The sequence below is a fragment of the Nothobranchius furzeri genome, chromosome 1, assembly GCF_043380555.1.
Source record: "Nothobranchius furzeri strain GRZ-AD chromosome 1, NfurGRZ-RIMD1, whole genome shotgun sequence".
In the NCBI taxonomy this organism is placed as follows: Eukaryota; Metazoa; Chordata; class Actinopteri; order Cyprinodontiformes; family Nothobranchiidae; genus Nothobranchius; species Nothobranchius furzeri.
The window spans coordinates 96,326,888-96,471,066 of NC_091741.1; the positions used below are offsets into that span (position 1 = coordinate 96,326,888).

The 144,179-nt window shown below is 42.8% G+C and overlaps 6 protein-coding genes across 11 annotated transcripts in view; 1 reads left to right on the top strand and 5 right to left on the bottom strand.

Moving 5' to 3' along the window:
• LOC139070294 (T-cell surface antigen CD2-like) overlaps positions 1 to 1,612 on the bottom strand; it is a 3,426-nt gene extending 1,814 nt beyond the window's left edge. For both annotated transcript variants that reach the window (XR_011520836.1, XM_070552183.1), the window contains exons 1-2: positions 1,417 to 1,612; positions 123 to 443 (exon numbers count right to left, since the gene is read on the bottom strand). Coding sequence is in view for 1 of the 2 variants with exons in the window: in XM_070552183.1 (XP_070408284.1) it covers positions 123 to 443; positions 1,417 to 1,474 (379 nt within the window). In the remaining variant the exon portion in view is untranslated. The remainder of the gene's footprint in view (positions 1 to 122; positions 444 to 1,416) is intronic.
• Positions 1,613 to 14,667: 13,055 nt separating this feature from the next.
• On the bottom strand, positions 14,668 to 17,971 carry LOC139061571 (T-cell surface antigen CD2-like). 2 transcript variants are annotated; one of them, XM_070552172.1, is made up of 5 exons: positions 17,755 to 17,964; positions 16,476 to 16,796; positions 16,085 to 16,342; positions 15,893 to 16,012; positions 14,668 to 15,375 (listed from the first exon to the last, which is right to left on the bottom strand). In XM_070552172.1, the coding sequence occupies exons 1-5, from the start codon at positions 17,816 to 17,818 to the stop codon at positions 15,197 to 15,199; spliced, it is 942 nt and encodes a 313-aa protein (XP_070408273.1). In that variant the 5' UTR covers positions 17,819 to 17,964; the 3' UTR covers positions 14,668 to 15,196. The 2 variants fall into 2 exon arrangements, with proteins under 2 accessions (XP_070408273.1, XP_070408279.1); XM_070552178.1 differs by lacking the exon at positions 15,893 to 16,012 and having other exon boundaries at positions 17,755 to 17,971.
• A 12,498-nt stretch (positions 17,972 to 30,469) lies between these two features.
• LOC107374472 (sucrase-isomaltase, intestinal) lies at positions 30,470 to 97,251 on the bottom strand. 4 transcript variants are annotated; one of them, XM_070552144.1, is made up of 48 exons: positions 97,201 to 97,251; positions 72,209 to 72,332; positions 71,724 to 71,812; positions 71,426 to 71,546; positions 71,114 to 71,223; positions 68,588 to 68,739; positions 67,907 to 68,078; positions 66,937 to 67,036; positions 66,383 to 66,495; positions 66,139 to 66,264; positions 62,419 to 62,550; positions 61,427 to 61,546; positions 61,167 to 61,280; positions 60,678 to 60,762; positions 60,106 to 60,223; positions 58,415 to 58,586; positions 56,630 to 56,746; positions 55,124 to 55,278; positions 54,496 to 54,580; positions 53,911 to 53,967; positions 53,495 to 53,619; positions 53,304 to 53,392; positions 50,573 to 50,622; positions 50,142 to 50,333; positions 49,915 to 50,064; positions 49,634 to 49,840; positions 49,400 to 49,554; positions 48,865 to 49,033; positions 48,486 to 48,582; positions 48,185 to 48,297; positions 47,860 to 47,985; positions 47,580 to 47,708; positions 47,258 to 47,371; positions 47,082 to 47,144; positions 46,703 to 46,819; positions 46,420 to 46,510; positions 46,134 to 46,272; positions 45,920 to 46,053; positions 45,354 to 45,388; positions 42,353 to 42,469; positions 42,012 to 42,160; positions 41,036 to 41,120; positions 40,793 to 40,849; positions 39,244 to 39,368; positions 31,819 to 31,907; positions 31,618 to 31,667; positions 31,093 to 31,263; positions 30,470 to 30,685 (listed from the first exon to the last, which is right to left on the bottom strand). In XM_070552144.1, the coding sequence occupies exons 2-48, from the start codon at positions 72,330 to 72,332 to the stop codon at positions 30,608 to 30,610; spliced, it is 5,478 nt and encodes a 1,825-aa protein (XP_070408245.1). In that variant the 5' UTR covers positions 97,201 to 97,251; the 3' UTR covers positions 30,470 to 30,607. The 4 variants fall into 4 exon arrangements, with proteins under 4 accessions (XP_070408245.1, XP_070408243.1, XP_070408250.1 ...); XM_070552142.1 differs by having other exon boundaries at positions 71,724 to 71,815; XM_070552149.1 differs by lacking the exons at positions 72,209 to 72,332; positions 97,201 to 97,251 and having other exon boundaries at positions 71,641 to 71,765.
• On the top strand, positions 76,781 to 80,405 carry LOC139070296 (uncharacterized). Its single transcript, XM_070552189.1, has 8 exons — positions 76,781 to 77,107; positions 77,196 to 79,385; positions 79,453 to 79,632; positions 79,704 to 79,781; positions 79,860 to 79,946; positions 80,025 to 80,078; positions 80,152 to 80,193; positions 80,267 to 80,405. The coding sequence occupies exons 2-8, from the start codon at positions 79,190 to 79,192 to the stop codon at positions 80,398 to 80,400; spliced, it is 771 nt and encodes a 256-aa protein (XP_070408290.1). The 5' UTR covers positions 76,781 to 77,107; positions 77,196 to 79,189; the 3' UTR covers positions 80,401 to 80,405.
• Positions 97,252 to 128,899: 31,648 nt separating the features above from the next.
• On the bottom strand, positions 128,900 to 130,939 carry LOC107375631 (uncharacterized). The gene is made up of 4 exons (XM_015944260.3): positions 130,769 to 130,939; positions 130,342 to 130,686; positions 129,808 to 129,926; positions 128,900 to 129,681 (listed from the first exon to the last, which is right to left on the bottom strand). Exons 1-4 carry the CDS (start codon positions 130,812 to 130,814, stop codon positions 129,646 to 129,648), a joined length of 546 nt encoding a protein of 181 aa, XP_015799746.1. The 5' UTR covers positions 130,815 to 130,939; the 3' UTR covers positions 128,900 to 129,645.
• Positions 130,940 to 134,387: 3,448 nt separating this feature from the next.
• On the bottom strand, positions 134,388 to 137,530 carry arsia (arylsulfatase family, member Ia). Its single transcript, XM_015953946.3, has 2 exons — positions 136,959 to 137,530; positions 134,388 to 135,786 (listed from the first exon to the last, which is right to left on the bottom strand). The coding sequence occupies exons 1-2, from the start codon at positions 137,270 to 137,272 to the stop codon at positions 134,388 to 134,390; spliced, it is 1,713 nt and encodes a 570-aa protein (XP_015809432.3). The 5' UTR covers positions 137,273 to 137,530.
• Between the last annotated feature and the right edge of the window lie 6,649 nt (positions 137,531 to 144,179).

Here is a 144,179-nt window from a genome sequence, read left to right on the forward strand (position 1 = left end):
ATGGGATGAATGAATATTATTATAGGAAGATGGTTGATTTTTAATCTGGTTTACTAAAATAGAAGAAAATGTGCAGATTAGTAGTTTAAGATTTACTTCAAAAGGTCTAAAAAGTTGTTTACCTTCAACAGACAACAGTAGAGTCCTCTTTGCTGTAAAACGTCCGACTGAATCAAAGGTCCCAAGTTTATATTGTCCACTGTCATCCCTGATCAGGTTATTGATCCTAACTGTTCCAGGACTGGGAATAAACGTGACTCTGTTGTCCCCTATGATAGTTTTAGTATTGTTACTTATCCACAGGACTATAAACGAGCCATTCTTTTTCCAGTCTAATCTGGGTATCTCTGCAGCGTTGTCCACCAGCTGGATGTCCACAGCTCCTCCTAAAGCTCCGACACACTGAGCTCCATCCTGTCTGCCGTCACAGAATGTTTCTACAGCTGGAAATAAAAAATTAATAAATATTTAATTCATGAGAAAATTAATCTGTTTGTGATTTAACTTTTACAATGATAGGAAACACACTGGTCACATTTATCTAATACTGAAACTTGATTTTGCTGAAACTAACATTTTTATTAGACCAAATAAACCTTTTATTCATCAGATCAATAAGGATTAAAATACCAGTTAGGGTTCAACAATAGGTTAATAACTTTCTGCTGCTGTTAGTTTCTGATATGATGCTGGAACAATAGCAATGGCATTACTACTACTACTACTACTACTACTACTACTAATAATAATAATAATAATAATAATAATAGTAGGCTTGCCAAACTAAAAAGAAAATGAAATGCTGTATGTTAACACATTCAGTGACTATAATATCTTGTGACTGAGGCCAGATTTGGAGTAGAGTTCGATCCTGATGTCAAAAACAATATTTTACACAAATAAGTTTCCAAGTTTAGAGACTGAATAACTATTTGAAATAATCTTAATGAACGGTAAATGGCCTGCTAGAGTTCTACAACCCCCAAGACACTTTACAACACACCAGTCATTCATCCATTCACACACACTTTAACAAACACAAGATTCTGATGGAAAAGGACAAAGATGACACCATTGACAGGACGGCAGAGAGCAGTGACCAGCTGCTCCACCTGCTGGTGTACTACTGGTGAGAATCAATCCCTAGTGGGTCTTAGGTTAGTTTTTACACAAGTAAAGTGAACATACCAGATATCAAACCTTTAACAGGAGCGACAGGCTGCAGTTACACTAAAGACATTTTACGATAAAGTCACAAAAATTAAAAAGAACATTATTTTAATAAATAACATGATGCATGGAGCCTGTTTTATCTTAGAAAAGATCCCAAAATATTTCATTAAATTAACAGTTTAACTTGTTGAATCATTAAACACAAAGCTAAGAAAGTTAAATGTTACACAGCTTAAATCTCACCCTGAAAGACCCCCATCATCATCATCATCATCAGCAGCAGCAGCAGTCCAGCCTTCATGTCTGCTCAGCTTTCAGACTGGTTCTGAATTATTTCTGAGAGCAAACATGGATGTTTTAGCCTGATCAACCTGCAGCGGGTCCTGTTAGTGATCCGCCTCAGAGGAGAATGTGTGAAAACCTTCACCAGACAGTTTTCATCTGTATTCACTTCTCAGGCTACAGCAAAGGAAGTGGTTTAACCCTTTGATGCATAATGGTCACTACAGTGGACAGGTACTCAAAATTGTTATTTATTTATTTTTGCTATTAAGCACAGCTGTTGAAGACTTTATTACATTTGAGCCCCTCCATTTGGACTTCAGTAAGCCAAGCCAACATATTTCATGCTCAGAATGCACGCTGTCCACTGAGGTACACATGTACTAAATTATTTGTAAATGATAAAATTTTACAAAAAATATTTGTTGAAATTTGTTTCATTCACACCTGAAGACAAATGAAAAAATTGTTTAAAAAAATCATGGTTGAAGATTTCATAATTCATGCATCAAAGGGTTAACATAGGAAACTTTTAGCAGAGTGTCTTTGAGAGTCTGTAGGCAGAACGTCCCTTTGTAGAAACGTTGAACCAATAATAGCACGAAACAGAGTTTGTTGAATTTCCTCAGATGATGCTCAGGACCACATTCACCCTCTGGAGGCAGGCATTGCAGATTTTTACTAGGCCACTGAGATGGTACTTTTATCACTGACTGTGGCCTTCATAAACATCAGGTGGAAAAACGCTGAGCCTCACTAGCAGCAACAGCAGAACTCCGGTTTCCTCTGCTGTTAAACAGGTCTTGTTGTTGCTGATGCAGGACTTTAGGGTCAGGACTTATACTGAATGTAAAATGTATTCAACCCGAGTCAATAAAAGCTGCTCTGGTTTATGGAATATTCTGGAAGTCCTCCTTCCCAGTGTTCAGTACTGAGTGATCTCCTCTAACAGAAGACAGATGAAGGAGGATGATGTGAGAAACGCTCAGCTTCTAAAGAGGAACTTTGCTAAAAGTTTTTATCATTTGCAGCTAAAACCACACGAAACAGCTCTGTGTGAACACACATAGATGTTCACCTCATGCAGGAGTTACTGCTGCTAATCAGGAACTTAAATACTTACTTAACCCTCTGGAGGCAGGCGTTGCAGATTTGCAACGTTAAAACCTACCTACCTGGTTACTCCACATACGTACTTCATGAGCATTTTAAACTCAGAAGTACCCATGAAGGACTTAGTTGTTCATCCTTTTATCAAAACTTATTTTGAGCCTGAGAGGGTTACACACTTTACATACATACAGGAAATGTTTCATGTTTGCTGAACTTTGATCTAAATTATAGGATGCAACCATTCAGCTTTGTGCAACAATTCATTTTCTCTCTTTGAATTTAGCAAATATATTTTTCTGCATAACTTCTGTCATGATTGACCAAAAGAAACGAGATTAAAGAGGACACTCTGAAATGTTTTCTAGAAACTTCAACCACATGGCTAATGGAAAACTGTCAGAAAGCAAAAGCAGGATGAAGAAAATATGTAAAACTGAATATTTCACCTCAAGACACTCCTAACAGCCTCAACAGCAGGCCAACCAGAACTTCCTTTAGAATGGTTTTACTGGATCAGGTGGTAAACATGTGAATCTGTCCCTGATTCTGATCAGACTCAGAATTACACATGCAGACAGATAAGACAGGAAGTGATCACAACCGTTTATACCTGGTAAGAAAAAAAAAAAATATATATATACACACACACACACACATACATATATATATATATAAATTATATATATATATATATATATATATATATATATATATATATATATATATATATATATAGATAGATAGATAGATAGATAGATAGATAGATAGATATATAGATAGATAGATAGATAGATAGATAGATAGATAGATACACTTTATTGATGAAACTTCCTCTTGTTTTTGAGTTTCTTGGGTTAGGGTAAGGGTTAACCCTAACCCTAACCCGCTCCACAGCAGCAAAATGCATCAGGCGCAAATAAAAGACAGAAAACATTAAAGGAAATGAGCCGACATGAACGATCGCGTGTTAAATTAGTTTTTGAGGTGGCAACACCTAATTTGATAATGTTACTGTGGCCGTGCTCAGGACGCAGATGTCTGAAGCGCGTCAGCTATCAGAGCTTTGCGTGCGTAAGCTGGTTAATGTTGGGATGGGGTGAGGGGAAGGTGAAATTGCAAGAAGGAAAAGGTCACTATTTGGTTAAATGTCCGTTTTACGGCGGGTGTCAGTACCGACGCTCTGGCACAGCGAGTTGCCCCCCCCCCCCCCCCCCCCCCCCCCCCCCGACGTGCAGGAGCTTGTCACCTGCTGACTGCAGGCTGCTGTCTTTTCCGAGGTCTGCATCTTGCCGGTCATTATCACGTGACAGCGACTAGTCGATGACAGTTATAAAAAGTCACTGAAGTCGACTAGTTCATACAACCCCTATTGCTCCCCAGTGTTCTGCAGCGCATGTTCTCTTTCAACTTGATATCAAATTTTCGCCTCCTCTTCGTCTCCGCACCTGCCAAATCGCGGTCTGTCCCTGGCAAATCAAAAGTGAGACAGATGACACAACCCCCCCCCCCCAACCCCCCCCCGCCCACACACACACACACACACACAACACCACCACCCCCACCCCACCCCCGTGGTACTGGCTTGTTACCACATTCCACCCGGCCACAATAAAATACCGGCCATTATTCACCTCCGCCGACTCCGACACCGGCCAAAATATGATACCCCGCAGTTAATTGAATACAGACCAATATCAGAGGATTTATGGCATTTATTTCTATTTCTCTAAACTAATGATTATACAAGACAAGCTATGAATGATGGAATGATATGAAGTGATTTAATGTGATGTGTGAAATGATGGAATGGAAGCTAGATGTTTTAGCAAAACCTTTCTTAAGTATCTGAGAGTTTGTGGAGTCTGGGTTGTAAAATCAATTTGGCTGTCTGGTTTGATAAGCTAGAGATTTGTTTATAAAAACCATCTGACGCAATCTGTGCCAAGTCTACGCACCCTTGTATGAAAACCCCCGTTCAGATCCAGGGGGTCACGAGGTCAGGATGGACATGGACCACTAGGAATCAGGAAGTCATAGCTTAGCTCCAATACGACCCATCTAGTCTTGAGATATATGCTGGTCATGACAGGAAGCTGGAATGCTTGTTTGCGTCTAAGGCTATTCGTTGGCATGCATCTCACTAATACCATGCAGATGCACACCTATCTGGAATAATCCTGATCTTTTGCAAAATAACCAAATGATGAACCTTCTGGACTCGAAAAATAAAGGGATCCTATACCTGGTACAAATATATGAAGGATTGGACTTTATCACATTTAATCCAATAGTCTCCCAATTTGGAATGGATAAGAACAGCTTTTTAGAATATCACCAAATTAAATCTGTAGTCAAACAAAAGATTAAACTCAATAAAATAGAATTACAAACACCACCAAGGGTATTAGACTTCTATAATCTCAAACCCCCCAAACTACTGTCTAAAGTTTGTAAGACATTGTCCAAAATAGACGGTAGAATTGCAATCCCTATCGAAAAATGGGAGGTGGATCTATCAGCTTTGACAAGAACTTCTGGTCCCAAACTTGTTTAAAACTTTTAAATGATCAGACACCCCAATTTACAATTAATTCAGTACAAAATTCTACACAGAGTACACTATACAGGTCATCAGATGTTCAAGATGGGGTTTGTGTCATCTGACACTTGTACACACTGCACAAACAACGTTCCTGACAATTACATTCACGCACTGTGGTCCTGTCCACCTGTCCAGGAATTTTGGGGTAGAGTATGTGAAGATCTGTCAAAGTGTCTGAAATGCCATATCCCAACCGCCCCCTCTCTTTGTTTACTGGGAAACCTGGACGATGTCCCGATTGAAACATCTTTGGTTCACGTGGTTCTGACTGCCATATGCATCGCTAAGAAAACTGTTCTCTTGAATTGGAAAAATAGAGAAACTCTTTGCATTAACCAGTATAGAAATCTTTTGTCAGATCATATTACACTTGATTTAGCCTCTGCTTCCACTTTAAATCAATCTCTATGGGCACCTTTGATCGGTTCCATCACATAGCGATGATGGGGGACCATTGATATTGTCCTGCGGTATGATGTGGGTGAGGGGGTGGAGGGTCTGAGTTTGGAGTATCTGGATGTTCCCTGGAGGTGGGTTCACTGGGTGTGTCTGGGACTGGGGGGCTGTTGCCCCCCTCTGGAGGTGCTTGGGTTGCCTCGGGGGGTGGACTACTGGTGGTTGTGATTGGGGCCCCTTGGAGGTCTTGGCGGCAGCCATGGGTCGCTGCCTGGCAGCTGCATTGACCCTGGGCGGGTCTGGGTGGGGGACTAGGGGATCGGGGTGTGGGGGTGGCCGGCTCCATGTGGGGATCTGGGCGGGGCCTTGGGGGTCAGGTCCTGACATGTATGCTGCCGGGAAGAAGGCAGGAACATGCAACAGTGCCTGGCCTGGGTTCAGGGGCCTCAGGTAGATGTTGGCTCCTCTGCTGTCCCATCACAGGGGAGGGGGAGGTCCAGGAGGGGGAGGACCCAACCTTACCTGGATGTCCTATGTCTTATATATTCTGGAAGTTGTGCAAATGCAGGGATGGGTGTAGATTTTTTGCTGGGGTGGGGCTGGGTTGGTGCCCTCGGACTCCGTGAAGCTCTGCAATGCAGCTACTTTGGGTCCTGGCAAGATGGGCTGGGGTCTCCATGCCCTGGGTGGCATTTTGACAACAGAGGTGCCTATTGGGGCCAGTGGGGGAGCTGGCTCCCTGGAAGGCAAAGCCCAACCAGCCATTCCTCCCTATCCCCGCATATTTTTCTCCTCCTGCTCCCTCATATCATCACACAAACATGCACATAGGACCTTGGGGGGTGGACAAGTCAAGGAGTGTGGGTATGGACCCCATTTCTGCATTCCTGTGGCAACCTGCCCCCCAATTTTATTTGCACCTTATACATTTCCACCAACGACTTTCCACGCAAACACACACTTAGGGCCATGGGAGTGAGCACATTCAACGGCAGTTGGCAGGGGGATTTCTCAGCCTCATCCCGAGTGCCGGTGCCCACTTCCAATTTAAACTGCACTTAAACACCAAGGGCTGTGGGTGCAAGTGGGGTGGTGCGGTGGCATCAGCTGGCATAGGCCAGACAATGCCCGCACTGCCCACTCACCACAGCCATGGAAAACACCTCATCAACACACACTAACACTATATTGGAGCAGGCGGAGGGAGACTACGGGTCTTAGCACACCTCTGTTGTCGGTGGTTGTGAGTGGGGCCCCTTGGAGGTCTTGGCGGCAGCCATGGGTCGCTGCCTGGCAACTGCATTGACCCTTGGCAGGTCTGGGTGGGGGCCTGGGGGCTCGGGGTGTGGGGGTGGCCGGCCCCATGTGGGGATCTGGGCGGGGCCTTAGGGGTCAGGTCCTGACATGTATGCTGCCGCATCCTCTGTGCCTCTCAAGGGGGATGGGGGCCTTTCTGGTTGCAGTCTCCTTGGGGCTGGAGGCTAGGAGGGCGATCTGGCCATCTGGTTGGGGCCTGGGGTGGTGGGTTGCTGTGCTCAGCATTGGGCGGGGGAGCCTGCTCATCAGCACCCGTGCAGAAAGTGTCAAACTCTGGTAACCGGTAATGGTTGTACCCCATGTGCAGCAGTACCGGGACCAGAGTGAGTAGGGTGTGAATGGGGAGCATGAGTGGGTGTCCGGGGTGCATTTTTGTAAGTCTTTGGTTGTATGTGAATGTGTGAGCATGAGGGAGGGAGTGTGTGACTGTGTTTGTGTATGACTGCATATGTCAGGTGGGGCCTTTGACACCTCCCTTCTCCTGGGACTTCTTTTGATGATATAGATCTTCTTCTCCCCTCCCCCTGCCACACCTGGTGTGGAGTGCGGTGCCTTGGTCTGCCTGAATGTTCGTGGCTCCCAGGTCAGGGGGTTTAAGATTTTTGGCGTCTGCCTGATCAATCCCGGTGGCTGTCTGGTGGGGTCTGGGTCCCTGGGCTCTGCTGGGTCCCCGGCGGGGGGTGGTCGCCCCGGGTCGCTGGGTCCCGGGCTTGGCCAGCTAGGGGGTGGGTTGCTGCGGGCGGGCCTGTGGGCTTGCCGTTGATATCTCCCGGGACTGCTGGTTGTGGCCCCTCGGGGCGATCCTCTGTGCCTCTCGAGGGGGACGGGGGCCTTTCTGGTTGCAGTCTCCTTGGGGTTCCTGTGTTCTGGGGCAGCGCCTGGATCTCTGGGACTTGGAGCTCCCCCCGTCTCCTACGCATCTTTAGGGGGCAGATCTGTGGTCCCTCACACTCTCTATTGGACGCTCCTATAAAGAAACCTTACATAAACAAGCGCATGTACACACACAGGTGCTCACATGGTGCTCTCAAAAGTATGGGCTTGGGCACGTTCAACACAGGTCTTAAGACTATGGTGGGCACTTAATGCACTGTGATTTATTATCGTGTGATTGTTCAGTTAAACAACGTTGATTATATATTTATTCAACAAGTTGACGCAGTGATAGCTTGATCTTGTTGTATTGTTATTGTGTCCCTTTTTTGTTGCTTTTTTTGTCTCTTTCTGCAGGTCTAGAAGCAGGCTCTTGTTCATTATTGTTTATTTTTGTGGACCCCCCACCCCCTTCCCCCTCTCTCCCCACCTTTTGTCTTTTCCTTTCTCTTTCACCTCTGACTCTGTGTCTGGTCGGAATTACAAAGCATTCAAAAACAATAACAATAAAGTTTTAAGTATCAGGCGTGACATTAAAAGCAGATGCTTTGATGCTCCACCTAAGAGTAAATCTGTAAGGCTTGTTACCAGCATTCAGACATCAATTTTGTTTGCTTCACAGTGAGACAGGATACGGTTAAAAAAATAATAAAAAAAGAGATGACGTGGCATAGTTTTATACTTTGGATGTTATGGTTTATGGTCGAATGAAAAGTTGAAGAGTTCCCAGACACCATCAAAACCACGCCTCCATCAGATCTGTCAGTTCTGATTGGATCAGTGAAAGTAATGTGTCATGTCTTTTAACGCTACGTGAAATCAGTCCTGTTGGAACATTTAAAGTCATAGTACCTTTATATTCTATAGGATTATAATAAAGTAATCAATATTTTGATTTCACAGATCGGTCACATATTTATTTATTGACTAACACTTGGTTGGATTAGCTTTAAAATAGAGTTCTTTGATTAATTAAAAGAAAAGAGTCCATTCTTCGTTCTTCTGTTGAGCTGAACATAAGCAGGTTAGAAGCGAATGCATGAGACCTTGAGACCATATCTCATGCAGACTAGTCCTGTGTCAGAGGAAGGGAAAAAATAGTTATTTCATTCTGTTACACTTGTCTTGTACAATCATTAGTTTAGGGAAATAGAAATAAATACATTTTTAGAAACTATATGCTTGACTCTGTCTGAATGAATATGAAGAGTGTTTATGGTCCCTGAATAAGCAAAAGAAAATATAATCTTCTGATTATACATTTAAAGATCAGTCAGATTGATATTTCATATTTATATGGAATTATCACATCTTGTTGATCATTTGTTACATATGTAGCCAATCTTTATTGCTAATCACACATCCACCCAGCCCCGACTCCCCAGACAGAAAGTGAAAAGCGGACATGTCTAGGGAAAAGAGGACGTTTGATCATCCTAATTTAATGGCCATCGGTGATTGAACTCCGTTCGGACAAACACACACACACAGCGGCTGCACACTTCATGCAAACTCCATGCAGAAAGATCCCAGGCTGGCAAGCGAACCCAGGACCTTCTTGCTGCAAGGCAAATATGCTTCTTTTAATTATATAGATGATAGAATCTTTTGATTTCGTCTTAGGTTTTGGTTTCATCTAAACTCTTCTGAAGGAGCAGCCGTGGTGCATTCAAGTGACACATCTTTTTCTATAGAGGAGAAGCTTCTGACCAGGTTAGGGTTTATGCAGGTTTATGCTGTCTCAAAGGGATGAGTTAATTTTTCCCAAAAGAAAGAAAAATCATTAGATTTGAAGACCATGATGGTTACATGATTAAAATATTTAAATGATGCTTCTAAAGTGAAAAACAGTTTTCCAACTAAAACAGTTTCTGTTAAATGCAAGTTTAGTGCAGAGAGCAGCAAAGCTATACCTGCTACCTGTGCTTAGGTGCATCTCTGTTATTCTGCCATGAATGTAACTCTAAGAGGCTAAATATGCTGTAAAAGGAGCAAATGTGTTGTGGGGTGACAAAAGGAGTTTGTTTAATTTGTTATGAGTGGAGAAAAATGACAAAATTATTTTAGAGTAAACACAACTTAGATTTTTCCTCATCTATCTGCAGTTAGTTCATGCTTAACTGGGTTTTGTTGATCCAGTTGCCTCCCAGGAAATAGAAAATATACATGTCAGGTAAAGTTGTCCCCTTGTGTGTGTGAGTGTGTGAATGGTTGCGTGTCTTCTTTGCCTTGGTGTGTTCCTATGATGGACAGGAAACCTGTTATGTCCCAGTCCGAAATCTGCTGAGACGGCAGCTCCCCATGACTCTACAGGAAATTAAACGAGTCAGACAGATTAACCAGACAGAAATTAACTACAGACTACATGTTTCTATAGTGGAGCCGTGGGGTGTTTATTCAAGGGCTGTGCTCAGTTTGTTTCACATTGTTACGTTTAGGATTGAATTGGTGTTGTAATGATCTCAAGTTGTATATTTATATACTGTAATTAGATAATGTAATGATCTGATTTTGTATATTTATACACTGTAATTAGATCTAAGTAATTTATCAGAAGTGGTTGTTTTTATCATCAGGGAGTTTACTTAAACACTCTGTATTGACTGAGAGACAAGAAAAGAGAGAGTTGGGATCGTTTAAGAATCTTTAATTTCTATCATTATAAATTCTTACAATCTACCAGGACTATCTCAATGATGAATGCATATGGATTTGGATGTTTCGTATTGGTGTGTGGGTGTGTGTGTTGTTCAGAATCTCTAGGCTGAAGTAGCGAATCTGGTTGTTATGACTAGGCTACCACGAGGCTTCAGAAGCTGATGACATGAGCCGCCATTTTGCGGTATTTACATACCCTGGGGCAGCCTCCCGTGTTAGATCACGAATTGCCAGGTCCTCGGACCTTCAGAGGTACTGGAGCTGGTTGAAACAGCGGTCACAGCACACAACGCCCGTCTGAAGTGTCGACTCAGGTAGCATCGGCAGGCGTCAACAAGTTTACTCTTATTTTGAAGGAACGTCGTCTCGTTGGTTCAAACGACGGAAATCTCCAGCTTGACAGTTTTCAGCTCAAAGTAGGAAGTACAGCTGGCCAGCCTGTAACTTCTTAATGATGACGATGGAAATCCTTAGGACCTCGGATGTCCTGGAGCTGAGTTTAACATGTAACTGATTAACGTGGAACTGACTATAAAATGGCGTTGCCTTCTTTTATATCTCCCAGTTGTTTATAAATCTTAGTAAACCGGATTGGACGACTTTCATAAAACAACCCAGATTCTGCCCTACCACAGACGAAAGTTCTGATTGGTTGAGACTAATGTGTCATGCGTTTCCATGGTAATGTATATCAGTCTGTCTGGTGCAGTCCTGTTTATTCATTAAACACATAACTCATGACATCTTTATTTCACAGATCATTCACCTGATTATTAATGATCAACATATGCTTTGATTAGCTTATCACAAATAAAGTACTTTGATTAATTAATGAAAAGCGTTCTTCTTCTCTTCTTCTGGAATGTAAACATACTGAACCAAGCGTCCGACCTTGGTGATGTTACTGTGTGAAGGGGCAGCTGTTAAGGGCAGACCATTATAAGCTTCATAACGCTACACACACCCCCTTTTCAAGGTCAATGTGGTCCTGCAAGAGACCACTTGGTCGTTGAACAAACCCAAGTTATGAAGAATCTTCACAACCGACAGGATGCAATCCCACTGGAACGGCCAACTGTGGTGAGGTACGAACCCCACACCGAAGAACAGTCTCGCACACTCCTCAGGAAGAACACAAGTCAGCAGGTTATTAACTATTCCCCAGGGAAGCCATAATTGAACCAACAGCAGCTTTATATCCCCACGGGCAAAAATGCAAAGCAGGAGCAAATCTTGTGTATATCCACGAGCAGGCAATTATTCCAAATAGCAAATCGATCTTTGTATCCACCGGCAGGGTAATATTCCAAATATAAAATTGATCTTTGTATCCACTGGCAGGGTAATATTCCAAATAAAAATTGAACTTTGCAACAGTACTTATCGTAATCCACAAAAAGGGACGAGCCGTAGACAGTAATCCCAACGAATGCGGTGTCCCAGCAGCCATGCCGGAACCACGGTCGTCCAAGGCCAACGAGCCGAAGCACCACCCAGGAGTAGTCGATGCAGATGACGAGTCACGGATCCACCCCCAGGAAGCAGGATCCTCACGAGCTCAGCAGAGGAGAGAGAGCACAGTGCAGGCACTTCAATGTAGACACGACAAAATTGCATTTCATGTCATCAAAGAAATAAAACCTAACTCTATGAGTACCTGTTGTACTATGTGTAAGTGTTATGTGAATTACCCATTAAGTGAAGAAATGGATGCAACCTTCACTGTGTGAGATGCAAAAAGGATGATGCGCAAAGCAGAAAATGAAATAACCCTATCTGGTATCAGTGAATCCTCACTGGAAATACATGCTGTCAGGATAGGGGCAAAATTGGTTATGGCCCGTAAGAGAAATCAACGTTGACAATCATAACAATCACTTTTAAATCAACTTCAAAGATACTATAAAAAACAGAAATGTAAATCAGTACTGAAATGTAAATCAGTAGTTAGTAATCACCTTCATGTGAATGTACCCATAAGGAATTGTGATTAGTAAAGAGAAAAAAAAACAAAATTTTGGACAACAGTACTATATGGCCTAACCCACTTACTGTTACCTGGCCGTTTACCTGACTCCAGGAGCCCACAGCACGTCCGTCTCAACACACCCTAAGTCTGCACGTGACGTATAACATGAAAGACAACCATGCACACTCACAAACAAACAAATTTGTGTAACCCGAGATAGAAATCTGTGGAACCAACGGGACGTATTTTTCACCCCCCTTTTGAAGCCTGTAGATTGTTGTTGTCATCGGCCAAATCTGCGGAACCCTTGTGCAGTTTGATATGGTCCCTGTGTACCCATTTGTAGACGGGCGCCCTGTTCTTGCCGGCGATCTTGATCTGATACACGACCGGAGAGATCTTATCTGTTATCAGGTATGGACCCGACCATTTGGGCAAAAGTTTCTTAGCCAGCTTCCCCTTATGACCACCCGTTTTGGGAGCGAAAATGTAGTACCAGGACTCATCACCCACCTCGAGTTCGGAATGTGAGGCTTTCTTATCGTAATAAGTTTTTCTGCCTTCAGCTGACTTCTCCAGAGATGCCTGTGCGAACCAGAATGCTGCAAGCAGGTGAGTTCTCAGGTCCTGGTCGTAGTAGTGGTGGTTTAGAAGAGTCTGAGGGGGGCTGGCTGGTGGGACTGACGCGAAGGTGTCATCCGAGCAGTGTTGGCACGCAGCCAAACCCATACCAAGAGGGCTACGTCGGTTCTGGGCGTAGCGCACCTCAATGTCGAAGCTTTGAAGAGCCAGCAGCCATGACGCCACACCATCTCTGATGCGCTGACTGTTAAGGAAGGTCACCGGCTGGTGCTGTGACTCAATGATGATTTTCTGGCTGCCAATGTAGTTCGCAAAGTACTTAACTGCCCACATGGTGGAAAGCAAAGCTTTTTCACAGTCTGAGTACTTCAACTCAGGCCCAGACAAGAGCTTACTAGCATAGGCTACCACACGCCTGTCGCAGTCGTGAACTTGGTAGAGACCAGCACTCAAACAGTGAGCTGAGAAACCAACCATTAATAAATAATGACATGGTGATGTAGGGGTGTTACATCATAATATTACACGACATAAGCTGCTGTCATTGTCATCTGTCATTGAGGAGATGCACATCTAGAAGTGCATCGAATGAAAAAAATGTAGGCGGGGGGGGGGGGGGGGGTGTTCTATGAGTTATACTAAAGCAGCTGTTCATGTTTCTTCCACTGCTTCGTGTCCTAACTCTTAAAGCTGTTATCAGTATTTTTCACTTAAATTTACATATTTTCTTGAGAAGGTTTTCCTTTTCTCTGAATCAATCTTTATTTCTAACTTACAACAAACACTCTTATGAATTGTTGTTACTCTCAGCATTTCAATGACAACAGAAAATTAGTTTCAATCCAAGTAAAAATTTTAAAAGAATATTTAGCTTAAAACTGAGTATTGCCTTTTCTGAAGTGAACAAGTTACTGATGGTAAAAGCTTCAGTTATTCTCTTGAAATATTTATAGCACAGAGGAAAGAAGAAGAAACTTAAAAATAAGAGGAAGTTTCATCAATAAAGTATAGAGCTGTTTCATGTGGTTTTAGCTGCAAATGATAACAACTTTTAGTAAAGTTCCTCTTTAGAAGCTGAGCGTTTCTCACATCATCCTCCTTCATCTGTCTTCTGTTAGAGGAGATCACTCAGTACTGAACACTGGGAAGGAGGACTTCCAGAATATTCCATAAACCAGAGGTGGGTTGAAAGAAGCAGCTTTTATTGACTCGGGTTTAATACATTTTACATTCAGTATAAATGTCCTGACCCTAAAGTCCTGCATCAGCAACAACAAGACCTGTTTAACAGCAGAGGAAACCTGAGTTCTGCTGTTGCTGCTAGTGAGGCTCAGCGTTTCTCCACCTGATGTTTATGAAGGCCACAGTCAGTGATAAAAGTACCAGCTCAGTAGCCTAGTGGTAGAGTGTCCGCCCTGGGACTGGGAGATCAGGGTTTGATTCCTGGTCGGGTCACACCAAAGACTTTAAAAAATGGAACCCAATCCCTCCCTGCTTGACACTCAGCATTAAGGGTTGGATTGGGGGGTTAAACCACCAAATGGTTCCCAGGTGCAGCTGTGTCTGCAGCTCCCCCCCCCCCCCCCAGGGAATGCGTCAACTGTGGAGAAAAAAACTTTGCACACACATCAGTGTGTGTGACAACTAATGGGAGTTTAACTTTAAAATATCAGAGTAAACAGAAAATAAACTTAAGACATCAGAGTCACCACTGACAGGTTTTTAATATGTACCGAAAAGATACAGTTCCTGTCTTAAAGATACAAAACTAAACATGGCAGCAAATCAGCCTTTTTTATTATTATAGTCATGTAAATCGATGCTTCTGCTGCCCAAGTAATAGTTTTAAAGTAAAAATAAACGCAAAAATAGAAATGCAAAAAATAAACTACAATAAGGTGAAATCACTCACTTCTATCACACTAGAAAAAATAAAATAGCTGGAGCCTCATTAATTAAAGCTCATTTGTGCAGACGTCCTCCTTTAAACTCAGAACAATCTTTACTCATAGCAAACACACGTTAGCACTGATAAAACACAGCGTGGACACAGCCACAAGCAGGTCCTGCTTGGCTAACCACCCTTTATTAGGTGTTTCTGGATCACATCAAATTTTCTGCATAAAACTTGCTGAATTTTGCAAAAGAAAAAAAGAAAAGTTAATTACAATCAATAGTTCTACAAATGTTGGCCTCATCATTTCTCACACCCATAAAGACACTGTTGCTCTTTAAGAAGCAGAACTCATTTCAACCATCATCACAGAGTTGTCTCGATCCTCTGAGTCTGCAGAACTTTTATCTTTTTCATCTTTCTTTTTCCTCCAAGTGAAATAGAGACAGATGCTGAGGAGCAGGAGAACAACCAGGAGAAATCGTAATCCACATATGAGTAAAGGTGAAGGAGGCCCTGTTCAGAGACACAATAACAACAAATCACATAAAAATATATAGAAACATGTTTATGGGGTTTGGAATAATCAAGTCCATGTTGAGACTCAGCTTTTATAATTACTGTTAAAAATGTTTTCTAGCTTAAACGTCTTTACAAAAACTCATTCAGTTTTTACTGAGTTAATAAATCCAGTTCAACCCTTAGCAGCAGAGTCAGCTTTCACTTACTAAAGAACCAAAGGAGATAGCATAGCATAGTTTATTTATATAGCACATTTAAAATGCAGCATGGGAGCGGCCCAAAGTGCTGCACAGGCTAAAACAAAACACACCCATTACAAGGAGCTAAAACAAAGGATAAAAATCTCAATTAAAAGCAGAGAAAACATGAATAATAAGAGCACATTAAAACAATAACGAGTCACTGTCTAAAAGCCAAAGTGTAAAAGTGGGTCTTTAAACGAGATCCTGAGTGTCAGTTTGATTGGAGGACGAGTTAATAGTGGATAAATAATTTAACTCTGTCTCCTTACCCCCAGTGTGTGTTACTGCTGTAGGGGCTGGTGTTGGTTCTACACACAGAGTGTTATTTTCTCTAAACACCCACTCAGATATGTGAGTCCCATTGGAAGTGCAGTTAATGAAAATGAAGCCTGGAAGCAAATAAAATGATAATTATCAGTCTAAAATAAATCAAGACTCTTCCCCATGATGCTGTGACTCACCACAGGTAGATATGTCCTTTTCTCTGGAGGACTCACTGACTCGGTTCCTGACTGAACAGACCAGACGTCCTGAGATATTTTGTCTCAGAATGATGATGTTAGTCTGATTATTTCCAGAGAAGAGCTCAGAGTCTGTCAGTGTGTGTCCATCCAGAGTCCAGCTGTACTGAGGACTGTCCCCTTCCTCAGAGGAGCAGGACACCTGCATCTGTCCCTGGGACCAACACTCAGAGACCAGCTGGACAGACGACACACCAGCTGAGAGAATCATGGGATGAATGAATATTATTATAGGAAGATGGTTGCTTTTTAATCTGGTTTACTAAAATAGAAGAAAATGTGCAGATTAGTAGTTTAAGATTTACTTCAAAAGGTCTAAAAAGTTGTTTACCTTCAACAGACAACAGTAGAGTCCTCTCTGCTGTTGAACGTCCGTCTGAATCAAAGGTCCCAAGTTCATATTGTCCACTGTCATTCCTGATCAGGTTATTGATCCTAACTGTTCCAGTACTGGGAATAAAAGTGACTCTGTTGTCCCTTATGATAGTTTTATTATTTTTACTTATCCACCGGACTATCATCGGGCCTTCCTTTTTCCATTCTAATCTGGGTATCTCTGCAGCGTTGTCCACCAGCTGGATGTCCACAGCTCCTCCTAAAGCTCCGACACACTGAACTCCATCCTGTCTGCCGTCACAGAAAGTTTCTACAGCTGGAAATTAAAAAAATTAATATTTCATTCATGAGAAAAGGAGATCCTTTTTGTGATTTAACTTTTACAATGATAGGAAACACACTGGTCACATTAATCTAATACTGAAACTTGATTTTGCTGAAACTAACATTTTTATTAGACCAAATAAACCTTTTATTCATCATATCAATAAGGATTAAAATACCAGTTAGGGTTCAACAATAGGTTAATAACTTTCTGCTGCTGTTAGTTTCTGATATGATGCTGGAACAATAGCAATGGCATTAATAAATAATAATAATAATAATAATAATAATAATAATAATAGTAGGCTTGCCAAACTAAAAGAAAATCAAATGCTGTATGTTAACACATTCAGTGACTATAATATCTTGTGACTGAGGCCAGATTTGGAGTAGAGTTCGATCCTGATGTCAAAAACAATATTTTACTCAATTCAGTTTCCAAATTTAGAGACTGAATAACTATTTGAAATAATCTTAATGAACGGTAAATGGCCTGCTAGAGTTCTACAACCCCCAAGACACTTTACAACACACCAGTCATTCATCCATTCACACACACTTTAACAAACACAAGATTCTGATGGAAAAGGACAAAGATGACACCACTGACAGGACGGCAGAGAGCAGTGACCAGCTGCTCCACCTGCTGGTGTACTACTGGTGAGAATCAATCCCTAGTGGGTCTTAGGTTAGTTTTTACACAAGTAAAGTGAACATACCAGATATCAAACCTTTAACAGGAGCGACAGGCTGCAGTTACACTAAAGACATTTTACGATAAAGTCACAAAAATTAAACAGAAGAACATTATTTTAATAAATAACATGATGCATGGAGCCTGTTTTATCTTAGAAAAGATCCCAAAATATTTCATTAAATGTACAGTTTAACTTGTTGAATCATTAAACAAAAAGCTAAGAAAGTTAAATGTGAAACAGCTTAAATCTCACCCTGAAAGACCCCCATCATCATCATCATCAGCAGCAGCAGCAGCAGCAGCAGTCCAGCCTTCATGTCTGCTCAGCTTTCAGACTGGTTCTGAATTATTTCTGAGAGCAAACATGGATGTTTTAGCCTGATCAACCTGCAGCGGGTCCTGTTAGTGATCCGCCTCAGAGGAGAATGTGTGAAAACCTTCACCAGACAGTTTTCATCTGTATTCACTTCTCAGGCTACAGCAAAGGAAGTGATTTAACATAGGAAACTTTTAGCAGCATGTCTTTGGGAGTCTGTAGGCAGAACGTCTCTTTGTAGAAACGTTGAACCAATAATAGCACGAAACAGAGTTTGTTGAATTTCCTCAGATGGTGCTCAGGACCACATTCACCCTCTGGAGGCAGGCGTTGCAGATTTTTACTAGGCCACTGAGCTGGTACTTTTATCACTGACTGTGGCCTTCATAAACATCAGGTGGAGAAACGCTGAGCCTCACTAGCAGCAACAGCAGAACTCAGGTTTCCTCTGCTGTTAAACAGGTCTTGTTGTTGCTGATGCAGGACTTTAGGGTCAGGACATTTATACTGAATGTAAAATGTATTAAACCCGAGTCAATAAAAGCTGCTCTGGTTTATGGAATATTCTGGAAGTCCTCCTTCCCAGTGTTCAGTACTGAGTGATCTCCTCTAACTGAAGACAGATGAAGGAGGATGATGTGAGAAACGCTCAGCTTCTAAAGAGGAACTTTTCAAAAAGTTGTTATCATTTGCAGCTAAAACCACATGAAACAGTTCTATACTTTATTGATGAAACTTCCTCTTATTTTTGAGTTTCTTCTTCTTTTCTCTGTGCTATAAATATTTCAAGAGAATGACTGAAGCTTTTACCGTCAGTAACTTGTTCACTTCAGAAATGGCAATACTCAATTTTAAGCTAAATATTATTTTAAAATATTTACTTGGATTGAAACTAATTTTCTGTTGTCATTGAAATGCTTAGAATAAAAACAATTCATAAGAGTGTTTGTTGTAAGTTAGAAATAAAGATTGATTCAGAGAAAAGGAAAACCTTCTCAAGAAAATATGTAAATTTAAGTGAAAAATACTGATAACAGCTTTAAGAGTTAGGACACGAAGCAGTGGAAGAAACATGAACAGCTGCTTTAGTATAACTCATAGACCCCCCCCCCCTAATTTTTTTTCATTCGATGCACTTATAGAAGTGCATCTCCTCCATGACAGATGACAATGACAGCAGCTTATGTCGTGTAATATTATGATGCAACACCCCTACATCACCATGTCATTATTTATTAAACACCAATTCAATCCTAAACGTAACAATGTGAAACAAACTGAGCACAGCCCTTGAATAAACACCCCACGGCTCCACTATAGAAACATGTAGTCTGTAGTTCATTTGTGTCTGGTTAATCTGTCTGACTCGTTTAATTTCCTGTAGAGTCATGGGGAGCTGCCGTCTCAGCAGATTTCGGACTGGGACATAACAGGTTTCCTGCCCCTCACAGGAACACACCAAGGCAAAGAAGACACGCAACCATTCACACACTCACACACACAAGGGGACAACTTTACCTGACATGTATATTTTCTATTTCCTGGGAGGCAACTGGATCACCAAAACCCAGTTAAGCATGAACTAACTGCAGATGGATGAGGAAAAATCTAAGTTGTGTTTACTCTAAAATAATTCTGTCATTTTTCTTCACTCATAACAAATTAAACAAACTCTTTTTGTCGCCCCACAACACATTTGCTCCTTTTACAGCATATTTAGCCTCTTAGAGTTACATTCATGGCAGAATAACAGAGATGCACCTAAGCAGAGGTAGCAGGTATAGCTTTGCTGCTCTCTGCACTAAACTTGCATTTAACAGAAACTGGTTTAGTTAGAAAACCGTTTTTCACTTCAGAAGCATCATTTAAACATTTTAATCATGGAACCATCATGGTCTTCAAATCTAACGATTTTTCTTTCTTTTGGGAGAAATTAGCTCATCCCTTTGAGACAGCATAAACCTGCATAAACCCTAACCTGGTCAGAAGCTTCTCTATAGAAAAAGATGTGTCACTTGAATGCACCACGGCTGCTCCTTCAGAAGAGTTTAGATGAAACCAAAACCTAAGACGAAATCAAAAGATTCTATCAACTATATAATTAAAAGAAACATATTTGCCTTGCAGCAAGAAGGTCCTGGGTTCGCTTCCCAGCCTGGGATCTTTCTGCATGGAGTTTGCATGTTCTCCCTGTGCATGCGTGGTTTCTCTCTGGGTACTCCCGCTTCCTCCCACAGTCCAAGAACACAACTGTTAGGTTAATTGGTCTGTCTAAATTGTCCTTAGGTGTAAGTGTGTGTTCTTGAATGTTTGTCCTGTGTGTCTCTGTGTTGCCCTGCGATGGACTGGCTCTCTGTCCAGGGTGTACCCCGCCTGATTGCCCATTGACCACTGGAGATAGGCACCAGCACCCCCCCCCCCTCCCCCCCGCAATCCTACATGGACAAGCGGGTTCAGACAATGGATGGATGGATATTTGTCTCCAAAGCCGGAAGTGTGCAGCCACTGTGTGTGTGTGTGTGTGTTTGTCCGAACTGAGTTCAATCACTACATCAATCAACCGATGGCCATTAAATTAGGGTGATCAAATGTCCTCTTTTCCCAAGACATGTCCACTTTTCACTTTCTGTGTGGGGCGTCGGGGCTGGGTGGATGTGTGATTAGCATTAAAGATTGGCTACATTTGTAACAAATGATCAACAAGATGTGATAATTCCATATAAATATGAAATATCAATCTGACTGATCTTTAAATGTATAATCAGAAGATTATATTTTCTTTTGCTTACTCTGGGACCATAAACACTCTTCATATTAATTCAGACAGAGTCAAGCATATAGTTTATAAAAATGTATTTATTTCTATTTCCCTAAACTAATGATTATACAAGACAAGGTATGAATGATGGAACGGATATGAAGTGATTTAATGTGATGTGTGAAATGATGGAATGGAAGCGAGATGTTTTAGCAAAACCTTTCTTAAGTATCTGAGAGAGTTTGTGGAGTCTGGGTTGTAAAATCAATTTGGCTGTCTGGTTTGATAAGCTAATTTGTTTATAAAACCCATCTGATGCATTCTGTGCCAAGTCTACGCACCCTTGTATGAAAACCCCCGTTCAGATCCAGTGGGTCACGAGGTCGGGATGGACATGGACCTCTAGGAATCAGGAAGTCATAGCTTAGCTCTAATACGACCCATCTAGTCTTGAGATATCTCCAGGTCATGACGGGAAGTTGGAATGCTTGTTTGCGTCTAAGGCTATTCGTTGGCTCTTAGAAGAACCCTTTTGTCTGATATCACCAAGCGTTGCAGAGAGGTTTTGACCTGAAGTAACAAGATAGGATTGTTTCAAAATGCTTGTTCCAGAACTGGCTGGTTCGAGGGTCAGCTAGAAACTGAATTAATCCATTTTATAAAAATTAGAGCTCGCTCTCTGATCCACCTGATTGGAGATTTCTTTGTTAGGGCATCAATTTTAGTTTTTGGGATGCCAATTCTTGTGTCCCGAAATGTCCCACAGGCTCCAAACCCCGTGTCAGAAAGGCGGCGAAACAGAGCTGGGCTGGAGTAAAAGTTATCACAGTAAATGTGATATCCAGATTCCAGGTAGGCTTTGTGGATGAGTGACATCACAGCATCAAATGACAGCCCTTTCCCACTATTCAGAGAGGACCTCCCTGTGTAGATGCTGAAGTCAACAGTGTAGCCTGTGTTGTCAGAAACAACAAAAAGCGTTATACCCATTTTGGCCTTATTTTGGATGTACTGCTTCATGGCAATACTGGCTTTGGTGTTAACTCCGGGTCGGGGGAGAGGTCCTACCTCAAGTGGAGGAGTTTAAGTATCTCGGGGTCTTGTTCACGAGTGAGGGTAGGAGGGATCGGGAGATCGACAGGCGGATTGGTTCAGCATCTGCAGTGATGCAGACACTGAGCCAATCTGTCGTGGTGAAGAGGGAGCTGAGCCAGAAAGCCAGGCTCTCGGTTTACCGGTCGATCTACATCCCAATCCTCACCTATGGTCATGAGCTTTGGGTAATGACCGAAAGAACGAGATTGCGGATACAAGCGGCCGAAAAGCGTTTCCTCCACAGGGTGGCCGGGCTCAGCCTTAGAGATAGGGTGAGGAGCTCGGACATTTGGGAGGGACTCGGAGTAGAACCGCTGCTCCTTCGGATCGAAAGGAGCCAGTTGAGGTGGTTTGGGTATCTGGTCAGAATGCCTCCTGGACGCCTCCCGGGGAGGTGTTTCGGGCATGTCCTGCCTCCAGGAGGCCCCCGGGTCGACCCAGGACACGCTGGAGAGGTTACATCTCCAATCTGGTCCGGGAACGACTTGGGGTCCTGCCAGAGGAGCTGGTGGAGAAGGCCGGGGAGAGGACGGTCTGGAGCTCCCTAGTTGGGATTCTGCCCCTGCGACCTGGATAAGCGGAGGAAGACGACGACGATGACATACGGTCATCCACAGAGAGGTGTTCTGGGGGGTGGTACACAGGGTTGCAGGCTACACGTAAACTGCCTTACAGGGGGCGCATTCTGTGAAGTCCTAGTCATCTGAGCCTTTTTTGCTGTCATTGCAGGCATCTTCCACAAGGTCACTCATGTGAATATTCCAAGTAATGGTGAGGAACCAGTCTCTGGACATGATCTTGGGGGGATATGGCACGCCAAAAATCTCTGACCTTTGGCATCTTTAGAATCCCCATATACAGTGTTATCCCGATGTACTGATACATCACAGGATCCGTCGCCTCAGTCTATTATAATTTTTGGCTGCAGCAATATTTTTTTCTGCATTTTTATTAGTGTTGGCACACAGAGTTTTTGATATCAGCCCTGTCAACATACATCCTGAACAGCTCAGATGGAGAAGGATTGTTCACATGTTCTGCAACAGGTGGCTGTGTATCTGGCCTTTTTTGGCAGGATATGTGGTGGAGGATGTGAGAAGTTGTCAGGGTCCTTTTCACTTTTCCATTCAGCTTCATGAAAACAAACAGTCTCTGACTTGGAGCGCTTGCTTCTCTTTCCTGGAGGTCCTCTCCTCTGACTCCTTCCTCTTTCTCTGCCTCTCTTTGGTACCCAGGAAGTCTCAGAGGTGCAGGAGACCTCAGTTTCCTCTTCAACTCCATCACAACTGCACACAGAAAAGAACAAAACTGTTCAGCAGTATTTGTAGCGAAATTTTTAGTAGTATTTAGTTTTCCTTCACTCTCACTAATAATAACAATAATAAAGAATATTTCATGAATTTATACATACAGGTCGTACGACGAATCAACTCCTTTGATAAAGTCAGCTTCCTCCCCACTGTCGGCAGAATCTGGGGCGGATGAGGAAACGGAAACTTCATCCTCATCCGGCGCTGTACGCCTCGAGGAAGGTGTACCGTTTGGCGGGTACACAATTTATCAAAACGTTCGTAGTGGTGTGTTGGGAGTTTGTAGTGGGTGTGTGATGTGTGTAGGATGTGTTTGTCTAAATGTATTATTGCAAAAAAGCACAAGAAAAAGCCAAAAGACTGGGACTACAAATAGATCTATGATTTGCGGGAACATTTCGTCAAAGCAGGTGATTAGGTGAGTGATAATCATGTGACAGTTCACGTTGATGATGTGAAGATGTTTATTCAGGCGTGTGAAGCCCTGTGAGCTGCAGCTCAGAACGATACAGTGCAGCTATCATCTGGCCTACGCCAGCTGATGCCACCACATCACCCCACTTGCACCCACAGCCCTCTGTGTCTAAGTGCAGTTTAAAATTGGAAGTGGGCACCGGCACTCGGGATGAGGCTGAAAAATCCCCTTGTCAAATGCCGTTGAATGTGCTCACTCCCAAGGCCCTAAGTGTGTGTTTGTGTGAAATGTCGTTGGTGGAAGTGTTTAATGTGCACATAAAATTGGGGGCAAGCTGCCACAGGAATGCATAAAAGGGATCCATACCCGCACCCCTGACTTGCCCACCCCCCAAGGTCCTATGTGCATAACTGAGTGGTGATGTGAGCCAGCAGGAGAAGAAAAATGTCTGTGGATGGGGAGGAATGGCTGGTTGGCCTGAGCCCTCCAAGGAGCCAGCTCCCCCACTGGCCCAAATAGGCACCTCCGTTGCCAAAATGCCACCCAGGGCATGGAGACCCCAGCCCATCTTGCCAGGGCCCAAAGCAGCAGCATCGCAGAGCCCCACAGAGTCCAAGGGCACCAACCCAACCTCACCCCAGCAGAATATCTACTCCCATCCCTGCATTTGCACAACTTCCAGAATATATAAGACATAGGACATCCAGGTAAGGTTGGGTCCTCCCCTTCCTGGACATCCCCCTCCTCCGTGTTGGGACATCAGAGGAGCCAAGGTCTATCTGAGGCCCCTGAGAAAGGTAGATATCTTCTGTAACTCCTCATTAAAATCTGATTTGAGTGCTCTTTTTATGACAGATGATACAACTTCCTTGATCTGCGTCCTACAGACATAGTGCACTTCATGCTTGTGGTTTAAGGAATGATGAAAAGAATGTGTTACGTGTCTTGTGATAACTTGATAGCTCACTCCAAAAGGATCTATGCAATCCATGTAAGGGTTACCATATCCCATTACACTCCAGCCTAAATCTGTTCTCTGTGCGAATGGTTGACATTCTTCACCAGACACAACTTCTCTTGGAAGAAGAGCTTGAGGACAGTTGTAGCCAATTAGCAGGCCAACATCACAACCTTGCCGTGGAGCCAATTTATCTGCAACATGCTCCAGATGTGGCCTGGTTGCTTGCAATCTTTGCTTCCCTTACAAGGAACTGTACAAACTGACTGAAGCTTGGAAATGTGCCAGTTTCTTCTTCTATCGTTAGGACTTTCCTGTTCCACCTGGAAGTCAGCCAATCAGGATGCTTAGCAAGGATTCCTTGATTTTCATTGCAGTCATTGAGGACTTCTAGACCCTTAATCTTACTGACAGCAGCTTCACAGCTACGGAGGAATTCCACAAACTCTCGAAGTTCCAGTCTGTCCTTGGAGCCTATCCTTGGCCAGGCATTGAGCTTATCTCTGAAGGCTTTGGCTATAAGAAAAGGGTTTCCAAAAATCTCCTCTAGGATGTCCCCTGCTGCATAATAGGCTGACTCTGTGCCTAACAATAAGTAATTTTCTATAGTTTTCTTGGCTGGTCCACTAACATTGTGACGACCCTTGTCCCCTCGGTCCATCCTCTCTTTCCAACCTGAGCCTCTTGTCCCCACTGCCGAGGATTCTGCACCAGGAACAGCGCCTGAACCTGCTTGTTTACTGTCTCCAGCGCCCCAGCACCAATTCAGGACCTTGGAGAGAGGCACGCCGGAGAAGACAGCAGCTGATCTTCATCAGCTATCAGGCATGCCAACAGGGCTTAAAAGAGGAACGCAGCAGACAGTCAGGGAGATCCAGAGCTAGTCTGCGATTCTCCTGAGCTCGGTTTACAACCCATGCTAAGGCTAAACATATTAAGGGTACTTGCTAAGGGTTTTGTTAAAGGGTGTTGGCTTGGTTATCCTCTTTTGGTAGGATTTATCTGACAAGGCTTGCATAGGTAGTATATTTTCTCAGATGCTGGTATTTTTTTTTTCTATTTATCAGATTTTGAAAAGCAGCCTTCCAGTGTTTATAGTTTAGTGGGTTTTGTCATGTTCTGTGTCCTTGTAGTCCCCAGCTCCCTCCTGGTTTCCCTCATGTTTCCCCCTAGTCACTTTATACTTAGTTATCCCATCCCATTTAATTTAGTATGCCCATAGATTTAGTGTTTGTTCTGGTGTAGAATTTCAGGTTTATTAGTTCTCTTATCTTTAGTTCTCTTTATAGTTAGATTATCCAGTCAGTTTCTTCCTTTAATACAATGTGTTCCTTCCTCATTTCGTTGATTAGTCTCTCCTGATACCTTCAGCTTACACCCCCCCACACACCTGCTACCTGTTTCCCTAATTGCTTCCCTCTGCGTATAAAACCCATCTTGTCTCTCAGTGTTTGTCGGCCCATTGTATGTGTCAGCGTTATTTTGTCCCTTTCGTGTTTCTCCAGGTTTGTGCTTATGAGAGAGCTTCTGTTTTGTTTTGTTTTTGGTCGTTCAGTTTGTTCAAGATTAGGCTTGGTTTCGGTGCTTTTGGATTTCTGCACATCCTCCTTTAAATAAAGGAATTTATTTTCTTAACCACTCCTGCCTCTGGTCGTTCTGGGTCTTCTGCATCCTGGGTCCAACCCTCCTGCTCGTAGCGTGACAGGTTACCACTGAAGGTTGCTGGCTCTGGCAGAAGGCGGCTTACACTGATAGATTCTACCAACACCCTTGCAAGTGATGCAACACGGTCATCACTATGCTGTGGTTGTGTTACAGTTTGTTGTGGGACAGGCAATTCTGTTAAGTGAGATGTGAGACTGTTGTTTTTGAAACTGTCCTTACTTTCTGGTTCGATACAATCATGTAGTATTTGCTTAATTTCTTCTTCCGACTGATTCTCTGTTTTGCTCATATACTTGCATGGATGCTGTTGCAGCTCTCAACAGTTTTAGTGCTTCCAAACACTCCAATTCTCTGCTCTTGGCTTCCAAGATCTCTATCCTGACCGAATTTTCAGCCACACTTGCAGCTGTACTTCTTCTTCTTCCATTTTCAAGCGTCGCCTACAAGCTTCAGCTGCTTTTTCTGCAATCTGTCTTTTATGCTCTGCTTCCAGTCTCAAAAGTTCGTCTTGTTGACACTGTTGTTCGTGTAGGATTTCTACGGTTGCTTGAGCTACAGCAATCTTAGCAGCAGCTTCTTGTCTACTTGCAGATGTCACACTAGAGTGCTTAGAAGAGATTCTTGATGAGGCTTGTGTCTGATAAGATTGTTGAGGTTATTAGGAGCGAGTAATTGGTAATTAATTAATTACTTTTGGATTCTTCAATAAATTCTGTAAATATGGGAATATTTACCGATGTATTAATTAATTAAGATACTCTTACGTATCTTATGGGGCACCACCCCGTTCTACCGGGGAAAAATTGAATCCAAAACTCTTATCAGTCTTTCTTGAAGTTCGTAGAATCCTTGGAGCAGAGACTTCTCTTCGACACAACAAAGCTACTGGAGACGAAAATCTGAATTTTATAACGTTTAATTAACAATTTGTCAAATGAATAAACAATGGAACAAATTAATAATAACCACGTGATATGATTGAAGATGGATGTTTTTGCGTGTGATGGAGGATGTATGAATGGGGTCCTTTGTTCTCACAAAGGAGTAGAGTATGTGTGTGTGTGTGTGTGTGTGTGTGTGCGTGTGTATGGATTCAAAATGGAGTCTTGAATACAAGATGGCTGACCCCTTTGTCTGGCTAAAGTGGGGGTGGCAACTTGCACTTTAACTTCCAAAGCACTTAGAACCAGTAGTAACTTAACCTTAAAATCACTCAAAACATTTCAAAATGATCATGAAGCTTCACCAAAGATTAATCACGAATTAATATCTTTTAGTTTAACCACTTGGCCATAGTAGGAAACATTTAAAGATACCAAACAATGATTAATAAGCAGTTTATTCTTTCAAAATGACCCGACGGACGTGTTTGGGAACGAAAGAGGAAAACACGAAGCTACTTTTAAGCAATAGACGTGGTTTATTGCTTATTCTGGACTATAGAGGAAACGGGAGAAGGAAAGAATGAGAGAAAGAGATGAGTTTCTGATCACCAGAAGAGCGAGGCGTCCCTCCCTCTTTTGATTTGACGGTTCTCCGTGTTTCTCCGCAGTTTGGCGTCGTCCGTCGGTTTGATGGCTTTCTCCGCTGTTTTGGCGTTCTCCGTGAGTTTGACGGAGTTGCGGATTTCCCCAACCCGGTTCTGTGGTCTTCCCTTCAGCAGCTAGGCAGCGAGCGGTTAGACAGACCTGATGGGCTTGCAGCTTAGCCTTCCAGCGGTCCCGTGACACAACTTGGGCACTTAGAGCTTCCGCGTGCTCAAGGGAGTCGGAGCGTTCGACAAGAGTGTCCTTACCGCCAGGTATCCTGGGCAAAAGAACGGAGTTTTCTTTGTTCCGTTCATGATTTATAGTCTTTGAAGTCGCGGGAAAGCTGTCCAAGCTCCCGCCTCCCGCAGAACGTGTTTCTGGCATTAGGCGGTGACGTCATCACAATGCTTCTGTGTGCAAAGCATCATGGGAAATGAAATTTCTTGGCGCTGATGTGATTATTTGCTTTTCAGAGCAATTTAAGCACAGTCATTTTGGAGAAAATCCCTGCATAGTAATTTCCTCATGAGGTCAGACCCTCAACAAGATGGACTGGAAAGCATGAGCAAAAACTTGATTTATAGGATTTTTCAGAAATGAAAACAGATCCAGTTTCATTCAACTCTTTTTTTTATGGTTTGGTGGCTCTTAGGGGTTTATCCTCTCAATTTATGTGTTGCAGTCTTCATAATATTTCTTGTTATTGCTTCACAAGTATCAATTCTGCGACGTGGATTGGTGTCTGATATGTCTACTTCACGCCAGCTTTCATACACTGCATTTAGTTCATCTGAAGCTGTATTGATATTGTCTATGATGGCTTGCAGCTTCTTATCTGAGCATTTAACAGAAAGTGAATGTTTTGCATCTTTAGCTAGAACTTTCCACTTGTCATAGCTGACCTTGAAACTTTGATCCATTTCCTTCAATCTTATGTCATGCAGATTTCTCCCCTTTTCAACTTTTGTGGTTGATGACTTTTGCGAGGTGCAGGTACCTTTAGTGAATCTTGTGAATGTTCACTTGTTGATGGGTGAGCCTGTGAACTTAATTGGGATTCCTGTTCAACCGGATATTTCTGTGGGGACGAACTGCAGACTGAAGCATTTTGCAATGATTTGGTGACATCTTTCAGCTCCTCACTAACATTTCTCTAAAATACATTTGTCACTCACATAATTAGATTTTCAGTAATCTTTAACACATTGAGCAATCATGCATGAATGATCAACCAGATAATTTTTGGATAAAACTACATCCAATAACTCTTAATCTGCTCTTAAAAGTCTTTGCTAAACAAACCTAAGGAAACCAAATATTCTGGAAATCTGTGTTTTCATTGACTTAGAGGAGGTAAGTCCCTGTGATTCTTTGACATGACGTAGGAAAAAAAACCTCTTCAACCTCGTTGCCGATTTCGTCACTTCCGGTGCGTCTGTGACGAAGTTTGACATGATCAAAATTTTGGCTCACATTCAACCCTTTTCAAAACTATGACAGAACTCTTAGGATGTATCGAAAAGTATAGGATATTAGAATATTTTTTAATCTAGTGTTTGACGAAGTTTTTAAGCATACTGAAGAGTAGAAAGTGTGTTTTCAAGCCTCGAATCAGACCCATGTTCACCCGGAAAATCAAAATGGCGGACCCAGAATTGTGAAAAATAGGTCAACAATCTTGCTCAAATACTGTATCGTAAATGCGTTGTAGCATAAACATTTAACTTGATATGACATAATTAACATCTTTAAATACAATATATCATGCTTCTTGCTCTGTTCAGCATTAGGTATTGTGGATGATAGTTGATGTTCATCGAGTGGTTCTGGCATATTTGATGCTAGCTGCCGGTATAGGTCATGTGACTGAAATGATGTCATCTGATTGGACAGTGGTATTGTGTTTGTAAACAAGCAGCCATGTGTTTTCAGTTGTGAATCGACTTTGGAGCAAATTGATGGGTTTCTATGCATTTATTTTGGTGCAATTTAGCTAAATTCTTTTACATTTATTTTAGATGGATTACCCTTGAGATCGAGATGTAGGCCTTGCTTCAGAAAAGTAGAAAAAATATTGAATTTGGAATTCATTTCATGGTAAGTTAGTTTGTCTAAATCTAGGTTACTGTTAAATGAAAAAAAAAGCCATAATTTTTATGGGGGGGATTAACTCAAAACATTAATGAGTATGCAACACTTTCTCCCAAAAACAGTTAAATCATTCCTTTTTTCTATGTTCAATTGATAACTGAAAATCAAAAAGTGAAAATGTGAATGTTTATTTATTTATTTATTTTTTGGTTATTTGTTTTTGAATCAGATACAAAAAAAATCCTTGTCTTCCCCTACCCCTCAGATGCTTCAAATTACTAAGTCGTGCCTGTTCACAATATCGCAAGTGAGCGGATCCTTGGTCTTACAGACAGTCAGTACAGGAGAGCCCCTAACCACCATTGGACTCATGGATGCTAAAGTAAAAGGCAAGAAAAACAACACATTGCCTTGGCTTAAAAGTAAACCTCTTGAGGAACAAGATCGTCTGATTTCTTATGCCATCTGTCGGGCCCAAAAATGCAGAGCAATTAGGAGGGAGCGAGAGTCACAGACCATGTTGGATTATCATATACATATATATATATATATATATATATATATATATATATATACACACACACAGACACACACACACAAGTGTAAACACTGTAACACTGGCCAAAATTGACCCCCTCTGGGGACAATTTAAGAGATGCCATTAACCTGACATGCATACTTTGGGTCTGTTGAAAACAGGGCCACCCAGAGAAATACCAGTTCAGCATGAGTTCTCCGCAGAAGGCTGAGGAAAAATGTCACAAGTTCTATTTTTTCTAAAATAATTTAAAAGTAGGTTTTGCTTCACTTGTAAAAATCAACACCAACACCTGTCTTTAATAACACATTTTATTATTTTACCAGAACTTTTGCTTCTTAAATTTGTATTTTGGGGTAGAATAGAGACATCCTCAAGATGGGTTTATCAACAAAAATATGAACTACATGTGAGCAAAAAGTTTTTGGCTTTCAGAAGGCGGTCCTCCAACTTATTGTAAAAGGAAGATGCAAAGAAAAAGCCTTTGATGTGGCATCTATAATCAGCTCCTGTGGATAGAGTGAGAAGTGAGAAAATAAAGTCTTAATATTAATATTTTTACACATATTGAGACCTTTACTCCCTTTTCTTATTCCTCTCTGTTTTTCTCTCTTCTACATGCATGTCTTTCTGTCATCCTGCAGGCTGCAGCATTCCTCTCATTGTCCTTCAGCATTAATTACACACTCTGAGGCATTTTTCTCCCTAATTATTTAAGAAGTTACACTGTTTCATACAACAGCAGGTAGCTACGACAAAGTTTTTTTTAGACTAAAACATCCATAAATACCTGTCCTCCATCATCTATCATATGTGTTTGATTTTCCCATAGCTCTATACCTTTTCGAAAAATCTCATCTTCCCTCTGAAACTATTCCCTGTAAATGTGATTCCTGGGGACCTGTGACCTGCTGACCTGAGTTTCCAGGTCATGCTGAGGAGTGAGTTGATGTGGCTTTCCTTCTGGGTCTATTAGGGTCGCCTCTGTGACCCTGATGTTGCCTGCACCCCAAACCTTCACCTCACCCAAAATCACGTGATCAGCAGCTGTCAGTCCATTGTGAACCACCTGACTGGTCAACTTGTTCTGGAGAAAGAATTGGTGAGAAAAAAACATGCACACTTTATTACACACAAAAGACCCCAAGATATTATGGTTTACTTTTCTTCGGAGGTCTCCTTTTGACCTTGATTTTCCTTCCCTTGGGATGCTAATTTGTATTTAACTCTTAAACATCAATAAATCTCAAACACACACACACACACGCACACACACACACCTTGTGGTAATTTAGAGACGGACTAATAGGCATGATTAGGTCTGTGGGAGGAAATGAGAGTACCTGCAGAAACCCCACACATGTATGAGGAGAACATGCTTACTCAGCAGAAAAGGCAATACAGCAGCCTACTCACTGGAAGGCCACACCCTCACACTTACTGATTCTGCTGAAAAGGACGTCAGAAGATACTCGTTTCTCCCCACCGTGTCTGACAGGAGAAGATGTGAATAAATGAAATACAGAGCAGATATATTAGAGGTGGTAAAACAGATTTAAGTCTCAAATGACTGAAACTGTTTTCATCATAAATGAATGCTTTACACAGATTAGTGAGAGCTGAAGTCTGAGCTTTTACTCACCTATTCCTTCTCCATCATCCCAGAAAAAGGAGCCTTGAGCCGTTCCAGAGTCACTCAGAGCAACAAGGAGTCCTAAAGGATTCTTGCGACTGAAAAAGAACAAATCTGAGTTATAGCAGATTGTCAAAGGACTTTATCTGTCCATGCTCAACCCCCAGAATATAACAGCTCTCTGTGTTTGCGGAAGGACGTTGGGCAGGCTTAGCACCAGAGAAAAACTACAAAACAGCGTCAGCTCAGAAAAAGTGCTCGCTTGAAACGGCTCACAGGGGGCTGGGGATTATTTAGCTTTTCTTTGAGACATGAGCAGATAGAGGTACTTAAGTCCTTTTTTAAAAGAACTGTTCCTCCTCCTCCTCCTCCTCCTCCTACTTCAGGGTATTGCAGACAGCCCAATTAACTGATTTACATAATTTGTATGTGAGTCTATAAATGGTTGTGGGTCTTGTTTTTCATAAATTAAAAAAATGAGTGAGTTACATCTATTTTTAAATTCAAAGCCATACTTTGCAACTTTTTTCATATTTTTAAATCATTTTCTTGAGCCAGTATGTGCAAAAATGACCCTTTACAGGGTTAATGAAAGGCCACCCAGCCCCTATCGCCCCCTGTGGCCAGAATATTCAATTCAGGTTTATTTATATAGCACCAAATCACAACAAGAGTCGTCTCAAGGAACTTAGACAAAATTGGGCTGATATAACCAGCGCTGCAGTCTGGTTCCACCACGTTTCATGCATGTTTTAGATCATGAACGCAGCAGATTTGTTTGATTTAGTGATGAAGTACTCCTGTAGACACTAAGGAAGGCTGGGAGATGTTTCAGCTGTGTTATGACCACCTGGCTTAAGGACAGCTAAATTCTGGGAAACGTAAGGATTCCGGACCTGAGGATGCTCCCGTCTTCGCAGACCTTAACAGAACCATGGACAGCTCCTCCCCAGCGGGTTTCTGCCGCTCACGGCTGCAGTGTGTCTATGCTGACATGAAGTGGAACTCGAGAGGAAGAAGGGAAGGAAGAGAGAGAGGAGCGAGCCGGAACTAAAACACAGAGACCAGACGCAGAAGACAAGACCCAGAGAGCGATAGCGTGGGATGATGACGCTTTGGAAGATTTACAAGGCTGACTGGAGCAAAAGAACCAGAGTTTTCAACGGGAGGCTGATAGATTCCTGAGCTGAGAAAGTGCCAGGTTTCCTGTAGTCCTCAGCTGAATGGATAAGTATTTCTGTTTTGGCGCAACACCGTTTCTTGTTTGTTCTGGTTGCGCTAGATGTACTTGGGTACATTCTCCCTGAGCAGCTTTAGTTTCTCTGTTAATTGATCTTTTGAGTTTTACTTCTAGGGAAGTTTTGAGTAAAGGCTCGAGTAAACTCTGCGTTCATCATGTTGGCTCGTTTTCCTTATGTTATTTAACTGAGGGTCTCTGATTCTTGTGAAGCAGCACTCTAGGAGAGAGTGAGCTGTTGAGTAGGAAAATTGTGTTTTGTATGAAAAACTGGCCTACTAAAAACATTTCCCTATAAGATATTTAAATTCTTGACCCCCTTTTGGGTTAGATTTAATTTTGTCACAAACTCATCCCGCTGACTTCTGTCCCATCATTCCTGCCACCAACGTGGCGGCTGACGTCATCACGCCGACACTACTTAAGGAAGTGCCGGCATTTCATTCATCACTCAGTCATTGTTCTCACCAGACTTTGTATCGAGTCTCCAGGCTTACCAGCCCTCTAACCCTCCATCCAAACCCTCAGGAGATAACCACGCTGGTTATTTCCATCACTCCGCATCTGGGCAACAGATCCTCTCAGTCACGCTTCAGATCTGCCAACGAACCTGACAGGATGACTGAGTCCCATTTTGATCCAGCGGAGTTCGCGTGTCTGCGTGTTGAAATACGGCATAAATGAACCAGCTCCGTGCCGTAGCTGATCGCCAAGCCACAAAGATTGAGTCTCTCACCGAGCTAGTTCTCCAGCTGTCCACCGCTCTGCAACGACAGACCACAGCCGTCACCGACAGGATGGAACCACACCTCAGCCTTCCAGAGAAGTGGGACGGATCCAGAGGATCCCCGGAGGGCATGCTGGCAACCCTGGCCATGACTTTCGAGTGCCAGCCGGCTCGCTACCCCACATCCTGCTCTCGTGTCGCCCTGCTGACCTCACTGCTGACAGGTCGAGCCGGTGAATGGGCGGCGGCTCTTTACAATCAGAAATCTCCTGCCTGCAATGACTATGAGACTTTTGTAAAGGAGATGAAAAAGACTTTTGTGCACCCCAGCAGCGAGGTCTCGGACGAGACTCGGCTGCTTCAGCTTCGCCAGGGCTCCCGGACGGCGGCTCAGTAAACCTCTCGCTTCCGGACAACAGCCACTCGGTTGAGGTGGGATGACGCCGCCCTAAAGGCCGTTTACCTGGAGGGATTGTTACCGAGAATCCGGGAGGGCATGATCGGGCATGAGGCCCCAACCTCCCTGGACCTGGCAGTGGATCTGGCTCTCCAACTGGACTGCTGCATCCTGAACCGGCCGAGCACCATGTCAGCCCCCGTACACACCAGGACGTCACCCCGCCAGCCGGCTCACCAACCGACGGAGGAGCCGATGCAGCTTGGACATCTTCCCCCTGAGGAACAGGCACGGCGCTATCAGGAGGGAAGATGCGCTTACTGTGGGGATTTGGGTCACCATCGTGGCACGTGCCCAAAACAACCGGGAAACGGTCCCTCCGGGTAGGAGTAGGGGCTGTCCCGCCCGGAGTTTCCACTTTTCCGGCTCCACACCGAACCACTCTCCCGGTCTCCCTCCACCTGGACCAAGGCCCAACCAGACTGGAGGCACTTTTAGACACTGGGGCTGCGGAGTGTTTTATCGATCACGGACTGGTTACTCGGCTCAAGATACCCCTCACCGCCCTCGACCGACCCATTCCCGTGACCTCTGTGGACGGCCGGCCCATCATGCCGTACCCTCTCACCCACCGAACCCAGGGTCTCCTCATGAGTATTGACCAACACCTGGAGACCCTCCACTTCCTGGTCATCCATGCTCCAGCTACGCCTCTCATCCTGGGTCATTCCTGGTTCTGCCGCCATGAGCCTCACATCTCCTGGTCCACCAGTAAGGTCCTGGCCTGGGGCACGGGTTGCCATAACCACCGGGGCTCCCCTGCACCTCGGACTGGAGCCCCTCCCACAGACGTAGACCTGACGCTCGTCCCTCCTCACTACCACGACCTCGCTCAGGTCTTCGTTAAAGAACCCACTACCAGGTTACCTCCTCATCAACCCTACGACCTGGAGATCAGGCTCCAGCCCGGCTACCCCCCCCCCCCCACCCCCCCCCACCCCCACCCCGTGGTCGCCTTTTCTCCTTCTCTCCGGCGGAGACCCGGGCTATGGACAATTATATAACTGATGCCCTCCAGAAGGGATTTATCCGTCCCTCAACATCCCCCGGGGCCGCGGGGTTTTTCTTTGTTAAGAAGAAGGAGGGAGATCTTCGGCCCTGTAGACTATCGAGGGTTAAATAAAATAACGATCCGGGACCGTCACCCTCTCCCTCTCATGGGCACCGCCCTGGATGGCATCACACAAGCCGCTGTGTTTACTAAACTGGATCTGCGCAGCGCCTATAACCTCATCCGTATTAAGGAAGGTGAGGAGTGGAAGACCGCTTTTATCACGCCCATTGGCCACTATGAATATCTGGTGATGCCTTTTGGCCTCTTCAACAGCCCCACCGTCTTCCAGCGGTTCATTACAGATGTGTTGAGAGACATGTTGGGCCGCTGGGTCTTTGTTTATCTAGATGACATCCTCATCTACTCCTGCACGGCCGAAGAGCACATCCGGCATGTTCGAGCTGTTCTGTCCCGCCTCCTGGACCATGGACTTTACTGCAAACTGGAGAAGTGTGCGTTTCACCAGGAGTCCACCTCCTTCCTGGGTTTTACCATCTCCTCCCGGGGCCTGAAGATGGACCCCCAGAAGGTTCAGGCAGTAGCTCAGTGGCCTCTACCCATGACCCTGAAGCAGCTGCAAAGCTTCCTGGGTTTCTCGAACTTTTACCGGAGGTTTATACGCAACTTCAGTTCCCTCGCAGCGCCACTGACCTCACTCACCAAAACCATCAATCAGCCTCGCCCTTTTCGCCTTACTCCAGAGGCTGTCCGTACTTTCCATGAGCTGGTCGGACGTTTCACTAAAGAACCCATCCTCCTCCACCCGGACCAGACCCGGCCCTTCGTCGTGGAGGTGGACGCCTCTGATGTGGGAGCGGGGGCCGTTCTCTCGCAACGGGGTCCAGACTCTAAGCTCCACCCATGTGCCTACTTCTCCCGGAAGTTTTCCCCCCACACAGCCGAACTATGGGGTCGGCGACAGAGAGCTGCTGGCTATAAAATGGGTGCTGGAGGAATGGAGGCAGTGGCTCCTGGGGACCACCGATCCCTTTCTGATCTGGACCGACCACCAGAATCTCATTCATCTTCAGTCTGCCCGCCAATGCAACCCTCGTCAGGCTCGGTGGGCCCTCTTTTTCGAGCCGTACAACTTCCATATCGCCTACCGGCCCGGCTCCAAGAACCTCAAGGCGGACGCTCTCTCTCGGCGTTTCGCACCAGATGCCGGCCCCCCGGAGCCTTGGACCATTCTACCGACTCAACGCTTCCTGGCCTCCCTCCAATGGCCGTTGGAGCAGTCCATACGGGCAGCACTTCCTGGCGATCCAGCGCCTCCGGAGACTCCACCGAACCTTCTCTACGTTCCCGCCTCCTGCCGACAAGAGGCACTCACGTGGGGGCATTGTTCACGGCTTGCGGGACATCAAGGACAAGCCCGTACCCTCCAGTTCCTCCGTCGGGCTCTCTGGTGGCCGTCCATGAGGAAGGACGTCCGCGAGTTCACCGCGGCATGTGATGTGTGTGCTCGCTCCAAGTCCTCCAACCGACCCGGCGCTGGAGAGTTACAGCCTCTCCCTTTGCCCAAGCAGCCGTGGTCACACATCGGGCTGGACTTTGTCACGGGACTGCCGGCGGTCGACCACCTGGACACCACATTGACTATCACGGACCGTTTCTCCAAGGCCGTGCACTTAGTGGCCCTGGCCGGCTTCCCCACTGCCAAGAGGACGGCCGAACTGCTCCTGGAACAGGTGGTGCGGCTCCACGGTTTCCCTCAGGACGTGGTTTCCGACCGAGGACCCCAGTTCGTCTCACGCATCTGGAAAGCATTCTGTCGCCTGGTCAGTGCTTCCACCAGCCTGTCCTCTGGGTACCACCCACAGACTAACGGTCAGACAGAGAGAGCTAACCAGCAGCTTGGACGCTACCTGCGCTGCTTCGCTTCGTCCCAGCCGACCACCTGGCCCCGCTTTCTCCTGTGGGCGGAGCTGTCACACAACCTCCAGACCTCCTCTGCCACGAGTCTGTCTCCCTTCGAGACCTGTTACGGGTACCAGCCTCCTCTGTTTGACCATCAGGTGCCCGAGGTGGAGGTCCCTGCTGCCCAGATGCTGGTCCGCCGCTGTCGGCTCGCCTGGATCCGGGCCCGTGCGGCCATCACCCGGGCCAACACGGAGTATGCCCGTCAGCATCGCCGCCGCCACCGGCCTGGCCCCGTCTTCCGGTCTGGCGACCAGGTGTGGCTCTCCTCCGCTAACCTGAGGATGCCGGCTGGCTCCCAGAAGCTCACTCCTCGCTTCCTGGGTCCGTTCCCTGTCCTCAGGGTCATCAATCCAGTCACCTACCGTCTGCGCCTCCCGGCTACTCTCCGGATCCACCCGGTCTTTCACGTCTCCCAGCTGAAGCCGGTGGTCTCCTCTCCTCTCCACCCTCCGCCGGCCCGGGTGCCTCCGCCCCGCGGGGTTGAGGCAGATCGCACCTACACGGGCCACAGGATTCTGGACGCTCGCCGCCGGGGATGAGGTTGGCAGTACCTCGTGGACTGGGAGGGGTACGGGCCTGAGGAACGCTCTTGGGAGCCCACGAGCTCATTTGTCGACCCTACCCTGCTGACTGACTTGTGGGCCCGCCGTCCTGGGACTTCGGGAGCCGTCCCTAGTGGGGGGGGTCCTGTCACGAACTCGTCCCGCTGACTTCTGTCCCATCATTCCTGCCACCAACGTGGCGGCTGACGTCATCACGCTGACACTACTTAAGGAAGTGCCGGCGTTTCATTCATCACTCAGTCATCGTTCTCACCAGACTTTGTATCGAGTCTCCAGGCTTACCAGCCCTCTAACCCTCCATCCAAACCCTCAGGAGATAACCACGCTGGTTATTTCCATCACTCTGCGTCTGGGCAACAGATCCTCTCAGTCACGCTTCAGATCTGCCAACGAACCTGACAAATTTTACACACATCAAACTAGTTTAGGCAGGTTCTATTTTGGTTCTTTGGTGTTCTAACCTTTATAATAATTTATCTAGGAAGAAGTGAAGCTCTCCAACTCTTTCTGGGCAGAATTGAGAAAAAAAAGATAACTATCTCTTTTGTACAAAATGCTTTGTCTCGTCTTGATTTATGTTACTGACTCTTGTTGCCAAGCACAAGGAATGTAACAAGCTGTTAGATTAAGGTGTTAAAACGACAAACGCATGGTGAGAAGTTTTGCTTTTAGTTCTACAAAGGGACACTAGGGAGTGCTAAAGGTAAGCCAAAACTGCCTAGTCTCCTTTTAACTCATTCACTGCCATTGACGACTAAAGTTGTCATTTGCATTTTTTTTTTTACTGTATGAGCATCAGAACACAAATCTCAGCCCTGAAGCCGATCTTCATCCGCATACGTCACATGTCACGTGATCAGGAAGCAGAACATCCATATGTTAGGAGATCGTTTTGGGCCGTTCCTGTGAAAAAGGTGAGGCGCAAACCGGAAAAGCGTCTGCCGATCACAATTCGACAACGGATTATGAAAAAACGGATAACGCTCGAAACACGTGGATTCTTCCTGATGTAAGAGGTGAGGCTCCTCTTTGTTTTGGTTGTTTTGGCGTCGACATCATCCTAGCGCGCAACGTTCTGTGATTCTTAAGAAAACAGTAAAAACGGTGAGAAACGCTGGCAGCGAAGGCCGTTAGCGATCAGGAAACAGCTGGCAGTGAATGAGTTAATTCCGCAGTCATATTTGATAACCAGTATTGTTTTTATTTTTTGTACAGTACAAAAATATTTTTTCCCTCTGATATTTAGTTGAGTCTCACAGAACATCTGAACTGTTTCAACTGAATGAGCAAAATAAAATACATAAATTAGCTCAGGGATGTTAGCCAACAATGACGAGGCAGCTTTTATTCCAACGTTTGAATATGAACAAATAAAAAAACACACTTCTTAATAGGTCATATGCAAATAATACATCTTTTCCTAAACAGCATCTTTATGTTGGCCACAGCTTTTTTAGCTGTGTGGGTATTTACCTGTAATACGTTGTGTTCTCTGGCTTCTGCTGAGGTAAAATATACCCTCCTCTGACATGAAGGTTAATGTGGCTCAGTGGTGTTGGCAGGCTGATCATTTCACCACGGACCCCAACATCCTTGGCCTATTGAAAACAAATATATTTATTCACTAAACCTGAACTACTGGACAAACAACAACAACAAATTAACTTCATTCAGCAACTGCATGGCTTTATTGTTATTATAGGTGTCTTTATTAACAATACTTAATACATTATTAAGCATTAATAAACACTAAAAATGAAGGATTAACAACTGCTTACTATTAACGTGAATAATAACAATGATGCATTACTAAGCAGCCTCCTCCCATCCTAACCGTAAGATCACTTAATAGTCAACAATAGTAATGTTAGTAAAGGGACCCGTATTGTAACATGTTACCATGTTATTAAAACATTCCCAACCAAAAGTTTAAGACCACTTGCAAATGGCCAAATATCTTATTTTGAATATTTTGATCTTAACAAGGTTCCAAGTAAAGCTTCAACATGAGATGAAAAGAAATGGTATTGAGACAAAACATGTTCTGAGTATGCCGTCTACTGAAAACAGTGCTTAAACTGAAACTGGTAGTTTCACAGCTGATGAAAAGTTTAACACCACTTGCCTCTAAAAGGCCAAATCTGTGCAAAAATGTCAATTCATTGTCATTTTCAGTCAGGCAGTCACAACGTCATTATGCTCTTATAGAAAAGGTAAAAAAAATATCCCTTTTTGAACGCGGTTTGGTTGTTGAACCGCATAAGCAGAGTCTCTCTCAGCATGTGGGATGCAGTGAGACAGTCCTTTGGAATTTCTTAAATGATCCTGATAAAAAAAAGTCAAGTGGAAGACCCAAAACTATACAGTACACCAGCACTGAGTCAATGGAAACAACTGTGTGTCCATCAAGAAACTGGACAATCTTTGACCCAGCTTGATGTTGTTACTGGTGCCGACTGCAGCCCCATTCACAATCAGAATTATTTTATTGTCAATGAGCCAGCGTCCCGGCACAACTAGATTACTGTTTCAGAATAACCCGTGCAAGACTTGACATTAAAACCACATTACAGAATCGGGCTGAACTTTGGGCATGCAGCCATTCACGGCGCTCCCATTTATGCAGACGGGGTTACGAGAGGACATGGGGGCATTACCCAGGGAGAAGAGCTGGGATTTCAGAAAAAAACACCTCAAACATAAAAGCATATATTGAGGCAATGACAAAATAGATCCACGAGAAATGGGTGGGAGAGGCGGGGGTTTCTCCTTTGCCAGCAAGGCGGTTTACAGCCATCCATAACCATGTATGTGTGTATAGTTAAACAATAGCTCTTGTATGGCTTTAATGAAATATCTAATCATGAAGTAAATGTTCATGTCTCACTTTGTCTCTAAAAGTTCAGTTGGGATTTATTGTCATTATCTTTTTTTAAGCATATTTTGAGTCATATTTGACCATTGACACACACTAACTAATCATTTAACAAAATCTTTTGTTGATTTTCTGACAGATACTTACCGTGTGATAGTCATACCAGCGTGCATTAGGAAGGTAGCCTTCCACCTCTCTGACTCCCTTTGAATGAAAAAAATCAGTAAACAGGAAATGTCACACACACACACACACACACACAAACAAACTACCTTTTCTTATCTAATCATGAGTTAAAACATGAAGATAAAACATGTAAATATTTGATATATTTATTTCTGTCCTGCAGGAGAAACGAAACACAAATAGTGCATGACATCATAAATACACCTGATCTAGAGCAGGAGTGATGAGTAGAGCAGGTCCCCACAGGAACTGTCTGTAAATGTCCCACGTAGCTTTGTCCTTCACAAACCTGACACACAAGAGTAAAGTCCATCAGGGCGGTTAAGAAAGCATTCACTAAGGTCAATCACACATCTTCAGTCCAGTTTTTCAAACACTTATTCTAGAATTCACTGGTTTGATGATGCTAACAAAAAACCACCAAATTAATTTCAGCTGTTTATTAAAAGCAGTTGTGGTCTTATAAAATATGTTGGATACATTTCTTGTTTTCCCCACTATGTCATGTTGGAGCTGTCAAAAGGAGGCCTGTCGGCCGTAGGTGAGCGCCTTGATCTATGTCCGTCCCCTGCTCCTGTGTCTCCTGTGTCTGTTTAGTTCATTGTTTGCACCTGCTTCTCGTTACCTGATTAGCTGCTCCTCATGTATTTAAACCTTGTCTGCTTTTGTGTTAGTTGTTGGATCGTCTGCTGTTGAACCCAAGTTGTCTCTTGATGTCTCCTGGGCCCTGACTTAAAGACTTTTTATGCTTTTCCTCCTACTTCTCCTATGGCTGCCTTCAGTGTGCTCTTACTCACCTACATTAGGATCTCACTCACCTCCACATCATGACAATTTTTATTTGATACCTCCTAAATCTTTCTGACACACAAGATAAAACTCAACTCAAGAATTTTTCAGATTTAAAATAAAAGTAGATTTTATTCGTTAAATAGAAAATGATAATTTTATCCACCTGCTTCATGGTTGGTTTGCAGGTGCTAAAGGTGTATTGAAACATTTGTATAATTGCTGGAATTAGCGATCAGTTAAAAAAGACCTCACGTTAAATGCTGTACACCAGTAAAAACAATGCAGCATAAATCCCTGGTTGTACCTAAAATCATTGATTTGGTGACAGAATCTAAAGCTGCAGGTCACGGGGAGCAACAGGTAGCTGTGTTGGTTGTTTTTTACTCACTCGTGTAACAGCGGTCTGATCACCGTGCTTCCTTTGGTGTGAGCCTCAAACATCAGTGTGTACAGGTACGGCAGGAGGGTGTAGCGGATGTTCAGGACTTTCTGGGAAGCAGCAGCAAAACTGTCATCCCAGGAAACCGGATCTTGTCTCTGACCAAAAGAAAAATACAAAGTTAGTGACCAAAGATGGATGGTGAGGTAGAATATTTGTTCATTAATATGTACTAAAAGAGGTTTTAGGCGTTCACATTTTGAGGTTAATGAGTTCTGCCTTTAATGCTTAATGTAAGATTGTTAGTGTTTCACAATAAGTGGTCATTATTGATTTGTGAAGCCTCTAACCGGGTTTCCTTTGCTGTTATGGTTGCGTGAGTATGGATAGAAAGCTCCAAGCTGCATCCAGCGAAGACACATCTCATAATCTGCTTTCTCAAAGAAGCCACATATATCTGCTCCAGTCTGAAGGACAAAGACAAATGTCTTCAGATGCAATCACAAGAAGCACTTTAAAACCAATGAGATGATTAAAGCTATAATGTCAAAACTGCTAAACAAGCTAGCTTAAAACATTTTTTCATGCCTCTTAACCATAGACTGTACATAACATACACAGCTCTTAACATTCTAACAAAGTGTAGCTATGTTGTGTACTGGCCACTAGATGGCAGACTGTTCATCTCCTGTAATCAAGTCTCAGTGGCTAAAGTAACTGCTCCCTGCTTTTCCTACCTAATACAAAACATAACAAGCTATAAATATTCACATAGAAATAGCAAAGTGTTTTTTTTAACTTCAACCAATAACACGGCCCGGTCCAAAACCAACAATTAGACCATCCAGTTGTCTGTCTCAGCAAACCACTGCACTTCCACATACCTGGGTCCTCCACTCATTACAACACACTCGCATGTTTGGCAGCAGAACACTGCTGAGGATCTCTGCTCAGTAATATCAGAGAAGGAGAAACAGCCAACTGCTACCGCTTCAACTTTAGGACAAATTACCAGAATCCCAAAAAGATAAGCACTATTTGAAGTCACTGACACCAAAAGATGTTTGGACCTGGTGTTTAGCACTATCTGGTTTACTGTGGCAATGTGGGTTTCTGGTATCAGGCGGCTGGGCCTTGGGATGATGCAAGCAGGAGGGGTGAGAGCTCTGTGTTTATTATTACAAGCTAGAAAACGGTTTTGCAGATTCAGTAAAGCAGCTTTAAATATGATTTTTTTTTAATGTTTTTTGGCATGTTGTGTTAATGTCACTAGGTTTTAGGGTTGTCACGATACTAAAATTTCAAACTCGATTCAATACTGGAAAAAAACTCGATACTCGATTTCGATACTATTTAAAAACACCAATTTATTGACCAAGTTTATTCAAAAAATAACATTCCTCAATTTATATTGCAAAAATTAAATGTTAAGAATTAAGTTTGTAAAGTGCTTAAACCTTTCAAGTATCAGCATTTTTTAAAATGTGCATACAAAAACTGGCGAAAGTTAACACTTTAAATCATGACTTGTCTCACTATATACACACTATTTGCAGAGTGATGTTTTGCTGCTTAAACTCTGTTTAAGGTGCATTTTTGTCATAAGATGTAATGCCATATGTTTAGTTCTGTACTTTTCAACAACTCTGTTGGTCAATAAAGGGAGAAAACGAATCTCTCCACAGTAGGACAAAGGTACATCTACCGGTAATCTTAATAAAAACAGATTGGCGCACGGCAGTGACGTCATTAAAAGCACTGGTTAGATTAGCCGCAGCGAGTCTGTTCACGCCTAGAAATCCCAGACTCGCTCCAAACGAACAGGGGAATCATGTTAATGATTCCTAACCCCCAAATTCCACTACCTCCGCTCCGCTACGACACGAATGCCGGAGCGAAATCGGTCCCGTTGTAGTCAATCAGAGCAATTCCACTACTGCGGCCGTGCTCCGGCAGTGTGGCGCAGTGCGCCGCTCTCTGTTCCGGCGTCCGGCAAAAATAGAATCGATCCTATTTTCGCCGGACGCCGGAGCACCTCCGCAGTAAATGGACAGAAATCACAACTGCCCAACAGGAAAAGAAACAAGCACAACTTCCGTTTTTCACAATAAATCGATAAACAAAAGGCGTTTTTTGTTTCATATGCTCAGGTTTAACAACTTTTAACAACTATCAATGGCGGCTGAAGTTTAAATGCACAAAAGTAAGCCATAAATACAGTTTCCACTATCAAAGTAGTCACACTTTGTTGATCCAAACACTGCTAATCTCTCAACACAAATGATGGGCAGATTAAAAAGTTCATGCCGATGCTTCTCCCACACAACGGGTGTTTGGATCTAACTTCCGCGTTTATTGCTCGGACTGTATCGCAAGATCTCGAAAGTCCCGCGCATGCTTGTTTGCGCACCTCAGGTCTCCGCACCGGAGCGGAGCCGTTGTAGAGCGGGTACCAGTAAAAATTTAGTTCGGAAGCGAGCGGCTGCGGAAGGCGGGGGCGGAGCGGAGAAGAGGTAGTGGAATTTGGGGGTAACAAAACCTTTCGACATTGAGATGTTTTGGTGCAGATAATGTCTTATTTCGAGGCTGCACCATGGTTGCCCGTCCGCACCCGTTATATGGATATACACTGATGGCGATTCGCCGATGGATCTAAATACCCCGGGGAATCCAAGCAGCACCAAAGTTGTCAGCGTGAGTAAACAAACGTACTGCATGCTAGAAATTAAGCCCGGGTTGCAATAAACGGGAGTTTTCCTTTAAGCACATAAGCATGAATATACAACTACGTGTCGGACTTGGTATGCTAATTAAGTTGGGCTGTGAAGCGCCTCCCAAATTCGCTGTTTATGTTTTTGTTTATTTATTTGGCAGACAAAACTTGGATCGGAGACAACTCGCGTGGGAAATTGCAATGTAGCCATGCGGCGTCTTCTTCTGTTTGTCTGGGAGGCGGAGGCTGCTTTACGGCATCTGGCTGTCGTGCGTGTCGGTGTACTTGAAGAAGGCTGTGTATAATAGTCCATAATATCGATACCACAGGGATGGATTATCTAATTTAGATACCACTTTTAGTATCGATTTATATCTAGGTATCGATTTTTTTGACAACACTACTAGGTTTAATGAAAATAGTTTTTGTCAAATGGTAAAATGGTTGTCAGATTGTATTATTAATGTACTCAAGGAGAATTTAAAAGCAGCAAAAAGCTATTGAAAGAGGAAACTGTAAGAATACACTGGACAAGGTCAAACAAAACATTTCTGTTGAAGAGTCCAACTTAGAGGTCTATTGTACTTAGGCACAAATGAAATAGGCCATGAAAACTGAAAACAGGTGTTGATACTTACATAAGAGATCCCAAACAGACTAAACTCCATCATACCTGCAGGATGACAAAGAAGAGAATGTTTCTGACCTAGCCTGGCAAGCCAGACTAAATAAATGTATTATTTAGTCTGGCCATGCTCCATTGACAGCTCTCGGTTGTGGGGCGGGTTCTACCGTTGTCTTTCAAATGATCTCCACATTCCACTGGACAATGAATGTGACATACTCTTGTTTCACTCTGTTGCATCATCCCACCCACCAGGCATATAGAGTGCCCTGATTGGCCCACAAAGCGGATAAAGCTCTGATTTGTTCACTAAGCAGATAGAGCACTATGATTGGCCCACCATTATGGACCAATCACAGCTCTTTATGTGTTTGAAACCCCTCTAGAGAGCTGTGATTGGCTAGCCAGAGTCCTGGTAGGAGCTGCTGAGGTTCCAATGGAGCATGCCTAGACCATTCTTTGCAAAGCAAGAATTTGGTCTAGTTCACTAGGCTATTTTTGACCCGTTCTTGTAGATCTCTATTTCTATCAGCCTGGCGTCAGGAGAGTAAAAAAATGTATTAATGCATCTACAGATACCTATAATAGATTTGACCAGCTGATCCCAGCGGGAAAAATTGTCCCCCAGCCAGTGACCGGCCCATTTTCCGCTGGAGGGATAAGTCGACCTGGTCACCACAACTCCTCGTTTACCCGTCACACTCAGCAGAGCGCTGCACAGAGAGGAGACACTTAGACATTTGTCTTAGAGTTAAATAACAAAAGATACAGAAACAGATGAAAATGCATTTACTCAAAGGAGGGTTTGGTGTGGGACCATCCATACAGGTTGTGGACGTCGTAGTGCCGCACTTTCCTCCCATTGTTAAGAATCTGTTCACTGTTCATGCAAAGTGTCTTGTGGTTTAAACCAAGGTGTTTGGACTCCAGGGCTTAAGATACACACACACACACACACACACACACACACACACACACACACACACACACACACACATAAAATGATTTCGTGGGTTATTTTCTTGTTACTGTTAAAGTGTGAGGACACAAGAGGGACAACAGGTCGGCGTGTTTCTTACGTGGCATGTACGGTGGGTTCTCTAGTAGAGGGTCACCCAGACACTTCCCTCCAACTGTTCCATGAACAAAACTAGCAGGTTCATTCATGTCCTGTAGATGAAGACAGATGTTATAAAATGAAATCCTGACAGACTTAACTGAAGGCAACTGGACACCCAGTTTGGGAAAGGTTTTTAAAAGAGAAGCTTAAAGTCTTCGAGAATCAGATAAGGAGTCTAATTGCCTTTGTTTAAAATTTCTGGGCACCACTGAAATATTTTGTCCTCCAGTGAATAAACTCACAATCCAAAGGCCATCAAACTTCATGATGTTATTGTAGAAATCCAGGATTTCTTTCTGCCACCATGTGGCTGTTTGGGTTCGGAAAAAGTCAGGGAATGCTGTGTACGCCCTGTAGATCTGAAAATGGAATGGCCACGAGATTAATGAAAGAAATAATGAAAGCTGATAAAGCTCAGGCTATAATACACACCAATCAGCTACACCATTAAAGCCGCTTGCCTACCATTGGGTGTTCCGACTGGTCAGAGCACTGACAAATGAAGCATTTTACCCTGAGATTTAAATGATGTCGCTGATTCTTTCATCCCCACTTGTAGTATTTATATTTTAATACATCGTTAGCTGTACAGCAAGAAGGTGAATATGTAAAATATTTTACCTCTACTTGGGTGTCCCAGTCAAGATTTTCATCTACATCTACATTTGGGAGATCGGGCCATACCTGGAGACCCGTCACAAATTAAATATGTAAAAGTCATCATGCTACCTTTTAAAATATCTATCAATAAATACATAAGAGATATTTAAAGTTTGTATCATAATCAGTATTCTCACCTTTCCCCAAACAATGTCATCTTTAAGATGTTTGGGCCATTTGATGAAGACATCAGCTGCTTGTCCTCTTTCAAAAGCAGGGTATCTGGTCTCATTGCCTGAAATCGCTGGATCCTAAATTAAATCCCACACATAAACGTATTGTAGGCATACCACTATTTCAGTCATGCACATCTAAAACTGAATCATCATTATTGCTGACAATAACAACGCTTTGTAAGTCCGAAGCTTTTATTCTCACGTGTGCAACTGTAACATTTTGCACATTTCAGGTCAGACATAAAAAAGTGTTGTCCCTTGTGCACATTATGATCACATTTACCAGAATAAAGATGAACCGCATGCCTTCGTTTCTCATTGAGTCCACCACAGCTGGGAGACCTGCAAACTCTGAGTCCAGGACAAAGTCAAGCTGACGCTCCATGTAATCGATGTCTGCATACTGCACGTCCTGCAGTAGATGCAATGAACGCATTATTTTTCTGGCCAAACAGTCCGCTCCACATTCAGCTAGTAGACATCAGTTACAGGACAAAACTGAAAAATTATCATTTTTATGCATGGTGCTGTTTATATTTTAAACTGAAGGTGTTGGAACTCACATAGGGAATACCAGCTGCCCTCATGTCTTTGTAGAGACTTTTAATTTCTGAGTCATTAGCGTATCCATAGCGACAGAGCTGGAACCCAAGGGACCAGTAGGCTGGTAGAACAGGTCGTCCAATCAGCTGAGGTCAGGGATCAACAAGCAACCAAATTATTTCAGGACGGGGGGTAGCAACAGCATGTTCATTTTCGTGTTCTTACATGAGCTGAGTGAAAAAGATTATTTAAGGAACCCCTTTCTGCTTCAAATCTACAGTAAAACACACACACACACACACACACACACACACACACACACACACACACACACATAAACCTTACAGCTGTGTACTCCTGCACAACCATCTCAGGTGTGGGTCCCAGAACCATGTAGAAATCCAGGATGCCTCCGACTGTACGGAAGGTTAAAGCTGGAGTTGGCTGAAAAGTCACATCTGGACACAACAATAAGAATAAATCCTTCCTGTTGAAGGGCTTCAGCTAGAAACAACATTTTACTCAATTTATAAATATGCTCTGATTCATCGCTTTACTGTGACTGTGTGTACACACGAGGTAAAAATATGTGGTGCATGAAAAAGCATCCATGTGTAAAAGTGTTCACAAGTGCGCCATTTCTCACCCATAGCATTACTGTTGAGCAGCAGGACCCCGTGGGCGTCGGCTGTGTCCTCAAGGCCCATGTAGAAGGGATGAACCCCATAACAGTTCATTTTGTACTGAAGCAGAAAATAAATGTTTTTATTTTTAGAAACTGGGTGGAAATAGAAAGAAGGTGTAGGAGCAGACAGGGCACAAAGAAGAGAGGGAAACTCAGAAATCATACTATAAGTCATGGTTGCATCCTGATCCATCAGCTCTTTGTAAAATGTCAGTTCAGTGATTCTGACGACTTCTAATTAGTTAATTTACTCGTGTAGATCTGTGAAATACGAACTGAATCGTTTCCATAAGTTTGTTTGCATGTAGACCTGCTGTGATTTAGAGTCGGTGGTACTTACGCCTGGGGGCTGGTCCTTGGAGAACATACCCCAGGTGTGATAGTTGAGATCGTGTTTAAAAGTGGGATGTTCCGTTTCTCCAAAGCCGTAGATGAACTTGGATGGCAGGCGAGTCGACACTTGGATGAACATGTCTGAAAAGGTAAAGCCTGGTACCGAGGAGTCCCAGCTGAGGAAGGACACTCACAATAACTACAAGGCCTATGAGAGTTAATTTGCTTTATAACAATAATGTTTCCACAACTTTAGAATATAGATTTCTTTTTTGCCCTTTTTAATAGCAACACCAATGTCATCAACATGATCTCCCAACTGGGAAATAAGGGGAGAATAAAATGCATGTTTATGGATTTTCATGAATCATGCTATTTAAAAACTACTTATTGTTAAAGGATGAGATTTTCTGAGCCAGAATTCTACTGGTTTGTCTTCAGATCTTGGTATTTTACCTGCAGCATACAAAAAACTGTCTGATGTGCTGATCAGGAGGTTCAGCGGGATCCGTTCTAACTACTTTTGTTAAGGAAGTACTCACATCTTGGTTCCTGTGCTCCTCCTGATGACCTGGATGCCAAACGGTTTATTGCTTATTAAAACCTTGTAAAGCCTTTTGTTCTCATCAGTCTCGGGAGCATCAGGAGTGGACAATGGCACAGGCACCTCAAAGCGATCTGAGGTCGGGTCCCAGATCTGGACATGAATAAATAATCATGTATCTGTGAGAGGAACAGGACATGTCCTAAAAGAAGAAAACAGTACAAGAACCCACCTTGAACTGGAGCAAGTCACTCGTATGATATCGAATCTCAACACGGAGGTTGTTAATGTCTGGCGAGTCAGGACGAGCACTAATCCTGTGTTTCACGTTCCGAGTGATGTCCACCATGATGCCAGAATCAGTTTCTGTGGCTGCCGTGACAACATAGCCATAGTCTTTTGGGTAGAAGCACCATGGGACACGTTCAGTGCTGCTTGGCTAAATGAGAGAAATTAAAAAATGATGAAAACATTCAGAGGATGGAAGTACTTGAACATGTACACCATTCTCACCTTCCAGATGCAGCCTCTGCTCTTGCATTTAGCTTCATCTGCATTCTCTTCAGGATGGCAGTTAAAACGCTGAAGTTCTTCATCCTCCATGTCCCACCGAACCAGATAGGTCTCCCCTAGAGTCAAAGACAGACCGTGGAGGAAAAGGACCTGAGCAGAATGAAGAGAGCATCACCAAACGCTGTTGAGATAATTTTATGAGGTAGCTTCGTTAGAAGGAATATTACCTCTTTGGCTCCATCATGGTATATGTTGGTGTTTGGCAGCACTGTGGTTGCACCTAAGTGACTCCCTGTGTTAACATGAGTCACAGAGACAGATGTGGGAGGATGAGGCACCCCGAGAACAGTGATGTTCTCAAATTTGAGGTTGTTTGGGTCTTTGTATCCAGCTTTGGTCACCTGCATGGTCAATACTCCCTGAGAGGTGGCAGATACTCAGGTTAGAAACATGTAAAGCTGCTTCAGCTTCTTACAATCTAATTTTATAAAAAATAAAATAAAAAACGACACGTCGTTTTAATTATGTGAAAACAATGTTGAGAAATGTTTTGAAATTTTGTTACTTGATTCAACAAAGATTTATCATCACATCATAAATGAAGAGTTTGTGACTTTAGTCTGAAGAGAAGACACGATCGTATCTGAGGAATACTCACATAGATCACAGAGAACTTATAGTGGATGTAGTTTCCATTATTAACTGTATCTGTAAAAGATTAATGAAATGAAATTAGATTTTTAATAGACTTCCACCTTTGGGAACTTGTTTAAAGGGTTTTTAACTTTTCTTGCATTTGCCTCCTTTTCCTAAAACAGACCTTTTCACTCTTACTTCAAGGCAGCATGTTTGAATGTTTAGAACAGATAAAATCTCAGAGTCTCATTTAAAAACAACAATGTTAATGTCTTCATTTTTGTTTATGTTGTTGTCAAAACTTTAATGAAACCATTAAATGGGCAGAAAACCGGAATACAGGATGTTAGTATGGAAGAGGGACGTTTATGTGGCGTTGTGTGCCAAGAGGAGGTTAGGACCCAAAGATGCAGAGATTCCAGATGACACAGGGTTGGTAGAATTAACGTAAAAATCCTTAATTAAAGAATAAATCCAAAAATGGCAGGGAGCCAAAAACCAAAATCAAAAAGTACTAGTAACAAAACCTAGAGATATCCAAGAACGTAAGAAACCAAGAGATACAAAAAATCTAGAGAGGCGAAGGAGACAAGGGTGAGACAAACAATGACCCAACACCACACGGAGACGCAGACAGGGTTAAATACACTGGGGCAGGATGAGTGGGAGATGAGCTGCAGGTGCGTGGGGAGAGAAACCTAGTGAAATCAATTAACGGATCAGGGAGAGGAAAGTGAGCAGAGGAGGGGAAACTAACATAAATAACCTAAGAGCAAAAACAAAACCTAAAGACAAGAGCAAGCTAAATAATCAATGTTCTAAGGAGGAAGGAGAACTACAAAAACCGGTGGAGAAAGAAACACACTAATTAAATGAAAAGCTGAACCTTATAGAAAAACTGCAGAGGGGTGACTAGGGGAGACCAACGGGAGCACAGGACCTGGGAGGGATAACCTGGAGGGGCTGCAGACCAGGGGACACATGAGGAACACAAGGAGACACATGAGGGAGACACAGACGCAGACCATGACAGTTTATTTTGCCCGGAGTATTTCTGTTCCAAAACCATGAAGGAAAAAACACTCATGAATGGGGCAAAACTATGTCTTGGAGTCCATTTTTTACTTAATCAAAGTAGAGCCTTGAACCCTAATCGAATAAGTAATTATCTTGCTTAACCCATTCACATTTAAGATTAACAATATGTTATTAAAATGCTGTAATGTAGTCACACATTCTAACTATTCCATCAATACATTTTTATTCAGAGTTAAAATCTATTATTTGGATCCACTTCGTTTTTCTAGATTGTTATTATTTTTGTTGTTATTTCTTTTCTTCTTCCTTTCCTCTTGATGTGCTCCTGTGACGAGTGAATTTCTTTAATGTGGGACTAATAACGTCTATTCTATTCAATTATTTTTTATTCTATTCACATGTTAACAGTTAGTCTGAGCTGAAAGAAGAGTAACTCTAACACACATCAGTTCACAGATTTGTAATTTAAAGGTAGGATTTTCTGAGAAACTGTGTAATACTTGTTCTTTTTTAAATACGATCGGCCACTCTGAGCTGCAAATGCTGAATGTGAAAAAAGTCTTCAGCCCTTGTGGATGGTAAACAGATGGGAAAATGATTGAGTCAGAAAAGGCCATGCATTTGTCACAGTGTACATTAGCAATCACGGACTCACCCATCTTGGAATTTGATCGCGAAGGGCTGTGTTGATGTAGCATCAGAGAGACAACAGAGTGTGTCTCGACTAATAGAAGCTAATCTTTAGCAATCCCACAACATGGTGGAACAGATTTGAGCTTGTTTGATTATTTGAGATAACACAAGAGCGAATGAAAGAGGGGGAATTGTTGCATTGCTGTAAGCCAATAAGAGGCAAGATGTTTGCATATCATGAACATTAATAAGTAAAGCAAAACATTCCAGCTGCTTTCCATCCTCTACTCCCCTGACAAATGTCTACCTCTGAAGCAAAAACGCAAGAACTCTTTCTACAGAAAATAACTCAAAAGGCATTTGTTAATACCACAGGAATAAAAAGAAAAATGTGTGACTCCCTGAAAGCGGACACACTATAAGCTACACAGTTGCTTAGGTTAAAAAAACATGTTTATGAAGGAGTAGAGCTACTGCTCCTTTATTATTGACTATCAAAGAAGTGTTTCTATCATAATTTCCTTGGTTGTGACATCACAATAAGGGACTTTTTTTACCGGCTCATTTAGGCACATGATTCCTAAATGTAACAGTGAAAGAAAATGGATGGATGTTTTTATTCGCGTTTGGCGTGTTTATAGAGGCAGTATAGGCCCACATGGCAGCACAAAGGATGCAAAAGGTGAGTTTTGTCTGCTTTTAAATATTTAGCAATTTTGTTTATTCTGTGTGAGCTTGTTTAATCCAATAGACATGTTATTACCATAAGATTATGGCCAGATGGCAGGAAGAGCCTGTTTGCAAATAGCTATTCAGAGATTTAGGATTCAACTAAAAGTAAGTTAGTACAACTGATGGTGTAAAAATGTGTTTGCGTGAACCATGCACACCATGCATGAGAAAACTGTTACTAATTTTTATGCTCAGCTGTCTAACTTGAGGTTTACACTTCCCCTTTGTGGCTCTGGGCCGTGTGGGAAATGGGCTGTTGAACTTTCCTTTACGTCGTAAAAAAGGTTTGAGTACACATCGGTGCCTAAAATACAACCAGACTTTGTTTAAACTGACAGAGATGGTGATACCTCGAGAATCTCCATCATCCCAGAAAAGCTCTCCAGCTGCCTGGTTGTTGTCGTCAAGAGCGATGACCAACCCCATGGGGTTGCTACGACTACAGAAGTGGACAACAACATGACCAACAAACACATCTGTGCACAAATACTTACAAAGGTACAGTGTGTGTGTGTGTGTGTGTGTGTGTGTGTGTGTGTACCTGTGTGTAGTAGTGACTTCAGGTCTCTGTGTGGGGAGGACAGCACCACCTCTGATGTGTAATCCAAGCTTGTCAGCTGGTAGATACATATCAACATGCTTTCTGCGATCTGTCAATCGTTCCATCTAATTTATCAGACAAATTAATATTCTCAATAAGTAAGTTTGTTCATCTCTGCTGTTTAACGTTGAGAAGATAAGTCACAGACATCTATGAGTAGGCAAACTAAAAGAGAAGCTTTTAAGACTTGCAGTTTTTTTTTTTAGTCTTTGCAACAGTTTCTCCACAAGTACCAGTTAGAGCTGAATGAGTTTCGATTATAAATGTTCTGCTGATTGAGTTCATGCATTTGGGTCTGGTCTGCAGATGTGATGAGGTATTTCCAAAACAGTTAAAAGACTAAGGAAGGCTCTTACCGTCTCATAGTCATACCACACAGCATCTGGTATGTAAACCCTGATTGTGTCCACACCCTGCACAAAACAAGGACAACGTTTTAAATGGGATCCATAAACACTACAGAATGTGATCTTTTGGTCGCGTAGACATCAGAATGTTTTATTCTCATGGTTTTTCCAAAGGCATATTGGTGTCTGTGATCAAAAATACATAATTTAGCTCTCCTTTGTAATCCCAATGTTTTAATGTCACAAGTGGTAAGTAGGAATAAAGGAAACGCAGATTATTTCATCAACTACCACAAAGATTTTTATAAGGAAAACATAGAAAATATTTTTATGATCTGCAAAATATTAATTATTAACATATGTTTTTGTCCTTTGAGGTGTGGAGCAGATCTGTTACTAAAGATGATGATGTTCTAAAAGACAAACAGGAACTGGGTTATCAGTCAATAATATCTGTACCCGCAAACAGTCATGATCAAAAGAAGAATTACATTTTAAAAAGACAAAGTTGGATGAAACATTGATCAGTAAAATAAAATCCAAATTTTTTACTATTTGATTAATATTAATATTATTGTTTGAGTGCACACAGACCGGATCCAACACTGGTGTGATGAGCAGGTGTTTCCCCCAGAGAAACTGGAGGTCCACGTCCCAGGTGGCTCTATCAGAGTAGAACCTCAAAAACAAGCATCATGATTATTGTCCTGATCATTAACTATTCAAAACCCAACCGACAGCTATAAACATCCCCGACTCATTTCTAAAGATGATTATTTATTATGAACAACAAAGCTAGATTAAGAAACATTAACAATTTGTTTAATTTGGACTGCTGGAAATTTTCTCCAAAGATTTTTTTTCTTTAATTTTAGGGTCAGGGTTAGTTAGGGAACTATAATAACTTCAGGATGAAGATGTGACGCCATGTCCAGGAAGTAAGAACCAGGCAGTCCTAGAACCCCCCAAGGCACTTTACAGCACAATCAGTCATTTGAAGTGTAAACAAGACTCAAAATTGTGAAATAATTCTATAGAAATTGTATGTACATAATTGGTCGTGCTACAGCACATCTTATAATCCTTTGGTTTCAGGTTCTGTTTATGTGCAGAAAACAAAAACAACAGAAAATTTACGATAAACAAAAGTTGAAGACCAGAATCATACTTTTTTTAAAGAAAGCCTAACGCATCAGTGGGAAGTTGTATCAAAAGGACTCACTCATGCAGCACAGGCCGTACCACAGTCTCCCCTGTGGTGTGGGCCTTGTAGAAGAGTGTGTAGAGGTAGGGCAGGAGTGTGTAGCGGATCCTGAGGTAATGTTTGGAGGTTTTCACCAGTACTGAGTCAGCCCCAAATGCAGCTGGATCCTGTGGCTGGACACAGAAAAAGCATCATCAAAAGAAAAATTGTGAAAATGGAAAATGAGTGGAACCAACATTTTTAATTCTGTCAGTTTTTTAACCATGATTGCTAAATTGAGTAAAATGTATTAAACAATGTGATTACATTGATCTTGTAGCATGTTGGAGGGAAACAGGAACCATTAAAGCTGCTTTCCAGAGTTTTCCTCTTTCAGAAATTATGTATGGTTTGTCAGAAATCAGTAAAAGTGATTATCTTATGTACTGTGATATAATGTAAGCAAAACATCTTTACTTTTTATTTTTTTGCCAAGCACGCCCCCTGCCCGGCAGAGCTCCGTGGAAACTGAACGCCGACCAGAACTAACCAATAGCATTAGACTACCACTTAGACCAGGGGTGTCAAATATGTGGCCCGCGGGCCGGATCCGGCCCGCAAGCGGTTTAAATCCGGCCCGCAAGCGGTTTAAATCCGGCCCGCGAGATGGTTGTGTAAACTTTATTTTCATACTTTACAATGTAGAGTGAAAATAAACTTATCTTTGTGAGCAAGTTTTCTCTGTAATGAGGATAAACAAAACAAAGCTGCGCTCAAGGCTCACACAAGAACTTGAATCACATCCTGAAGTTGGCCGCCACTCAGGATGTGACTCCTGATATTGATGTGCTGGTGAAAGCTAAAAGGTGTAAAGTAAAATGAGTCAAATATACTTTAAGTGCTGCATGAAAGTGATCTAGCCATGTGATCTGTAAGCTCTTTGAATCACTAAGGAATGTTTTTTTTTATTTATTGGTTTTTTTAATATTTTCAAATTTTCAAGTACACTTCAGGTGTTGTACTTGTACTATTTTGGATACACTGTCCTCAGGCTCCAGCCTTGTTTTATATTGATTGTATTAAAACAAAGAAAACAATCTGAAGTTGTTTTTTATTTACCGGTCCGGCCCACTTGGGACTAGATTTTCCTCCGTGTGGCCCCTGAGCTAAAATGACTTTGACACCCCTGACTTAGACGCTTCAAATTTAAGGAATACCTCGGCTGATGCAAAGTTGATGAACTTTTCATGGACAAGAAAGTCTCTAAAATATAAATATATGAAAACACAACATGAGATGAGAATAATACTCGTAAAAAAACGTGTTTTAGCTCTGTTTGTCGGTTACAGAAGAACATTTATGAACAGAAACAAAAAGTCGCCATCTTAAAAAAACAAAGGAACTGTGAGTTTGTGTGATACGCTTGTCAGCCACTAGATGGTGCCATTAGATAAGAGAAATACTCCGGAAAGAAGCTTTAAAGCATGAGTCTGCCCTGAGACTAAGTTTATCTTAAGACCATAGCATGAAGTTTCTGTGTGGTACCTTGAAATTCATAGCGTTGTGGTTTCGACTGAAGGGGTAGAAAGCTCCAACCTGCATCCAGCGACGACACAACTCCTCACTTGAGTCTCCAAAGAATCCGCAGATGTCCGCTCCTATCTGAAACACACAATGACAGGTTGACATTTGCACCTGAAGGTTGTTGTAGCAAATAAACCTGGAGTGATTTGACAAACTGAGAGTAATAAACTCAAACGATGCTGACTTTCAATATCCTACTGTTATATTTGTCAATCTGGGTACATTTGATGAGAAAAAGCATGAATCTAAACTGAGGACGAACTAATGCCAAACTTCATTGTATTTCAACAAGGGGAGTCCAGTTATGGAATAACTGTAGTAATGATATGAAAAATGTCAAAATATTGGTAAATTTAAATATAAGAGAAAATATTCTGTAATTGAAACATATAAAAAATGTATAAATAATAATTAGTAATTAATGTAATTAATACAATTAGTCATTATAGGGCTATGTCAGTCATTTGGTTTTTTTTTAGGATTCATAAGTGTGAATAGCAAATTTGTATATGAATATAATTTTTTTCTTGGCACTGATCATTCTGTATTTAATATATTTCAATTTAGGTTTAAATTTAGGTTTAAATGACTTTATGGGTTTTGGGCTAAGGGCTATAAAATGGATCAAACTCCAATCCAAAGCCTTTCTAGCATTTAAACACTGTTGCTTTGTTTTATTTCATTTCATTTTATTAAATTTTTTTAAAAGGGACAGAGATTTATAAGACGTATCTCTTTGTTCTGCTCCTTTTCATTCTTGGTTGTGTTATCTGCTTGTTTTTATGCTTTATGTTTTTATAAATATATATATATATATATTTTTTATGAAATAAAGCTAACTTTTAAAAAAAGGACCTATGTCCACTATGAGACCTAATCTCAAGTCAACATAGTCTTTAGATGCAGCATGATTTGGGAGGGTGGGTATTGAATGACTGTCATGTTTAGGAGCAGGAGGTTAGGACCCAAGATGCAGAACCCAGGATGACAAGAGGCAGGAGTGAATATGTAAAGTAAAAATCCTTTATTTTGAGGAAGAACAAAAATAATTCCAAACGGCAGGGAGCCAAAATCCCAAAGTCCAGGGAGTCCAAAAAAACCACAAGAGGAACAAGCAGACTGACAGAACCAATAATGCTGACAAGCAACAACAATGAACCGACACCAGACACAGACAAGACAGAGCTTATATATACAGGAAGAAGTGATTAGGGAAAATGGTGGCAGGTGTGTGGAGTGAGAGCTGGAGGGAAGACAGGTGAACCTAATAATCAAAATGGGCAAACAGAAACAGAGGAGGGCCAAATAAACCTAAAAAACTCTAAAACACAAAACTGAACCTAAAGGCTGCGGGAAGGATTAACACACACACACCATACAGCTGGGGACAAAGAGGCTGGAGCGGCAACTTGGGGCACAGAGGATAACTAAATGAACACTGGACCTGAGGGGATGATATAAAGGTCTACAAACAGAACACACCATATAGAGACACAGACATGACACATGAGGGTGCTAGAGGACAACAAAAGGAGCACCTAGAGACCAAATGGAGGACAAAAGGAGACACATGAGATGAGACGCCGACACAGACCATGACAATGACAATGTAAACAAAAACAACAACACTTGAATGGACGTGGCGATGATGCTATATTCAGCCTCAAGCCAGGAATCCAACCCTCAACATTCTAACAGTAGCAAAATAGTTCTCAGAGCAGCTAAGTAAGTAGGAACAGCACTCACATAAGGAATTCCGAAAAGCCCAAACTCCAACATTCCATGAATGGCCCACTTGATGTCGTTCCAAGTGGCAGTATTGTCTCCCAACCAGTGCCCTGAATACTTTCCCACACCTGGGAAGGAGGAACGTGTCAGCATCATGGTACGGTTGGGTCCAAATACATGCTGCAGAGCTCTGTAAAAGAGGAAGGGTTCATGTAACAATTGAATTAATTGGTTTTCTTTTTACATTTGTGTATGAGAGGGTTTCTCGTGTATGTAAAAGGTTTATAACAGTGTTTCACATCTGTGTGTGAGAGTTTTTAACATGTGTACATCCCCCTTTAGGGAACCATTTGAGTTTGTGCACAGTTTATTTGGTGTTGAAAGGGATGCTCGCCCAATTAGCTTAGCCTTGGCGTGGCTATGGCTACTTCTGTCTCTGCTTCTCCATCTGCTATCTCTTGCTCTCTGTGTCAGATGTTTAGCTTCTCCTCTGCCTCCTTTTGTGATAATAGTACGTGTAATAAATGTAGCATTTTTGTAGCTTTGGAGGCAAGGGTGTCGGATTTGGAGGCCCGGCGCCGCGCTGTTAAAAAGCCCGTATAGCCGTAGCTACTTACACTGATAATTGGAAAACTTTTGGGGGAAAACCTGGTCTGATGCGAAGAGACGGCATCCACCCCTCTTTGGATGGAGCAGCTCGTATTTCTAGGAACATGGCCAATTTTATTGGTCCTCCATGACTACCCAGGGTCCAGACCAAGAAGCAGTTGTGTCCCCTTTTTTTCTCTCTCGTTCTGCAGGTCTAGAAGCAGATTCTTGCTCATCATTTATTGCTAATTTTTGTGAACCCCCCTCCCCCACCTATTCCTTCTCTCACCCTTTCTCTTACACTTCTGTCTCCGTGTCCGTTGGGATTTTAAACAACCAAAAATGTTTGTCATAAAGTTTTGGTGTCAGGCGTGGCATAGTAGCAGAAGCCATAACTCTCCACCTTTGAGAATAAAACTGTAAGGCTTGTCTTCAGCATTCAGACATCAATTCTGATTGCTTCACAGCAGAAGAAATAGAGGTTTTTACATAAGTGTTTGAGAGGTTTTCATATGTGTGTATGAGACATTTTCACGTGTGTGTAGGAGGTAATTTAGAATTATGTCTCTGGTGGCTCCTCATAGAAGGAACTAGACGTTTACATATTATAGGGATGATCAATATTGGCTTTTTGTATTGATATCTAATATACCAATGTTGTCGACTCTTGATTTCTGATACCGATATAAACTGACACTGATACAAACTGTGGTCTCCTCTCATAGAAACAGAAAAAATAAACATTTAGGTTACTAACTTAACACTTTTCTGTAAAAAAAAAGACTAAAAATTAAGTTAATAGAAAAAGTGCCATATTTATTTTGACTCCAATAGCAGTTTAATCTCATTCTCATGATGCTAAGATGTGTGTATTAGTTAGTAATGTATTTCATCTTTTTCTGTATATTGCAGCTATGGTGATAAAACATTTATAAATATCTTCAGATAAGAAAGGCAAGCCTGGGGTGAAGATTTTTGGTTTTGTTTTAGTTGTTTGTCACCACACAGGTATCTGATACTTATTTTTCCGATATTAAATTTGAATGTTGATGTCGGATGATATTAATGATAGATCAATAATATCGGACATCCCTACACATTACCATCATGGATGCACTCACTTTTCTGTAGCCAGAACCATAGAATAGCCGTACAAGCTGTGGACATCATAGTTGTCCCCCCATTCCTGTTTGGCATCCATACAAAGAGTCATACTGTAGAGGAGCTCATTCAGAATCTCTGGAGGGAGAGAAAAGGTACAAGAAGTAAGGAGATGGGCCTGAAAGCAGAAAAAAATGAGAGACGGCAGAGGTAGAGACCATGAATGGCAAAGGAGAAACGTCACAAAGATAAGCATCAGTAGAACGTGATCCTCTGGAAGCTGCTTGAATACAAGTTCTCCTTCAAAAGGTTTGCTCCATTTTTTCTAACATAAAATGAGTTATTGTGAAACCTTTTAACCTTTTGGTGAGACACTTATAACACCATCTTACATGCATGGATGTGATATTAAAGTAACACAAACAGTGCATTTAGAATTTGGGAGTTTTGACTCTGACACGTTTACTAAAACCATTTAAATCTAAACTCAAAAAGGGAATCACAATAAATCAAAACAATTTCAATCAAAACTACAAAATATTACCTGTTTATTTCACATGATTTGGCCTTAAAATAAAGAAGAACATCTCACTTGGTGTGTAAGGTGGGTAGTTGAGTTTGTTGTCCTCACAGCCGGTGGTTGATCCTTTTAAAAAATTAGACACCTCATTCATGTCCTGCAACGTCCAAAAACACAACTTATCATAACATGCAGTGAGTAAACACAGATAGGCTTGACTGTTCAGGATTTGTTTAATAATGAGATCGGCTGAAAAAAATCAGCCTTCGCTTCCAATATGATTATTATTATTAGTTTGTCTTCAGTTAATAAAATAATGTGGACTGATCAAAGTTTGAAAATTGAAGTTTGATTTACGTGAGCCTGAGTTGAAGACAATAAGTTATGAATCTGGTCTGGTCTACTTCCTGTCCCAGTGTGTGTGTGTGTGTGTGTGTGTGTGTGTGTGTGTGTGTGTGTGTGTGTGTGTGTGTGTGTGTGTGTGTGTGTGTGTGTGTGTGTGTGTGTGGATCGGATTCTATTGGTTACTGAGTTTGCTTTATGATTTCTAAACTGCCTTACAATCCAGAGGGCATCATGTTTGATCTCCCTGTAGAAACGTTCGTATTCATCGACCCACCAATCAATGCAGGTCTCACTTGTGAAATCTGGAAACACAGTCTCCCCTGGCCAAACCTATCAGTGAGGAAAAGTGAACAAAACTTTTAACATTTTTAAAAAACATTCTAAGTGCTTGTTGGTGTAAAGTCATAACATTGGTATCATTGTATGAGCAGATGATAGTATGAAGTTGTATTCTGTGTTTGTCTTTTGCAGCTCACCCGTCCTACTATAGGAGTTCTTCCATCTGATTTTGTGACCCAGACGTTCTTTTCCATCCCACGGTCATAAGACTCATATGGAGCACCCCCCACCCTCCTACTGGTGGCTATTGCAGGATCCTAGCAAAAAAGGAAACAAGTCACAGAAATAATAATAAAAACAACTTCAAGCTAGAGTGCATTGCTGTTTTGTTATAGGTTTTAGCTGCATTATTTATGTTGGCATGTCAGTTTAAAATATTGTATTTACACTATTTGTTTTTCTGCAGGAATATTTGGTAGGAAGTAATTTGTAGCATCTATATTGCGCGGGAACATATTTAGCTGTTGCACACCTTTTTTCCTTTAAGAAGTCACATTGGTAGCTAATATAAGTTAAGAAAAGCTGATTTCAAGGTGCTGTTGTTTGTTTGTTTTGACTATTTTGTTTACAAGTTGATTTATTCCCTCTTGGTTGTATGCAGTCAGCGAGGCACATTTATTTCTGTTTGTGCTACATTATATTTATTTATAGTTTACACTTTACAGTTAGTGTAATGTTAATGCATGTTAATTATGAATGCGGTTCGATGGCAGATTCAGTGTTAATTGAGTGCTGATACGCAACAAATCAACCACTGAATGAAGTACTACGGTGCGGTGTATTTCCTGGAGGGGGTGACAAGAGGTTATTTGGACATGTTGTTATGACAGTCGTGTTCCTGGTGAAATCCATCCATCCATTTTTATCCGCTTATCCTGGTGAAATCATATTATGATATTCTGAGATGAATGTTCAACCTAAAACCTATAAACACAATGTATTTCACACAATGAATGGGTCATTATTGGAATGTTTACTTCTACTTGCCTTTATATTTATTCATTATGCCTTCCTTGTCACAAATAACAAACATAAAACTGAGATGATGTCTAAAAGAGGTAGTAGCAGTGCTCCAAAGCCTGGAAATCCTCATGTGTTTGAACGGTTTGAACAAAGAAGCGCTTCTCACCAGGATAAGGATGTACTTCTGTCCTTTCTCATGGAGGTATTCAGCAAACTCAGGCAGCTCCTTGAACCGGACTGGGTCGTAGGTGAAATCTTTCATGTGCTCCATGTAGTCAATGTCAGTGTACTGAATATCCTGAGTGTGGAGAATAAAAGCTTCTTAAAACAAAATCAACTCATTTCTAAGAGTCAGATCAGCAAGGGATGAACTGGTGTGTGATGTCTCAACATTTGACTATGTTGGAGACACAAATCTGGAGAATGCCTGGTCACCAGACTTCATTAAAATAACATAACAGTCTACTTCAACTCAGTAAAAATAAGTTGAAATCATGAACGGATCCAAACTGCCTCAAGAACAAGGGAAGGGGACATGTCCCCCCCGCATCCCCTGGAAAAGTTACGTCCATGGTTAGAGCTAAAGGTTTGTGTCATGAACGATTGACTGGATTACAGTCATTTTGTGTCTGCTATTGTTGAATCTGTTTCTACCACCCTGAAACAGCTTAACAAGTTAATCAGTTGTAGATGAACACCCAAAAATGACTTTTGGAAAGTTTCAATAAAATTTTTGCCAATGTTAAAGCCCAGAGATCAAGCCCTGAGGCCTCATTTATCAAGCTTGCTTACACACAAAATGGGTTCAGAAAACTGCGTAAGCAACTTTCCACGCAAACTTTGGGATTTATGAAAGAAAACTTAGTGGAAAAATGTGCACAACTTTAAGTTGACTAAGGACTTGGCTTACGCACATTTTGGACATGGAGAGCACCTGCAGTGCTGCTGCTGAGAAGGATAAAATTATGAAATCCTGCAGCATTATCACTTGTACTGCTTCATTTTCACACAGAACAAGACCCCCCACACAAACACACACACACACACACACACACACACACACACACACACACACACACACACACACAGCCTGAAGCGCAGAATACGGAATGCAGAATATCAGCAGGGGTACAGATTGAGACAGAATGTCATACGTCTGTGACAGTGTGTGTCCTGTCACTGTGACCCGATTGATCATGTGCCCTGGCTAATCAAGTTTGGCTAACTGGTTAGCACGCGTGACTTTCACCTGTGAGTCTGGGGATTGAATCCTGACTGGACCATTTTTTAATACCCGCCACAGATCTCTCTGAAGAATTCACAACATTGACGGCTTCAGCAACGCTGCCACTCCGTGGATTATCTGTTATTTGTTTTGCAAAAGCACTTCCTTTCATTTCTCCACCTCACCCACAGGCAGGGGCACAGCTACCTACTTTATGAGGGGAATGCAATCACATAATTGAGCGTTACTGCAGCAGCATGTCTTGCTCGCTTAAGCTGCTGCTTGGCCCTTCCCACGAGACGCGAAGCAGCAGGGGAGCAGCTGTCACCGACAGAGCACAAAGTCACACGAGTGACTTCGTCAGTAAACACAACAACAAGCAGGGGAAAATTACAACATGGCTCCAAAAGGTTTGTGTTTTATGTTCTGTCCATTTTATAATCGCCAATACGGGCCTGAAAAACAAAGGAGACCGCTAGCTAGGTGATAACTTCTCACGGGGCCGCACAGTTAGTAACCTTTTTTTTTAAGTAAAGCAACCGGAAGGCAGTACGTTTCTTTATTCTGAAAATCTCGGGAGCTTCGTTCCATTTCTGCATCCGATTTCCTGTCTTTCCTTCCCCAAAAATGTCGAACTTGACCCGTTTCAGAGGCGTCGCACGTAGAAAATAGAACCGGCGCGTAAGGGCCGCGACATGCTGCTCCTGAGACGCGGCCGACTCGCGCTGCTGACGGCTCCGGTGGAAAAGGTTCTGTTGACCACAGCGGTTCCTATCAGCAGCTATGACGTGCTGCTGACGGCTCCGGTGAAGAGAAGGGTTCAGACATCATGGGTTTAGATCAGTGCCTCGGGCAAAACTGGGGCGTTTTAGTTTTCCTGCGTCTATACAGGTGCTGGCCAGTAAATTAGAATATCATCAAAAGGTTGAAAATATTTCAGTAATTCCATTCAAAACGTGAAACTTGTACATTATATTCATGCAATGCACACAGACCAATGTATTTCCAATGTTCATTACATTTAAATTTGATATTCATAAGTGACAACTAATGAAAACTCCAAATTTGGTATCTCAAAAAATTAGAATATTCTGAAAAGGCTGAATAAAGAAGACACCTGCTGCCACTCTAATCAGCTGATTCACTCAAAACACCTGCAAAGGCCTTTAAAAGGTCCCTCAGTCTTGTTTTGAAGGCACCACAATCATGGGGAAGACATCTGACTTAACAGCTGTCCAAAAGACAATCATTGACACCTTGCACAAGGAGGGCAAGACACAAAAGGTGATTGCTAAAGAAGCTGGCTGTTCGCAGAGCTCTGTGTCCAAGCACATTAACAGACAGGCGAAGGGACGGAAAAAATGTGGTAGAAAAAAGTGTACAAGCTCTAGGGATAACCGCACCCTGCAGAGAATTGTGACGACAAACCCATTCAAAAATGTGGGGGAGATCCACAAAGAGTGGACTGCAGCTGGAGTCAGCGCTTCAAGAACCACCACGAGGAGACTCATGAAAGACATGGGATTCAGGTGTCGCATTCCGTGTGTCAAGCCACTCTTGAACAAGAAACAGCGCAAGAAGCGTCTCGCCTGGGCCAAGGACAAAAAGGACTGGACTGATGCTGAGTGGTCCAAAGTTATGTTTTCTGATGAAAGCAAGTTCTGCATTTCCTTTGGAAATCAAGGACCCAGAGTCTGGAGGAAGAGCAGAGAAGCACAGAATCCACGTTGCATGAGGTCCAGTGTAAAGTTTCCACCGTCAGTGATGGTGTGGGGTGCCATGTCATCTGCCGGTGTTGGCCCACTCTGTTTCCTGAGGTCCAGGGTCAATGCAGCCGTCTACCAGGAAGTTTTAGAGCACTTCATGCTTCCTGCTGCTGACCAACTTTATGGGGATGCAGACTTCACCTTTCAACAGGACTTGGCACCTGCACACAGTGCCAAAACCACCAGCACCTGGTTCAAGGACCATGGTATCCCTGTCCTTGATTGGCCAGCAAACTCGCCTGACCTTAACCCCATAGAAAATCTATGGGGTATTGTGAAGCGGAGGATGCAATACGCTAGACCCAACAATGCAGAGGAGCTGAAGACGACTATCAGAGCAACCTGGGCTCTCATAACACCTGAGCAGTGCCACAGACTGATCGAGTCCATGCCACGCCGCATTACTGCAGTTATTGAGGCAAAAGGAGCCCCGACTAAGTATTGAGTGCTATACATGCACATTCTTTTCATGTTCATTCTTTTCAGTTGGCCAACATTAGAGAAACAAACATTTTTTCATTGGCCTTTAGAATATTCTAATTTTCTGAGATACCAGATTTGATGTTTTCATTGGTTGTCACCTATAAATATCAAAATTAAACGTAATAAACATCGGAAATACATTGGTCTGTGTGCATTGCATGACTATAATGTACAAGTTTCACGTTTTGAATGGAATTACTGAAATATTTTCAACCTTTTGATGATATTCTAATTTACTGGCCAGCACCTGTACATCTGATTTAACCTTCTTTAACCGGATCCACCATTCTAAAAAGGACTCAATAATCCATCGTCCATCCAAGAGTTATACTGAGAATCATTTTAAACCTGAAGCAATGGCTACATGACCACGACCGGATACAGCTGAATATCTCCGCTGAATAGTTCTTACATATGGGAGGCCCACAGCGCGGTTCCTCTCCACTACTCTCTTGACTTCACTCAGGTTCCCGTAGTTCCACCGAGAAAGCTGGAATCCCATTGACCAGTAGGGAGGAATGACCGGCCGGCCGATTAGCTGGAGAACATAAATGGGTACAATCTCAGCGCTGTTACTGCAAAGCCTAGCTAACACAAATGATTGTACTGCAACACACACATACAAACATGTTTTTTTAGATTTGAGAGGAATTCACCTCAAGGTACTCTTGAACCACTTGTTCTGGCGTATCTCCAAAGAAGATGTAGAAGTCAAAGATCCCTCCGATGGTCCTGTAGGTCACAGCTGGAGCAGGCTGCAGAGTCACCTCTAACATAACACGGTTCTGTGTGTTAACACGAATACTGTTGCATTAACAAATGCTTTAATAAGAATAAAAAAATGTAACAGTGAACATTAGTTTTCTTGTTCAGGCATTAATTTCATCCATCAACTTCATTAAATGAAAAAGTATTTTGGATTTTAGGATAACAGACTGAACTTTGTGTGCAGGAGGGTCATTTTTGAAGGATTTATTCTCTTTTTAGATTAGACTAAATCTGCATTCTGACAATCTCTAAAAGGATAACGGCCATGAAGGTTAAGTGAGCAATCTTTTGGATGAAACTGAACATTCAGATGTATGTACCTATCATTCTGCAGCAACTCATACAAACGTTTTAAATACTCTGCCATCTTATTTTAACTGGATGTTTACACAAACACCTTAAGGACAGTGAAACACATCAGTGTGTGATTGTTTATCTTTACCCATGGCGTTGCTGTTCAGGAGAAAAACCCCAAAGGACTTTCCGCTCTCATCCTCCAGACAGAGGAAGAAGGGATGATGTCCGTACAGGTTATTTGCTCTCTGAAGGGAAGGAGATGAATGAAGAGATTGGAACAAAAGTTACTGATTTGGTGTAAAGTTATGCCTTTTAAGGAGAATGCTTACAAATATGTAAACAGACATGACATGACATTTGTTTGCTGTGGTCTCTGGTGTGAATGAATGCATTTTGAGGTGTTTTCTGTGGGAGGAAAAAGCTCTGATGCTCCTGTTTCAATCTGTTAAAGTTTGTTGGAGAAGTAGTTTGTTTGTAAACCACAAGATTACAAGACTTACTTATTAATTTTTACGATAAGCAAACGTCTTGCCTCTGGTTAACAGCAACGTGATTCTGATGCTTCCAAAACAAAACAAAAAAATCAACCATGTGTTCTTCTGCTCTTCTTTCTTTGGTAAAAATGCTACATGTGTTATCTTCACTGTGTGTTTTCCGATGTTGTGGAGTTGCTATTGGTTAGCTTCTACTAGCAGATATGAGCGTTGCTCTCTCTCCGGGCCTCTCAGCCTTCCCATGGGCAGTTCCAAGTTAAGGTCAAGGCCATGAACTAATTTTCCCTGTGACGTAGAAGAGACGGTTTTCTTTCTTTTCTGCAGCTAATGCTGGTAGTACGGGCTGAAGAAATGTTTCACAGTCAGCATGAAACTCAGAGTAACTGATCACATTTAAAAAAGAACAAGCGTTACGCGGTTTCTTAATGAACACGATACTGAAGCCGTGCACACATAAATCACACCGAGGTAGACTTCAGTAAATATGATTTTCAGCACATGCTCTTATCAATAATTAGTGTGTGTGCATGCATGCATGTGTGTGTGTGTGTGTGTGTGTGTGTGTGTGTGTGTGTGTGTGTGTGTGTGTGTGTGTGTGTGTGTGCATGCATGTGTGTGTACCCCATTTGGTTGGGTATCTCTTGTGAAAATGGGCCAGGTTCTCCAGTTTGTGTCATGGCGATATCGTGTATGCACATGCTCTCCCAGACCAAATATATTATGGGATGGAAGCTTAGCAGACAGCTGGAGGTACTGGTCTGCAAACACCAGTGGGCCTATTGTGGTGTCAAACCTGAAAGGAACAGAATCAACCAGAGTCTTGGTTTAAACTGCATTGTCACTGTGCTTAAGTCCACAAACTCCGGCACAACGATCCGGCTGGTTTGTGCTGGGTTTGATTCCTGGCTGAGACCTTTCTGTGTAAAGTGAACACATTCTCTATGTACATGCAAATTTTAAAATAGAATGGCAAAACATCACAAAACATCATATCATTACAAACCACACAGTAAAATATAATATACTGCTTAGTATCACATTGTTATAATATTTATATCATGTATCTTGCATCACACTGTATCAAACTATAACCAATAAAGGACCTCCATCTCGCTCTGAAGGTTCAACCACTTTGTTTGTTTTACATGTACAGCTTGTAGTGTGGTGAAAAAAATATTTTAACTAGTACATAAAGAATCACCTTTTTAGTATTTTCTGTTTATGTTACTTTCCTAACAACAGCAACAACAACCCTGGTTATAATGAGCATAAACACAAAGATCGCACACAGTAAACACTCACAGGGCCCTTCTGTTCTCCTTTCTGCGCACAGTGAGGCCAAAGGGGTTGTGCGCAATGTCCAGAGTGTTGGTGATGGGGCTGGATGGGTTACTGCTGACAGTACGGATGTGCACATGAGGCACCTCAAACCTCCTGTTTTTGGCATCAAAGATCTGTGAGTAAAAAATTATTCATCATGTAAACAAACTTTAATCTAGGGAGATTTCATATTAGGGCTGCATTAACGGGGGTCGAGTCATTTGTAGAATTAATGCACAACAATTTTGTATGCATTGACGCGTGCACAAATGACACCCCCGATTTTTCCAACAATCCAACCCGTGTGGCGTTCAGTGCTTGTTGTGTAAACAACATGGTGGACTCAAAGGAGACGCTGGTGAGCACATGCCCTGCGTCACTCACATACAGAGAAACATCATTGTGAGTCTTTATGATAGTGAAATTGTCAATGTGTTGGCCAACTGTCGCAAATTAATTAGCCACTTCAGACACAGTGCAGCAAATGCCAAAGAGCTTCAAGCACAACAAGCCTCTGGAACAACAGCAGGAGCCACTCATCCAAGATGTCTCCACATGATGGAATTCCACCCTGGAAATAATCGAGCGTCTGAACCGCAAACAAGCTGCAATAAAAGCAAAGCTGGAAACATGTCAAAAGCTGGGTATGCTGACACCACCAGAGGCTGCAGAAACTGAGCACACTTCTAGAGACCTGCAGGTAAGAAATCAATTTGTGTTTTTAAATATTATGAAAAAAATAATATGGGATACGCATCTTTTAGTAAGACTAAAAAGATGTGAATAAAACCTTTCTGTATTCTCTACGCACAGGAGGCATACATTTGGGTTTTATGACTGAGCTCATGCTATTTTTCAGTCTCATTAACATTTTTTGCATCTGTGAAAAATAAATCTTATATTTAAATTTTGTCTGTTGTTTACACAGGAAATGGGAATGTTTTCATCATCTTTAATAATGTCAATTGATCAAAATTAATTCACAACTAACTTGTGATTATCCATCCATTTTCAGCCGCTGATCTGGAGTCGGATCGCGGGGGCACCAAGAGAGGCCCAGATTTCCCTCTCCCAAACTTCTTGGGCCAGCTCCTCAGGGGGAATCCCAAGGTGTTCCCTGACCAGCTGAGAGACATAGTCCTTGGGTCTTCCCTTGGGCCCCGGGTTTGAAGTTCTGTCTGAAGTGGGAATTGAAGCTCCTTCAAACAGGAAACTCCACCAGACCTTCCAAGCAGACCCTCACAATGCATTAGGATGCCAGGTCTGATCGACATCCTCCCCCACCATTGAAGCCAACTCACCACCAGGTAGTGGTCAGTTGACAGCTCCATCCCTTTCTTCACCTGAGTGTCCAAGACATGTGGCAGCAGATCAGATGAAATGACGACAAAGTCCATCATCGCACTGCGACCTAAGGTATCCTGGTACCAAGAGCACATATGGACACCTTTATGCTTGAACATGGTGTTTGTTATGGACAATCCATGATGTGCACAGAAGTCCAATAACAAAACACTGCTCCAATTCAGATCACGGGGGCCATTCCTCCCTACCACACCTCTCCAGGTCTCACTGTCGTTGCCCATGTGAGTGTTAAAGTCCCCCAGCAGAATGAGGGAGTCACCAGAAGGAGTGCTCTCCAGCAACCCTCCAAGGTCTCCAAAAGGAGTGGGTAGTCTGAGCTGTAGTTTGGTGCATAAGCACCGACAACAGTCATGACCCATCCCCCCACACTTAAGCGGAAGGGGGCTACCCTCTCAATCACTGGGGTAAACCCCAACGTACAGGCACCAACATGGGGGCAGCTAGTTTGCCCACCCCTGCTTGGCGCCTCTCTGTGGGAGCAACTCCTGAGTGGCAGAAAATCCAACCCCTCTCAAGGAAACTGGTTCCAGGGCCAGAGCCATGTGTTGAGGTGAGTCCAACTATATCTAGCTGGAACCTCTCAACCTCACACACCAACTCCGGCTCCTTCCCCATCAGAGAGGTGACATTCCACGTACTGAGAACCAGCTTCTGTAGCCGATGATCAGACCGCCAAGGTCCCCACCTTCAGCTACCACCCAACACACAATGCACCCAACCCCTTTGGCTCCTCTTATGAGTAGTGAGCCCACTGAAAGGGGGACCCACGTCTCCTCTTTGGTCTGTGCCAGGCGCTCGCCAACATGCCCCACCTGCAGGCCTGGCTCCAGACGGGGGTCCTGGTGACCCGCGACCGGGCAAGGGAGCACGGTTTCCATTTATGTTTATCCTCATAGGGGATCTTTGGGCTGCACCTAGTATCTGCTTGCTATGGGTGATCCTACCAGAGGCGTTAAGCCTCAGACAACTTAGCTCCTAGGATCAATGGGACTTTCAAACCCCTCCACCACGGGTAAGGTGGCAGCCTTAATTGTGATTAATTAGATTAAAATGTTTAACTGTTTGACAGCCCTACTTTATATCTTTTATAAAGATATTTGTGTTTGATTTTAAAAGACAACACTCGCGCCAGCCTATGTTCACCTTAAATCGAAGTCGATTTTTTGTTTGCATTTCAGCATGAAAGGTCAGCTGCTCTATGTCTGCACCAAATAAAGAGGGAGCGGCCATTCTCTTCAGCTGGACATTTATTACTGCAAAATAAAGCAGAATAATCAAAAAAAGAGTTGAAGCTGTAGGATAGAAAGATGAACATGTACATTTAAAAACACCCAAACACAAATTTCATAAAAAGTACTTTGCCACAAAACACTTCTGCGTAATTTTCATGATGACATCAGGCTTTGTTAGTATAGCTCAGTACATTGGTTTATTTTTGGAGAATGTCCTGTTTACCAAAAGGGTTTGGATGTTCCAGATGTTCCACTGTGTATCCCTGGTTGGTTGAGAAGAAACACCAGGGGACATTTCTCTCATCCAGAGGACTCCAACAACAGCCACGCTGCTCACATTTCATCTGTTCAGATTGGAAGACGCTGCTGTCGTCATCACAGTCAGTATTAGCGTTTGTGTCATAGCTTTCTCCTGACAAAGCGATCAGTAAAACTTACATGTTTAAAAAATACAGCTACAGTTTAAACGTGGGAGAGCGGTAGCTCAGGAGGCAGAGCAGGTAGATTAGGTTGGCCGATACCTTTGAGGCTCCAGCATCAGGAAAACAGTCTATTCTCTGATCCAGGGATATGCTGGGACACTTGGGAACAAATGCACCAGAGGGGAATTCTGCTTAAAACAAAGAAATAACATCAAAAGTCAATAAAAGGGCTGTTTTAAACAGAGTACACATGTACAGTATGTTGGCTGGTTTAATTTACTTTCATGTGAACAATGACATCAATACAGTAGATTGACTCAGTTGCTTCTTGTGATGGATGAAAACCACTTTTCTTTCCTTTTTCAGCCAAATTCTGAGTAATTATTTAAGCGTTGGCAAACAAATAAAAACATCCTCAGTCTGGTTTTATCATGTGACTCTCAGGGTTATAACAGCTATGTAACATGTTTGGTTTACAGTGAGTTCTGACGGGGAAATGCTTCATGGGTTGTCTGTTTGCTTGTTGTTTTTAGGAAATGTCTTTTATTATAAAGCTATATTAGTTATATAGTTAAATCACTTACCATCTTTAATGACTCCAGGTTCTTCTGTGACAAAAACTATGATCATAGTGATGGCCGCCACAGTCATCAATAGAAACAGGCCTATAAGGATCAACTCCAGCCTGGACCACCGCTTCAGCCCCATCTGACACAGAAAAGCTAACCTCAGGTACTGTCATTAAAAGTGGCACCAACGTTTTGCTGCTTTCAAGCTGTAGAAAAGGACTATTCAATTCCAAGCCTCGAGGTCCGGTATCCAGCACATTTTGGTTTTAACTCTGCTTAAACACTCCTGATTTCAATCAGCAGGTGATTAACAGGCTTCTGCAGAGCCTGGTGAGCTGCTGCACAGGTGATTCAACCACTTAATCTAGTGTGTTGGAGCAGAGAAACCACTAAAACGTGCTGGATACCGGCCCTGAAGGCCCAGAATTGAATAGCCCTGTTGTTACCTATACAACACCTAAACTATACAAATACACATAGTGATGATCTGCCAACCATAAACAGATAAACATAAACTAGGTGACTGTATATTTGAGTGTTTGAACCAATTACTTGAAGGTGGTGTGAAAAACTGTGAATTAGAGCTCCAAAAGTGTGTCCTTAATGAGCTTCACATCATAGAGAAACACGACTGAAGAGTCAAAAACCACCCAGCAGCATATCAGACACAGAACACAAACACATGTGGTTAACTGCAGTTGAGCAAACTTGAAAACTTAGAATATGGTGCAAAATTTGGTTCAATTCAGTAAAAGCAAAAGGGGCCCAAACCAAGATGCACGATTCTACTTTTTCAGATGTCCGACATTTGTCTACTTAAAAACCTTGTTTGTTTCGTGTAATAATCTAACAGTCTGAAATTTTGCATGTGGGGTTTTCATAAGCTGTAAATCTTCACAGTTATAACAAATAAGGGCTTGAAATATCTGGTTTGCACGTAATGAGTCTGTCTCATTTATTAGTTTCACTTTACAGCTGAATTACTGACTGTTATGGAAAAACTTATGTTTATTAATTCTTGATCATGGACTCAATCAACTGCATCCTAGCTGACCAATGTAGGAACTTGTTCGCTAATCTCCGATTAGCGGGCTTTGTGATCAGAACGTGGGGAGAAACAGTCTGGAAGCAGAATTGAATGAGACAGCAGATTATGAATGACTTGGTTCGCTCCCTCGAGCAGATTCTTAAATACAATCATTATATCAATACCATTAGAGATCACCCAATATCTTCAGAAGCACAATCTTTTGTAGGTAGATGGATTTTTGAGTTAGGGTTTTTCTTCTTTTACATTATGTTGTGACATTAGACATCTTGAGGGCCAAGACGACCACTCGAACCATGAGTCAAGCCCATTTATAACCTTGAGACTTTCCCGACAAATTGATCTCCTAAACAGATTTCCCTGTTTATGACTGAAGTTACCTAAACCTTGATTTAGAGTCCATGACTTCAGGAGCATTGATTTATGATCAGAATCTAGTTCTTTACTAATTATGAAGAGTATAGCAGTTATGTAATCACCTCTACCTTGTGTTAGCCAATCTATATCGTTTCTAACTTAACTGTTTCTGTACTTAAATATTGAACTCCTTCTGTGTAGGTTAGTGAATTCTGTTATTTTTCGTAAATCTTTATTTTGCCTCTACTTTTGAGCAGATAAGCTCCCACTTTCTTATCACCTTCTTAATTCAACAAAGACAGAGCAGCAGCTCATTGTACAGCTCTCGCCCTTGACTTAATCATTGTTTTGTTATTGCTAGACACAGGGCTGTTGCTAGCTATTTTGGTGCCCTAAGCACAAAGGCTTCGTGGTGCCCCCCCCCCCCACACACACACACACATACAGAAAAAACAACACAATAACACAGTATGTGCGAGCGCTTCGCCTTAAATTCTCTTAAATTCTCTTGTATGCACAAACTGCTTATTATTTTCCAAAAAGTAGGATTGATATTTAGTGTGTGTGTGTGTGGGGGGGGGGGGGGGGGGGGTCATTTTGCCTTGGCCCCCAAAATGTCCTGAAATGGCCCTGGGTGTGTGGCTGAGTTTTGAAGGTGATCTGAATTGTATCAGATGTATAAATATTGCATGTGTGTAACTTATTGTTTTATACAGGTAAAATCGTGTAGTGGAGATAAATCTACCTACATTTTATTTGTCAACACTTTGTTTTGTTTTCTTGTTTTTATTGAACTATTTTCCTGTCCTGTTTGTCTCTCATCTTCCTGCATCTCATCTAAACTCTCCAGAAAAACTGCTGCCTGGATTCTTACTTTTTCACCTCATCAGTTACTTTTGAGCAGATCAAAGGGATCTCCTGACCGCAAAGCGTAGTGCGCGTTTCAATGCTGCGTCAGTGAGGTGAAATCACCGCAGTGCAGGTGATGAGCTCCGCAGCAGAGCGCTTCAGGCACAAATAAGACAAAAAGTAGAGAACATGAGCGGACATGAACGATCGTGTGTTAATTTTGGTTGAGCCACTTTGAGAATGGACCGTGCGCTGGAAGCAGCAGCCTGGAGCACTGCGCAACAACGCAGCGCTGTGTCGCTGTCTGTGCTCTCTGCTCCAAAGAGTCCATAAATGATGTCATATAGTTAGAAAACTTTTTTCCAGCTCCCCTGGATGTGTAGGATATACAGCTCCCCCATATTTCGATCCCTGCTCCTGGATGAAAAGCCGGACATTTTCATCAATACAAGAACCAGTCCGGACGTCCCGGACAGAGAGTGAAAAGTGGACACGTTCCATCTCCTTTCCTTTTTGTATTGTTTTCTCTCTGTAAACATGCTGTTAACTTGCTTTGCACATCTTCTAATTGAAATATGTCTTTATCATATATATATTATTTTTTTCATAAGCTTGCGTTTGGTGCCCCTTCCCCGGCGTGGTGCCCTACGCGCTGTGCGTGTGCGGAGCGCCGGCGCTGGCTAGACAAGTATTATAAGATGACACTTGCCCTAAATGACCCTTAGATTTGATCAGTAGCATGATGACCTGACAGATGTTCCTTGATGGTCACATTGTTTTGAGAATCACCTGATTACATATGCATCTAGTAGTTTTTACGTTTGTCATTCTTTTATTTTTGTTTATTTCTTGTTGTTTTGTGCTTTGGTTGTACATGATCTGTCATGGGTGATTCTGCAGGTTGAGTGCTTTGCAGTCTTGTTTCTGGTTTTATTGTATTTTTGGCACTTCCTGTTTTATTTTGTGCATTAACTTCCTGTCTCATTACTGGCAGCTTCACGACATGAGGCTCCTCACTAATCTGCCTCATGTCTTGCACCTGGGTCCTGGCTTCTCCATTTAAGCGTCTTTGCAACAGTTTCCTTTGCCAGTTTGTCTTCTCCTGTTGTGTGATGTGAACCTGCTCTCAGAAACACTTGGCAAAAGTGTATTCAGTTAGATTTGGACTTTTCAGTTGTGTTGTACTCCAGGAATCCTTTCTGCTTATTATAACTGTGTGAGCTCTGCATTTGAGTCCTCTTTGTGCTTTGATATGATCACACTTAGTTATACTCCTCTGATTGACCTTTAAACTAATTAGGGTTCATACTCATGCATTTCTTTGTTTCCCGTAGTATATCCGTTTTATACGAAGTCAATTATGAATTATTTCTTTTGTTTAGTACGTCTTTTCCCTTCCTGAAGTGATTATAATCTTTTCAAACACCTTTAGGGTTGTGTGTATCTAAGAACACCATCAGTTGTTTTATTTTTGGTCTTTCACTGTCTCTATGTTACAGATGAGTTTTATTTTCCTTAGATAATTCTGTTGTCCAATTTCACTTCTGGAGCTTTAATTTAGCAGTATCTGTCTCCTGTTGACAAATTTTACACATATGAGCAGCATTGTTGAGTGAGATTGCATATTGTTGATGTACTCTGAAGTAACCTTACCTTACTGAACCTATGTGGAGTTGAAATTTTATTTTTCCAATTAGGACTGGTTTAGTTGTTAGTAAATTCCAGTGTTAGAAGCGAAGAGGTTGAATTAAGAAGTCACTAGAGGTGAAAGTTTCTGGCATAATGAGAGCAAACTCACAGAGTCTATGATATTTTAATTTTTGATATGTGCTTGGGGAAGCTGATAAGTTCACCCTTTTTCCCAGATGGGTTGATTCTTTTTGATTTTATTAGTTATTATTTCAGCTATCAGTCCTTTTACTACAATTTCTCCTGTTACTTCTAGGTGATGTAAATCACTCTGTGTTTATTTTCAATTTTCTTTACACGGATCATGGCTTTTTTGTTAGTTGTTTAGTTTGTTTTGGGTTGTTTTGATGTTTTATGCACACTGTGTTGCACGACTCTGCCCCTTGCTGACGTGAACTAGTTATTGCAAGTTCCTTGGGATGGGAGTTTTTTTCACGTTAGGGCTGGTGCAATGCTTGCAGGTATCGTGCCCCTTTTGTTCATGTTTTGTTTCTGGTGAGCCCTGAGTTGCCTCATGCCTCAAGAGGAGGGGAGGCTGATAACGATTTCCTCACATTATTACACTGCCTGGATGGAATTGCCTTAAATATTAGACGATTGTTGCTGAAAATAATTCAAAATCAACAGTGATCAGAGAGTATTATAAGACACCTTTCGTCAAACATTTTGACAGGTCTATTGTTCTTTGACCTTTCATTCCTATTGTTCATTTGACCCTTGACCTTGCCCCCCCTTCCTATCATTAATCAAATGGACAGGTGTATTGTTCAATCTTTGCCCCCCCTTCCGTATCATTAATCAAATGGACATGTGTATTGTTAATTGTCCAGATGGGCTAGACCCCCCACGCCGCATCATCAATGGCGTATTGTTGAACGTGTCCAGATGGTCTAGACCCCCCACGCCGCATCATCAATGGCGTATTGTTGAGCGTCCATGATATCCCACGTCATAGGCTAATGTGTGTAATGGTGTGTGGTTTCTTTTTTGTGATAGCCCATCGGTTCCCACAGCCCCTCCCTTCTGAGTGTAATCCTATTGTGTTTAACTCTTTAAAAGCTCAGATCTGTCCGAATGGTGAAAAGCCGAGCTCTAAGAAAAAATGATGAACCACGAGGAGCTGAATGAAGCACCAGGCCGCGCTGAAGAGGTGCCTACAGACATGGCTCACTGACAGTGGATGAGTGCGGCCTAACTGTTGTGAATGACAGCCCCACACGCTGGTCAAGTACCTATGAAATGGTTGTACGTTTCCTCAAAGTTAAAGAATCTGTTTTTGTAGTAGCAGACAAGATGGTATGGTCTGCTAGCTCTTGAGTGAGTGGCAGAAGCTGAAGTCAATGCATGAACTTTTGCAGCCTTTTGCTGAACACACACAAACTCTTCAGAGTGACACATTTGTCTATGTCATTATTACTCTCTTTGAGATGTTCACGTTGGATTTCGTATGTTCAGTCTTAAACTTTGTGTTTAAATGTGTTATTTACATGCAGCTCACTGACACTTTTTGACCAGAACTAAAACTATTGTGTAAAACTCTCTGTCCAGCAGCACATCAAATTAATGGTTGTAAGCACACACACACACACACACACACACACACACACACACACACACACACACACACACACACACACACACACACACACACACACACACACACACACACACACACACACACACACACTTCTCTAAGAAGTAAAGGGATTACATTCAAACATTTGTCTTTGACTAAACCATTCAAACATTTCTATCACTTCACAAAAGCAATGGTTTACCATCCTAAACCATTTAAGGTCCTGTTGTAAACCAGCCTGCATACTCAAGCCTATAAGAACAAAAGTTGATCCTTACCTCAGCGTGATGCTTTTTAAGATCTGTTGAGCTTTCTTAAAGTTCATTCTAAACAATTTTGCACGGCCAGCGACTTCTGACAAAGCAAATTACTTCCTTTTTGTTCTGCAGGTGGCGGTAAGTTTTAAAACAAAGATCTGGCTGAACCAAATCGTCACAGAAACAACACACAAAAAGCAAATTACTTACTTTTTTTTGCAGGTGGGCTGAATTGAAAGAGTGGCGGGAAAGTTTTAAAAACAAAGTTCTGGTTCATTCTAAACAAGTTGGCACGGTGATACTCACAAAGCAAATGACTTGCTATTGTTTCAAAGAGCTATTTAGGTGAAAGCTTAACCATCGCCTCCTGCCTTTAGTGTCACATTTTGTTTTCACTGTCACACACACACACACACACACACACACACACACACACACACACACACACACACACACACACACACACACACACACACACACACACACACACACACACACACACACACACACACATTGCTTCCTGCCTCAGAGAAAAGATTTGATCCATTTTGTAGGACCTATAACAGCTGAAATAAATAAAAAGCTGTTTATGAGGTTTGTTTTTTGGGAGGGGTGGATTAGTAAAGTCTCAGAGCAGACGTACCTCTGGTCAAACCTTTAATGTCATACCTCTCAGAATAGTTAAACTAAGGCACATGCATGCCGTAAACGGATTTACACACGAGTGAAAGAGCTGCTACATTTTAACCAAAACATGAGCAAAGAATAAGAATAAGAAGAAGAAGCGATGGATACGTGTTTTGAATATAGCCTTCCTCTGCTAAAAACAACGTTCGAATTGAGACATGATGAGATTTCAGGAAGAAATGTCCGGTATTATTTTTTGGATCGTAAAGGTTTTTTTATTTCTGCTCCAGGGAGTTTTGACGAAGCAATGGATACGAGCACACACACACACACACACACACACACACACACACACACACACACACACACACACACACACACACACACACACACACACACACACACACACACAACTCTAAACAACCATTCATACATTTGTCTACCTATACAACAAAGCAAATGACTCTGTATTGTTTATAAACATTTTTTTTTCGACCAATCGCAACCGTTTTCTATTCATGATTTTTTTAAACAGCTGTATAAAATGTAAAAGCGCATTTTCGGAGTCGTGATTTGAGGTGTAACAAGCTAAGATGACGGGTAAGTTTTTAACTCAAGACGCAAATCTTTTTTTTTCTCTTTCTGGTTTAACATCTTTATTTTCAGACGCTATTGTCATATCGGACGGCGAGTGGGAAGAAATTCCTATTGAGGAATTAACTTGTAAAACTCCGGTACCGGTCCCCCTGGATGATTTGTCTAAAATTAATCGCGCGGTCGAGAATCTGAGTGAGTGGATTTTATAAATATATACGTAACGTTCTTTTCTTCAACTGAGAAATATCTCATTTTACAGAAAAGGAGGGGGTTCAACCTTACCCCGGAAGTGATAACTTTTACCCAACCACGCCTCCATCCACCAGCCGAACCGTCTTACATTCGTATCAGCCCAGCCATACCGTCAGATCACACGGGAATGCGAGCGTGAAAGCTGTTCGTTACAGGACCGTCACGCCGCAGACGATCCTCGAAGCTGGTAAGTGATTACAAAATAGCGATTAATAAGTCAGAGATGTGTCGTTCATATTTATCGTTTTTATTCTTCAGAGCAACGTCCGACGGCCTACGCACCCCCAATATCTCAGCCCCCACCACCTCCAGCCCCTTCTCATGCGCGGACGGATGGTAACGATAAAAAAAACAACTGATTAATAAGTCAAAGATGACTCGTACACATTTACCGTTGTTTTTTTATCCTTTCAGAACAACATTCGACTGCCGCTTCAATATCTCCGCCCACACCTCCTCCATCTCCTCCTCCTCCTCCTCCTCCCCCTTCTCCTGCACAGGGTAAGAGATTTATAAAAAGGTGGTTATTTACTTCAAAGATGATTCGTTCATATTTTTTCATTATTTTTATTCTTTCAGAACAATCCGACAGCGACTCTGAAACCGCTGAACGTGGTCCTGAGCAGCCAGCCGGTAAGCTGTTTCACAAAAAGCTCCGCATAGTATATTAAATTTGAAGTAAAAAAAGATGTTTTTATCCTTTCAGATGAAGAGGAAGAGAACGCACCACCTCCTGCACCTGTACAGAGTAAGTTAAATTTTATATATAATTTATTAAAAGATCGTTCATTTTATTTATTTTTATTTATTTTTTTCATCAGAAAAACGACTGAAGAAAAAGAAAAACATCCGTCTTTCACCACTTCAGAGATTAAACAGGATGAAAATGGCCTACTTATTGCTGCAGGTCAACTCAGGCCTGGTCGAAGTGGTCCAACAAGTGCTGGCTCTGTAAAAGGAGGATGCAGATTTTTTCTTCATTTTTAGTAGGTTATTAATGTCTTTTGTATCATGAGTGAAAATTGGTTTGACGACCTTTCAGATTTGATTGAAGTAGATGGTGAATTAAATGTAGATTTGTTAGATCGAATTTTAGCCAGCCAAAATCCCTCAGATGAGGCCGATAATTTGGTGTTAAATGACTGGTTTGATTTAAGCGGACTGAGTGAAGTAGATGAATTAGCTTCAGATAGTGAGATCTTAGCATCCCAAGCCGTTTCAAACGAGGTCGATCAAATTCTAGCAAATTCAGATTCGCCTTCATCAGAAGCAATAAACGAAATATTGAGACAAATAGAACACCAGCAGCACGTAAACGAGGTCGATCAAATTCTAGCAAATTCAGATTCGCCTTCATCAGAAGCAATAAACGAAATTTTGAGACAAATAGAACACCAGCAGCGCGTAAACGAGATCGATCAAATTCTAGCAAATTCAGATGAGCCTTCATCAGAAGCAATAAACGAAATATTGAGACAAATAGAACACCGGCAGATCGGAGGGAGCGTAAACGCAGCTTTTAACCAGCGTGAAATTAGAGAGAGAGTGTCTTTTCAAGCAATCAACGACCCAGCCGAGTTTTATATTAATCTGATGGAAATATTAAACAGGTTTGCTGAAAGAGGAAGCCAGATCGCGCGTCCCAACGATAGAGTCCAGTTTGAAATTAATACTTTACACACGACACACCATGTTAATTTTAATTATGACGGATCAAATATGTTAAATCAGCTTCAGTATTTACTGGATCTGTTAGTCCAATCAAATGAAGCATTAGAGGCTGACAACGAATTTAATTTCAGACTGCAAGTGATAAATAATCCGTCCGGCGGTGGGAAACGAAAAATCGAAACCATTCTGGATCACGAATTAGTCAATAAAAAACGAAACCATCTCATTTGTCCTCCAGAGGCCAATCAGCCGTTGTGTTTTGCGCTAAGCATAGCCGGCCTGTTAAATCCCTCAGCGAGAGATACAGAATTAATGAATGTGGCTAAAAATATTCATCAACAGGCAGGGCTTCAGGAGCAATCAATCGTTTCATTTAGCGACGTGATTCGATTTGAAAATATTGTTCAAAGAAAAATAATCATTTTTTACAGATCCGACAGAATCATTTCTAAATTTGAAACAGATTTTAGCGATCGAACAAATCCGTTGTTCATTTTGCTACTCAATCAACATTATTACGGCATAAAAAATATTAAAGGTTTCTTAGGAGCCAAATATTTTTGTTCATGGTGCTTTTCCGCTTATAATAACATAAACGGACATCACTGTAAATGGTTCTGTCGCGTGTGTAATACCGATTTATGCAAACGAACAGAAACGTCTCTCATCACATGTTCTGATTGTAATCGAATATGCCAAAATGTAATATGTTTTCAAACTCACAAAACACCTGTTTTCAGGCCTCAAGCAAACAGGTTAGTTTCTCCTTGCGAAATGTTTAAAAAATGCACCATTTGTAAACAAACTTATTACATCGCCATGGGTGGAAATGGTTCACAGCACGTTTGCTCAGCGACCAAATGCATCGTTTGCAAACAGTCGGTGGTCACGGACGATCATCGCTGTTTTATTCAGCTTGAAAAAAAAGATGACGGTTTAACGGAAAAGGTTATTTATTACGACACTGAAACGTTTACGGATCAGAACGGTGTGCATACACCTTTTTTAATCTGTGCAAAATCCGATTCAGGCGACGTTTGGGAGAAATTTGGTTTAGATTGCATTAAAGATTTTATTATGCAGATGCGTCGTCCTAAATTCAGCAATTATACATTTGTTGCACACAATGCGCGTGGATTTGATGCTTATATAATTCTGAGCGCTATGTGTCAATTAAAAATTGTTCCCAAAAATATACTCATGCAAGGCTGTAAAATCCTGAGTTTTCACGATCCAGATTTCGGGTTGAGATTCATTGATTCCTTAAGTTTTCTCATGATGAAATTAGCCAACCTTCCAGCTGCTTTGGGCTTTACAGATAAAACTAAAGGTTATTTTCCTCACAGATTTTCATCGCTTGAACATCTGAATTATAAAGGACCTTACCCAGATGTCAGCCATTATGGGTTTGAACAAATGTCTCCGGAGCATAAAAAAATATTTTTAGAATGGTACACCGATGTGTCTAAACAGCAGCTGTTTGATTTCAGAAAGGAGGCCGTGTTTTATTGTAGAAACGATGTGGAAATTCTGCGTAAAGCATGCGGTATTTTCAGAGAGGAGTTTTTTAATGAAACAGGTATTGACCCGCTGAAATCTGTCACGATCGCTTCAGCTTGCATGCGCGTGTTTAGATCAAAATTCCTAAAACCAGACACATTGGCCATTCCTTGTCCGCTCGGTTATCGACCGCAACAAAAACCATTTTCAAGTTCAAGCATCGTGTGGTTGGAGTGGGTTTCACACAGTCAAAATGTAGACATTCAACACGCTTTAACGCCTTTGGGGGAGTATAAAGTGGGAGATTTTTATCTCGACGGATATGCTGTGATTTCAGGCGTCGAACAAGGGTTTGAGTATATGGGTTGTTTTTTCCACGGCTGTCCAAAATGTTTCTTACAGTCATCCATATGTCCTCTGAGAAAAATCACTTTTGGTGAAATTTATGACAAAACCGTCGAAAAGCTTCAGTCGTTGGAAACTGTGCATCGATTAAAAATGAATGTCATTTGGGAACATGATTGGCAGGAGATGGTAAAAACTGATCCGGACGTGAAACAGTTTGTCTCAAGATTTGACCCCCCGCCCGCTCCTCTTTTACCTCGTGAAGCCCTGTATGGTGGCAGAACTTGTCCGGTTCGGCTGAGGCATTCTGCTCAGAGCGGTGAAAAAATCCACTATGTGGATTTTACGAGCCTGTACCCTTATGTAAATGCCACACAGGCTTACCCCATAGGCCATCCCAAAATTCATGTTAAAAATTTCAGAGATCCGAGTCACTATTTTGGCTTGATTAAAGCTGTCGTTTTGCCACCCAGAAAACTGTTTTTCCCTGTTCTGCCTTTTAAAACATCCAAAGGTAAACTCGTTTTTACACTGTGTCGCACATGCGCTGAAATGAATAATCAATCTGATTCTTGTTCACACAGCGCGTCTCAACGTGCTTTGACGGGCGTTTGGGTGAGTGTAGAGCTCAATTACGCTTTGGATTCAGGTTACAGTCTGGTGAAAATGATTGAAGTCTGGGATTTTGAGAAAAGCAGTAAAGATGTGTTCGCGGGTTACATTAACACGTTTTTGAAGCAGAAACAACAAGCGTCTGGTTTTCCTGAAGGATTGATTGATGATGAGTCGAAAAGAAAATACATTCAGGACTACCAACTTCGTCAGGGAATACTATTAGATGCGTCCAAGATTCAGCACAATCCTGCTAAGCGTGCCATTTCAAAATTATGTCTCAATTCACTCTGGGGAAAGTTTGGCCAAAGAGATGATCTTGTACAAACCACATTTGTTCAAAAACCTGATGAATTTTTTGACATTCTGTTTTCAGGGAGATACAATGTTAAATTCTTCAGTTTTCTCACTTCAGGAGCTGTTCTGGTGCAACACAGTTTGGCAGAAAAATGCCTAACGACTCCTGGCAGAAGCAACAACATTTTTATAGCTGCATTCACCACAACTTATGCCAGATTGAAATTATTAAATGCGTTGAACAAACTGGGAAATCGCGTCATTTATTACGATACAGATTCTATAATTTATTCTGTCAAAGAGAATGAGTGTGTTTTACCAACAGGACCGCTGCTGGGGGATCTAACTGACGAACTTGGAGGTGATTCCATCACGGAATTTTCATCAGCCGGTCCAAAAACGTATGCTTACAAAACCCGGGACCGCCAGCAGGTGGTGATAAAGGCTAAGGGTATCACACAGTCATTCATTTCATCTGATCACATCAATTTTGACAGCTTAGCGCTGCTGGTTGAGGGGTACGTGGCTGGAGAAAGGGGAAGATTTTTGCAAACTCAACAGGATGTCATCAAGAGGGATAAAAAAGGTCTCACTCTCGCGAATGTTTCATTTGTGAAAAGGTTTCGTGTGATTTTTGATAAGCGGAGGTTATTTGCTGACGGCTGTACAGAACCATTTGGGTATTAAAAATGGAAACTGATTTTGACGCTAGACTAAAGTCTCCATTCAGTGTACAAATTGCTGGTCCGTCAGGCTGTGGAAAAACCTTTTTTGTAAAAAGTATTTTGGAAAATTGTATGCAATGTTTAACTGAAATGCCAAAAAACATTGTGTGGTTTTTTACATCTTATCAACCTATGTATGATGATCTTTGTAATAAAAGTATTCGATTCGTTCAAGGTCTCCCGCTTTCATTCGAGGATGATGATTTATTTCCATCGGGTCAAAACCACTTGGTGATCTTGGATGACATGATGTCTCAAACGTCCAGCCATCCTGGAGTGCTAAAATTATTTACCCAGCTGAGACATCACAGAAATATGAGCGTCATTTTAATCACTCAAAATGTTTTTCATCAAGGAAAACATAGTCGTTCCATCAGCTTAAACACCAATTATTTGATTTTGTTTAAAAACCCTCGAGACAAATTGCAAATTAATGTTTTAGCAAATCAAATATATCCTAACCAAAAAAGATATTTCATGGAGAGTTTTCAAGACGCTACGTCAGAACCGTACGGTTATTTAATTGTGGATTTAAAAGCGGAAACGCCAGACTCTTTCCGTCTCCGTACGGGTTTACTTCCGGATCAACTCACCGCGGTGTATTTGTCTAAAACAGAGCCATGTCAGCCCGTATAAAACGCAACGCCAAGATTCTACGTGCTTTGTCACGTATGAAACCTCGCAAACGTCAGGAGTTTTTAAAAGGGTGCTCCGATGACGTTCTGAAGGCTTTATGCGAAATAGCTTTAAACGTGATCAAAGGAAATATACGTCTATCGCCGCGACAATTTCGAAAGTTGTCTAAAAGCAAAGAATTGCTCAGACAGTTGACTCATAACAAAACTAGCCTTTTTAAAAAAAAGAAGCTTTTAGTCGGTCAGAAAGGCGGATTTCTACCCATACTCTTAGCAGCCGCTGCGCCTCTGATCGGCGAACTGATAGGTGGCTTAATAAGGAAATAAACGATGGCTTCTCAAAAAATGTTTATGGTGACCCCCCAACAATTACGTCAGCTTGTTAAACCTACGATACGGGACGTGGCTGAAGAGAATCTTGACTCTGAAATGAAATTAATTATGCAGGAGACGGGATTAACGCCGTATGAGAAAATTAAAAAATACAATGCGCTGTTACAGCGTTATCTGAAGTTGATGAGAGCCGGTCTACACGAAAGTGCACCTCCCACTGAACCGCCCACTGTGACGGCTGAGCCTACGTCAGCTGTAGAAACAGCGGCTGACACACTCATTAATGAAACGCTACAGAATCTTCCTGTACGCGGAAGAAAAAACGCCGAGTACCTGCTGAAAATGACACGATTAAACTGGACTCCGACGGGGGAATTTAAATATAAAGGCGATGTGCAGAAAGGATCACACATCCTTGACTTGATTAAAAGCATCAGCAACCCGTTAAAAAAACATACACAATCAGAACCGACGGGTTGGACTCCTTTCCTAAAAACTCTAGTAGAAAAAAATGTACCCTTATCTATCGTGTCCAATCCGCTAGCGAAACGTCAGATTACGCAACTCAGGAACGGAGGGGTTGTACTTCCGGATTCTGAAGACGTTTTGAAGAAAAAAAAGAAAAAACCGAGGAGAAATATCATTTTATCACCAAGCTGGAGCGATGTCCCCACTTTGAAGAAATGGATCAGCTTTACACCTTAACTCTCTTGTTTGTTCAATAAAACTTTATTCAAAACAAATTTCACAGTCCGTGACATTCTTTAAACATTTCAAGAGTACAATTCACCTGTGTGTAGTAAACATCATGACGTTTGATGCAATTTGAAAATTTTTTAACAAAATGATAAACCATAGCATCATTTTTATCTACATTTTTATGATATTTAGACATAATTTGTTTCAGAGAAAGTCCACAAGCCTTATGACACAGGAAAAAAACACAATGCTGGCCACAACGGTCGGATGCAAAACTCTGTAGCTGACGATCCTGATATTGTATTCGTGAACAACGTTCTGTTAGAAAATTCAGGATGTTTTCAGGGTAATATTTAAATTCAGGCGATAGACCGTAAGAGTCAAAAAATGTCCCGAGGCCATTTTGTTCCACAGCTAGCGCCAACCAGTGTTCACCGGGTAAATGGACAGGATGAGTGTTTACCACAAAGTAGGCCGGTAGTCGAATGTTTTTTGGGACGGTAGACAGCTGATCAGACGCGTACACGCCACCAAAATAATCTCCCAGCAGGTTCGATAATATCCCGTCCAATTCGTGATTATCCATTAATAATAATCCACCAATACCTCTCTCTTTGAGTTTATCTCCAGAATGGAGTCGTAACACGCATACACAATGAGTGTAGCCGTGGCTCTCAGAGGTTCTCCAAAGCGCATCTCCATCCTCAGGTTGCCGGTGGAAACGGTTGAAAGCGCCTCCGAGTCATCCGCTGTGTTCAGATTAAAGGCAAAGAGTGTATACCCCTGTTGATATTCCAACCTATTAATCGATAGAGGCAAATCTTTCAATTGTCTTGAAGTGGCTGTAAACAGATTATAAAATTCTCTGACCGATGTTCCCTGGTAAAAAGTAGGTTGAAAGGCTTTCGATGGAATCTGTTTTCCGTCTCTGGACAACGCCAGATATTCCACATTCATGTGGCGAAAATTAAAAGGCGAAAGATCTCGACGTCCTGTGTAAGCTTCGTGATCCACTAATCCTAAAACGATATATTTAGGAATGGCGCCGAGAAAGAGGTTCTCCAGATTACATATCCTCGAATTTTGTGGAATGGAATAAGTTTTGACGGTCACGCGTGAGAGCGGGTACATGGCGTTTGCTTTTAGTAAAGCAGACTCGTGACCCAAACGTACGGCGGGTGAAATATTAACTTTCTTCACAAAAAGCGATGCACCCAGGAGTTTCAGCTTGTAGGTGGAATCACGCGCCCCCATCAGACAAAACGCATCACACGCGCGTGTCAGTTTAATTCTGAGATCGACGGAATTTAAAAGAAGTCTTTCACAGAAAAATATATCAGAATGCAGGGGTCCTATCAGATCCACTTCTCTGGAGTTTTCTGTAAAAGTCGCTCGTTGATTAAGGCCTAAATTGCGTCCGTTAATTACAACGGTGGAATCGTGCGCGCCTGCGGTGTCTTTGAAGAACAATCCCGCGCTGAATTGGGAATTCAAACTCGCTTCAGAAAAGTTCAGCAGGGTTTCGATGATCGCTCTGTAGGGGTGCGTGGCGCTGGACTGTGAAATCAGACGATCGCCGAGAACCACGTCACATTGTGAGAAAATCGTGTTTAACGGGTAATTAATCAGACCGGTGGCAGCACCATCATCTAGCGGGCTGCCGTCATCGTTTGTAATTTTCACCCGCAAAAATAGAAGAGTGTCGTTTAAATCCAAATATTTTTCTCCATCTCCGGGGACAAAAAATTCTACAGGCCCGCCGTCCGTCAGGGCCGCTATGGGTAAAATTTCGCTGTAGATCTTATCTTCGATAGACAACTGAGTCATGGGTACGGTGAAGAGATCCAGTTCACTCAGCGTACATTCTGACGATTTGCTGTGGAGCAGTGACATGATTAAAAAATATCAGAGCCCGTCTGGCGAGACTTCTTCCTCTTTTGCTTGCGTTTTGTAACTGGAGGTTTGATGCGTCGGTCGCTTCGTGATGTAGATGTCTTTAAACGCCTGCCGGGGGGTCTTTTGCGAACACGCCTCGACAGAACCATGAGGCCTGACCCCTCTTGGGCATTAGGGTCATTGATTTTACCGACGGCTCTCGTCAACACATCTGACATGATTCCTGTAGCGGCCTTTTTGAGATGCGGTTTAGCCAGAGCAAATCCTTTTTTAACAAAAGGTGATATGAATCGAAACAGTCTTGAAAATATCGATCCAAAGCCACGTCCGTACATATAAGGAACACCGCTAAAACCTGGTAAACCATGACCGGCCTGAGTGACGTAATAATTGATAAAACGGTTGGGATCGTTTCTCTGCAGGTGATAAATCATGTCTGCAAGACGTACGAGTGAAACTGACTCTCTCGCCCTGTTTCACGAGCGTTATATTATTGTATTTCTCTGATGTGCGGGCCTGAAATGAAGCCTCACCGTTGTTTTTCCGTATAAGAAGTGAATCGGCTCATTCTGATCAGATTTTATTTCGATATGAATGCTTTCTATATGATTCGTAGAAACGCTGATGTAATCCACAGGATTAAACACATGAGTGACCGTGTGACCGAAGGTCCCTTCAACTTTCACCGTACGTAATAAAGGCGCAAAGACGTCCCCGACCAACTGCTCGGTCACGACATCCGTGTAGCAGTAAAATTGATATAGACCGCCTGTTAAATCGGGTGGGTGAGGCGCCGATTTGATAGGTTCATCGAAGCCTGAAGTACCTTCAGGCGTCAACCACTCACCCGCGTTGAAACCTAACAGATAGGCCAGAGGCGCTAAAAATCTAAATTCTATTTCATCACCGATCTGATATTTGAGAATGGGGTCGGGGAATCTGTGAATGAGATAGAAATCAGGATCAATCTTTCTCATAGCAGTCTCACATTCCATTCTAAGTGTTTGGATAGCTTTATAATATCCGGGAGTAATCGGAGCTCTGTTGATTTTCTTAGGTTCTTTCACTCGTCGCCATTCAACAAACGCACGATCGTTCGGTAAATTAAACCACGAGTGTACGTAAGTGATTTCAGACAGTCCCACTTGCCACCTGCCATTGAGATTGATGTGACGGGCTAGATCGGTTCTGTAACTGGCAATCGTGTTATTTTTAAACACCTCGTTACTGGCGTTAGAGGGCAATGTGATATAAAAACCCTCCTCTTGTCTCAGATCCATTTTTTATTGTATCTGTTTTTTAAACGTCGTGCAGGTCTGAGGCTTTAATCCAACTGGAAAATTTTTGAGGCCATCCAAGCCATTTAACAAACACTTGCTTCTGGCCTCTGTAAGTTCTGCGCTTTAAAATTTTTTCAACGTGGAAGGATCGTTCGGTCGATAAGTTTACTTTCTGCAATTTGGGTTCATAAAATGACCCTTCAATTTTTTCCCCATCAAAATCTTTGAGTTTATAAACCGGCGGTGCTCGATGAAGACACTGGTCTACTGTGAACAGCTCGTGCGTGAAACTCTGCTCATATTTTTTATCAAAAACACCTCTGAGTTTGGAAATTCTCACAACGTCACCCCTGTTAAACTTCATTTTCTTTGCAGGCTTCGGTGCGGTGGTCCCGTAAAGGTTGCGAAACACTTGCCATTGATTTTCCGTGTTAACTTCAAAGGGGGCCATTTTGATAGAAGTGTGGTAGCTATGATTATAACCTTTCACCAAATCTTGAATTACATCTATGTAGCGATGGGTGTTTTTGGCTGTGAAATATCTCCACATTCTACCTTTTAGAGTCCTGTTAAATCTCTCCACAACGCTGGCCTTTACGCTGCTGGCTGTGGCAAAATGCACAATTTCATGTTTCTTCATGAGGGCTTCAAATTTCTTATTAAAAAATTCTTTACCGGAATCCGTTTGCAATTTTTTAGGGACACCGCTGTCTTTCAAAACTGAAGCAAAAGCTTCTGTAACATCTTTCCCCGATTTGTTTTTCAGGGCTCGTACATAGGCTTTCTTTGAAAATACATCTATGACGGTTAATAGGTAATTGAAGCCGTCGTTTGATTTTGACAAGGCCTGCATGTCGCATAAGTCAGCTTGAAACTGTTTTAGCGGCCCTGAGACAAAAACCTTATTTCTCGGAAAATGAACTCTTGCAGGTTTGTGAAGTGTATAGGCGTCTTGTTCTGAGAGAAAATCGCGAGCCTTATCCGATGAAACTTTCTCCCCAATATCTTGTTGTAAACCGGTTCTAAACCTTTCCACACCACCGTAACTACCCTGATGTTCTGGTGTAAAATAAACCTTTTTCATCACCTCCTCCATCTCTGATGAATGGTTGGCAAAAATGATGCACATTTGTTTTCATTAGTTCTTTTTATTTCATAAATTGTACACACAATCTAATCATACTGTAAAAAACAGCAGTCATCAAATATAATCACACAGTCTAATCATACTGTAAAAAACAGCCGTCAAATATAGTGAATAAAATCACACAGTCTACAAATATAATCTAAACACTAGTCAGAACTAAAAACAGTCGTCAAATATAATGAATAAAATCACACAGTCTAATCAGAACTAAAATCTAATGACGCTACCGTCAGAGCTAAAATCTAATCATACTGTCGTCAAATATAATAATAAAGTTGTAGAAGAGCCCCTCCGCAGCTCGCTCACTCCATCACCACCCCGGACAGCGCGTCCAGGTCAGCTTTGGACAGGCGATCGTACACCGGAAAAATGTCTTTGTGAATGGGCATCACAGCCCTGAATCCGTGCAGCTGCGTCACAGCCATGGTGAACAGAATCTCAGTGTCCAGAGGCTGGAAGCCGTGCAGACTGAGAAAACTTTGAAGAGCCGGAATCAGTTTAGGTGTTAAAACCCTGCGAATAATGTCCGTAAAGTGAAAATCGTAAAATAATTCATTTTCAGCTACGTAAAGACATTCGTGTTGCCGTTGACTGGGGTGATCGATCTTGCATCCGTGGCAGATGGTTGGTAAGTGAGCTTTGATCGCCATGTTGACCAAGTGAAGAAGACCCATTTTCACACGGTCTACTTTGTCTTCTGAAAACACCCAGTCAGGCAGACGGTGAGGCTCCTCATCGGTGCTCTGGATGTCGAGGGGTTGCACATCCTCCTCCTCCTCATGACCTGGCGGCGGCTCAGGGTTTGATGTCACCAAAGGTGGATCAGCCCCATCGACCCAGGGCCTGAATGGTACGTTCTCCGGAACCTCCATGATGGTGGGGAGTCGTGGTAGGTTATCCTCTGGAAAACACGATGGGGCCGATGCGGGCCTCGGACTGCCGTTGTATCTCGGCGGTGGTGGTGATGGTAGCGATCTGGACCTCGGACTGGTGTTGTATCTCGGTGGTGATGAATCCGTTAGTACCCAGCTCGGTGGTGGGCTCCAAAGGTCTTTAAGGGTCGTCTGATTGTAGAACCCCGTCATGCTGATGCTTAGATCATCTGGATGAAATGGTTTCTAACTGTAAGCTCTTTATAACTAGTGCTGGATGGGGGGCGTGGTATGATGATGCAACCTCCTCCTCCTCCTCCTAAGGCAGGTCTTAGAACTCCAGCTTTTTTCGCACTGTCAGAATGTCGTTCCAACAGCGGCTGGTACGAAAAAATGAAGTAATACGATCCTCCACTTCATTTATTTTTTCACACCAGGCTTCGAAAGGTACAACCTGTAGAAGGCGGTAAATTCCGCATACAGAATGCACATTCTCCAGCACAAAAAAGAGCTCAAATCCTCTCACACGGACCGAGGCCTTGAACATCCACTCTCCATCAGCATCCTCTTCCCCCTCCCATGAAGCGCTGAATGCTGTCACAGCGTTCTGGATTTCATCCAACGTTGGAAGAGCTTGCGGCCCGCTGCGATTGACTGGCGGACGAGGTCTCTCAGGATCATCTCTGTGCACCTTGCGTGGAACAGCCAGCCTGAGCACAGCCCAATCGTTGTAGGAGAGAACCGCTGGTGAGTTTGATAAATAGGATTTAAGAGGTTCGCCCTCAGCCACATCTTGGATTAAACACAGTTCCTTAGTGTCGTAGCTGAACCGGTATCCAAAACTACCGCTATAGCCATAAGGTTCCAACTGCCATATTTGCTCCAAGATCTCTTTACCGCCGAAAGGAGGAACCTGCACTCTGCAGATGTAAAATGTAGATTTGCGGGGCGCTCCAATTCCAGCCGGCATCTGATGTATAGCGATGGATTTTTCACAAAGCATGGTTTTTGACAGCGGTATATCCACGCTCTCTTCTTTCACTTTTTGAGTTGAAGTTGAAGCGTCTGATGTAGTAGACACTTCTTCAGCGCGGCCTGGTGCTTCATTCAGCTCCTCGTGGTTCATCATTTTTTCTTAGAGCTCGGCTTTTCACCATTCGGACAGATCTGAGCTTTTAAAGAGTTAAACACAATAGGATTACACTCAGAAGGGAGGGGCTGTGGGAACCGATGGGCTATCACAAAAAAGAAACCACACACCATTACACACATTAGCCTATGACGTGGGATATCATGGACGCTCAACAATACGCCATTGATGATGCGGCGTGGGGGGTCTAGACCATCTGGACACGTTCAACAATACGCCATTGATGATGCGGCGTGGGGGGTCTAGCCCATCTGGACAATTAACAATACACATGTCCATTTGATTAATGATACGGAAGGGGGGGCAAAGATTGAACAATACACCTGTCCATTTGATTAATGATAGGAAGGGGGGGCAAGGTCAAGGGTCAAATGAACAATAGGAATGAAAGGTCAAAGAACAATAGACCTGTCAAAATGTTTGACGAAAGGTGTCTTATAATACTCTCTGTGATCTCCCGGAATTTCTTGTGCTTTTTCGCCACAGGAAACAGGAAATTGGGTTCTGATGAAGGTGCTGAAGCAAAACAGATGGGGCAGCCAGAGGTCCATTCGAAGTACTCCACATTACTCCTACTGCTGTGAAAATTGCTGAGAGGCTATCTTGGATTAATTTATCCCACTGCAAGCTTATCAACGACAACTAACTGCTCTAGAGCGGCAATGACACAACAATGTTGTGTCTTTGGGCAAGACACTTAACCCACCTTGCCTGCTGGTGGTGGTCAGAGGGACCGGTGGCACCAGTGCTCAGCAGCCTCGCCTCTGTCAGTGCGCCCCAGGGCAGCTGTGGCTACATCGTAGCTCATCACCATCAGTGTGTGAATGCATGAATGATACACTGTAGTGTAAAGCACTTTGGAGTCCTTACTCTGAGAGGCGTTATAAAAGTGCGGGTCATTTATCATTTATCATTTAACAAAGTCCGACTACAAAGGGGTGGGCCACCTCTAGGGTGCCGCCTCTCAAACCCGGTGAAGATTAGATAAGATAAGATCTGTTTCAAGCTTGATGGGTTCACCACATTGTTGATGTGGTGGTCGCACTCATGGCCCTGCACTTGGGCCGCCTCTCAGCACTTGATGGAACAACTGAGACAGCAGCATTTGAGGGAGTACTAGAACTGGAACTGAAACAACGGATTGGGGCTCCTCCCTGACCGTGCCCCTCGGCCGAAGACCCCTTGGATGCAACTACAACAAGACACAGTGAAGAAGAGACGCTGGGAAAGGATTACTACTTCAAGCACCTGCACCCAAATCTCCGAACTGGTTTCACGGCCAAGGACCTGAAGGACTTTTTGGGGACAACATCAGCTCCCTGACAATTGGACAACCACCTCGACACGCCACGGAAGGACCCCGAAGTCTTCCTATTGAGAAGTTGAACTTTGCGCTTCATGTTCCAACTACGTTATTACGCTCCGGACTTGGACTTCAAGGTACTCATCACCGTTAGACTGGAACCATCCTGATCAATGCAAGAGGACTCTGACTTCCAAACCCTATTCTCCAACCGGGACTCTCAGTCCACGGACAAGCCCCTTGATGAAGAACGCCTGGTTTGCCTCAGCTCTGCCGTAGTTAGAGCTGCATAAATTAATATTACACGTTCATTTTTCCTCCTTCACAGAAAGATTCGTCTGCAACTTGGAGCTTTAATCTATATTCACCTGATGTTTCAATACACTGTACTGATGTTTTCTGTGTATTATATGGCTTAGCTAACCCATCCTAATCTCCTTACAGGAACTGCCATAAATTGTAGAATTGTGCATCACAGTAAATTCATTTCAATATGTATGAAATAGCTTCTCTTAAGGTTATAAATGTGTTGATTTAGCTGATTCCATTTTCTATCTCTGTGAACTGCTGTAAGATATTATTGTCAGTTGTGTTTGACTTATTTGTGTTTATTATTTTATTTGTTCTGACTATTTTGCAGATTTTTGTATTGAACTTTGTATGGAATGATTCTTTGGTCAAGTTAACAGGATTGTGATCACGGTCCGCAGTAGACAAATGACTGCAGCACCTCCCGCTGTGTTTGCCTTATCGTGTTGATTCTGACCCTTTTATACCTAACCGTAGTGTTCATTACTTAACTTATAATTTTTCTTGTTTTGATGCTTATCATTTTTGTCTTGAGTTAATTGATTTGTAACCTATTGGCCCTTATGACTACTTAGATGATCACCTTTCCTGGTTTACCCCTTTTCTATTACTTGATTTGTGATTGATGTAGCTTTCATAGTTAGTGGAGTAGATGGAGTAGATAAATCTCAGTGAATTCCCCCTGAATCAGTAGCTTAACCGAAACAGTTGAATAGGGAGTCACTGGCAATGCACGGGCCGTCGCGTGTCACTCTAGAACTCCCCTCCAGTTGTTGGTTCGTCTTAATGAACAGTAAAAGAGTAGAGTAGAAAAACATGAAAAAACAGAATAAAGAAAAAAGTCAGAAGAAGAACAGAATAGAGAACCAGAGGAAACGAGGAGGAAACCAAGGTGGACCCAGAATTGGTAGAGACCAAGTAACAGACATGGTGTGGTAGTGTTACGCTCAACCACATCCGAGCCGGAGTAGGCTAAACTTGTCTCCCCCAATTCCCAGTCCTGAGTGTGGGAGAGGGAATGGGAGAGGAACAGTGGTGAGAAAGAGAACAGCACAGTTTGTAGTGTGGTATTAGCTGTATTTTCAAGTATAAACCTGTGTATGTTTTAACCCTAACTTAAAGGGGTTATGTGGTCCAGGTAACAGATGTGGTGTCGTGGTGTCACGCTCAAACACATCCGAGCCGGAGTAGGCTAAACCTGGTTCCCCCAATTCCCAATCCTACGTGCAGGAGAGGGAATGGGAGAGTAAAAGAGGTGAGCAGGGAGAAAGCATAGTTTGTGATGTGGTATCCACTCCATTTTTAAGTAAAGGCCTGTGCAGAACTTTCCTGTAATATAAATAAGTCATGTTTAATATGGTTCTAGCTGGTCCAAAGAGAAATCCTATCACCCTGACATGTTAGAATTATTTGAATCTGTTATTATTCCACAGGATTTTAAAGCATAGAACCGTATGCGATAGCGCATATCTTTGTAACCCTGGACTTATGTTCACGCAGTTAATCGTAAAATTCAGACCCCATATAATTAAAATAACCCTTTAGGCGTAATGATTCGACCGTGATCTATTAGAATAATTTATAATGTTAGGGTTAAAATTGCAGATTAAGATGGGCAGGTAGCACTAAAGCATCTCCATATTTCAAAACATTATTCATAATTTGATCCAGACTAAGCACCAGAATCTTAATTAAGGTTAGAACTAAAGTTCAGGGTTAGAGGCTGAAAGTAAGGTGGGTGGATGGCATTAACCGACCTCCATAGTTTAAAATATTTATTATTAAACCAATCCTAAATGGCCACAAGGGGTCTTGGTTAAGGTTAGAGTTGAAATTCAGGGCTAAAGGCTAAAAGTAAGGTGGGCGAGTGGCATTAACCAACCCCCATAAATATAGAGTTTTAGGGTTAGAAACTAAAAATAAGGTGGGCAGGTGGCACTAACCAACCTCCTTAGTTTAAAACATTATTCTTAACCCAATCCTAATTGGCCACAAGGGGTCTTGGTTAGGTAGAGACTCATGCAATCACGCATCAGACCAACGGAACTTTGGGTTTTAGGGTGAGGGTTAGATTTTTAGGTATAGGGTGAGTAGGAGACTAGTAAACATACCGGTAAAGGCTAATGTAATCACGCATCAGCCTCACGGACCTTAGGGTTAGAGTTGGGTTTTAGGGTGAGGGTTAGATTTTTAGGCGGAAGGTGGGTAGGAGACTATTTTGTTTTCCTTATTTTGTTTTGTTTCGTTTTGTTGCTTCCCTTTGTTTGGTTATCCTATTCGGATAAACAGGAGGGAATGTTATGGAAAAACTTATGTTTCTTAATTCTTGATCATGGACTCAATCAACTGAATGTAAATGTATTGCTCTATGCCTCTCTGCATGCTCATTCATTCACCCACACAAGCCACTCACACACACACACACACACACACACACACACACACACACACACACACACATTCTTCACTTCCCACACACACACACAATTCTCCCTCTCTATAAATAAACTCTGTGACCGGATGTTCGGTGCATTTTGCCTCGTGCATCTGCCACAGTTATAACTGTTTGACTTGTTGTTCATTGTCTCCCTTTTCTCTCCGCCTATAGGAAATGGGTTGTTGATAAACATATTGATAAATCCATGACACTGACATAAATGAACTTTTGCACCATATTATAAGTTTTCTCATTTCACCATACACTTCTTTATGACTGCAGAAAAATTAGATGCAGTTTTGCATGTCAGCATTAACTGTTTTCCCTGAGTTGACTATATAAATGTTAATGGTGGTAAGAGATGTTGAAAAGTGTGCAAAATATATATTTACTAATAAACACATGTTCAGCATTGCCATTGAAAGTGAAATGCTATTTTCACAGATGTTTGGCGTTATATGATATATACTTAAACGTCAGCTAATCATGGAGAATATTAAGTCACTCTAGAGAAAAGCAGCAGATGAATAGCTTTTAGTCTTACCTCCGATCGCTCTGGTGTTCTGGGAAAAGTGACTCATCAGGTGAGAGAGCACATTATAAACCACTGGATGGATCAAGATAAGAAGGTTTCACCACTCCTCTTGTGTGTGTGTGTGTGTGTGTGTGTGTGTGTGTGTGTGTGTGTGTGTGTGTGTGTGTGTGTGTGTGTGTGTGTGTGTGTGTGTGTGTGTGTGTGTGTGAGTGAGACAAAGGTTTGTTTTTTTACAGTCAGGAGGTGTGGACATAGTGCCCATAAAATAACAGATAAATAACTGTGGTGTAAAAAATAATCCTCAGATCAGATCTGTCCCTGTTTTCATTCTATTGCACAGAAATGTATACAGTTGGTGTCTCTGTTAGTGTGCTTATGAGGATATAGTTTAAACCCTTTTTGATGTCTTGACAAGACTACCGGAATATAGATTATAAAACAAAAACAGAATATAAATCAGATACAGAAGAAGCAACTTGTCATGTTGAAATGATGTAAATGATCACAGATGAAGTTTTTTTCAGCAACGAAGGTTCACCCACAGCACAGCTTCTATGTTTCTTGACTGGTGAGATGATGTTCGTCAGTTTAATCATCACATGCTGACGTTGGTAAATTTGCTTTAAATGTCCATCCATCCATCCATCCATCCATCCATCCATTTTCAGCCATTTATCCAGGGTTGGGCCGCGGGGGCAGCAGCCTAAGCCGAGACGCCCAGACTTCCCTCTCCCCAGTTACTTGGGCCAGCTCTTCTGGAGGAGTTCCAAGGCGTTCCCTGACCAGGTGAGAGGCATAGTCCCTTCAGCGTGTCCTGGGTCTTCCCTTGGGTCTGCTTACAGTTGGACGTGCCCAGAAAACCTCACCAGGGAGGTGTTCATAAGGGCTCATTCGGATGTACTTTGTCTGATCCCTCACCTATAAATGTTGTTTTTTTAAAGACAGCAAGCCATGTATTTACACAGTTTTTATTGGATTAAAACTGTAATTTTGTCTCTTACAAAAGAGGTAGAAATTGTAGAATAACTGCAAAATCACTGCTTATCAGATGTTTACATTAAAAAAACATGTACTACAAGTAAGAAGAGAGGCTCGTGTGGGCAATTTCAAAACTGCTATTGCAAATGTATTCAACAAAAAAGAAAACATGAGTATGAAATAACAATCTGAAGTTTCTAGTCTCTACCATAATCCCTGTTCAGGTTATTGATCCTTCCATTACTGGGAATTTAAAAAAAATCTGTTGTTCACATTTTGGTTTGGAGTTTATTATTTCTCCACTGGAGTAATGTTGTAGATGGTGAATGTTGTTGCTTTTAAGCTTAATATATTACCTGGAGTGGTTGACCCCAAGGTACCGAGGTTCATGGAAAAGACTGCAATACGACCGGGTCGGTCCAGAGTCATCTCCCGGATCACAACAGATAGATGAACTAGTTTGCGTCTAGAACAGCTGTTTCTGAATAGCTGAAGGAACCGTTTTGCTGTGCCAGCTGTAGGCAGCCTTTAGCAGGGGTTTTGACAGCTTGTCAAAAATGCTGTGGGTTAAAGAGGGTTCGCTACGGATGGTCTGTCCGTAGCTTGCTCTAGAACTGACTCACCGTCCAGTGAGCTCTGTTTTAATATTCTCATATTATGATTTCTTGACCAACCGGGACGTGCCATGTTAAGGGGGGTTAACAGTCAAACCTCTAAACATCACGCCTTCTTTCAGATAAAGGATACTCTGATTTGTGGCTAAGAACATATCCATGTGTCATGACGTTTAACTTAACTTTAATTTATCTCTAATGAACCTTGTGTCTGAGTGTAGATAATGATTCACTTGTCATTTCAAACTTCAGTAATTCAAGCACAGATTAAGCAACCTTATTAATTCAAGCACAGATTAATCAAAACATTATTATTATTCATATGACATGTTGAGGGTCTGACCTCATGAGGAAATTACTATGCAGTGATTTTCTCCAAAATGACTGTGCTTAAATTGCTCTGAAAAGCAAATAATCACATCAGCGCCAAGAAACTTCATTTCCCATGATGCTTTGCACACGGAAGCATTGTGATGACGTCACCGCCTAATACCAGAAACACATTCTGTGCATGTGTGGGAGTCAGCGGAGCTTTCCCGCGAACTAAGACTATAAATCATCAGGAAAGACAAAGGAACCTCGTTCTTTTGCCCAGGATACCTGGCGGTAAGGACACGCTTGTCGAACGCTCCGACTCCCTTGAGCATGCGGAAGCTCTAAGTGCCCAAGTTGAGGACACAGAACTGCGGAGGAAAGCAACAACTCCATCCAGCTCTCAGAGATGCTGTAAGTTGTCAAACTCAGCACAAAAGAAACTTCGTTCTCTTTGTGTCCAGCCCGTTGGAGAAACACTCGTGGGGCCAAAACAACGGAGAAAGCATCAAACCGACGGACGACGCCAAACTGCGGAGAAACTGCGGAGAAACACGGAGAACCGTCAAATCAAAACAGCGGGGGACGCCTTGCTGTTCTGGTGATCAGAAAACTCATTTCTCTCTCTCCTTTTCTTCTCCCGTTTCCTCTATAGTCCAGAATAAGCAATAAAACCGCGCTATTGCTTAAAAAGTAGCTTCGTGTCTTCCTCTTTCGTTCCCAAACACGTCCGTCGGGTCATTTTGAAAGAATAAACTGCTTATTAATCATTGTTTGGTATCTTTAAATGTTTTGGCCATGGCCAGGCTGATAAACTAAAAGATATTAACTTGTGATTAATCTTTTGTGTTGTTTCATGATCCTTTGAAATGTTTTGAGTGATTTAAGGTTAAGTTACTTATGATTCTAAATGCCTTGGAAGTTAAAGTGCAAGTTGCCACCCACACTTTAGCCAGACAAAGGGGTCAGCCATCTTGTATACAGACTCCATTTTAGAAACACACACACACATACATACACACAAAACACCTTGAACATTATTTTGAATATACATCCTTTTATTATATCAAATGGTTATTATTCATTTATGCCACTGTTTATTCATTTGACAAATTGTTAATTAAACGTTATAAAATTCAGATTTTCGTCTCCAGTAGCTTTGTTGTGTCGAAGAGAAGTCTCTGCTCCAAGGATTCTACGAACTTCAAGAAAGACTGATAAGAGTTTTGGATTCAATTTTTCCCCGGTTAAAGGGGAATGGTGCCCCGTATATCTAAGAATATCTTGATTAATTAATAAATCAGTAAATATTCCCATATTTACAGAATTTATTGAAGAATCCAAAAGTAAGTTGAAGCTTACTAATTGTTCGCTCCTAATAACCCCAACATTAATTGGTACAGCCCGTGTGAGGCTTGGATACACAGAGATTTCTATCCGGCACAAACAAACAAATAAATCCAAAGAGCTTGAATTAAAAATAATCAGTTGTTCAGCCTTGAACCAGCAACAGAGTGGTGCTGATTTCGCTGAGCAGGAAGCTGCATCGAACTCTCACCAGTAACTCAGTGCTTCTTTAAAGGTGCAACGTGTAAATTAATTCTGGTTGACTTTTAGGTTAAAATTCAGTTTTCCTTAAAGGTGCAACGTGTAATTAATTCTGGTTAACCTTTTAGGTTAAAATTCAGTTCTTCATTAAAGGTGCAGTATGTAAGTGATTCTGACTAACCCTTTTAGGCTAAAATTAACTGCTAATTTAGTGACTTTAACTCACAGTGGCTATTGTAACTAACTGAAACCTTCACTCAAAGACTGATAACACCCTGTTTGCTAATATTCTGAAGGAATAATAGCACATTTAACACTGCAAGTGTTGTAAGACGTTGCTACGGCAACGCACCAGCTTTTGCTAAAATACTGAAAGGAATAGTATTTTAAGCATCAGTCACGGCATTCCGTGCAATCTTAAAACGCTAAAACCTGTGCGCACAAAGGTTAATTTAGTGTTTTTCTGCTACAAAGCTAGCAGTTGCTGCCCAAAAGGTGCAGCTTGAGCTATCTGCAGAAGCTCTACTAGGCTATTTTTGCTTCGGTTGTTAAAATGGAGGGACAGAGTAGTGAACTGACCAACTCCCAGCAACCAGGTGGCGCTACGGCCCACGAATGTGAACCTGGCCTACTTTCTGGACAAATTTTGTCCAAACTGGTCGCGGTTGCTCGAGAACCCGACTACCCTTCTAGGGATTTCACTGAAGAACAGCGTAGCGACGAGCTAGAAGCTGTAATTGATCAAATAGAAAACCCGGATGGTACAAAACCAATCCAGGTTCACTTAGCTAAGTTAGCCCTGATCCTCTATCAGAGAGGACTTCAACATGATAGAGAGATCATGAACCTCCAGAGTATGCTAGCTGAAAAACAGCGAAATGGAAGGCTGATCGAGGAAGACGACACCCGCACCGATTCTGGGGAAGATGGGGAGGAGACCCCGCCCCCCTCTGCTGATGAGAACAGACAGTGGGAAGGGGGGAAACACCACGACGCTGAGGCTGAGCCAGAGTCCTCTCCCACACCGGTACGAAAGCAAGCCGGCAAAGCCAACCAGGGTCCGCCCAGGATGACCGGCAAACCGCAATTGGTTTCCTCCACCCAAGGAAGCGAGGGACCGCCGTCCCGCCGTAAAGGTAGGCTACCTCCTGATACATCTCCATACTATAATCGACAGTATGTGGTGTGGGACTCTCTGGACGGACGCACGCCGCAGGGGAGAGATGAAGCTTATCTGTCCCAACCTTCGGCCCCGTTCCCTACACACACTATAGGGCATTCAGGACCATCTAGGGGCCGAGGGCAGTTCGCCCTCGAACCCCAGGTTGGACCATCACCCTCATCTTCCCGGCCTTCTCAATCAGTGAGAAGTCGACCAGCTGAGCGGCACCTCTATTTAGACCGCTCCCCCAGTCCACGAAGGGTGCAAGGTGCCGGCTGGGGTTATGCATCCCAACCTGCACCTCAACCATCCACCCATCCTAGCTACTCCGGTATTCGGCATGCCGATAACCAGCTGCAGGACAAAGCATCCTACGCTAGTCCGTACCCGGACAGAGCGTATTACGCAGAAGCCCCAGTTGAAAGACGCAGGCCGCACTACGCAGACGTGCCCCGGGAGGAGGACCTCCCAGGACACCCACTTGACGTGCCAGCAGCCCGCCACAGCATGCCGAACCCCGATTTGGGCCCCAGGAGTCAACATTGGGAGCCCAGAGCACACCAGCGATATCCAGCGCCCTCTGAGACAGACTCTGGGTCAGAGTCAGAGGATGACGCGCCGTACCGTGAGTCAGGGCTCCGTGTATGTCAAATTGAATCGCTAGCTAAAAACATAGAACGCTTTGATCCTAACACCAATGAATCCAACGTCGACGATTATCTCAGGGAGATAGAACGTTGTCTGCTTGATCTTCCAGCACCCTCTTCAAGGGAAAAGCTCAAGCTAATTTGGAAAACCACATCTAGAACGGTGCACGGTTTCATGGAAACTCTACCATCTGACATTCGAGATCGGTACTCCTCGCTCTGCCGAGCGTTGAGAGATGAATATGCCACGTATGCAGACTCTGCGTCAGCTACAATGGGGGCCTTCTCCATCAAACACGGGAGAAACGAACCCCCCAGAGAGTATTATCGCCGACTCAAAAGTGCTTATTTCCAAGGTCGAAACGGCCCTGGGCTCGAGGAAGACCCTGCCTTCAGATCCCTGTTCATTCACAACCTGCACGAGTGTGTTCGCTCCGAAGTCTCAATGTATTGTCGGATGAAAAAACTGACAACTCAGGAGATTAGGAGGTACGCCCAACAGGCTTGGGAAGCCGGCGGAAAGCCCCAAAAGGCTGACGCACATCACCGCGTCATGCACCTTGCTCCCGACGCCGAGCCGCGTTTGGAGCTTGAAGGCACAGAAGCTCCACCCACTAAGCCAAAATCTGCCAAACCTAGACCTGCTAAACCACGAAAGCAGTCCCAATCTCCTCAACAGGGGAAGGGGGGGTGCTGATTGGCCGCCTAGGTCTGGACAATCAGACAGGAAGTGGCCCAACCAAAACCAACGGCAGGCAGGTCGGAACAATGGAAGGTTTAAGGAGCGCCGCCCACAGGTAGGTCCCGAACGCGTGTCCGCAGGTGAGTACTTGACCAAAGCCGACCTCCAGGAGATGTTTCAGCAGTTCCTAGCTAAACAGAAGGAACAGCTGAGATCTGCAGATGAGACCCCTGCACCAAAGTCTTCTTCTAAGAAGCCAGACCCAGAGCCAACGTCCGCATGACTAGGCGTGGCTCAAACCCCCAGCGTGGCCAGGACCTACCTGATCAGCTGGGGGAACACTACGGGTAGATCACAGGAGTCTCCTGAAATCTACCCCCCAGAGAAACCTGATACTAAATTTCTGAAGTTCCTTGGTGACTTAACAAACCATGATCATGCTCGCCGTTTGTACTGTAGCACCAACGTAGGTGGATGCATACAGGTTGATGCTCTGCTGGATACCGGCTCAGAAATCACCCTGATGTGCTCCACGCTGTTCAATCGTGTGTCTGACACCATGCGGTCGCTCGGGAAACCAGTCCAGGTAGAACCTTGTGACCTGAAAATCACCAGCTACACCCAGACCCGGGAGTGTATCACTCACCGGGCATGGCTGGACATCACCTTTCAAGACATGACTCTGGTTCACCCGTTTTATGTCTGCCAGCTAGACACTGAACCACTTCTCATTGGTCAGGACCTGCTTGAACGTCTAGCTCCCCTCATCGACTGCCAGAAGGGTCAACTTTGGGCCCAGGTGGACACACCTAAGCCCTGGAACCCGGATAGCAGCCGAACATCCTCCATTCTTGAAGTCAGCCTAAGTGAGCCGCAAAACCCTTGTTCCAAGGTCATGCCCCTCCCTACGGCTCCCACAGACGATGACCGCCTGCAAAGGCATGAAACCGCTCCTGGAACTCCGCTCTGCACACATTCATCTTTTCTCTGCTCGCTGAAGAACGTCAGCCTGCAGCCATATGCACCACACATAGTTGGTGCTCTTACCATCAACTGCACCCACATATCAGATGCTCGCCTTGCTCTTTGGTCGGAAAAGTCAGCCATCAGCCAGCAGACGTTTGAACACCTGCGTCAGAAGGACCCCCTTCTGGTCAATGTGACACGTAGTCATCGGCTCTTGTCACCTACTTGGCCACAGAGGCTCCTGAAAGCGCCAGAGGTCTGCTCTCTGACTATCCAACTTGGAGCAAGACAGCTCACACATACATTCAGCATCATACCACAGCTTGATCCACCTGCACTCATCGGAGCAGGTCTGCTGGTTCGACTCGGTGCCCAGCTGGACACTTGCAATCAAATCCTTTGGGCCCGAGCCACACCATCTTCTGAGCCTCGCTCAGAAGGCCCTGAACACTTGCTGTCCGGTCAGACCATTCCACAGGCCTGCCGTGCAGTGGTTGAGGCCAGCACGGTTCTGCCCCCACTGGTCAAAGGAGTGCCTGTTCGTCTGACTCTGATGAAGCATCAGAAGCTGCCAGGCACACAGGCCTTCTTACAGCCATCACCACACTTCTTGGAGCTCAACTTAGCCGTCTGTGGCACGCCACTCTTGGAGCTGAACAATCGTTCTGTCTACTTGTTGGTCGAAAATCCGACCCAGAGTCCTATCCACATGCCGGCAGGAAAACCCTTGGGCATGCTGATAGATAGCTCATTCCATGACTTCGAACTTTCAGTCCCCGTGATTGGACAACTTCCGTTGTTCTTGAACGACAGACAGGTTGGTGCAGACACATTCAGTACTTTCCCCTCACAAATGATTACCATCAAGCGGCATGAAGCCCTTCCTGAGGAACCCATTTGCAGTGCAACCTTAGATACTGACGGTGGTCAGTGTCTAACGGTTTTTGCAATAAATACTCAACCCTCTGAGTCACCGGTTGAAAGCCCGGAACACCAGAGACCCTCCTCCTCTGAACCTTATGACAGCTTTGAAGCCGAAGTCAGCCAGCAGCTTGACAAAGCGGATGCGCTGGAGTCAGAGGAGCAGAGAGCAGCGCTTAGAAGCCTGTTCTATGACTTTCAGTCCATCTTATCCAGGGACTCCTTGGACTGTGGACTCACAAACCTGCACACGGTTCGCATTCCAACGAACCCGAATGCCCCTCCTACTTTTGTACGTCAGTACAAGATTCCCCTCGCTGCTTATGAGTCGATCCAGGAGATCCTCGATCAGCTGAAGGAGAAAAACATCATCAGAGAGTGTAACTCCACTTACAACTCTCCCATCTGGCCGGTTCTGAAACCGACTGGGAAATGGCGTCTCACCATAGACTATCGTGCACTGAACAAACAAGTACCTCTCTCCAGGTGGCCTATGATCCATTTAGATCAGGAGTTGCCAGAGTCAGAGATGCTAGTTTCTTCTCTACGGTTGACGTAGCCAACGGCTTCTGGACCATGAAGGTTGAGCCGGCGGACCAGTATAAACTGGCTTTCTCCTTTGGAAATCGCCAATATACTTGGAACCGCTGCCCCTTTGGCTACTCTAACTCACCTGCAGAGTTCAACATCTTCCTCCACAAAGCCATGTCAGATGCTGCTTCCAGAGGGAACCTCATATATGTCGATGACATCTTGATGAGGAGTCGAACCTTTGAGGAGCACCTGGCCGAACTCCGTCACGTGCTGCAACAGCTCGCTGACGCCGGAGCTAAATTGGCGATTCTCAAGGGACAGTGGCGTCGAACCAAAGTGGAGTATGTTGGACTGCTGGTTGGCCCTAATGGAGTCGAACCCCAAGCGGGACGCATTAGAGCCATTCAGGACATCAAAGCCCCAGCTAATCTGACTGAACTCAGGAGCTTCCTCGGAGTCTGCAACTACTCCAGGCAGTTCATTGAGGAGTACGCTGAAACAGCGAGGCCCCTCACTGAGCTGCTTCGGAATGACACACCTTTCGTGTGGGACAGACCCCAAGAACTCTCCTTCCAGTTTCTAAAACAGAAGTTGGCGTCCGCACCCTGTCTGGCTTACCCAGACAAGGATAAAGAGTTCTACATAGAGGCTACTTTCTCCTCTCACTGCCTGAGCGCTGCCTTGAAGCAGAAACATGATCAGGACATGAGAGTTGTGGCATACGCCAGCAAGCCTCTGAGCAAGGTGGAACTCCAATTCTCAGACTGCGAGAGAGCTCTCCTCTCTACAGTCTGGGCCGTCGAACACTTTCGTAGTTACATCGGTGGACAGAAAGTGATCATTGAAACGTGTCATCAGCCTGTCACCTTCCTAAACAGCCAGCGTCTGCGCGAAGGAAGAGTGTCAAACAGCCGCATTGCGACGTGGATGATGGTGCTCCAAGGATACAACATTGAGGTCAAGTATGGTCAGAACACCAAGCTAGCGCTAGGACAAGGGCTAGCAGGCTGCCAGCACTGTGACTCTGACTCCGTCAGGGGCCCCCTGGACACACCTGCCGCAGTCTACCCAACCGCATCCAATCATCGCTACTTTGATGAGAATGTTTGCCAAGGGCTTCCGAAAGTTTATACTGACGGATGCGCCTACCTTCACGAAGGCCAGCTCCGTGCTGGGGTTGGAGTCGTTTGGGTGGACTGTGACACTAAGCAACCAAATCACTACCGGTTGGGCCAAAAGTCTAGTCAGTACGCCGAAATTGCTGCAGTGTTGATAACCCTCCAGCAGGCGACAGCCTTGGACATCACTCAAATCGTCCTTTGCTCAGATTCAAACTACGCTAGACACAGCTTCATCTCTCACTTCCCCATGTGGAAGGAGAACAACATGAAAAATGCCAGGAACAGAGACGTGAAACACTTGGAGTTATTCCTAGCGTGTGATCTGCTCACCACTGAGAAAGGCATAATGGTCTACTGGAAAAAGGTCAAAGGTCACTCCAGGACCCTAGGTCCGGAGAAAGATGGTAATGACGAAGCTGACCGCCTTGCTAAGCTCGGTGCTGACCAGGGAACCTGCTGGGAATTCAAAGACGAGTGGCTTCCACCCAAGGCCGTTCACGAGGTCTGCGCGATTACTCGTCGCCATGCTAAACAGGCAGACGAACCTCGGACCGTTGAGGTACCCGTGTTTCTAGGCACACAACCACATGACGCTGACCTAGTCACCATGCAGGAACAAGATCCTGACCTGAAGCTCATCCGCGAGCTCCTCCAAAAGGGCCCGATGTCTGAACAACCGTCACCACCTACTGGCGCAAGCCGAGATTTGGTAAACCTGCATCGTCAACTCGCGCACCTGAAACTACAAAACGATTTGTTAGTTTACATGCGTGACGACCACAGCCCGCCGCGCTGGGTTGTTCCACTCGACCACAGAGGAGTGATGCTTACCTACGCCCACGACACTCCGGTTGGAGGTCACCGCGGAGCAAAAGCTACCCTTGCGTCACTGATAGAAGTAGCATATTGGCCGTCGATGTCCAAGGACGTACACAGCTACGTCCAAGGCTGCCTCATCTGTGCCCAGTTTCAACCCTCCCAGCCGCTTGCTAGAGCACCACTGCAACGCAGGGAATAACCTTCCCTTGATCCCACCTGCAGATCGACTGGGTTGGACCGGTTCCCAAATCGGCAAGAGGAAACAAATATATGCTAACTGTAACTTGCAGTTTCACAAAGTGGGTTGAGTGCCTTCCAGCGCCAAACGATACAGCCGTCACAACCGCTGTACTGCTGATTAACCACGTTTTCAGTCGATGGGGACTTCCACTCTGCATTGACTCTGACCGGGGAACTCATTTCACATCCAGTGTAATGACGTCCCTGTTTGAACTTCTGGGAGTGGAAGTGAGATTCCACCTCCCCTATCACCCACAGTCATCCGGACAGGTCGAACGGATGAACCGCACGGTCGTCTCCATGCTCAAAAAGTACGTCTGCTCCACTGGGAAGGACTGGGACGTCAAGCTCCCTCTGGTCCTGATGGCCATACGGTCCACTCCCCAGCGATCCACGGGGGTTACGCCCTTTGAGATGATGACCGGCAGACTGATGACTCTACCACTGCACCTCCTGTATCACCCAGAGGATGTCAGTGTTGCCACTGCCTATACCGCTCATCAGTATGTGGCAGACTTGAAAACACACCTCAGAGCTACGTTCGCACACGCTCAGAAGAAACTGGAGACCAACGTAGAAGGCGCTAAGGCCTACTACGACCAAAAGACAACCAGCCGCGAATACGAGGTGGGTGACAAAGTATTCTACTTTCGGTTCGCCCAACCGGCACGTAAAGCTAAGAAGTTCCTGCCCTGCTGGTCAGGACCATTTGGGATCGTGGCAAAACTCTCTCCAGTTGCATACAGGTTACGCATCACCAAAGCAAGACAGGAGCCTGTCTACAAATGGGTGCATGCGAACCATATCAAACCCTACGTCAAACCATCCCCGCGGGTACAGAGACCAGACTCCCCGCAGGAGGTAGACGTAGTCTCCACATAGTTTTATGCATGGAAATAGAAAGGGGGGGGGAAGTGCACGTTTAACCCACTAACATGTACTAACTGACAAAGAACAAGACCCCCCCCCCCCCCCCCCCCGCCGTTCTTTTCACTAACCACGAGTCTCTCCATTACAGGATGGAGTTCCTCTGGATCTTCTGCATCCTCTTTGGATCAACGGCAGCCACTCCATCAGCCATCATTAAACCGGGACCACCAACCGGAATGGTCCTCCAAGACAACCCCGGATTGTTGATCACACACTGCCGCATTCATACGCAACGTATCGTTGTCCGTTTGGACCCGTGGGACGTCTATCACAAACACGTGATACCGGCCCCTCCTCCTCACAAGTCCATTATTGGTACTGTTCAACATGCCAAGCGCACCACCGCTTACATGTTGGCACAACTTCAAAAATTTATAGTCACTGAAGATGACCTCGGAGAAAATAACCGCCCAAAAAGGTTTCTAGGTGGACTCATCGCTGCGGTGTCCGCGGTGGGTTCCCTCTTTTCAGTTGGACTTTCGGCGGCTAACACAATTAGTCTTAAGACTGTCCAACGACACATTGCCGAACTCCAGGACGAGATGCCAGAGATCCAGGGGAACCTCCTCCTCCTAGACCGCAAACAGGAAGCTCTTACTAAAACCTTACAGGGTACTCTTGTAACGGTCAACCTACATTCTGCTCTGATTAATGAATCTCTACGTGCAATCAAGACTTTGTCTGACACCATACATCAGGATATTGTGTACACACGAGTGGTGAGAGATTTGATGCAGGACCTGCTCAGGGAAATTGGTTCTACTCTGGACAGCCTGGTTGAAGGTCGCATTCCTGCGTACTTGGTACCAATGGATCTGCTCAAAGATGCTTTGACTGCTGCTACTCCCTCCACTGTACACACTTCACAAATCCACCTAGCGTACAGCCTAGGCAGTGCAATTCCCATTCACGTTGATGCAGAAAAATTAGAACTCGGTTTCCTGTTAAATGTTCCCATAATTGAGACACCTCACATCTATAGGCTTAAGTCCATGCTAAACGTTGGTTTTTAGAAAGACGGTAAACATTTCCACCTTAAAACTCCGAGCTTCCTTGCTTACCAAGATGCTGATAGCAAACTCTATCTAACTCCTAACTTAGATTTATGCACAAAAACCAAAGATATTCACTGGGTGTGTCTTGGTAACCCATTTGTCCGAGACGTTGCCAATTATCAATGCGGCCTCAGGAGCGATGCGCCCCTGCAGAATTGCCAAGCTACGGTCACGTTAAAAGATGTTGACATGGATACCAGAGTGGAACGTGCAGGTGACAGATGGCTTATCAGCACCCCAGTAGACTCGGCCCTTGTAACTTATGACCAGCATAACGTTGCCACTGAGTTACAACTGCCGAACCAAACCTTTTTCCTCTCAGTTCCGCCAGGTGCAATTGTACACCTGGAAAACCTGGCACTCCATCACCTCAACCTCGAACAACATGATTCGGAGATTGAGATCATGGACGCTTTCCAGGGTTATAACTTTACCATCGATTTAGAAATTGACCAACAATTACTGATTGAAGGAACCAAACTTGTTAAGTTCACACAAACCCCGCGTGAACTTACTTTGACGCCCATGAATAGATACCCAAGATGCTACATTGACACAGATTATACCACCTTAATCTGCACATTGGTTGCCCTGGGGATGGGATGGCTCATCACGGCCGTGATAGCTTATTCCGCCTACAGGCGTGTTAAGAAACTCCGAGATAAGATGCACTTGCTCACCTACGGTGTGCCTCGTGACCGCGTTCGGGGAGCCTCCAAGCGCGAATGTACCACACCTGTCTAAAGGGGGTGAGCAACATTTTCTTTATTTTGTAACCCTAAGAGTAGTTCTCACTTTAGTCTACCTCACATTTTTATCTGAGTGTTGCATTATGTCACATTCTTTATAAGCTACACACTGAATGTATGACCTAAGAATGTATTTTATGAGACCTCAAGGTTGTTATGCATTTTCTTGGATGTTAAATGTTTTTTTTATTTTTTTTTATTTTGGGTTTTCTGTATTTTTGTTTCTTACTTGGTCACATATTAACTAGTGGTTATGTGCCGGCCCAGCTCAGTCTGTCAAGGACTCTGTCTGACGCACCAGCACATTGTAGTACCTCTTAGTTTTATGGTCCTTGTTTTAGCCCAAAGACTGTCCTGATCCACCCTTTGGACCAAAAAGGGGGGAATCTTGGGACCACATAGGTCAATGCGCGTTTGCGAACTATGGACCTCGTACATCACCGCGTGCTCCATAAACTGAACTGTATGGCCGGCGGTGAGATGCCTTTGTGTCCCCTCGTGGAGTTAACCGCCCACCGACCTTCCTCCTTCTACACTACTACCTCTCACATGGACGACATCATCATTGCGTACCACCTGCGTGAGTGGCTTCTTCTTGTTATGCGCGTTGGGGACTATCCCGTTTCCTATCCTCTTTTGTTTTGTGCCTGACCAGGATCCAAGACAAAGACAAAGACCAAAGGCGCCAGGATCCAAGACAAAGACCAAAGACAAAGGCGTCCAAGGAGACCAACGTCCTAAGGGACAAACCCACCTGTGCTTCCGACAATCAAGTCGACCTACGTTCATGAGGGACAAACCCATCTGTGCTTCCGACGATCGAGCTTTGGGCGCGATCCCCGAAACCAAAAGGGGGAATGTTGAGGGTCTGACCTCATGAGGAAATTACTATGCAGTGATTTTCTCCAAAATGACTGTGCTTAAATTGCTCTGAAAAGCAAATAATCACATCAGCGCCAAGAAACTTCATTTCCCATGATGCTTTGCACACGGAAGCATTGTGATGACGTCACCGCCTAATACCAGAAACACATTCTGTGCATGTGTGGGAGTCAGCGGAGCTTTCCCGCGAACTAAGACTATAAATCATCAGGAAAGACAAAGGAACCTCGTTCTTTTGCCCAGGATACCTGGCGGTAAGGACACGCTTGTCGAACGCTCCGACTCCCTTGAGCATGCGGAAGCTCTAAGTGCCCAAGTTGAGGACACAGAACTGCGGAGGAAAGCAACAACTCCATCCAGCTCTCAGAGATGCTGTAAGTTGTCAAACTCAGCACAAAAGAAACTTCGTTCTCTTTGTGTCCAGCCCGTTGGAGAAACACTCGTGGGGCCAAAACAACGGAGAAAGCATCAAACCGACGGACGAGCCAAACTGCGGAGAAACTGTGGAGAAACACGGAGAACCGTCAAATCAAAACAGCGGGGGACGCCTTGCTGTTCTGGTGATCAGAAAACTCATTTCTCTCTCTCCTTTTCTTCTCCCGTTTCCTCTATAGTCCAGAATAAGCAATAAAACCACGCTATTGCTTAAAAAGTAGCTTCGTGTCTTCCTCTTTCGTTCCCAAACACGTCCGTCGGGTCATTTTGAAAGAATAAACTGCTTATTAATCATTGTTTGGTATCTTTAAATGTTTTGGCCATGGCCAGGCTGATAAACTAAAAGATATTAACTTGTGATTAATCTTTTGTGTTGTTTCATGATCCTTTGAAATGTTTTGAGTGATTTAAGGTTAAGTTACTTATGATTCTAAATGCCTTGGAAGTTAAAGTGCAAGTTGCCACCCACACTTTAGCCAGACAAAGGGGTCAGCCATCTTGTATACAGACTCCATTTTAGAAACACACACACACATACATACACACAAAACACCTTGAACATTATTTTGAATATACATCCTTTTATTATATCAAATGGTTATTATTCATTTATGCCACTGTTTATTCATTTGACAAATTGTTAATTAAACGTTATAAAATTCAGATTTTCGTCTCCAGTAGCTTTGTTGTGTCGAAGAGAAGTCTCTGCTCCAAGGATTCTACGAACTTCAAGAAAGACTGATAAGAGTTTTGGATTCAATTTTTCCCCGGTTAAAGGGGAATGGTGCCCCGTATATCTAAGAATATCTTAATTAATTAATAAATCAGTAAATATTCCCATATTTACAGAATTTATTGAAGAATCCAAAAGTAAGTTGAAGCTTACTAATTGTTCGCTCCTAATAACCCCAACAGACATTTGTTCATTCCATTTCATGATTGATTAACTCATATGAGCTGAAAATAGTCACTTTATTCAGAGAGTGAGAAACCCTGCAGTGTTATCAAAAGAAGGCTTTGTTTGGGAACACAGCCTGACATCTTGTTCCTCCTGAAATGTCAACAAGGCTGCAGTATCCTTCTGGGCTTGTTGAGGGGGCTAGACCACTCAGGGCTTTGTAGGTAAAAGTTAGAACTTTGTGTTGAATTCGAAATTGCATAGGAATCCAGTGTAGTCCATCCAGAATGGGAGTGATGTGACAGCGTTTATTTGCATTGGAAAGAAATCTGGCTGCAGCATTCTGGACTTTCTGCAGACGATTTAGGACAGATACATTTACACCAATTACAACTGAGTTGGAAAAGTCAAGTCTGGAAGTGATAAATGCATGAATAACTGATTCTAAGTGTGGCCTCTTAAAAATGGGCTTTAGTTGGGCAAGGCGACGAAGCTGGAAGAAACAGGATCGAACAGTGGCATTAACATGTGCACTCATTGACAAGTCAACATCCAGTTTAACCCCAAGGCTGGTCACACATGAATTAAGGTTTAGGGGGGAGAGATCAAAGGCAGCAGAAGTATGCAGATTATGTTTTGGTTTGAAAAGAATGGCCTCGGTCTTATTGTCGTTGAACTACAGGAAATTGAAAGCTAGCCAGGTTTTAATTTCTGAGAGACATTCCGAGAGCTGAGTAATGGAACTTGATTGATTTAAAGCCATAGAAATTTGACAGTCATCAGCGTATATGTGATAATGTAGGCCATGTTTAGCAATGATGTTTCCCAGTGGAAGGATATATATAGAAAAGAGGAGTGGACCTAGAATAGAGCCCTGGGGAACTCCCCAGGGGAGCTGGACAAAAGGAGAAGAGCAATCGCCTATGTGAATGCTGAAACTCCTGTCAGACAGATAGGAGTGAAACCAATTTAGCGCAGTCCCTGTGACTCCAACAAAAGATTTCAGCCTAGTTAGCAGAATGCTAGGGTCAACTGTATCAAATGCCGCTGATGGGTCTAGCAGTAGTAACAGAACAAAGGAACCAGCATCAGTTTCTGTCAGAATGTCATTTAACACACGAATATGTGCAGACTCGGTGCTAGCATTTGGCCTAAAAGCAGACTGAAAATGGTCAAGTGGTGAATGTTCCAGTAAATGATGTGAGAGTTGAGCATGTACCACTTTTTCAATAACCTTAGATAAAAAAGGAAGTTTGGAGATTGGACGGAAACTTGAATAATCATTTTGATCCAGGCCAGGTTTTTTCAATAGCGGTTGGACGACCGCCTTCTTAAAGGATTCTGGAAACATTCCTGATGACAAACTGTAATTTAAAATACTCAGAATAAAAGGACCCACTACTGGTAGAACCCGAAGTAGCAACATTGGGGGGAGAACATCCAGTGGGGAACCTGAGGGTTTCATGGACTTGATTAATTTATCCAGATCTTGAAGGGAGGCAGGATCAAAATCAGAGAATGGAGGAGAACAGAGTGACTCTTTCTGGGTAACAGGTCCCAACAGATTATGTCTAATAGAACTGATTTTTTCCAGGAAAAAATTCTGAAAATCAGTGCAAAGTGCTATAGTTGGTGTGGAGGGGGCGGTGGATTCCTTTAGTGAAAGAACAGAGTTAATGATACTGAAAAGCTTGCGTTGATCACCACGATGCCTCTCAATGATGTTGGCAAAATAATTATTTTTAGCTGATCTGACAGTTTTTTGATAAGCTGCCAGGGAGTCTTTCAGCATTTGTAGGGAAATTTGTAGCTTGTCCTTTTTCCATTTACGTTCAAGTGTTCTACACTGGCGTCTGAGGGCACGAGTGTTGTCGTTTAACTAGGGATCAGAGATGGTCTTTTTTTGCCTGAGTTTAAGCGGTGCAACAGCATCTAGTGCAACAGAACAAGCCATATTGAAGGAGTCCACCAAACCATCTACCCCCACCGATGTAGATGAGGAAAAAGATGTTAAAAGGCCAGCCTCCAGGCTAGATGACAGCATAACAGAGGACGAGGGAGCATTATACCGAGCATAATGTATAGCCTGATGCCTTGTAGGGAGTGATGGTAGGTTTGAGATATTAAAAATGATTGGAAAAGGATCAGACATACACACCTGATGTACAAATAAATCAGAAACACAGAGTCCAAAAGATAAAACTAAGTCCAGTGTATGGGAGCGTTCATGGGTAGGATCTTTGACCAGTTGCTGTAGATCAAACAAATCTCAAATGTCCAAAAACTCCTTGTTAAAATGTTAAAATCACCAAGGATAATCCATCTTTCATATTTTGGGAGGAAATCAGCTGAAAAGTCTGAAAATTCATTTAGAAAGACTGAGTTATATTTAGGTGGACGATAACAGAGAGCACAGAGTACAGGTGGGCAGCAGGCTAATTCAAACACTAACAGCTCAAAACTGGAGGGAGTCACAAAACCCGAGAGTGGTTTCAGAGGGAGAAAGGAGTTGTATAATGTAAGCAAACCCCCATCACGACCAGAAGGTCTGGGCTCGTTTAAGACTAGGCATTTTGGAGGACAAAGTTCTGATAGAGGGGCCGACTCACCAGGCTGGACCCAGGTTTCAGTCATAAAGAACAGGTTTATTGACTGGTCGATGAAATAGTCTTTCAGAAAAGCCGTTTTATTCCCAATCGATCGGACATTGATGAGAGCAATCCTGAGGAGTGAAGCGGCCGTCTTGGAGCCAGTTTTGGAGCGCACGCCAGAGCCAATCACCTTAGGATAGCCAAGGTTAGCCAAGTTAGCCCCACTAATTTGCTGCGGCCAAAAGCCACCGTCCATGCGATCACTCTCAGGGATCTTCCGACAGAGGGTTTGAATGGACTCTGCCTGCCAGTGACAGAGTTGAGGATCCGGTTGCAGAGGAATGATAGATATCAAAGATGAGGACCTTGGTGATGGTCCTCGCTTCGCTCGGCCCCCCCGCCTGTCGCGTCGGCGGTGCCTCTTTCGGAACCATACTGGATGCGGGGCGGTGAGCAGAAATGCTGGGACCGTAGCAAACAGCGAGCCTAAAGATCTTCCAAACTCACGACTGTGGAACTAAAGTTACCCGAGGGTCTGCCGGAGATTGACGAGGGTAAGTCGGTCATACGAGATAACAGTACTGGATTCAGTAATCCAGCAGTTTGTAAACACAATAATAAGAAGCAAAAACAGGAGCGGCAGATGAGCAGCCATTACAGCAGGCACCATCACACCTCTTCCCCTTCCTCTTGAACTTCAAACTTGAAGAAATAATTCCAAAACAGACAATAATAATTCCACTTAGCGTAATCCTTAGGTGGTAAGCAGACGAGCAGGGACCGGACCAGATCCCACGTGTACCGTAGAAGTCCTGCAGCCTTGGCAGGAACCACAGGACATCCAGACCCATACTAACCGGAACCCCAAGCAGCTGACAGCAGAATCAGGCGATGAAGCAGAGAGGTCCTCCCAGGGAGCGAGGACCACTGGCGAAACTCAGGAGAGGAGCAGAGCACACACAGAGGGCACTTAAATGTAGACACACATAGATTGCATCTAATGTAAAATAACAAATAAAAAGCAACCTATCACTATATGTACCTACCGTAAATCCTCTAATACAGGCCGGTATTCAATTAAAGGCCGGGTCTCCAATTTTGGCCGGTGTCGGAGTCGGCAGAGGTGAATAATGGCCGGTCTCTTATTGTGGCCGGGTGGAATGTGGTAACAAGCAAGTACGGGGGCAGTTGTGTCATCGTCTCACTTTTGATTTGCCAGTGATAGACCGCGAGGGTAACTTTAACCGTGCGGAGACGAAGAGGAGGCGAAAATTTGATGTCAAGTTCAAAGAGAACGTGCTGATTATGCTGCAGAACACTCTGGGGAGCAGTAGCAGGGGTTGTATGAACTAGTCGACTTCACTATAGTGACTTTTTATGCCTGTCGTCGACTAGTCGCTGTCACGTGATAATGACCGGCAAGATGCAGCCCTCGGAAAAGACAGCAGCCTGCTGTCAGCAGGTGACAAGCTCCTGCGCTCGGGGGGGCAACGCGCTTTGCCAGTGCGTCGGTACTGACACGCGATCGTTCATGTCGGTTCATTTCCTTTAATGTTTTCTGTCTTTTATTTGCGCCTGATGCGTTTCGCTGCTGTGGAGCGGGGCACATCACCTTGTCCTCCGACGCACTGATCACTGATGCGGCCGCAAAGCAGGGAGCGCTCCGCTGTTTTCATGGTCGGATCTGCCTCCTGAGCACGGCCACAGTAACAATCAGGTGTTGCCAAATTATTTAACACGCGATCGTTCATTTCCTTCAGTGCGTCGGAGGACAAGGTGATGTGCCCCGCTCCACAGCAGCGAAACGCATCAGGTGCAAATAAAAGACAGAAAACATTAAAGGAAATGAACCAACATGAACGATCGCGTGTCAGTACCGACGCACTGGCAAAGCGCGTTGCCCCCCCGAGTGCAGGAGCTTGTCACCTGCTGACAGCAGGCTGCTGTCTTTTCCGAGGGCAGCATCTTGCCGGTCATTATCACGTGACAGCGACTAGTCGACGACAGGCATAAAAAGTCACTATAGTGAAGTCGACTAGTTCATGCAACCCCTGCTACTGCTCCCCAGAGTGTTATTTGCGCCTGATGTGTTTCGCTGCTGGAGCGGGGCACACTGATCACTGATGCGGCCGGCAAGCAGCGAGCACTCCGCTGTTTTTGCGGTCGGTAGATCTTTTAGAACTGCAGTTCAAAGGTAACTCATAAGGTGAATATGAACCCATGTAGCAGTTTCTCTTTAGGATTGAGAGGAGATGCAGGAAGATAATAAACAGACAGGACAGAAAATAGTCAAATAAAAACAAGTTTGTTGTTGTACCTGGTGGTTGCAACAAACAGACACCACTGAAGGTAATCAGAAGTGAGGAACAGAAAATGAAATAGTTATTTTAATGTTTAGAGCAGCAGGAACTCTGAGAGACTGCAGGCGCATCAGTGAGTTTGCGGCCGCTGCGCAGGGGGAGGGGGGAGAGGACTGAAGCAGAAACTACCGTTGTTAAAAGAAATGTGTTTAACTTTGAAAATGTGGGCGCAATTTTAATTGTCAAAAACTCCAGCGAACCATTAGTTCATTTTGCTCAAATAGAAATAGAGGCCTGCCTCTAATACTGGCCCTCCTTCCAATAAAGGCCTGGAGCTTGATGAGTTTGAGTCAAGTACAGGCCCTGGCCTGTATTAGAGGATTTACGGTATATGTGCTATGTGAAGCAGATTATGTGAACAGAGTCCAGGTGAAAGAAATGGATGCAGTAAACTACGTGTACTGGAAAAGTGTTGCAAAAAGAACAAAATTAACAAAACCCTGTAAAATATGTAAGGGAAAATTAACACTTCTGAGCAAAAATTTTATCAAAAGAGAAGGGCAAAATAATCTGTGGCCCCTATTTGGTAAATATTAAAATAAAGGAGGTCATGATAGATATGAAATAAAGGAATCAGCTGTAATGAAATAATGCAGAAATGTATTGTTAGTAATTAAACCTGTATGTGAATGTACCACAGTAGGAATCAGAGATCAGTAGATAAAATGAAGCATAAAATGAACTCAAATCAGTCATAAAATGTTTAAAAATACAAAACTATCTAAATCACTAGGAATTGAAAAATAAAAGAAAATGGAATTTGGATCAAACACAACAGTTAGTGGAGTTACTCACTGTTAAGAGTTATAAACTCAGTCATGTGACTATGAAATCCCACAGCATGACCACAACAAAGTCAACCAAGTCTGCATGTTATGTTTACATGAATTCTATCCACGCACACACATACACTTAACAGAACTTGTGTGACTGAGATCAGAGAACCGAGCGAGAGCGGACGGAAAATTCACCCCCCTTTTGGTTCGATGCGAGTTGGTTTATCAGATGTGTGGGTTGTAATATCATCCAAATTAGTGGAACCATTGTGTGGTTTGATTTGGTTCCTGTGGACCCATTTATAGGCGGGATCTTTGTTTCCTTTGGTGATCTTGATCTGATACACAACCGGAGAGAGTTTTTCAGTTATCAGGTATGGACCTGACCACTTTGGCAAAAGTTTCTTAGCCAGCGTACCAGAGGTGACTTTTGTGTGACCGGAATTAGGAGCAAAGATGTAGAACCAGGCCTCATCACCTACATCGAGTTCAGAATGTGAGGCCTTCTGATCATAATAAGCCTTCCTGCCCTCAGCTGATTTCTCTAGATTTGTCTGTGCAAAAGAAAACGCTGGCTCTTCAGGTCCTGCAAATACTGCTCGCTAGTGTAAGCTGGAGTGGCACTGGGCTGGACTGACTGGTACAGCAGGTGAAGCGGCAGGGTCATTTGTCTATCCGTCATCATTTCAAACGGGGAGACGCCTGTAGACTCATGGTCCAACGGACGCTTCACGTCCCAGTCTCTTAGAGGACACGTATTTCCTTAACATGCTGACAACAGTCTGGTTCATCCTTTCAACTTGGCCAGAACACTGGGGCCGGTGACCAATGTGGAAATTGTCCTTTACAACCAACATCTGCCAAAGATGTTCCATCACTTCAGAGGTGAAGTGAGTAAACCTATCTGAGTTAACACGCGCGGGGAGACCGAACCGAGAGAAGATGTGATTCATCAAAAGGACAGCAGATGTTTGAGCCGTGTCGTTAGGTGCTGGCAAACATTCAACCCATTTGGTGAATGCACAGGTCACGGTCAAGAAGTACTTGTTACCTCTGCTGGACTTGGTCAGGGGCCCCACCCAATTGCATTGCAGGTCCGACCATAGTGTGGACGGCCTCCTGCTCTGAAGAGCAGTTCTGTGGATGGGGTTGGATGGCTGAAATTGACAGCAAACCAAACAGCTCTGGATGTAGTCTGATATGTCTCGACGCATCCCCAGCCAATAAGCAACGTGGCTCACGGCACCGAACGTGGCCTTGCCACCTTTGTGTCCAGCGGAAGGAGAGTCATGAGCTTGCGTGATCATTCTCATGACACTTCATATTAACTCCAAGGAAAGAGAGACAGTCAGGTTTAAAATAGTTAAGAAATTTATTTCTACACAATTTAAACAAGTCTAACCTTAACACTGTGTACTGATGGACTAAGGTGGAGTTAGACGTGATGAATGATGGTGTGTGTGTGTGGAGTGTTATTCAGAACCAGCGGATCCGGAGAAGCAGTTAGTTCTGAGTGGAAGTGAATGTTTTGCTCTAAACTTTAGTTGGAGATTTATAACACACATGAAACACCATCTGTCAGTCTACGTACCCAGGGGAAGCCTCCGATCACATCCAGAATGCCGAGGTCCTTGTGGACCCTCTTTGGTACCGAAGCCAGTAGAAAAGCAGCAGTGCCGACCAAACTAGTCTTGGAATACTTCCAGGTCACGTCAGGTTATCACTGGCGTCTCCGAGACCTTGAAGGGGTCGTGCGGGTCGTGCGGTTCAGCTTTTATTCTGATGGAACCGTTGCAGTCAGTTGTAACTTGCAACAGATTTTATCCAGCTTGTCTGAGGTTCTTTATGGCTGAAGGTAAATTTGGATGGACTGTCCGAGATTTCCCTAGAACGCTTGAACTAAAGAAAATGTGGCGTGGGATAGTTTTTATAATTGTCATATTATGGTTTACTGGTGAATCAGAATTTGACATGCAAAAGAGGGTTTATACCAACACCACAGAAAACCACGCCTAGCCCCAGAAATGAAGGTTCTGATTGGGTCAGACAAAAGGAAATGTGTCGTGTGACTTTTAGCATTACGTGTCCTTAGTGTCTAGTGCAAATGCCCAAGATTATAATAACTTGTAAAATACTACTGATCACAGAATTATAATATCAAGTAATAACATTGTCATTTCACAGATTGAACATTGGGCTAACAGTATTATTGGTAATTAACAAAGTTGTTGATTATGTATTTATCAAAATAGTTCTTGTCTTCACTGGTAACAAAGGTAAAGCAGTTCAGATGAGCAGAGTGCATGAAAGACCTTGGCCACGATCTCATGTAGATTAGCCTGTCAGAGAGTTTATGTCTCTGCTCGAGCAGACACAGCAGACCTTTAGGTCAAAAACAGGACATGCATGACGCTACAGTAGTTTCAGGTGCTGCACATCTCGTATCTTCACACCATAGACAATTGCCTTCAAATGACCCCAAAGATAAAAGTCTAAGGGGGTCAGCTCGGGAGACCTTAGGGGCCATTCAACTGGCCCACGACGACCAATCCACTTTCCAGGAAACTGTTCATCTAGGAATGCTCGGACCTGACACCCATAATGTGGTGGTGAACCATCTTTTTGGGAAAAACTCAGGGAACGTGCCAGCTTCTGTGCATAAAGAGGGAAACGCATCATCATGTAGCAATTTCAAATTTCCAGTGGCCTTGAGGTTTCCATTGATGAAGAATAGCCCTACTTTCTTTGTACCCCATATACCACACTGTCACGGCGTGTGGGCGAGGTGAGCGGAGGTGAGGCGAGGATCCACACGCGGGGAGGAAGACAGGCAGACAGGTACAAACTCTCAACATTGGTTTATTAGACACACGCTGGACAACGAAACAATGGACCGACACAAGACACAGAACAGAAGGGGCTTAAATACACGAGGGCAGGGAGCAAAGGTGATTGGGAAACGAGAGGCAGGTGGGAGCAATTAACGAGACACAAGGCTGAACCAAAACAGGAAGACAGGACAGGGTGTGACACACACCATCTCAACTCAACTGAACTCAATCTTTCAGCCATACTTCAGTGGAATTATTTAAAGTGACAGTGTGTATGTTACCTGGCAGTAGGGGGCAGTAGATGCCTAAATCATTGCAAGCAAGCATTAATTTTGTGTTCAAATAAGACTTTACCAATGGATGGCCATTAGTGTCAAAAATCCCTGGGAGCAGAACCTCCAGCAACATAACAAGAACATCAGATTCCCTTTCATCACTGGCAATGAGTGAAGAGGTAAATGTGTAAAACAACAACGTTATTAATGGTGAAAGTTTTGTAACCATTTGTTACAAATCAGTAAATGCATTCTGTCCTCACAGGCTTCCGTAGAAGGAAACATAGCATCCAATATGGCATCGCCCAGAGTCTTAGGGTGTTTCTTAATGTCAAGGCGCCTGGCCTTGCGAGGCGATGTCTTGCCAGGCCCGGCACTTTGCTTACGAGCACACTGTCCTTCCTTGGTCAATGAAACCGGTTAATTGGAACAGACTTGCATCATGTGACCGCGGCTTCCACGGCGGTCACGTAACATCACGTGACACGGCAGATAACGTTATATTTTATACTTAATATTTTCAATATAATTAAATAACGAGCCTTTTACTTTTTAAATTGTGTATATGTTCATTAAATTAAAAATATAAGTGAGTTACCACCCGCTAGCCACTGAAGCTGAAACTACTAAGCAACTAACCAACCATAGATAACTTCTTTGTATCTAAAATTAAACATTTTAAATTAGTTGAATTACTTTTAAACCTGAAAATTGTCCTTGAAGTAGCTGTTGGCTTCTGATCCGCCGTCCTTTTGAAAATACCGCGGTGTATTCTGGGTAATTTTTGACCAAGGGTTGGCTACAAGACACTTGTCATGTATCCTCGCTCAGCTAGCTAAACGGCTAACAAAAGGAGAACACACACCTCGGTAGATCATGAACATTGGAACACGTCTTGGCGGCTCCCGATGATGTATTTCCTAGGTAACCGGGGCGAGGCCAAGACATCAAGGCAAGGTTCCTTGGCATTGAGAAACACCTTTAGACCTGCTCCATGTATTTTAGGACTGATTTTCATGGTTATATGTTATGAAACTGCCAATATTTTTCAAGAAGTGGATAGCTTTTAATTAAGTTACAACATTTCAATGGATATTTCCAGAGATTAATGGTAAAAACTACACATTGTCACTTTAAAAAATAGATCATGGAACCAGCCTGGACAAGGATGATGGTAACCCAAACCAGGGGCGGAACTACCTACTTTCGCAAAGGAATGCAGATACACAGTTGCTCCATCCCCACTCCACCCCCATTTTCCAGTTCTTGTACTGAACCATGTGGTATAGGTATAAGATTAAAAATCAGGCTTAATAAAGCAAATCATGGAAATCTCGTAAATATTAGAACAAATTCAACTGAGCAGAAAACTAGACAAACTAAATGTGGGTTATTGAACATTAGGTCTATTTTTTCTAAGACTTTGTTAGTTAATGACTTTATTTGTGATCATCAGATTTCTTTGCAATCTCTCACAGAATCATGGCTGCAGCAAGAGGACTATGTTGGTTTAAACAAGTCGACTCCTTCTAATTATTTAAATCATCATATTACTCAACGTACAGGGCGAGGAGGAGGAGTAGCAACCATTTTTCATTCAGACCTATTAATCAACCCCTTACTAATAGTTACAGTTCTTTTGAACATCTTATTCTTAATTTTCTTAATCCAGATTGGCCCTTGCTCTGGGTTTTTGGATCAGATCTCTGATTTTTTATCTGATTTGGTGCTAAATACTGATAAGGTCATTGTAGTGGGGGATTTTAACATTCATGTGAACACTGAAAGTGATAGCCTCAATGTAGCCTTTAGTAATATCTTAGACTCAATTGGTTTTAACCAAAGAATACATAGCTCCACCTACTCCTGCCATTATACATTAGACCTTGTGTTGACTTACGGCATAGAGTGTTAGGAAATAACTATATTTCCACATAGTCCAGTCCTTTCGGACCACTTTTTGATACCCTTTGAGTTTTTTATAACTGAGTTCTCGAGACATGAAAGTAAATTTCACTATAGTCGGTCTCTATCTGACAACGCTGTCTTTTAACCCTCTCAGGCTCAAAATACATTTTGATAAAAGGACGAACAACTAAGTCCTTCAGGGGTACTTCTGAGTAAAAAAAAATGCTCATGAAATACATATGTGGTGTAACCATGTAGGTAGGTTTTAATGTTGCAAATCTGCAACGCCTGCCTACAGAGGGTTAAGTGAACTGTTTCATCTTTACTGTCCTCAGCATCTCAGAGGAACATAGCACAGGGCAATATTTTTATTTCTAGCCCTTCACAAATTGATGATTTATTTCATAATATTACTTCTTCTTTATATGCATTATATGATGTTGCCTCTTTAAAAAAGAAGGTAATTAGGCACAGGAAGTTGGCACCCTGGTTTGATTCTGATCTACGAACTTTAAAACAAAACTCTAGAAAATTGGAGAGAACATGGCGCTCTACACACCAGGAGTCCTACTTATCCTGGAAAAATAGTCTTGGGCTTTATAAAAATAAGCTTCGACCAGCTAGAACAGCTTATTTTTCATCGCTAATGGAGTAGAATAAGAACAATCCTAAATTTCTTTTCAGTACAGTTGCCAAACTTACACAGAGTCATAGCTCTGACTCGTGTTTTGGTGGTTCGGGCGCACTCCACACACGGATCTCCGTTAAAGTCCCGCCTCCGTTTGATTGACGGCAACAGGCACATTTCTCCAGTTTATTTTATACGATTGAAACTCGAAACGGGAAACAGTCAATAATGCGGGATATGTGTCTTAATTTGCGGGACATGTGAAAAGTAATGAAAATGCGGGACTGTCCTGCACAAAGCGGGACATTGAGTTCACCCACTGTTGCCAAAAGACCTAATGCACTCAGCTGCAGATGAACTTCTAACAAAGGGGAAACAAAACTTGTCCCAGAAAAGAATCAAGAATTACTTCAGCTTTTGGGAAATCACCGTTTTGCTATAAACTTAGCAAAGAATTTCACCTTTGAATAAATTGTGTTATAGGACATAATTGGGGCCAAACGTAAAAACTAGACCAAGCACTTGCTCGTCGTCGTCGTCTTCCTCCGCTTATCCGGGTCCGGGTCGCGGGGGCAGCATCCCAACTAGGGAGCTCCAGACCATCCTCTCCCCGGCCACCTCCACCAGCTCCTCCGGCAGGACCCCAAGGCGTTCCCTGACCAAATTGGAGATGTAACCTCTCCAACGTGTCCTGGGTCGACCCGGGGGTCTCCTGCCGGCAGGACATGCCCGAAACACCTCCCCAGGGAGGCGTCCAGGAGGCATCCTGACCAGATGCCCAAACCACCTCAATTGACTCCTTTCGATCTGGAGGAGCAGCGGTTCTACTCCGAGTCCCTCCCGAATGTCCGAGCTCCTCACCCTATCTCTAAGGCTGAGCCCGGCCACTCTACAGAGGAAACTCATTTCGGCCGCTTGTATCCGCGATCTCGTTCTTTCGGTCATTACCCAAAGCTCATGACCATAGGTGAGGATTGGGACATAGATTGACCGGTAAATCGAGAGCCTGGCTTTCTGGCTCAGCTCCCTCTTCACCACGACAGATCGGCTCAGCGCCCGCATCACTGCAGACACTGAACCAATCCACCTGTCAATCTCCCGATCCCTCCTACCCTCACTCGTGAACAAGACCCCGAGATACTTAAACTCCTCCACTTGAGGTAGGACCTCTCTCCCGACCCGGAGTTGGCAAGCACTTGTTGAATTGTGTAAACAGTTATGTAACAAAAAAAAAATATATATATATATATATATATATATTTTTTTTTTTTTTTTTTTACCACACTATTATCTCAAGCTTCATCAAACAACCTTCATGTTTGCTCTCAAAAGTTTGCCAGCTGACAGCCTATTGAGCAGACTAATGCACCACCTCCTCTTGGGCAGAGATGATGGAGGGGAGATACAGTGCCTATCAAAAGGAGCCCACCAGGCCCAAGCCCCCCTTGAGCCCTTCAACATGTAGAACATCAAGGAATTATTAAATGCCAACCAGTGAAAGAGCTGTAAATAACTTACAACTTCACTCAGTTGCTCCATTATTCACAACAAATAGCCACCTGCAGCAAAACATCAACAAAGTGTTCCAGAAAAAAATTTCAAACAGAAAACTGACTGAGCCAAAATTAACCATTTAGGCAAGTGGTCCTCCACTTTCTGGCCCCCGGACAACCTCCCACCCCACTATACTCCACTCCCATACCAGACCTTTCAATCTGTTAAAATGTTAACAGTAGAACCACTGTCAGCAACAATGGTTCCGCCATCTCCATGAAGTTATTCCAACAGCACTCCACCCCCAGACTGGACCTTCAACTCAATGAAAAAAGTTGTATGTGGCCCTTGTCCAAAATATTTGAGTACCCCTGCTTTAGGCCAACCCTCGCAAAGCTGCAGGATCAGTATCTGTTGTGGAAGAAACTACTTACCAGGATTCTGAACATTTTAAAAAATTACTAAAATTTGGTCAAATTGTTTACAAAGATGACACTATACAAAGAAATCATAGACTGTCAAATCTGCATTTGACTTTCCAGGAAATTCCCTTCATTCATCCTCAGAGGGTGGAGAGACATCCTGCATTTTGGAACAGACTGAAATGTTGCAGGTTAGGGCCTCCTTTGAACCGATGTTTAGAGAAACATGATAGGAACTTGTTCGAAGTTAAAATTTAAACATACATAAATTGTTTAGGCTTTGTTTTAAGCAAATGTTTTTCTGCCAAACCAGAAGTGACGTAACCAGAGAGAGTCCTGTCAGCTTGATCCAGAGAAAAATATGGATTTTAATACCGGCTCTGACACACAGGAAACTTTAAACGTTATTAATTATACTTATGGTGGACCACAACCATAGGGTTATGGTCCCAGAGAGCAGAGACAAACCAGAGGGAGAAACGAGTTACAAAGGAGAGATTTAAGCTATGGTGTTAGAAGCATCAGCAGAGAAAGCAAAAGTCTTGGTGAGTAAAAGATGCTAGCTAGCTTAAACTCATGTGCTAATGTCACAATATTGTACAGATTTCTATCATGTAACGGACAACTTAATAGTATTGGTCGGTTAGTATAATATTGATACTTGACAATAATTAAACTATAATGAGTGTTTGTAATCTGTTAGGGCTGTAGCGAAGCCTCGACGACGTCGACGGCTCGATTCTAAAAATTTGTCGACGTCAGATCCGGAAGTCGACGCACCGCACCCACTTGTTGCATCCCCAGGAGTTTGTAAATAGAGGAGGAATCTGCCTGTTTTTCCTCTAGTTCGCTCTCTTCTCCGCCTTCACTAACATCTCCGCCAAATACCGAAGACCCTGAACAATGTCCGTCCACTACTAGATTATTTTCCTGTGTTGCCCGCCTTCGTCTCCCGGCAACGGACAACAACTTCCGGGGTCAGATGCGCTGCTTCGTCTCTACCGCAGATGTAGAAAATCACCGGGAGCGTTTCTCCCTTCATAAAGGAGCTTCTTTCAGACATTAGGAGAGCTGTTTTGGTGGTATCAGTCTCTCCTCCGTGCTGGTCTGTTTGCTACTGGGTTTTTTTGTTTTATTTAAACTTGGTAACTTGAACTTAATGTTGGTAAAGCTACTGTTAGCATCTTCGCTAACAGCTTCTTGCGTTGGGATAAGCTGTTACGTTTTGGTTTAGAGTTCATCTTTTTTGTGGTGCAGGTCTCCCTTTTATTACATTTAGAGTGTTGTGGGTTTTCGGTTTAGTGTAAAATATCACCTTGAGTTTGGTTTAACCTCCCAGTTTAGAGTTTGGACTTTTGGAGATCCTTATTTTGGTCCAGAACCCTGTAATCTTTGCCTAGTGGGACATCCCTAGTTATTTGTACTTTGTTTTAATTCCCCACAGGCAGAATTAGTTTTATTATTCCCAACCTGTGGATGGAAATATTTATGATTTTTTGTAGTTGTAAATAAACCTGATCATCATTTTAACTTTTAAATCCCGTTATTGTCCCTTCCTTTATGCACACGAGCCAAACTCCCCAGGAAGGGTCGTAACACCACTCGCCTCACGCACATAAGTGACCAAAACAAAGCAGCATGGAGACACTCCATCTTCTACCACCTCTCAGGCAGCAGCCTGCACTCCCAAGTTCTACACATCACCAGAACATAACCAACCGCAACACAATAAAAGCAGTGTTATACAAAATGGAAGGCCTGTAGTGTTTATTCTCTTACAGTAAGAATTTATCAATTTTTTTGAGGAATTAATTTGAGATTTTCTGGTTTTTGTTAATTGTGCAATAGAAAAATAATCATTAGATTAATTTTCTAAATAGTCATTAGAATAGTCGACTATTCGATAAAATAATTGTCAGAATAATCGTTTTAAAAATAATCGTTTACCCCCAGCCCTATAAACTGTATTATACTCATTCATATCTGTTCATGTATTGTAGATTAGAGCTTTAGAGAGAGAGGGATAGACACCTGTCATCCTGCATGAATGCCATGTAAGGCAATACAAATGGTCACACAAAGTGGTCCCACATCAAGATACTAAATCTGCACATGTGACATAAAAAATTATCACTGTGGTCCAGTACCACTAATTACTGCCTTTATTCAGCCAGAAACATCCAAAAGTGAAATAACAAACATTACATCTTTACAACATAACAGAGGCCATCAGACCCCACATATACAACCAATCATTAATGCATCCATAAATGCAGAAACAAAGTCAAAACAGACACATCTACACACAAGTGCAATAATCAAAATACTCACTCTGGTTAAGTTAACAAACATGCACTGAATGTTAGTCAGAAACCTTCAAAGAGCTTTAAGCTCCAGCTACAAAGGGGAAGAGTTCGCCACAAGACCAATCCACCCTCCCCTCAAAACACACACACACACACACACACACACACACACACACAAATGCAGACATTCAAAAGAAACTGAGTAACAACTTCCTGTCCATTCTTCATTTATTGTATCTCCATGATAACTAGTACAGGTACACATTAAAATGTCAGGAAGTTGTTTTGAGAATGAAGATATTTTCCCATCACTACGATGCAACTAAATCCTGTTGACCTGCTTCTTTTTCGACCTGATGTGACAGGGTTGTTTTCCTTAAGCACAATTTTGAATACAGGGCTTGATTTCTCATAATGCCTCACACAATTAGGACAATACCTCAGATTATTTTTTTATTGAAACACATGAGTATTATTGTCTCTGCAAAACACATACAACATATGATGTGAAACTGTTTTAATCATTGACACTCCGGTACTGATCTTAAAACATGTGTAGCATTTACACAGAGAAAGTTATTTCACCAACACTACATGGCACCAGCGGAAATCATTATTTCTCTTACTGTGACAGATTTTAGAGATTCACTAAAATTATTCAGCTTAATTTCAAAGTCTGTGCTTTGGTGTTAGGATGTAGCATTATTAAATATTTTAGTATAAAAACTGTATAAGTGTGTGTAATGTTTTGCAAAAAGCACAAAGCTGTTTATAAGGTTATAGTTGGCTATTTGCTCCTTGAATGTTAGGTTTTGTTAACTGTGGAACAGTTTTAATTTAGTTTATAAGAAATCGCAAAAAAATTTAATAAACAAAATTATATTTGGTATTATGCGAAAAAACAGCTCACTATAAAACACAAATAAATCAACTGAATAAACCAAGTAAATGGTTGTAGCTCTAATGTAAAATAGACAAGTACAGAAACCAAAATGTGGCTGAATTTCTGAATATCAGTTACAAAGAATGGATCGTTTACATAACAGCAGATCAACAACTTGGCATGAAAGCCAGATTCATAAGCAAAGAAGAATGAAGAGCAAAAAAGCATCAGAATCAAGTTTTTTTAAGCAAATGTTTATAAAAATTAAGTTTTCATGAACTAACTTCACTCTGTGGTCAAAGTCCAGCTTATTTGGTTTTGTTCTCATGTCTTTCGTTTGGTATTTGATGGAGACTATGGTGATGAAAACGACAACAATAACAACAGTGATGATGTGATGTGATGATGATGATGATGATGACAATGATGATGATGATGATATTGGTGGTGATGACGATGATGATGTTTACCCTGAGCTGAAGTCATTCTAGTCTAAAGATGATAACTCTTTAGTATCCTTTACCTGCACAAATCAAAAACAAATGTTAATATTTTAACTCTGACAATTGTTTTTTTCTTTTTCTTTTTTGCATAAAAATATGTCATTGTTTATTAGTAGTTTTTATCAGAAAGCTTTTCAAATGATTACCTGACGTTTTCCTGACTTCCTGCGACGCTTCACTTTGCAGCACACACAGCAACACAGCAACACAATCAGGAGGGCACCCAGGCCCACACAGACCAGGATCACAATAGGATAGATGTTTTCTGAAGAAATAAAACAGAAAAATACCATTAAAAATAGGAAAATACTGCCAATGTAGTATTCATATTTACCACATATAAGCTTGACCACACATGCAGACATTTATTGTTATGACTTAAAATGAAATTTTAAAAAGGATATTTGTAAATTCCTGTTTCTTTATTCACAATATATAACATGTGCTTGTTTAATAAAATAGGAGGTTGTTCGGTGAGGGTTACCTTGTTTGTTTTATGGCTTTTGGAACACCAGTGATTTATGTGTTAGTAAGAGCTTCAACGTAATGAAAACAGGCAGTTAAACCACAGCCATTTCCTGTCACTGCACACATGTAATCTTTACGGCTTTGATTAATGCTGAATGAGACTGCAGTCATCTTGATGAATTGCTTAAAGTAAATAAAGATGCATCACTTGCCTTTAACTTCAAGATTAAATTTGATGTCTTGTGCATGTTTTCCATCAGAATCAAACACCTCCACACGGTATTGACCTGAATCACTCTTCTCCACACTGGTGAACTTGAGTGTCCCATTGCTGATTAAAAACTCTGTTCTGTTTACATACGCAGCCATGGACGTCAGCTTGTTCTTTTTAAAAGAAAACAGCTTTTCCTGATTTTTGAAACAATTCAGCTGGTAGCCGGTGATATTGGCCTTCAGTCTGATGAACACGGTTCCTCCAACAACAGGAGCGCATGGTAGGGATGTGTTATGGGTGAAATCACATTTGGTCTCAGGAACTGGGAACCACGCTGAAAATCCTGCATTTAAAAGCACATAAGTAGACAGGCATCAGTTACACCACAGCAACGATCTGTTTGCGTTTCCTTGAGGAGATCTTACCGTGAGTTCCCACTGCTAACATCGCAAGAAGAAGAAATTGCTCCATACTCCTCTGTCATTTGCTTCAACCTCCAAAAAATCATAAAATGCAAACAAATTCAGAATGCCATCTGTCATCAGTCTTTCCGTGCATCAGGTTGTGCCACAAACTAAACGGAAACCCAAAAGGTGTGGTATGATATTTGTAAAAAGGAAGGAAATGAGGTCAACTGTCTCACTTCTCCATGCAAACACAGTGTTAGAAATGCTATTTGAGCTTGGAGAAAAATACCACATGTTGCAATCGCTCGTTGTTAAAGAAACTTTGACATCTAATTAATTATGTCTTCGAACAGAAGTAAGGATTACAGCAGTGCATGCATGGTGAGCAGGTGAGCACATTCACCTTTCTGTGCAGCTGTTGATCACTCATAATGAGGGATGCCCAACTGTTGATGTGGTGACAATAAGAGATGAAGGTGTGAATTGTTTATTACAAAAGAACCTGCATTAATATTAGATGACATTTTCAGCTTTTGCCTTTCTTTGTTGATTGATTATATAAAAAAATAAATTCTGGCGGTTCAAGATTTCAGTTGAGGGTTATTTTTATTGGGTTCAGAAGATGTTTCTAATGAGAACAGGTAAAATATTCTGCTTGCATATGTTGAACCTCAAAAAACACAAGCATCTTTGTGAGCCAGCAGAGGAAAGACTTACTCCAACCAAGTCATGAAGTGTTGCAGGGCCACCACTAGAGGTGGCTGTTCAATGCCAGAAACAGTAGAGGCACAACATCTGGACAAGCCAAGTTGTGAGGGTGAGGTGAGGCGAATTTTTATTTTCATTTAATTCAGTTTATTTATAAAACTCCAAATCACAACCTGAGGTGTCTCAAGGCACTTCACAAAGTAAACATCCCAACTAAGTTCAGTTCGTTGTGTCACTTAGTTAAAAGTTTCCTATGTAGGGAAAACCCAGAAGATTACAACAATTCGCCGACTTGTTGTGTCAGAGAGACTTTACTGCAATCTCCATACTACGCAAGCATGTAACAACAGTTGAGAGGAAAACTCCCCTTTAACAGGAAGAAACCTCCAACAGAACCTGTCTCAGGAGCCATCTGCCACCACTCACTTTAAAATGCAACCATTATTTTATGATTAAATGCGGCGCTTTGCGCGTCAAACACTGCACCGGTGCTCACACAGCTGGAGCACAATCAAATGAAGAAAGTAAGGAAGCTGGAGCACTCGGGTGAGTAACGTTTTTAATCGGTACAATAATCAAAAGACTAGAGACACTAACGTTTCAATGCCAAATGTGTGCAAGAGTCCGAATTTATTTATTTGAAACCCTCTAAATCTGATCAAAATGGGCATAATAATAAAAATCGGAACATAAATAATAAAAAAAAAATCAAGATATTTATATCATATATCATATATATATATATATATATATACATATTTTCCATTATGAGGACTAAACTACCTCAAATAAAAGATGGTGAAACTGAGTGAGAGTACATCTTTTTACATAACTTTCAGAAGTGATAAATAAGCTTGCTGCAAAAGAGTGAACAAGAATGTTTTTACTGTATGTTTTTTATTGTTTTTAGGAGGAAATATAGATAAAAAATCACAAGCATAACATTATTACTGTTGGTAGAGTTGCTTTGCGCTGCGTTATAGCACTAGAACTTGAGTGAGGATAAACAAGAAATCAGACGTCTTCTTTCTGACGGATGACTCCACCACTGCACCTCTATCAGGCAGTAAGCTCAATCATTTTGTTACGTTGTTTTATGCATCTAGTCTTAACAGGTGCAACTTGATCCATTATGTTTTCTTGTTTTAAATAGAAATGTATCACTAGATCGTCTGTTTGTGACCTCATGGACACAGGTAACTCATTTAAGGTGTTCTTAAAGTTTTCTATTGTGCTATTGTCAATAAAACATTTTTAACATTTAAAAAATGTTTTTTCAGTCATCCACACCTTTAAACATTAATATATAAGTTTGGAGGATTTGGACTAAATATTTGTTTTGTAAAATTGCAAAGAGTCAACCATTAAAAATGTTTCATTGTTTTTGTCTGAGTTGTCTATGAATATCCATCCATCCATCCATCCATCCATCCATTTCAGTTGCGGGGGCAGTAGCCTAAGTCGAGATGCCCAGACTTCCCTCTCCCCAGCCACTTGAGCCAGCTCCTCCGGGGGGAACCCAAGGCGTTCCCTGGCCAGGTGAGAGACATAGTCCCTCCAACGTGTCCTGGGTCGACCTTTAGCCCTCCTCCCAGTTGGACGTGCCCGGAAAACCTCACCAGGGAGGCGTCCAGGAGGCATCCTGACCAGATGCCTGAGCCACCTCAACTGGCTCCTCTCGATGTGGAGGACCAGCGGGTCTACTCCGAGCCCCTCCCGGATGACCAAGCTTCTCAAGGAGAGCCCAGCCGCTCTTCGGAGAAAACTCATTTTGGCCGCTTGTATCTGCGATCTCGTTCTTTCGGTCACTACCCAAAGCTCATGACCAAAGGGGAGGGTAGGAACGTAGATCGAGCGGTAAATCGAGAGCTTCGCTTTCTGACTCAGCTCTCTCTTCACCACGACAGACCGGTACAACGCCCGCATCACTGCAGATGAAGCACCAATCTGCCTATCTAATTTTGCTCTGGGATTAATAAAGTATTTTTGAATTTGAATTTAAATTTGATCACACACTACAGTTTTCCCTCACTCGTGAACAAGACCCCGAGATACTTAAACTCCTCCACTTGGGGCAGGACCTCATCCCTGACCCGGAGAAGGCATCTTCTTATCTGAGTGCAAGCGAACGCAGTACCACTCTGCCATTTCTCACTTTCTTTTCTTCCTGTTGTAACACTTAGCTTGCATTAGGCATGCCCTTGGAATTTTCTTTCATTCATTTCCTACATCACTTATTCTTCAGTAGGGTTGTAGGGGCTGGCGCCAATCTCCATCTGTCACGGGGTGAGAGGCAGGGCACACTCTGGCCATGTCACCAGAACACCATCACAAGGATGTATAGAAACATGCATTGAGACATAATAATTCACTAGCTCACACTTAGGGGGGATTATAGATGCAACAAGCCGACTACATATTCCTAAAAGACAATGGTTCAATAAAAGGTATCATTGACTGCTGACATACAAATTAAAATTCTATTTCCTTTTTTCACCGTAATTGTGCGTTTGGGCTACTCAAGGATAAATTACTCTGGGTCTGACCCCATTAGCATCCTGATGCTCAGGATATTTAGTTAAATTTAGAGAAAAGACAAGACAAAGCTTCAAAAGCAATGACACACATTTTCATTCACCAGAGCACATTTATCTGTTTTCTGAACTTCCGTCATGCTTTGTACACCTTTCTAGCTGCTCTGAAACAGTCGTTCACTCGAATACTTTTAATGTTTTATTTTTAGATTCTTTTTAGGAAGACACATTTTAAAACTGAAAGAATACAAGTCGTTTGAAGCATTAAATTGTGTTTTGGATAAAGTAAAGATTAAGCTGCAGCTCAAAAATACCGCTTTAATAGAAACATATCTGTCACTGTTCTCTATGTAAACAGAATTAAGCGGTGTCAGTTTTATTCCATTATTTTGTTTCTATATTCGGTTGGACATAATTCTTTTGTTGAGTTTTCTGAAAAACAATCTACTGTTGATCAGCGTGAGTTTCTTCCTCCACTTTGTGTTTTGTTTCAGGTAAACACTGTCCCACTTGTCTTCTTCCTCATCCCCCACCCAGGGGACCCAGGCACCCCCATTCAGGTGGGGATGGGCCCGCGGGTCCTCTAATGGGTACCTTACCGGTACCGCAGTCCGGTTGTAATACACCAGCCTGGCTAAGAGCTCCTTCACGACATCTGGTCTCTGCTCTGACATATCAAAGCGTTCGTTGGGATCCCGGGAGATGTTGAAGAGCCACACAGATTGTCGTGGTTTAATGTGGCGTTCCAGGACCCACCAGCTGCTGGGATAACCTGGAAGAATCTGAGGCGGGATCCAGTCGCCATATCCAGGATCTCCTGTCAGGAGTTTCCAGTCTCCTGCTCGTATGGAGGCCTGAACAGCTGTATTCCAGATCCCGAATCCTTTCTGCAGGGAGCCGCAGCGTGCATGGTTGTATAAAGGGTCGATGTTGTGAAGGATCTCCCACCTGGGTGACTCTTTTCCTTCACTGATTGCTTTCCAGACATTAAACCCATCCACCCCTTCAGTCAGGGACTCATTACCACCTGCTAATCCCACCAGAGTGGGGTACCAGTCAGTGATGTGGACCAATGCTTTGCTCACTCTTCTCTTTTTCCGTAACAAAGGGCTGTGGACAAACCCCAAAGCTCGGACACCCCCTTCCCAGTATGTGCCTTTGCGTCCTCTCAGAGGCCAGTTATTTCCACCAGAAAGAGGCTGGCCACCATTATCAGTGGAGAAAATAAGCACACTGTTCTGATAGTACCCATACTTTCGCAGAGCGTATGTTATATTCCGAACAGCCTCGTCCACGGTTGAGACCATCGCGGCATACCTCCTACGTGGAATGTTCTCCATCCCTCGATATGGGTAGATGTATTCCCGCGGAGACTGTAAGGGTGTGTGAACAGCTTGGAACGAGAGGAAGATGAAGAGTGGTTGGGACAGAGGATTGTGAGTCGCCAGGATCTTCCGGACTCTTCGTGTGTACAGATGAGTGGAATATTTGCCTTTGTGACTCCCGGCGGTAGACTCTCCCTCGTGGAGGTCGAAGCCACAGAGGCCGGGACCGTCACAGGACTCGTAGGTGTAGTAGTTCACGCTTCCTGTCAGGGAGCCGAAGTACGTGTCAAAGCCACGACGAGTGGGTAGACACTGCTTCTTGTAAAAGCCAAGGTGCCACTTGCCCACCATGTGGGTGGAGTAACCAAGCTGCTGGAGCCTCTGGGGGAGGGTGACCAGGTCAAAGGGCAGGCAGTTGGGCTGGCGGGGGCGGATGATGGAGTGCTGGAGGCCAGTGTGAATTTGGTACCTGATGATTTTAAAATGAATCCCGGACATAAGAAAACACATGATTAATATCAAAAATAGATTCATTATATTATAAAATAAGATTGTGTCTTATTAAAGGTAAAGACATGTTAAAGCTCATGGTCAACATAACATTTCAGTGATTTTCTGTGTTTATTGGTGAAATAAAAATCATTTTTGTAAAAGAATGAATGGCAGTTAAAGGGGAACCAGGCAGTTTTGGCTTGCTTTTAGCACCCCCTAGTGTCTGTTTGTAGAACCAAAACTGAAATCTCCTCGCTGTTCATTCGTCTTTTAAAAACCTTATGCTAACAGTTGAAATGTCTCCCAGCCTTCCTTGGGGTCTACAGGAGTGATTCATCACTAACTTAGACTAATCAGCTGTGTTCATGATCTAAGACATGCAGGAACGTGCTGGAACCAGACAGCAGCGCTTGGTATGTCAGCTCAGTCTTTTCTAACAGAGCGGCCGCCTTAAATTACAAGTGGAATATTCTGGCCACAGGGGGCGATAGGGGCTGGGTGGCCTTTCATCAACTCTGTAAAGGATCATTTTAAAATATTTTAAAATATGAAAAAAATAGCAAAATATACTTTTAAATAAAAAAAGTGTACCAAAAATGCAATTAAAATGTTGTTTAACTTGTTTTAATGCAAAGGAAGATTAAAATAACAGTTTAAAGCAAATATATACCTTGTCTGCATTAAACAGGACCTGAGTCATGCAGCAATTCACATCTTTGTTATTTTTAACAGGTGCTAAATGTATGAAAATCACTTTTGTCTGTTTGATTTTTATTTCAAATGAATCCCAATTATATTTAGAAAACTACATTTAGAGAAAACTATGCCAAACCTCATTTTTGGGATTCATGTTTAGCTTGAATTTGTACTTTTAAAATATTACTTTACAAATAAAATAAGAACATTTAATGTCCCACGAGCAGAAACATGTTGTTTGTCACTTCCCACTCATTACCCAACTAATTAAGACTTCTAATGTAAATAGCTTCATAAAACATTTCTACTGATTAATGATAAAGGTCAAGTCACAGTTTAAAGAAGATTTATTGTTTCTGTTATTTTAAAGCATGAAACGCTAATGCAAATCTCAGAAATCACTTTTGTGATTGTATCAATAAAAACAACTGATCCTGAAGATTGGCGCTCTACCTGCCGGTGATGAATTGACTCCTGGAAGGGGTGCAGATGGGTTGGACGTAATAATTCTCCAGCTTCACTCCATCCGCAGCCAGTTTATCCAACACCGGCGTCCTAATGTCGGAGCTGTGATATCCGATGTCATTGAACCCTTGGTCATCTGTCATGATAAAGATTATATGAGGAGGGTGTGGGACAGAAGAGCTGTCATAAAAAGTTTGGCCAGGCTGATTTTCCACCTGGTTAGGGCTCATCATATCCCAGCTCAGATACCCAAGGCTAAGTAGGCTCATCACAGAGAAACCGGTCAGCGCTGTCGTTGCCATGGCTTCTTTGATGCCAAGTATTTGCTAGATTTTCAAAGATTGTCAGCAAAACATTGTGCAGGCAGAAAAAAATTTTCTTATCGGATGTAGCTGACCCGTGGAGCACTTTGGTTGGAGTTAGAAAATCCAGAGCCTACATGAAGCAAAGCTGCACCTCCATTCTCTCTGACTCCAACCATGTCAGCTCAAAGCATTTCACTCCCGAATGGTCCAATTAACCCCGCCTATTTGCCATGTTGGCCCACTGAAATAACACCAGCCCCCTCCTCGGAAAACACACTGACGTAGCAACATTACCTCCAGGCGTTTAAATCCAACATTATTCTGATCTTTGGTTAAGTCTAAGTACTAATTTACTAAATATTTAACCCACTGATTTTGTTTTGTATTTTTGCAAAACTTTGTAGTTTCTCTTTAAACCTGCTCTCCATGTTTCTTCATGCTTATCTGATCCATGCCATCATTACAAATTACATGAAAAACATCTCCCCTCTGATTGGGCGTAGCCGTTCTGGACAGAGGATCTACAGAAAGAGACCCTCCCTCACAAAATCCACTCCGGGGGAGATTTGGGTTTCAGAGCGGTTGTGGGGCCCTGAAGTTACAATCACAGACACTGTTCCCCACTCCATTCCACAGCAGTCGCAAACACGTTCCTACTATTCCTGCAGTTTTATGAGTGCTGCACACCCGAGGAGAGAGAGAGAGCGCAGACTTCCTAGAGTTTGATAACATCTCCTAGAAGGCATCAAAGAAGCACTTTACAAGTCCTCTCAGGGGTCAGCAGAAAGCAGCAGGACTGCACAGCGTCAGCTCCTGGGCGGAGGTAAAACTCCCCAGCAACTGGTCTGTGTAGACCTGAATCAGGATGTAGATTCACTGTGATAGAAGATAAGGACAATTAACTCATTCATGTTTGACTGTCAGTGCAGGTTTCGGTAACCATGTAATCAAAATTCACAACATGGAGTCATATAGTTAACCAGAGAAAAAAACATATTCAAACTCAGTGTAGTTAGATGGGAGGCAAACCCACAGCTGGGCCAACATGCAGCCCGGTCTATTTGTTATACATTAGGGCTGCAACAAACGATTATTTGGATCATCAATTAATTGGATGGGGTCTTGACTCGATTAATCGCATTAAACGAGAACATTTAAAAATGGCAAGGGAAACACTTTTTCTCTCCTTCTTTTACTTTATTTAACAACAAAACACGATTAAAAAACAGTTCAATAGCGTGCAAAACAACATGCTGTCACCTAAATATATCCATAATTAAACTATGATCAGTAAAATGTAATGTATTTCATTAACATGTTCAGTAAGCTACTGGAAATGCTACTAATATTTATTTCTACTGCGAAAAGAATGTAATGGTAACATATTTATTATGTGCAGGCTGGCAACAATCCAACTGACATTGCGTTCAGGCGCGTTTGTGAATTAAATGCTACAGTGGCTTGCCATATACCTGCAGCGGATTATGGCAGAGTAGACTTGAACCTGACTGCAGTGGTTCTGCTCCATAGCACTGCAGAAAGCTGAGAATAAACAGAATGGTGAGGACTTTTCTTCTTGTAGAGTTTAGACGTCCTTAGTTTCACGACCATCATGTTTTTCTGGAACCCACTTGATCATTAGCCTGCTACCCGCTAGCATTAGCTAATGTGCCCGTAGTTGCACTTTTGATCCCAAACCGTTTCCGCCTTTGTGTCTTTGCTGGTTTCTGTTTTCCTCCACAGCAGTGACAGCACCTACTTTAGCACACAGTGCGTCAGTAAGCAACTTACTGTTCCTCAACAAACACTGGCTTTCTATTGTTTTGATGTGCCTTGGGTCAGCTCTGTTGCCTCCTACACATGAGCTGGCTGCGCGCATTGACTGTTAAATAAAGCTTGCGCAATACAAAAAAAATTGTGCAACACAACGAATCGATGACGAAATGCATTGCCAGCGCATTTTGTCATCGATTTTATCAATTTGTTGTTGCAGCCGTATTATAAATGTGTATATGTCACAATGTCAGTGGGTTCATCGATACATTTGCGTTCATCAATTTTGGTTGAGCCATCCATTTTCTTCCGCTTATCTGAAGTCGTTGTAGCGTTGATAAACTACATATTTAGGAATTAAAGGCTGTTGCTTTTCAGCCTATGTTTTAATTCCTAAGAGATCAAACATATTGATGAATTAAATTGTGTACATATATATATATGTACATAAATATTTATATATTGGATAGAAATTCATACACCAACTTGCTTGGTCTATGTTTAATCAAAAGATTAATATTTAATTTTAAAGATTTAAATTAATAGCAGTTATTTGTTGATTCAGAAGATCTAAAGATCTTTGTTCTTTCAGTGATCAATATGCACTCACTCTGTGTTTATTTCAATGTAGAGTCAAGTTTAAAAAGTTAAGAAATTTATTACTAAACAATTTAAAACATGACAATTTAAAAGACAATTTATAAAAGCTTTGGTATGAAATACTTTGGTATTAAATAGCAACCTTGTGAATGGATGAATTTAAGCTGGAGGTGTGTTTGTTTGCGGGTGAATGCAATGTATTTTATAAATAATTTTAGCTGCAGATTTTAATCTGTGCGTGGATGACCTTTTAGACCCTTTAGTCACAGATTTTTTAAACATCTTGAATTATATGGATTTTACCTAACATGTCACGCAGCCAACTCACCTGGACTTGGTCATCATGTATGCCTATCCACTGGTGTGTCCTCGGTTGTTGACTTGGCAGTGTCCGATCACTATTGCGTATTTTTTAACATCAACCGCGTTATCAAATGTGGGCCCTCTGTGAGAACTGTAAGGAAGCGTCATCTAACTCCTGAAGTGGCTTCTGGTTTTCTTGAAACTTTTAACAATATCCCTCCAACTAACGTCTCCGCCCCTTGTAATGCCATTATCAATGATTTTAACAGAAGACTCGAGACAGCTCTTAACTTAAAACAGATGATTAATATCAAAAATAGATTCAATATATTATAAAATAAGATTGTGTCTTATTAAAGGTAAAGACATGTTAAAGCTCATGGTCAACATAACATTTCAGTGATTTTCTGTATTTATTAGCGAAATAAAGTCCATTTTTGTAAAAGAATGAATGGCAGTTAAAGGGGAACTAGGCAGTTTTGGCTTGCCTGTTTGTGGAACCAAACTGAAATCTCCTCGCTGTTCGTTCGTCTTTTTAACACCTTATTCTAACAGTTGAAATGTCTCCCAGCCTTCCTTGGGGTCTACAGGAGTGAGTCATCCCTAACTTAGACAAATCAGCTGTGTTCGTGATCTAAGACATGCAGGAACGTGCTGGAACCAGACAGCAGCGCTTACTAACGTCTCCGCCCCTTGTGATGCCATTATCAATGATTTTAAAAGAAGATTTGAGACAGCTCTTAACTTGTTCCATTCAAAACCAAAAACTTAGAGTCAAATCATACATCACCTTGGAGAAATGAAAACCTAAGGAAACTAAAGAGAAATTGCAGAGTGGCGGAGAGGAGATGGAGGAAAAACAAATTAACAATAAATCATCAGATATATTCGGAATTACTTAAAACATACAATAATGCCGTAAGAATTTCAAGAAATGCATACTTTTCCAAATTTCTCTCAGACCATAAAAATAACCCTGAAATTCTTTTCTCCACAATCAATATTTTCAACTCCAACATAAACTCAACTCAGAAAACCCCCTCAAACACTCTCTGTGAGGAGTTTGCAGCCCACTTCAGAGGGAAGGTAGACATCATCAGATCTAACATTTTATCCTCTCAACATAACATGGTTTTAGACATATCTCAGAGTGTGTGTCTACCTGAGGAAACACTTGACAGTTTTGTTCTGGTTGAAGCTGAGAGTCTTGATAAAGTTTTCTCCTCAGTGAGACCCACCACATGTGTCCTGGAGCCTATTCCCACTAGGCTTTTTAAACAATTTTATGATTCTTTTAGAGATGAGGTTTTAACTATGATGAATTGCTCCCTTCAGACAGGGGTCTTTCCTGCCGCATTTAAACGGGCAGTGGTGAGGCCCCTGTCTGAAGAAGAACAATTTAGATTTTAATTATTTAAACAATTATCGACCGGTATCCAACTTACCATTTTAAAGCAAAACTTTAGAAAAGCTTGTTTTAATTCAACTTAATGATTTTATCAACACCCATAATGTCTTTGAAATTTTTCAGTCTGGTTTTAGGGTGAACCAGAGCACTGAGACGGCCCTTCTGAAGATTTTAAATTATTTTAGAGTAAATTATGATAAACGGAGGGTGACTGTGTTGGTTGTACTGTATCTTAGTGCTGCCTTTGACACAGTAGACCACACTATTCTTTTAACTCGTTTGAAACAGTAGACCACACTATTCTTTTAACTCGTTTGAAACAGTAGACCACACTATTCTTTTAACTCGTTTGACACAGTAGACCACACTATTCTTTTAACTCGTTTGAAACGGATCGGCCTCTCTGGTGCTGTCCACAGATGGTTCACTTCCTACCTCACAGACAGGACTTTTATGGTGAGTCTAGATACCCGTTCCTCTAGGGTTCATGGGCTTACATGTGGTCTGCCCCAGGGTTCACTTTTAGGCCCAGTGCTTTTTAACCTTTTTATGGTCCCTCTTGGCAGTGTCATCAGGAGACATGGGGTAAATTTCCACAGTTACGCTGATGATACACAGTTGTACATCTCCTTATGACACATGGCCATTGGACACACTTTTTAATTGCATTTTAGACATCAAATCCTGGATGGCAGAAAACTTTCTCCAGCTCAACCAGGACAAAACTGAAGTTTTAGTTATCGGTCCTGAGGCCCAGAGAGAAACTTTTACCAAAATTACAGTCATTGTCTCTTAATCCATCTTCACAAGTGAAGAACCTGAGTGTCATCTTTGACTCTAAGCTGACTTTTATCCATCATATTAAAAATATCACCAAAATAGGTTTTTATCATCTAAAGAACATCGCCAGAGTCCGCCCCATTCTCTCTTGGGCCAATACGGAGACGCTCAACTTTTAACTGAATACTATCTCTTTTTTAATTACTTAATTAATTAATTTGGTTATTTATTTATTTATTTATTTATTTTATGTATTCTTTCTTTATACGTGCTTTTTAAACAGAGTTTTTTACCATAGATTTATGATCAACATTATTTTAATATCTATTTAACTTTTTATATTACAATTCTCATTTTAGCTCTTTTGATTTTATATTTTAACCCTAACTTAACCTTTTTCTAGTGTTTCCTCTATGGGTACCCTCTGCCCTGGGGGCGGTGGTCAGCTGTGGCGGCCTGGGTGCTTTCCAGGTGTGCCTGGGTGGAGGTGGGGGTCTCCTCCCTCCCTGCCCTGGGCGCCCTGTGTCGGTGCCTCGGCTGCTGCTGTGGATCCGCTGCTGCTGGGGCGGATGGCTCCCCTGATGGCGTTTCCTTATCCTTATCTTAGCTGGAGTGGCTCATCTGATTTCAGTCCATCGTGTTTTTTCCATGGGGGAAGGGGGCATGTGTATGTGTGTGTGTGTGTGTGTGTGTGTGTGTGTGTGTGTGCCGGAGGATGAGTGTTGTGAAGGGGTTTTTATTGTCAGACTGTTCTTAAAATTCAGCTTCAATAGTAGGCTCGTGCACGAGGCGTGCATGCTGTACGTGCACACTTCTTCATGAAAATAACAGCTGAGACAGTTCCGTTTGTGTGTGTGTGTGTGTGTGTGGCCCGGAGGACAGAGGACAGGAGAACGTGCAGCTAATTAATTAAATAATTTGGTTCTGTACCTTTCTCTTCAGCACAGCCGAAAAAAGGTTTATGATGGGTCAGTCTCCCTGCATGCTCAGATCATTCCCTTCCCTTGCTTGAAAAATTGTTCTGAAATGAAATTTGAACCCACATCTTTTTTACCTGTGAATTCAATGCCGTTCGGTGAGTCTCAAATAAAAATGTGGATATCTTACTGTAAAAAAACACCATTAATGTAAAAAAAAAGTTTTATTAAACTACATCCACATCCAGAATCGAACCCAGGTTTTCCGCACAAGAGTCTGACATCTTACTAGGTGAGCTATAGCACCAATGACATCTGTTGTATCTGTAATATTTATATCCTTGCTGACAGCTGAAACAACGTTCAAAGAATGGTTTGGAGTGAAAATGGCTATTTTGTTGCTAATTTTCAGGAAATATCTAGAAGAAAGTAGCTAAGGGTCCCCAGAAATGTAGCTAGGTTCATCACTAGGCGTTAGGAACAGCGACAAAGTCGCTGAGTTGGCACTACCTCACTCTCTGCTGCTAAAGCTACTGATAGCAAATGCTACGGGCTATTTATTTACATCACATTTTATAAAATAACAGGACACAAAGTGTCGGTACATTTAAAAAATACTTAAAATAATAAGAGGGGCCCAGAGAGCTACAGAGTGAGTGGAACATTGGGTTGTGAAGGAAGAACAGTTCTCAACAGTGTGATATGAGGGAGTAGAAGGTGAAGCCGGTGCAGGGCCTCTATTATGTTCACCAGCTTCACACTGCTGACCACCCCCATGTCATTGCCGCCACAGTGGACGAGAAGGACATCAGGAGCTGCTCTTCCATGCATGGAGTTGAAAAAGAAGGGGAGAAGGTCTTTCCACCTCAGTCCACACAAACCGAACCAGGAGACACAGACATCAGGGAGGCCAAGGTTGTCTCCGAGGGTCTCTGCAGCTCTCTGGGCACCACGCCTCACGTAGCTGTCTCCAATGATCCAAATGGCTATGGAGAAAAAAATAACAGGTTTGGCCTAGCTGTTTAAAGTACAAAACCATACATGAAGTGGTCAAGACAGGTACTTGGAACTTACACTTGCTGCGTTGTGTAGCCGACGTTGAAGACACACAGGCTGCCATGGT

What these genes read in the sequence shown, in the direction of transcription:
- LOC139061571 (XM_070552172.1), bottom strand. Translation starts at nt 17,818, where the DNA reads ATGAAGGCTGGACTGCTGCTGCTGCTGCTGCTGCTGATGATGATGATG. An exon ending in TCTACTGTTGTCTGTTGAAG is followed by an intron (nt 16,343 to 16,475) that starts GTAAACAACTTT and finishes TGATTCTCTCAG; the next exon opens with CTGGTGTGTCGTCTGTCCAG. An exon ending in AGCAGTAACACACACTGGGG is followed by an intron (nt 15,376 to 15,892) that starts GTAAGGAGACAG and finishes GTCTCTGAACAG; the next exon opens with GGCCTCCTTCACCTTTACTC.
- LOC107374472 (XM_070552142.1), bottom strand. Translation starts at nt 72,332, where the DNA reads ATGGGGCTGAAGCGGTGGTCCAGGCTGGAGTTGATCCTTATAGGCCTG. An exon ending in AAAATCGACTTCGATTTAAG is followed by an intron (nt 68,740 to 71,113) that starts GTGAACATAGGC and finishes TTTTACTCACAG; the next exon opens with ATCTTTGATGCCAAAAACAG. An exon ending in GCTCAACAGTAATGCTATGG is followed by an intron (nt 48,298 to 48,485) that starts GTGAGAAATGGC and finishes TGTTGTGTCCAG; the next exon opens with ATGTGACTTTTCAGCCAACT.
- LOC139070296 (XM_070552189.1), top strand. Translation starts at nt 79,190, where the DNA reads ATGACGGGTAAGTTTTTAACTCAAGACGCAAATCTTTTTTTTTCTCTT. An exon ending in TCGCGCGGTCGAGAATCTGA is followed by an intron (nt 79,386 to 79,452) that starts GTGAGTGGATTT and finishes CTCATTTTACAG; the next exon opens with AAAAGGAGGGGGTTCAACCT. An exon ending in TTCTCATGCGCGGACGGATG is followed by an intron (nt 79,782 to 79,859) that starts GTAACGATAAAA and finishes TTATCCTTTCAG; the next exon opens with AACAACATTCGACTGCCGCT.
- LOC107375631 (XM_015944260.3), bottom strand. Translation starts at nt 130,814, where the DNA reads ATGGAGCAATTTCTTCTTCTTGCGATGTTAGCAGTGGGAACTCACG. An exon ending in GTTAGCAGTGGGAACTCACG is followed by an intron (nt 130,687 to 130,768) that starts GTAAGATCTCCT and finishes TTTTAAATGCAG; the next exon opens with GATTTTCAGCGTGGTTCCCA. An exon ending in ATTTAATCTTGAAGTTAAAG is followed by an intron (nt 129,927 to 130,341) that starts GCAAGTGATGCA and finishes TTATTTCTTCAG; the next exon opens with AAAACATCTATCCTATTGTG.
- arsia (XM_015953946.3), bottom strand. Translation starts at nt 137,272, where the DNA reads ATGGCAACGACAGCGCTGACCGGTTTCTCTGTGATGAGCCTACTTAGC. An exon ending in AGTCAATTCATCACCGGCAG is followed by an intron (nt 135,787 to 136,958) that starts GTAGAGCGCCAA and finishes TAAAATCATCAG; the next exon opens with GTACCAAATTCACACTGGCC.